General features: G+C 41.1%; 1 protein-coding gene across 1 annotated transcript; it reads right to left on the reverse strand.

Moving 5' to 3' along the window:
- Nucleotides 1–39243: 39243 nt before the first annotated feature.
- Nucleotides 39244–87241, reverse strand: CACUL1 (CDK2 associated cullin domain 1). Its single transcript, XM_081955823.1, has 9 exons — nucleotides 86718–87241; nucleotides 81701–81827; nucleotides 79226–79328; nucleotides 64094–64189; nucleotides 55856–55958; nucleotides 50426–50515; nucleotides 46477–46615; nucleotides 44091–44134; nucleotides 39244–42896 (listed from the first exon to the last, which is right to left on the reverse strand). The coding sequence occupies exons 1-9, from the start codon at nucleotides 87061–87063 to the stop codon at nucleotides 42856–42858; spliced, it is 1089 nt and encodes a 362-aa protein (XP_081811949.1). The 5' UTR covers nucleotides 87064–87241; the 3' UTR covers nucleotides 39244–42855.
- Between the last annotated feature and the right edge of the window lie 56938 nt (nucleotides 87242–144179).

The following is a 144179-nucleotide window of genomic DNA, read 5'->3' on the forward strand; positions in this document are numbered from 1 at the left end:
TACACACAGCCCAAGCATATGCATATGCATATATATACATGCATATATATACATGCATATATATATATATATATATATATATATATATATATACTTTGATATATATATATATATATATACTTTGATATATATATATATATATATACTTTGATATATATATATATGCTTGGGCTGTGTGTATGAAAATGTCTATGGCAATGTATTTTTAGATCTTTATAATGAAATATATGGTCTACAGAAGATGGTCTTCTGTAATGAGCCGAAGGACAGAAAGGGGGAGTAGTGAGCTCCCTCCCATATTTGGGCATACCAGGGGTTGTAACACAAATACATACCTATTTCCCTGGCTCAGCTGATAAGGAGGAGAGCCTGTGGCTTAGTGGCTAAGACTCCTGCCTAATATGTAATACAGCCCAGGTTCAAATCCCTGTAAGGGTATGGCTAGCTGATGAGAGCTAAATAGCTTGAAATAGATCTATACTAGTCTCCCTTTATTTATTTATCAGCACAAATACAACACAAACATAGCAAAGGCAACATTAAAAATAAAAATGTGGTTTTCTGCCTGGATGGTCTTCTGTAATGAGCCAAAGGACAGATATGGGGAGTAGTGAGCTCCCTCGCATATTTGGCCATACCAGGGGTTGTAACATACATACATGCATGCATACATACATACATACATACATACATACACACACACACACACACACACACACACACACACACACACACACACACACACACACACACACACACACATATATATATATATATATATATATATATATATATATCGTATTGAAAGGTTAGAAATTCAATGAACAGCAATAAGATTATTGCAGATTTGAAGTAAATGTCCAGGAACAGAGCCTAAAGTATAAATTAAACCTATCTTCCTGAATGATTTATTACAAGAAATATCCATCTGGGTTCAGTTCCAAGTGGGAAGAAAGTCATGGGAAACATGGAGACCGCTTGGAAAGATGGTTTAATGCCTTGGAGCTCCTGGGTGAAAATTGGGGGGGGGGTGTTGAGAGTTCCTGGGTTTTATGCCCTGTGTTGGGCCCCATTTTAAGAGTTTCCTGTTCCTGTGAAAGAAATGTATCCCATTGGCTGTCAGACTCCCAGGGGGTCTTAGCTAACTTTGTAGGCTGTGTGTTGAGCCTTGCTGGCTGATGTAATCCTCCCAAGTGCCCTGTGGGGAGATGGGTAAAGGACTAATACTATCATGCCTTAATGCCATCACCCTAAAACTGAAGGTGGTAGATATTTGTTATGTAGAATAGACTGGCTCAGGCCTTAATGGTTCATTCACAAAGGTGGGGGTGCTATTAAGAGTGAGTCTGTTTCCTGCCCAAAAACATGTTTCTCCATTTCTCATTGAGGTAAATATAATATTCTGCCTTTTAAATATTTCCTAGGATATTTTATTTTTTAGTAGAGGGGTGGGTGCTAACTTTCTTCAGCACTAAAAGAAAAATTGACACCCCAAATATTTCTGGGTTTTGTTGTTGTCCTAGATACTTAATATTCATTTCAGTTATGTTTGTGGACATATTTGTAATTTTTCCAAGCAATTCTATCAACATTTTTTCTTCCAGTATAAACTTTGTTTTTGATGTATTTTAATCTAAATTTTTGAATCGTTCTAAAAAAAATGTCTCCAGTGTTCTCAGGCTGATTCAGATGGAAACTATTATGGCAGAATATTAGACGGTCTCACTTAAAAGTCCTGCTCTTCAATGTCAGGTCATTTCCTGCTAAAGCCCTATTACCCAAGATTTAATCTCAGATGAAAGCACTCATATGTCACATACCCTATAATCCTGACTGTCCAAAAGTTTCTCACTGAAATAGCTAAGATGATCTTGGTGATCTGTATTGGGTCAGAAATGGGTTTTTATAACCCTCATAAGAACATTGGTTTGATATTGCTTGTTGGGGAAAACTTGCTTTAATTAGTTAATGGCTCCATAATACAGGAATGGTTTTTCATTGATAGTAATAATAATAATAATAATAATAATAATAATAATAATAATAATAATAATAATAATAATAATAATAAAAAAATATTTATTTCTTAGCCGCACCCTCTCCCGAAGGACTCGGGGCGGCGTACAACAAAACATAGGAAATAAATATATCGACATACATATAACAAAACATATACCAAGACATATATACGACATATACAAGGAGGAGGTGAACTGATAGATAAAAACAAGTAAAAACACAATGTTTAAAAACCCCTAAATAAATTGAATGCAATTAAAATACCCCAAATAAAAAACCCGTCAGGAGCGATATAGTTGGATCAAAGTTGAGCCAGGCCAGCAACTTGAAAAAGGTGGGTCTTGAGCTTTACACGAAAGGAGTGGAGGTCAGAGGTATTCCTAATATCCGGGGGGAGGTCATTCCACAGGGCTGGGCCCGCCACAGAGAAGGCTCTACTCCTAGGGGCCGCCCCTCGACACTGTCTGGTGGACGGCACCTGGAGGAGGCCCTCTCTGTGCGAGCGGATTGGTCGCAGGGATGTATGGGGCAGAATACGATCCCGCAAGTAACTAGGTCCTAAGCCATGGAGCACTTTAAAGATTGTTATCAAAACCTTGAAACGCACCCGATAGACCACAGGAAGCCAGTGCAGCTCGCGCAGGAATGGTGTCACATGGGAGTACCTAGTACTCCCCATAATTACCCGCGCGGCTGCGTTCTGGACCAACTGTAGCCTCCGGGTGCATTTCAAGGGAAGCCCCATGTAGAGAGCGTTACAGTAGTCCAAGCGAGACGTCACCAGCGCATGAGTGACTGTGCGTAAGGCATCCCGGTCCAGTAGGGGGCGCAATTGGCGCACCAGGCAAACCTGGTGGAACGCCCCCCTTGCCACGGCTGTCACATGGTCATCCATGGACAGCCGGGCATCCAGGAGGACACCCAAATTGCGCGCCCGCTCCACGGGGGCAAGTTGAATGCCCCCGATGGCCAATGATGGAATTAATTGGCTGAACTGGGGAGCCGGTACCCACAGCCACTCCGTCTTGGAGGGGTTGAGTTTGAGTCGGTTGTCATCCATCCAGATCCGTACAGCTTCCACACACCGGGACATCACTTCGATGGCCTCGTTGGGGTGGTTCGGGGTGGAAAAGTAAAGCTGAGTATCATCAGCGTACAGATGGTATCCCACCCCGAAACCACGGATGATCTCACCCAGCGGCTTCATATATGTGTTGAACAGGAGTGGCGAGAGGACCGACCCCTGTGGCACCCCACAAGTAAGGGGGCGTAGGGTCGACCTCTCCTCCCCTGCCAACACATGCTGCGTCCGGCCAGAAAGGTAGGAGCCGAACCACCGCAAAACGGTGCCCCGGACCCCCAACCCCTCCAGCCGGCGCAGCAGGATACCATGGTCGATGGTATCAAAAGCCGCCGAGAGGTCTAATAGGACCAGGATAGAGGAACAACCTCTATCTCTGGCCCTCCAGAGATCATCCACCAATGCGACCAAGGCCGTCTCCGTGCTGTGACCGGGGCGGAAGCCGGACTGGCGCGGGTCTAGATAATCATTTTCCTCCAGATGCCGTGGAAACTGGTAGGCCACCACACTCTCTACAACCTTCGCCAAAAAGGGAAGGTTGGAGACAGGACGATAATTGGCCAGCTCCAAAGGATCCAGGGAAGGCTTCTTGAGCAAGGGTCTCACCACCGCCTCTTTCAAGGCGGCCGGGAGAGACCCCTCGCTCAGCGAGGCATTCACTAGGTCCAGGAGCCAGTCTCGTGTAACCTCCCAGGATGCCAGTACAAGCCAGGAGGGGCACGGGTCCAATAAACATGTGGTGGGTCGCAGTCGTCCACGCATTCTGTCCAAATCCTCGATGGCAACCAAGTCAAACTCCTCCCAGGTCGATTCCTCAAGACTCGCCACGGACGTCTCCATTGGACCACTAACAGGGACCCAATCCTTCCGAATTTGAGCGATTTTATCCTGCAGATATTTCCCAAATTCCTCTGCTCTGCCCTGTAGAGGGGCCTCCCGCGGCCTCTGAAACAAGAGGGAGCAGGACACCCGAAACAGGGCGGCAGGGCGGTTCTCTGCGGATGCAATGAGAGTGGCACAATATTGGCGTTTGGCCACTCTCAATGCCACAAGGTACGTCCTTAAATGGGCTCGTGCCTGTGTTCGATCAAGTTCGGAACGAGAGGATCTCCAACGACTCTCTAGACGTCTCTTGCGGCATTTCATCACCCTCAGCTCCTCGGTAAACCAAGGGGCCAGGGTGGATCGTTGCCGCCGGAGAGGCCGCAAAGGCGCCACCCGGTTCAAGGCCCCGGAAGTCGCATTATTCCACGCGACCACCAGGTCCTCTACCCGGGGGCGGGTCAAGGTTACAGGAGGTGGCCCAAGCTCCATCTGGAACCTATCTGGTTCCATCAGGCGCCTGGGGCGGAACCATCTAGTGCTTTCCGGTTCCGCCTCCCCGCAGTGGGAGGTAGCACCAGGGAAGTCAAGACGAAGGAGTGAGTGATCTGACCATGACAGGGGAGTGATGGTTAAGTCCCCTCCTCCCAGATCACTCAACCACTGGCCAGAGACAAAAACGAGGTCCAGAGTGTGTCCTCCCTCGTGTGTCAGGCCCTGAATCATTTGAGTCAGGTCCATGGCTGTCATGGAAGCCATGAACTCCCGAACCCCCTCTGATGCTTCTCCCATCGATGGCAGGTTAAAATCCCCCATCACTAAAAGTTTGGGGGTCTCAACCGCCACCGATGCGATCAGCTCGAGGAGTTCAGGCAGGGCCGCTGATGTATAGCGAGGAGCCAGGTATACTATCAGCAGGCCCAACTGTCTCCCAGGGCCCCATTTCACAACAAGGGATTCACATCCGGACGTCTGTGGCGCAGTAGACTCCCTCGGCTCTAAGTCCTCCCGAATAATTACTGCCACCCCACCGCCCCTTCCCTGGGCCCGGGGCTGATGAAATGCTCGGTAGCCTGGTGGGCACATTTCCACGAGGGGAAGACCTCCCTCGTGGCCCAACCAGGTCTCCGTTATTCCCGCGAGGTCCGGCTCCCCCTCTAAAATTAGATCGTGAATGAGGGGGGCCTTGTTAACAACGGACCTCGCATTGCATAACAACAGCCTCAGGCCCTGGGTCTGTAACTCTTGACCACCTAGACCGTGGGGATTGGTACAAGCGACCGGGTGTAACCAGCAACCATGGTCTCCCAACCGACTATAAGTTCTTAATCTGTCCTCGTATCTGCCCCTCCCTGCGACCGTTGGAATTAAAGAGCCCTGTATAGGAATGATATCCTCCCCCTCCTCCTCCCTTCCGCTCCTTCTGCTCACGACCACACCTGGAGGCCCAGCTCTCACATCGCTCCTGATCTGACCCACCCGCCCCCGCCCCCCCACCCTGGAGCCCCCTAAAAAGGATAGAAAACATTTCATTAAAAACCCCCTAAGTTTGCGCTTCCTCCACCTCTCTGGGTTCACAAACCCGTCATCAAGGTGGGCCCCGGAGGGGGCAAAGGGCCATGCCTGCGAGAGGGGGGATTCCCGCAGCTGGAGCAAGTCCGACCTCGAATACGTAATGGTAAAAAGCTATGACAAAGTCAGGGTGCTGTTGATGTTAAAATCAATAAGCCAGGATCTAATGGGAGGAAAGAAATGTCCACGATCACAACTAGGTGGGAAGATCTTATGTTGGCCAGGTGATCGGTTGGAAGATGGATGGTAAATAAATAGATGGAGGCCTGGGTGCGGTCCATTATGGGCGGAAGAGGGCAGATAGTTTGTAGTAGCTAGTTGTTATAAAATAGCAGATGGCGAGGGTGGGAGGGGGAGAGGTAGTAGGAGTAGCCCGGCAGGTGAAATGCCATAAGTCATAAATAGCAGGAAGTCAGCAGGATACCAGATGTTAAGCGGGCAGATTATAGTCATCAGGGGCACCTGGGCACAAGCCATGGCAGGTAGTTTGCAAAAGGACAGTAGATCTTGGTCTGCCAGGTGGGGGGGGCAATAGATCTTAGTCTGCCAGGTGGGGGGGGGCTCCTGCCTGTTTCCAGGACAGGCCCTGTTCTGCCCCTACTGCAGAAGCCCTGTTCTGCCCCTCTTCCCCTTTCTGCCTGGTTCCAGCACACAGCATAGCTTCCACAGCTTCCAGCAGCTAGTCCTGGCTTCAACCTGCCTCCCCTCCTGGTCTGGGCGCCGTTCCAGCCGACTTACGGCCCTCTCGAAGGCCTCTCGAAGGCCTTCCGTCGGCATCCTGCATCACGGGCCTCTCTCCGTCCTCGCGCTGCCCTCCGGTGGCCGCCGCCATAATCGGTCTCCAATTCCAACTGCAATCTCCATGTCAGCCAGTGCTTTCTTAATCTCCCTCTGGCTATTCGCCATCCTGACGGACCAAATTAGGTCTCAAAGAAAACCAGGGTGGTCATTGAGGCTCAATCCCGGCCCAAAAGGTGGAAAAAGGGCCGGCAGCAACCCTTCCTTTGTCAAAGAGCTCCGGAGCATTTTCGGAGCTCAGAAGTCAGCTGCCATTCCCCGGAAGCTCCTCCTCCTTATAGAAGGACCTCTTAAGAGACTCTGTATCAGTAAGCACAATATGGATTTTCTCTATTGTTTTCTTTTTCATTTCCTTTTCCCTTTCTTTTCTTAACTTTTATGCCAGGCATAAGCCACAATGCATCATCATGACAGTGATGAAAAAGTAGCTTTTTGACAAATCCTCACATTTATGACCTTTGCAACAAAAGAACGCTTAACAGCGAAGTTGCCGGTCCCAATTGCGATAGGTTAACGGAGGTCATTTTCCATTTTCCAATTTTTGATATGAATATTTCATTTGGTAAGATTGTTTATATTGGAATAGATAAGTTACCTAAATACTGGCGATTCTGAAGCTATAGCCACAACTGAGACCAGAATTTTGGTTGCTAAGCATAACAGTTGCTAACTGAGTCATGCCCAATTTTACGACGTTTTATGGTAAGCAAATCACTGCAATTAAGTCAATTGTGTGGTGTTTAGTGAATCTGGCTACTCCCATTAAGTTTGCTTGTCAGAAGCCAGGAGGGAAGATCACAGATGGTGATCATGTTACCACGGGATGCTGCAACGGTCATAAATGCATGTTGGTTGCCAAGCAACCGAATTTCAAACGGTCATTAAATGAATGGTTGGAGGTTGAAGACTAACTGTACTAACTTTTTTTTTCTTGCATTTAAAAGTCTATGGAGATTCTCAGTCATCCAGGTCATGGTTGTTCAAAAGGGGCTTTTTCAGGAGGCAACTGGACTCTCTTATTTTTTCTTTAGAAGACATTTCACTTCTCATCCAAGAAGCTTCTTCAGTTCTGACAGGATAGTGGGGAATGAAAGGATTTTATTTATTCCTTGCAGACAGCTGGTCATTTGCATTCTTTTAAAGAGTCCTTGAGGCCCCTTGGAGGTTTATCTCTGTCCTCAGGGTCACCTGAGTGGTGCAAACGGGTGTGGAGCCTTCTTGGCTGCAGGATGTTTTCTGCCCTGTGTCCCTTCACTGTTGAAGACAGGTGCAGGCTGTTGAGGATCAGTCTGTGTGGTCTGCATCTCAAACTGAAGTGCAAATGGTTCCTGTAGTCTGCATTCTTTTCTGGAAATCCATTCATACTCCCATTCCATTTCTTGTATTTCATTAATTAATGTTTTGAGTCTTTTAAAGATTTGAAAGGTGTGGGGTGGGGGTTGTGTTGGCTGTGTGTGTTTTAAAGGGTTTTAATCTTGTGTATTTTATATTTTTTAGTTTACTGTTTTCATTTTATTTTTCTTATGCTGATCCATGACCTTAGTAAATACGCTGATTTGACGTATTAACATATCATAGACACAAGGATATTAAGGCAATCCAAAGAATTTTAATGTACTCCATCAAAATATTTTTCATGAAATAATCTTGAACAAATTACCATTGCCAGCCCTGATTACTGTAGTATTTTATATCCATATTTACTAGCTTATTTTCAAAATGGAACTTTACAGACTTTGTGACTTGCTCTAGGCAAGCTATACAGAGAAATCGATTGAAATGCAGACACCTTCATAGTTGGGGTTTGCAGGTTATCAGCCCTTTTTTAAAAAAAAAAATCATTTGCCGAGCTTGTTTTGTTCTGTTCATAGTTTTAAAAAAAACACCCCTCTACATCATTATCAGCCATTTCTTCTCCATGTTCTCATCAACTCACCCAATAGTACACAAGGCATTATTCCACGTTCAATCAATGTGACATTTTTAATGTTTAGACATTGTCCTTAAAGTAGACCCAGCCATACAGAAATAACAATATAACTGATTTCAATTAAAAGAAAATGCCAGAAGCATTCACTTCGTCATGTAAGAACAAAACTATTTAACTTCATTACAAGAAAAGATTGGCTGCAAGAGAAAACAATGTATTTCAAACATTTCAGGCTGGTAGTTCTGCATAAGCAAAGGCAATTTTCTAAGAAGGTGAATTTCCTTAATTGTGTTGAGAAAAATCTTTTCTCTTTCCTAATTAAATCATGGGTGATCACATCTTACAATGTCAGTAATTGGATCTATTTGTTTTCCTTAGTCTGTTTACTTTGCATTTATAATCTGAGAGTCAATTTGCTTTTTATGTACAATAGGCTACATATGAAAAAAATATAATTTTAAAGAACCACCGTGGTGTTTTTATACGTAAAGAAGTTCAAAATGTTTGAAAGACACGTGTATATAAAGCCACCCTTTAATTCATCTTGACAAAATTTGCAAAGCTTTTGAATGCCAGGCAAAGCTCTACTAGTCTCATCAATCAACCACCTAAATACAACTGATGCTGATCAAGGCTATTTGGAAGTAATAACTATCCATGAGTTATCCATGACTCATGCCCATTTCTGCCAAGGTATTCTTCCAGAGCAATGTGTTCTCCTTTTATCTCTTTTCAGTGTGAATTGTGACTTAAACACTATGTTTCTATGCTGGAAGCAAAGTTCAGAATTAGAAAATTAGGATAATTCTTTCAAAGTTTCAGTGCTAGACACTGGGGCCCTTGAATCAGCCTGGTTCTACAGCTTTTTTTTTATTGTTTTAATTAAACAAAAAAACCACACAAAAACATTCTTCATTACATCTTCCAGAAAGCATGTCGATTGGTTACAAATAAATTTCGTGCGTTACTACAATCATTCTTTATATTTCATTCATATTGAATTGTACATTTTAAATCAAAAATCTTTATACCATCAATATACCATCATTCTCATTTAACTATATTTGTTTAAACGTGCTTTTGTCTAGAATCATTTATATTTATATTATAATAAATCTAGACAAAAATTTATTACTAGAATTTATAAGTACCCAGGAGAGATTACATCTTTATAACAAAATCTAAACAAAAAAAATATTAATAAAATTAGTAAATTGGTTGTACAGCTTTTACTTTCTGTTAAAAACGATTTTTGTTTTTAAACGTTAAAACAATTAAGCAAATTAGCAATAATTATATTAACTTTATTTAATATCAAATTCAACTCACATATACTTTTTGGAGTGTGACTCCAAACAGGTCATCTAAATGACAAGCACAGCTCATAGTCTGCATATTATGCTACAAACCATGGCTAACAAACCACAATTGGTCTAGCTTTGGGGACTGGTGGGGAATTTGGGAATGGAACAGAAAAAATTAACACAGAAGGATTCTCTTGTGATTTCCATACATTCAGGATATTTATTTATTTGTAACACATCAGAATAGAAAAGCATTAGTTTTTTATTATTAAAGAAAGATCCAATCTAGAATTAGGGAGAAATTTCCAGATAGTAAGAACAATTAATCAGTGGAACAACTTGCCTTCAGAAGTTGTGGGTGCCGTGTCACTAGAGATTTTTAAGAAGAGATGGGACAGCCATTTGTCCAGAATGGTATAGGACAGAGGTCCTCAAATTTTTTAAACAGGGGACCAATTCACTGTCACTCAGATTGTTGGGGGACCTGGCCTGCTGGGTGGCCGTGGCTAGGTGGTCATGTGACTGGGTGGGCATGGCCAATTTAGCAATCCATTTTTCCAATTTAGGAGTCCATTAAACAATACACACAAATTAAACTTTGTGTTTAATTTGTTTTGCTCCTGGGGGGTATTTTATTTGCTCTCTATCTCCTTTCCACTATTTGAGCCCCTCTGGACAAATTAAGATTTTAAGTACAACTAAAGTTTGGCTCTCAGGTACGTTCAAAGACCTTTACCTGTTATATCAAAAGAAAGAAAAGTGTGCTAGAAGAGCAAATGGGGGTGGGGAAGAGAAACTAGGACATGGAATGCTTGATGGGTACAGAGATGAGACTGGCTCCTGGGACATCTTCTGCAGGATCCCCTTCAATCTTGGCAGTGCCCTGGGATACCTCGCGTTTTTTGCCTCTCCGACCCCCCAGAAGCACTCTGCCTACCAAAAATGGGATGTGCGGAAGCACCCCAAGGCCTCCGTGTGTTGCATTTTTGACCTAGGGGTGCCTCCACACATCCCGTTTTTAGCGTCCCTGGCCCACAGAAGCACTCTGCCGGCCAAAAACAGCCTTACCTTCCAGTTCCACCCTGTGGGGCTTGCCAAGATAAAGCCTGCACTCAGTCAAAGGGTAGGGGGCGGCAGGTGTGTGGGGCAATGTGGCCAGGGCCTGTGGTCCCGTGCAGGCCAAATTAATGGCTTCAGTGGGGCATATCCGGCCCATGGGCCATAGTTTGAGGACCCCTGGTATAGGATCTCTTGCTTGAGCAGGGGGCTGGACTAGAAGACCACCAAAGTCCCTCCCAACTCTTATTTTATGTTCTACATTTGACTTTCAGTCCAATACCTTTACAAGCATCATTCACCTAAATAGAGAAACAGATCCCTCCATCACTATCACCCTGCTAGCAAAAAGACTGTTATGCAGTAAATTTATTTATTGCCTAATTTCCTCCATGCTGGAGAAATTACCTCTGTCTGCCACAGTCAAACTTCTCCTACTGTTACAGTGTGCCTCTATTTTAAAATATAAGAATGTGTGAAGCTAAAACTTAGAGTTAATGAAGGGCTGAAGATAAAACTTAGCTAGCAGTAGCTCATGGCTAACAGAAGTTGATTGTCTTGTTTCTTTAAATCCTTCTCTCTCTCTCTCTCTCTCTCTCTCTCTCTCTCTCTCTCTCTCTCTCTCTCTCTCTCCTCCCTCCCTCCCTCCCTCCCTCCCTCTCTCTCTCTCTCTGGATTTCTGTGCCAGGTAGACATGATTCCTCAATATGTCATCCCCTCCTCTCTGCATAGCAACCTCTGTGCTGATCCCTCTTCCGTGATTAACGATCTCTCATTCACACGATATTTCTTCAGCAACCAATAGTGACTAAATCCAGCTTGTCAGCCATTTATCAATCTCCAGTGGTTTCCATGGGGAGTTCAAAATAGGCAAAATAGTGGGTACAGCAATGGAATTTAAGGCCTATTTTGTATGTTACAATTATATACAATGAGCAGGATTTGTACCCCAAATGCTGCTGATCACACCTGTGGACATCATTGTCCATTTCCTCTCTCTCTTATCAGCTCCTTAGCTTAATTCCATTTTTTCTTTCTTATCCATTTCTTTCCCAGCTCTTTTCCAACCTCAGATAATCAGCTACAAACAAATACACCTTAAATGGTCTGAGAGAATATTTGGGTGGGGGTGGGGGGGGGATGAAGACTGTGTTTAACTGTTCCATCCTATCACAGGGTAGATTCATATAACTTGCTAAACAAAATCAAAGAAGCCTTAAGGAATCTTGCACAAAATGGGAACCCAGTCTGCATATTGCAAATCATGTCATTATTTCTGTTACAGGTAGACTTCAATTTACTTTCACTTAGTGACCATTGGAAGTTACAACAGCACTGAAAAAAGTGAGTTATGACTGTTGCGGTATCCCGATGGGCACGTGATCAAAATGCAGGCACTTCGCAAGTAGCACATATTTATGATAGTTGCAATGTCCCAGGATCATGTGATCACCATATGTTTTCTTTCCAGCTGGCTTCCCACAAGCAAAGTCAATGGGGGGGAAAGTCAAATTCACTTAACAACCTGGTGATTAACTTAGTTGTTGCAAAAAATGTTATAAAAACGGACCACAACCCACTTAGCAACTGTCCTGCTTAGCAACCAAAAATCTGATCTCAGTTGTGGTTGTAAGTTGAGGACTATCTGTACTCTACTTACAAATGGCTCTCTCTGCACTGAATTGATTTGTCTTTTGCATTACCAAGCTTTATACTGGGAATAAAATGACCAGGTACTAGGAAATTTGGAAATCTTCTGCAAGTTTAAAATTTAAAGATAAAAAGTATTGTTTAATGACAGTCAATGGTAACTGTAAAATAATAAAAAGGGTTAATAAAATTAAGCACTGTATGAGAAAAAGTCAAGGAAATGCCTGGTCTTGTATATCAGGTTGAATTCAGGTCTTATGCACACAAGGTTGCTCTGATTATTCAATTTAAGATCAAGGTGGGAAAAGTTGCGTCAATGAAAAGATAAAATGGGATAATGTATATTACAAAACAAAACACTTTCCAAAATTCTACCTGCTCTAGTAAATAGGCAGACAGAGTGCCACAATACAACTGCAATCAATCAATACAGATATCTTACCTAGGGAGCTATAACATTTCTCCAATATTACTACCATTGGCATAGTTCACTACTGTTGTTTTGTCAGAAAAGTGTCATTTTACGAATGATAGCGTTTTTCCTCTGTAATTTATGTGAAATAATCCTGGTTCATGATTTGTTGCAGGCAGGAGGAGTTTTGATATATTCGTATTTTCCCACCCCAACCTATTTTCTTGCTGTTGTTTCCACCTGTCTACTTTACCCATAAATCAGAGGTGTCCAAACTTGGCAACTTTAAGACTTGTGGACTTCAACTCCCAGAATTCCCCAGCCAGCAGAGCTGGCTGGGGAATTCTGGGAGTTGAAGTCCACAAGTCTTAAAGTTGCCAAGTTTGGACACCCCTGCCATAAATCATTCAGCCTGTGCCTTGAGTTTACTAACCCTTTAGAAAAGGGCTGTTCTCACTTCTCTCAACTAGAAGCAGCCTTAGCCCAGTCAAACAAAGTTCTTCTGGGGCCTCAACATTGGAATGGTACTACATTTTATAGTTTGGCCATCAGCCAATGCTCCTTAAAAAGTAGTTTTTGATACAAGTGTTCCCTTTTGCTCTTTGATCTGTCTTAACCAAGGGTAAATCATTTGCTCAAGCATTGAGTTCACTGTGAGATAGCCAGCTAGAACAGTCTGAGTGGTTTTTGTGCCAATAACCTTGACACAATACATTATGAGATCATTTTCTCTCTCAGACCTTTCCAGGACTCTCCCAGACTACCAAATCACAGCATTATTTTTTTTCACTTCAGGTTTTGTGATACAAGTATGCCGTCACACAGACATGGCTCGTCCTTAGTTTCAGACTTAAGGAGTTTAAAAAAGATTTGTCCTCACTTTCAGCTGTAGAAGCTGTTTTACAGTAAGTCTTCCATTTCAACCCATCTAAGCCAGAAATATTCCTACTTCCGGTCTCATTTGGGAACATTCCTATTATTGTAAAGGTACAAAATTTTAGGTATACTTGTCATTCTGCACCTCAACCACAGACTTTCATTATTATATAAAAGTATTCATTATCTTTTAAAAATATCAGAATCAACATGCTGACTTTTAGACATTAAAAGGTAAAGGCTCCTCTCGCACATATGTGCTAGTTGTTCCCAACTCTAGGGGATGGTGCTCATCTCCATTTCAAAGCTGAAGAGCCAGTGCTGTCCGAAGACATCTCTGTGGTCATGTGGTCGGCATGACTAAAACACCGAAGGTGCACGGAACGCTGTTACCTTCCCACCAAAGTGGTCTCTATTTTTCTACTTGCATTTTTTACATGCTTTCAAACTGCGAGGTTGGCAGAAGCTGGGACAAGTAATAGGAGCTCACTCCATTACGCGATGCTAGGGATTCGAACTGCTGACCTTTCTGATCGACAAGCTCAGCTTCTTAGCCACTGAGCCACAGTGTCCCATGGTCATCAACATGCTGACTTTTAGGCATTACAATTTAGCAATACTTATTTCCAAACAAACATAAATTAACCTAATCTAACTTATGTTTGCTTGGAAATAAGTATTGCTAAATTGTAATGCCTAAAAGTCAGCATGTTGATTCTGATTTCATCGTCATTTCAATGGTTTATTATATTGTATGAAGAATGCCCTCCGCAGAGAATCTTGCCATGTACCTCTATTTGTTTGTCTTCTTGTTTTTGGTGTCAGTTGAAGAGTTTTTTATGTTCAGACATTAAAGTAACTATTATAGCATTTTATAGCTTTATTGGCTGCTGCTTGATGATAACATAGTGATAATAACACTATTAGACTGCATTTCCATTATTATTATCTCACCTGCTATGCATTGTTGTTTTCGTTAGTACATATTTTACTTGACTGTATCCACAAAGAACAACTATCATCTGGTGGTAGAGAAATATAGTGAATAAATAAATACAATAAAAAATAACCATCATAAGGAAAATTCCTTACATCTCTTTTATAGAACATTAAAGAGAATACAGCCAGTGATTAGATGTCCTTCTTTAGAATAGGTAATTTATTTTCTAACAGTGGCCTCTATTTAAAGGATATTGTAAGCAAAAGTCCTGCTTAAAAGGGCAGGAAAGCTATATCGCAATCAGTTTCTGGATGGCATCAGATTGTATCATCTTTCAATTTAACTGTCCACTGATCGCATCCTTTTCTATTTCTATCAAGTATTCCTAACCTACAATTATTTCTATATATGCAATTTGTTGCAGAATGGTGTCTATTATTGTCATCTCTTTTGACGATGTACTATATATTTTTGTTTAGAGTAATACTTTAAGGCAGTGGTCCCCAACCTTTTTATCGCCGTGGACCGGTCAACGTTTGATAATTTTACCGCGGCCCGCTTAGGGGGGGGGCGTTGATTGTTTATATTTTAGATTGTTTTGATTTAATAATTTTAATTTAATTGTATTTAAACATGCCTTCAAAATAAAATACAGTTACACCAAAAAATGAATATAAAGTGATTTAACATTTTAACTCACTAGCACGCTAAATCAATGAGAACCCTGAACTTGTTCCTTTGCAACGAGACGGTTCCATCTGGGGGTAATAGGAGACAATGACACCCGAAGTGTGTTGCTTATGTCCAGTTTATTCCGTTGTTTTGTTTTGGTTTGGTTGCTGTCACTGCAGAAAACCCCGATTCACATAGATAGGATGTCAGAAATGGCAATAGGGATTTAAGTTGTCTAGGATTAGATCAGGCAGTTTACTTAATCAATGACCAGTTAAAGAACAGGACATGTACAACACAGATCTAAATGAATAAGGTAAAATACCAACATAGGAAATTTCCTGGGTAAAATATAATATAAACTATTAGAATGCTGTACAGTATAATAAATCATGTATATCTGAGACTAAAATACGACAGTACATAAAGTTAGAAAATACACATCATGTAAAACAAAGCATCAAACGCAATTATACATCAGTAGGATGACAACAGTGTTTCCCACATTGATCTCCAGATGTGTCACAGTTATAAAGTCCCACGTTTTCAGTCAACTTGCCAGCTCTTCTCACAACTCTTTTGCCACTTGAAATTATTTTGTACTGATAGTATGAATGCAGCAGAAAAGAGTAAATGAGGGAATCTAAAGTAGAGCCACAGCAGTTCCTGGAAATGTGGAAAATGGGCTTCTGTGTTGTGCAGGGCTGAGTGTACTTTACAATTTGACAAGATACAGAAATCAATATCCTAAGAGAGAAAAAGAGGGAAAATTCAATAGTCCATGAGATTCAGAGGAAATATAGATTATTACAGAAAGTGTACTAAAGCTGATAGCACTCTGCAATTTCTTGGGTTACTTCTCAATGAATGCATTCAAGGTCAGCACATGAGGTACTGAGGGGTTTATTTTGGGTTTATCCATGCTTTTGAATACTGACCTATTGACCACAGAACAAGTCTGTGTATCTCTAATGAGAAATATGTGCTATTGAATTTTCAAGGACAAGATTGCCAAATGTTGCATAATTCCTTAGAACTGACATGAGTCTTCCAAAGAAACAGGTAAATGCCGGGCTGCTTCCTGGGTGTGAATTCTTGAATTATTTGCAGCAATTGCTACTTTTCTTTGCCTATTTTCAAAACAAATCATGAATGTATAAAACAAAAAGACACTACTAGCCCTGCAGTATTTTGTAGTACCATTGTGTATTCTAAACCGTCTCCTGAAATCAACAACAACAAAGCCAGTCAGGGAGCTGAAACATAAAATGATGTTTCTCATTTTAGGATTATCCTAAACATTTAAACTGCATCTGGTGAATGAAGCGTCATGATTTCTGTTCTCACTCATGCCTAAAACCTTTAAAAACTCCTGCATCAAATGAAAGCATTTTAAAGAATTTGTTTCATAGCATTTCTGTGTTTAGCCAAGCAGTTCTATCCAGATCAACCATATCATATGAATGCAATAATCAAAACCCTTTGCGAGTTGTCACACCTTCCCTTAACATTTTCAAGCAGGATTATTTATTTACAGGCACAATTTATGCTAGTCTGTTTCTGTTTCTTTCCTCTGCTGTGGTTTAAATGGAAAGGCAACACTACCTGTGCTTTTAGCCCAGCATTAAGTGTTAAATATTCATGCTACCATGAATTCATATTGACTCACAATAGCACCTAGCATCCATGACTTGTGATCATCTTTGGTGGCAATACACTCCAAAGTTTTGGGCTGTTTTCCCTCTTAAATTCTAATGCCTACCAACTTTTACATTGATTAAGCACTAAACTTCAGGAATAGAATAGAATAAGAAGAGTTGGAAGGGACCTTGGAGGTCAACTCCCCTGCCTAGGTAGGAAACCCTACACCACTTCAGACAAATGGTTATCCAATATCTTCTTAAAAACTTCCAGTGTTGGAGTATTCACAATTTCTGGAGGCAAGCTGTTCCACTGATTAATTGTTCTAACTGTCAGGAAATTTCTCCTCAGTTCTAAGTTGCTTCTCTCCTTGATTAATTTCCACTCATTGCTTCTTGTCCTACCCTCGGGTGCCTTGGAGAATAGTCTGACTCTCTCTTCTTTGTGGCAACCCCTGAGATATTGGAACACTGCTACCATGTCTCCCCTAGTCCTTCTTTTCATTAAACTAGACATACCCAGTTCCTGCAACCCTTCTTCATGTGTTTTAGCCTCCAGTCCCCTAATCATCTCTGCACTCTTTCTAGAGTCTCTACATCTTTTTTACATCGTGGCGACCAAAACTGAATGCAGTATTCCAAGTGTGGCTTACCAAGGCATTATAAAGTGGTATTAACACTTCACAGGATCTTGATTCTATCCCTCTGTTTATGCAGCCTAGAACTGGGTTGGCTTTTCTGGTAGCTGATGTGCACTGAAATCTATTCCTATCTAGATGGCAGTGGATAGGCTGCAATTCTGCTAGGTTTTTGTTTCTTTTGATTGTATATCGAGATTCAGGTCATAGTTGTTCCAAACTGAAAAAGCTTCTTGGATGAGAAGCAAAACTTCTTCAAAGTGAAAGAGCAACCAAGAAAGTCCAGTTTCCTTTTGGAAAAAGCAAATTTCTTTTTATCTGTTTTGTTTCAACCTAGAAGCACAGAAGGCTTGCTTGATCTTTCCCAAAATGATGCAATGGGTTTCAACTCTCAACAAGGATCATCCTGGCTAAGTGATGGTGGGAGCTGCAGTCAAAGTCTTCTGGAAAATATTGGGTTTGTGGTGGGTGGGAATGGGTTTAGGTAATAGTGATTACCAGGGTTGAGACTGCCTACCATTGCAGAGCAAAAACAAGTGAGACATTTGAGATAATTTTCACAGAAGAGTTCAAAAATAAAGTTGGATCTTCTGAAGAAATCCTTAAAGCTGTTTGAACTTTAGTTGAAATTGTGGCCTGGAATATTCTTAGTAAATAAAAAAAAAACCACCTTTATTCCTTCTTTCCCATTGGCTTCTTGTGTCTTTTCTTTCTCCAGAGCAATCTACTGCTTTAGATCAAGGTCTGGTGTCTTTGTAACAGACTCTTCTGCCTCCTGTATCACATCTCAGACATATTGATATTGTAAGAGTGATGACGGCACATACTGTATTATTATGCCACAGACTGCTAAGGACAAACTTTAAAATGTTATGGACCAGTTTCAGTATATCAGAACAAATTCGAAAATAATTTTATTCACGGTGGCTTGTGGTCCCCACATGTGGTTTTCCTGTTGATTGTGACTATTATTTTGATTATGCAGGCAAACAACTAATTTCTAGGTTTAAAAGGTCACCAAACAAAATACAGTGCTCATGCATTATTTATGTCCTGCTGAATCATAGGACAGAGTGTTACAAGCCACAGACATGTGACATGGAATAAATCTTCATTCACTGGAACAAGAATAAACACCTTGTTAATTAGAGAGAATGCACTGGCAGCAATTCCAGATTTTGGCAATTCCATGTCTCAAAACTAAACTAAAAACCGAGCTTGGATAATTGCAGCAAGTACATATTTTAATTATAAATCATATAGTCCATTAGCATAATGTTTGAAAATTCATGGCAAATGACATTTCAGATCATTTTCTCCAACATGACAGGTTACTAGTGGCATTTGTTTTAATTAACGATTCAGGTGAAGAATTTGTGGTGCCAAAGAAAATTTAGCTTAATTACCAGGCAGGCCACAATTATCCATGAAACTATCAGCAGCAAGCATAAATGTACCTCAGGGATGCATGAAGTCAGAAATTGTCTGCATCTGCAACTGTCTTAAGTGTCATTCCTTTTTCTACATGAATGTCGTCATTTTTAAGCTGTAACCTTTAACATGGTTCTCTAACAATAATACCAAACATTTTCTTTATATTTATTCCAATCTAATGTACCTTGTGATGGTGTTTGTTTTTTTCCCTTTAGCATTTTGCAAATGTGGAAAAGGAGAAAGCAATGGTAACAAGTAAGCACATCATGTGAATATCAATAACTGTTAAAAGCCAATTCTGTGGTGAGAATTCTTCTGCAGGCGTTTTCAGTGAGAAAATCGTGAATTATCTACTCTGATATTAAACTATTAAATGTGCTAGAGAGACTGATATAAATTCATACAAGAACCACTGTAAATAATAGAGCATATAACTAAAGCATTTGTTAAATCAATGAAGTGTTGTGATTTCTAAATCACCATCAAATGGGCTTTGGTTCTATTTCCAGTTCTCTGAAATTAAGCTGAATTCTGCGATACATGCTAGAGTCCCCAACATTTTGGACACTAGGGACCAGTTCCATGGAGAGAGATTTTCCGTGGCCTGGAGGGGGGTTGGTTTCGCATGCTGCTTGCATCCCACACAGAGGTGGTATTCAGCAGGTTCTGACCAGTTCTGGAGAATCGGTAGTGGAAATTTTGAGTAGTTCGGAGAACTGGTAAATGTCACATCTGACTGCCCCGCCCCCATCTATTCTCTGCCTCGAGTCCCAGCTGATTGGGAGGAAATGGTGATTTTGCAGTAACTCCTGGAGTGGGGAGGGAATGGAGATTTTATAGTATCCTTCCCCTGCCACGCTCACCAAGCCATGCCCACAGAACCAGTAGTAAAAAAAATTGAATCCCACTACTGATCCCAAGGATGCGGTTTTGCTTATTGTGTGGCCTAGTTTTGGGCATGATGCAGCTCTGTGCCAGTTCATGAACAGGGTGTTGTGAACTCCTGTGCTAGAGTAGATATACCCTGAAATCCAGTTTTGTATAATGGTTAAAGCATCAGGACAGAAATCAGAAAACCAGGAGCATTAGTCTTGACATAAAGCCAGCTGGATGACCCTGGACCAGTCACTCATTCTTAGTCCTAAGAAGGAGGCAAGAAATCTTGCAAGGAAACTGCAAGGATTTGTCCAGGCAGACTCCAAGAATTTGACACATTAAATGGAAAGAAAAAAAATGCTGTGAGATAGACTTCTCAGAATATTGAGCATGTCGATTAGGAATTCTGGAAACAGAGACATCCACAATTCAGGTTCATAAAGATGGACTTTAATATGTGGCATAAGATCCTGTAGTACAGATCCTGTCTGAGCTGAAGCAATGGGCTTGTCTACGAAAGCTGGTGCCTTCATAAGTGTGGCATTTTTTTCGCATAGTAGAAGACTCTTCATTGCTCTTTGGCACGTAGCAATTCCTATGAATAGCATTGTTTGAGTGTCATTTAAAGACTTCATCAAATAAGGCTTTGCTATCCTTCTACCACATTTGTAAAATGCAGACTGCCTAGAAATATTGGGAAAATAAATAAAAGTTTACAGTTTAGATAAGTAGATTAAGTACAATTTATTCAGAGGCTTTTCTGTAGGTCTTTCTGCCAAGTGAGATTAAATTTAAGAGAACCTAAGATAAAGGCTTCTCCGTAGTATATTATGAAACTCCATAAAATTAAACTGTCAACTGAACTGTCAATGTTGAGAAAATACATTATGTATTGTTTTAATGGTAGGTGCTATATTAACACCAGATTTCATGCTTTATTTTTTGCTCTCCTGTTTTGACCTTCAGGTGTTTTCATTTTGAAAAAAATATATCTAAAGTTTATATTGCCCTTTCTAGACAGAAATCCTTTTGCACTCCAAAATACCTGCAAAAATAAACAGCTTTGGGAAAACACACAAAATTAAAAGAATAAAAAGCTCAGTATACATGAAATAGGCAACAAGAACAAACAATTTCTATTGGATCTGTGCGACATTTCAATAACTTCTCTAGTCAACATAAAACTAATACAACCTAAACTACAGGTAGTCCTCAACTTACAACAGTTCAGTTGGTGAAAGTACAAAGTTACAACAGCACACTGAAAAAAGTTACTTATAATCATTTTTTACACTGACAACCATTGCAACATCCCTACGGTCATGTGATCAAAATTTGGACTGTTTGGCAACAGGCATCTATTTATGCAGTGTCCCAGGGTCACCTGATCACCTTTTGCGACTTTTTGGCAAGCAAAATCAATGGGGAAACCAGATTAATTTAACGACTGTGTGAATAACTTAACTTCAGTGATTCACTTAATAATTGTGGTTGGGGCAAAACTCAATTAACAACTGTCTCCCTTAGCAACAAAAATGTTGGGCTCAATTGTAGTCATAAGTCAAAGACTACCTGTAGAATCTAAGAGTGGAGAAAAGTCTTCCCATGCCTAGAGAAAATAATAGCTAAAGTATTATAAAGTAGCCTACTTTGAAAAGGCTTCCTACCAGAGCAGCTGTTATGTTTCATTTTCTGGTGCCAAGCTATTTGGGGTTTTAAAAGCTCTTTTAATTTGGAAACAGGGAGGAATAGAACCTAGTTTTATTCTAGTTTAAAATTGATTTGACCAGTTTTAGACTTTCAGAACGGCAGAATGTACTCATTTTCTGCTTCTTTGCTGCTTATAAGCTTCTGGTTGGTCAGGGAAAACAAGATAGTAAATTAGATTGGCTTTTATCATGATTTTGTTCTTCAGTAAATAGAATTACACCATTTGATAATATCATTTATTTTAATTAAGGCTAGTTTAGATGAACTTGAACTCTATAGCTCAAGAGAAGGATGCTTAAAGTATATTGATTATAACACATGTAAAAATATAGAAATATTCAATGCAAGCATTAACATACCTAATTGTTTGAATGATAAACTAAGTAAGTAAGTTTATTAAGGTAGCCATACTCGATAACAATATTCTATGTTGTATACTATCATATTTATGAAAAATTGATAGTGAGATCCTCTTCGAGAATGTTAGTGCAAGATTCACATTTCCAGTTATACAGAGAATTCTCAGAAAGTCACATGTTTGCTCAATCTACAACTATTTATGAAATCAATTCTATCCATCAGTGTTATGTTCTATAGATGGGTTGAGTTTTGAGGACCTGCTACAAAGGCAGTGGTGGATTCATTCGATCCGGGGCCAAACTGGGAGCAAACCACCTCAGTATTAAGGGCATATAAAGTATTATTCCAACTATATGTAATATATGAACTCAAAGAAAAGGAAGTCAAGCTATTCTCCAAAGTACCTGAAAGCAGGTCAGGAATCAATGGATGGAAATAATCAAAGAGAGAAGCAACCTAGAACTAAGTAGACATTTCCGGACACTTAGAACAATTAATCAGTGGAACAGATTGCCTCCAGAAGTTGTGAATGCACTAACACTGGAAGCTTTTAAGAAGATATTGGACAACCATTTATCTGAAATGGTATAGGTTTTCCTGCATGAGCAGGAGGTTGGACTAGAAGACCTCCAGGGTCCCTTCCAACTCTGCTATTCTACTCTGTTCTAACTATGTGTAAATATCACAATGCAAGATTGTTGCTATATTCAATTATTTTTGCCAATTTTTCATCTCTAAAATGAGAACAGGAGTTATGACTTATTTTAGCGTCATCCTCTACAGAGGTTGACAAGTATCAATACTTTTTTATTGTTTTGATGTTACTGCCTGAAAGAAGCATAGTGTACTTTGGCCAAAGCACATATATTAATTTTTTGCCAAAACATGAGTCATCTGTCACCACTGCATTCCCTTGAGTCTATTCTTGTACACTAAACTGAAGTACCTAATATTTGTTCTTCCATGTCATTGTCCAAAATAGTCAAATTGCTTTTTTCTTGAAAGTGTTCATAATTTTTATATCACAACCACCACATTTCATATATATCCAACCCATGGTATTTTAAATAACCTTCCACTTTTCAACTAACTTCATTTTTCAAAGGTTTCTTTTCTCTTGATTGTCACTTGATTTTTCCATACAAAAAACCAGCAAGACATAATAAGACACAATGAATCAACAATTATGCATTAAATGCCCCAACACTAGAAGTTTTTAAGAAGAGATTGAGATAACGAGTTGTCTGAAATGGTATAGGGTTTCTTGTCTAAGCGGGAGTTTGGACTAGAAGACCTCCAAGTTTCCTTCCAATTCTGTTATTCTATTCTATTCTAATTTTGGGAAGTTATGAAGGCCAGGACTACAAACACTATTGTTGAAGACTCAGCTCTGCTTACTATTGGCCAGAAGAATATGAATAAATATTTGATGATACTGATTTTTGATATATAAATTTTTGATTACTTATGACTTTTAGCCATCTATATGTTCTAATTTATAATCATGTTCCTAAACAATAAAATACATTGACTCTGTGGGAATATTTGCTAGGGTGTTGTTGTTGTTTTTAAAAATGTTCACATTTTTATTCCTCTTATGACAAGCATTTTCAAGACCGTCCACTTAGTTCTTATTCCATTTTTTTGCAATTGTTATTTATAACAGTCATAAGAAAATGTCTTCCCTAAAAGCTGGCACTATTTTTTTTTAAAAAAAACTTTTAATAGCTATTCTGTTCTCAGTTTGTTCCATTAGATAACCACCTTGCAAATGTCTAAAATGTATAGATGTCACAATTTATTTTAGAACAAAAAAAGAGTGTTATACTGAAAAAAATGTATTCCATTAGAATTTTTACTCGTAGTTTTGAGAATGAGTCATTCTAAGTACGCATTGTTAACTTTTCACACCTGAAAGTAAATGCAAACAACCAGTCCTATCTACATGAAACTCCTGCAGAGCACAAACCATTTCAAGTGATCCCACTTTGCTATCTCCAAAATCAGAGAGCATCCCATTTTAGGCAGATAATTTCTCCAATATGTTAATGGATTCAGCCTTTCCATAGTGTCATTTAGATACATTATCATCAAGCAGCCATTTATTCAGGGCTGTTTTACATTTTGTGAACATCATCCCATAATGTTCAAAGTGGTTGGATACTTTCCTCATTGCATACACTTCACAGCAACAGCATCCAGTAAGCACGCTCACAGTAGTAACTGTGTGCTATACAGGTGAAACTTGACAAATTAGAATATCGTGCAAAATTTCATTTATTTCAGTAATGCAACTTAAAAGGTGAAATTAATATATGAGATAAGACTCATTACATGCAAAGCCGTGATTTGTCATAATTGCAATGATTATGGCGTACAGCTCATGAAAACCCCAAATCCAACATCTCAGAAAATTAGAATATCACATGCAATCAATAAAACAAGGATTGTACATAGAACAATATCGGACCTCTGAAAAGTATAAGCATGCATATGTACTCAGTACTTGGTTTGGGCCCCTTTTGCAGCAATTACTGCCTCAATCCGGCGTGGCATGGAAGCTATCAGCCTGTGGCACTGCTGAGGTGTTATGGAAGACCAGGATGCTTCAATAGCGGTCTTCAGCTCTTCTGCATTGTTCGGTCTCATGTCTCTCATCCTTCTCTTGGCAATCCCCCATAGATTCTCTATGGAGTTCAGGTCAGACGAGTTTGCTGGCCAATCAAGCACAGTAATCCCACAGTCATTGAACCAGGTTTTGGTGCTTTTGGCAGCGTGGGCAGCTGGAAAATGAAGTCAGCATCCCCATAAAGCTCTTCTATGGAAGGAAGCATGAAGTGCTCCAAAATCTCCTGGTAGACGGCTGCGTTGATCCTGGTCTTAATGAAGCACAGTGGTCCAAAGTCCTCTTTTCTGATGAGAGCAATTTTTGCATCTCAGTTGGCAACCAAGGACCAAGAGTTTGGAGGAAGAATGGAGAGGCCAATCAAGCACAGTAATCCCACGGTCATTGAACCAGGTTTTAGTGCTTTTGGCAAAAGTTGCTCTTATTAGAAAAGAGGACTTTTATTGAAATAAATGAACTTTTGCATAATATTCTAATTTTTCGAGTTTCACATGTAGACACATACCTGGTGTAGTGTAAGGTAGACTTCATGCTTTGTTACACCTTGGTTGCACTCAGATAAGTAGTTGTTAGCCCAATTCAATCATTATTCTTCAGTTGCAAGCTGCACACAAAATTGATGTGACTTTACTGAGAACAATATCTGTTTTCTATGGGATGGGATTTAATTGTGGGAATAGCCATTTGGAGCTTGGTGCACATTGTAAAAGGTGGCATTATACCTGGAGGCAACAGAATAGAAGAACTGGAGGAAAACCACAAAATTCAAAGATATACACACAGAAGTAGAATGATTGTAGTAAAAGCAAGCAAGGATAGTACCAATAATAATAGGCCCCTTGAGTACATCTGGAGTACCACTTGAACTCCACCGGCATTGACAAATTCACCATCAGCCAATTGCAAAAGGCAGATTTACTTGGAACAGTTTATATCCTCCAACAATATCTTTAAATAAATACCATTATTTATTTAACAATGCCATTAACTAACTTCTGCCTATCCCTGGTCTTGGGGAAGGACTCAATAGGTGGACCGAAATGCCAAATCCAATTTAAACATCTGGCTGTCCTCACAACTAAGCATAATAATGTAATACTGATAAGGTTTAAAAGCTGACATAATAAGCAGTGCTAATCATTTGCTACAAGGGTTCTAGTCACTATCAATCTAACTTATGATCACATCCATGGAAGAGGCAAGGAGGGCACAACTGATGTCACTTACAAGTACGTCATGATGGAATTGCACTAATTGATGCAACTGACACAAATTATATAGTGACAGACATGCCATCATCTGGTTTATAACAAATGTCTGCACTCGACATTTGACATTGCCAATAACTAAGGCAGGGGAATAGCAGTAAAGGCATTATATAGAGATTGCATTAGCCTTGATATATATTAGATACACACACGTGTGTGTGTGTGTGTGTGTGTGTGTGTGTGTGTGTTCCAGCATAACTCTGGAACGCCTTCAGGAATTTCAATCAAACTTGGTACCCAGATGATTTAGTCTCTGAAAACAAATACTGTGGGGGTAAAACACCCCTAACAACCCTTAGTGTGTGTGTATTCTATTAAGATACAGCCTGTTGTGCCTTCAAATGGCTTCTACCATGCTGCCTTAAAATGGCTTCTACTATACAGCACAGTGGAATTGCCATGGTATCAGCTTCACAGTACTCCACAAGGGCTCCTCCCCTGGTAAAGGGGAGAATCCAACATTAGAAATTACATTTGGTCCAGACATTTGTGAATGTGTAATAAAAGATTAGGATAAACAAATGCCAGGGCAGCACCAGGTTAAGAGCTAGTTCCCTATAAAAATAGTTGAAGGAAGCACTACAAATCCATGCTAAACTCTGTATGTCACTTGTGGCAGGAGATACCTGCAGATATGGATGCTTCATCAACAATGATATGACAGATATATATTACAGAGACCGTTATCAGTGAATCTACAATGGTAACCCTTGAGCAAACCTCTGCATTATTTTTGTATCATGCTTTAGACACCAAAGAAAGATTACTTGATTTTCCAAAATGTTTGAAAGTCACCACTTTTGAATTGTTACTGTCAAAACGATGGGATGGCTACTGTGGTATAACTTGCTTTGTTTTCTTCAGACTGCTATATTTTATTGCTCTTATTTGTTATATGTTTTTGAAAATGCTTGAAATCCGCAAAAATGAAGAGGCCAATAGGGCCTCACCGAGTGATTGATTCCATGTAATATTGATTCAGAACTTCTACAAGACTTATTTTTTTTGTATTGAATTTACTGTAGATCAAACTCTTGTGCCAAATTCATTCCAGGTAGGCTCACTATTAGAAGCAAGGGAACAGCACCAGAATCCCAACATAGGTAGAGAGGGATTTAAAAATCATTTATCCAAATGATCCTAATAACTCCCCCTCCCCCCAGGTGTGATTGTCGACCTGGAAAAGCTTGATAAGAAATTCTGAAACTTTGTATTGGTTCTCTTCTCATGAAAACACAAGGATTACAAGCAGAATATCATACATCCAACGTATTTAATGCATTCAAAGGGTTTTTTTAATCTCTGTTGCTAGATATCAGTGCTACAACTGGACTGATGAACAGTGCAGATTTGCTGATGAACTTTCCTTCATATTAGGTAGATACCAGAAGTGACTTCATGGAGGTCTGAATATTTATGAAGCTGATATGTCAGTCTCTGAGGGCAACGAGCTCTGAAGTGAGAAACCAAGTCTTCTAACTGCTGCCTCAGTTGCTTGGAGAGAAAAAGAACACACACTAAAGGATGTCATTATGAATCCAAAAGCTGAAATGTTTTTTCTTAATCGCTCCTGGCAGAATTACAATTACTTAAAGCTTAGGCGCATGCAACTCTAAGAGGGTTCTGGAGTGTAAACTATGTGCAGATCAAATTACTCCAGTACATGGACTGATGAGTAATTGTAATGACAAAGATGGATTTTGACACTGAACCATATTATCTCTCTCTATATATATAAAAAACCCTGGCTTGATGATAAAATGTTGTGTTTAGACTTTCTTCTCTTAGCTTTCTAAGGCCAGGGACCAGGTCAAATAAAAAGAACAGCAATCCCGCAAATTATAAACTGGTTTTTCACTTTTTTGCCCTTCCTTTTGCAGACTCCCCTCTAAATTCTGCTTTTAGAATTCCCAATCAACGTGGCTTTTGGAAATGTATCTTGTATTTATCAGGTTAAGGAAACTGGATTAGAAGGTAAGTTCTTCACAGTTTCCTAATGGCATACATACATGCATAAGGGGATCAAAGTAACGTCAAGCAGATACTTTATTACTCACCCTTTTTTTTGTATCAGTTTGGATTCATTCTGATTAAAGCAAATTTTATAAAGATGTGCAAAATCACAGATAATTTCTCATGGAGGAGGATGCTGTGCCTTTGATTTCTTTAGTTCTAGGATAGTCAACGGGTGTCTGTGATAGTTGTTCTTTCATGGTGTATGCCATTCTTCAGTAAGTCAGCAGGTTCTCTGGCTAATATTCTATATTCCTACATTCAATCAAATTCCAAAGAAAACATGTTGAGAGAGGAGATGTCCTGTCTATGGCATTTCCTTGGTAGCAGTGATATGGAAAAAATACTGAAAATCTCTCTTTTTCTGGATAGTCTGAAGAAATCTATCCAATTTCTCTGCCTACAGATTCAGTGAAGAATTGAGAATGTTCATTTTACCCAGCTTTTGATTAGAACTCTTTCTCCAAACTAGATACTTTTTCTCTCTCAGTTAAAAGTGATGTTTACAGGATTTCCATATGTCATTCTCACATTACAGAGAAAGAGTAAGGTACAACATAGAAACATCTCACCATGCCCAATGGAGTAGGCATAAAGCTGAACTATTGAGTTCAGATGTGTGAAAAATATTCAAATTATCAGAATGCCTCTATGTGTCATTGACCAAGTGTCTGAATCACATGTTGATTGTGTCCTATTCAAGGCAGTATTTTTACCAACATTCTTTTGACCTTTAGGATAAGTGAATTATTATCACATTAAAAATAAAAATTTAGATAGGCCTGTAAGTATGGTATGATGTATGCATGGACAGATACAGAATGAGAAATCATCTTAGATAATCCAAGGCTGATTAAAGGTAGCATGAGGAATATATTTTAGTCATCCCAACTCCAACAGAAAAGATCTACCATGCGGGCATAAGCAATGCACACTCTTTTTCTTCACTCATGATAATCCACAATGCTGCAGCTTATATTGTAGCTTAAAGACAAGTGGAAAATTATGACTAACATTAAAAATATAACAGTGCAGATTATTTTTTTCTCTTTCACAATATTAAAACCTAGAATTGTTCATTTTAAAATATTTAGGCCCGTGATGGCGAACCTATGGCACATGTGCCTCAGGTGGCACACAGAACCCTCTCTGCAGGCACGACAGCCGTTGCCCCAGCCAAGCTGCACTGAGCATGCGCACGTGCCTCCCGCCGGCCAACTAGTTTTCAAGTCTCTGCCACGCATGTAAGGGGTGGATGCAGGGGATGTGCACGCGCATCAGCAGGGGGAGAGAGGCATACATGGGGGGGTGCTTGCATTGCATTTTGGGGGATCACACTGCACCCCCTTGCCCCATTTTGGCTTCCAGGTTGGTGCAGGAGGCCTTCCAGGCCCAAAATGGGGCACAGAGCCCCCACATCCTATTTTGGGCCTGGAAGGCCTCCTGAACGAACCTGGAAGCCAAAAATGGTTGTGGGAGATGGGACACATGCACGGGGGTGGGGGGGACGCGAGGAAGCGCAGGGGGATTGGTAGGAGGATTGATGACAAGAAAGGTTAGCCATCACTGATATAGGCCTAGGCTAATAAAACAAATAGTTTTAAACAGATGATGGGCATAATGCAATGTTTTTACAAGGCGCTGTTTACTCATGAAGAATTTTATGATGGCACCCAGCTTTCAGACAGTGAGAGATTGATGGCCTGAGATATTTTAGCAGTGAGGAGGCTATAAGATTGACAAGGTAGGTAAATTAAATTTTAGGCACCTATACAGGAGAATATTTGTAGCTCAGTTGAAATGTAGGGTTTTTGGTTCTATTTGAGTTTGGGTATTTTCTTGTTTCATCACCCAAACTAGGTAATGTCATCAGTGGTTGTGTTAGAATTAGAATTTAGGAAGACAGGGAGAGGCAACTGTAATGAAATAAAGATTGAGAAAAGATTGGAGGAGTGTGAATGTTAAAAGGGATCTGAAGAGAAAAGGCTTAGGTTGTGGTTGACATTGCAGTGTGACCGCTACCATTTCAGATCTGGAAAACATGGCAGATGCCATAGAGACAGCAGGACCAGATTGGTCAAAATCTGTAGCCTACAAAAAGAAAGGTGTTCTGAGAGAAATCAGTGAAAGGGAATAAGCCAAGAAGGGGACATGATGTCAGCTGCCACTCATGTTATTTAGTATCCACATGAAACAGTTGGGATAATCTGGTTAACACTGAATAGCTTACTTTTAAAATAGGCGTTATTTCTTTGAGCAATGCTTTATGAATTGTGATTTTTTTTAAAGCTCCCCTAGGGTATGGTTCATGCTTAGAAAGAATAGAAAATAAAAATTTAGGGAACAGATGAATAAAGTGCAGATATGCTGCTGCATCTATTTGTGTGGTTGCTAGGAGCCGAAAACAACTTGATGGTGCATAAGCAAATCAATCAATCATGCTACCATATTAGCGAAGTCCTGAGTGTCAGAATTAAATCCTTGAAAGAGCAATAAGATCTCTCTCCTTTAGTCTTACCAAGAAAACTCACAAGTACTGCCAGTTGCAAGTCAAGTTGTAGGAAGCTTCTTCGTGATTGTTTTATGGGAGATTTTATATTACCTTATTATTTCAACTTCATGTTTTCTTCTTCTATAAAAAGGGCTTGAGTATAGTCATATAACTTGAAAATGTTATAATAAAAACATTTTAAGTCAAATCTCCACTTATTCAAAGGGCAAATAATAAAAAAAAAACTTGCATTATTCAGCAGCCTAGGTTCAGAACTCAAGCGTGTCTCACTATTTAAGTACTAACTTTTATGCTCAATAATTGACAGTCTTAGAAGCCTAGTTGGTATGGTAACCTTCAAGCATTTTCATATGTAGAAAAATTGTACATATTAAATGGATAGGAAATGAGCCCTAGGGATTGCCCTGTATTGTTATGGGGAAGTTTATCATATTTGAAATGAATAGAAGTAGCTACAAATTACTGGCATTGGTGTAAAGGGTAGGCTTAATGGCTATGGTATAAACGTTTATGCACAATTATTCTACTTAATAAAAAAAGTCCATTATTACATTTAATGAGCACCAAAGTCTATGAATATTAATAAGAAGTGTAGGTATAAAGGTTTCACATTGTTGTTATTGAAATGTAATGCTAAGCACTAAGAAATTCATGTATTCAATTCCACATATAAGGGAATTCACTTTTTAAAGGAAGTTTTAATTGGGACTTAATCTGTTAGTGCTCAACATCTATAATGCCATTCTCAATACCAGCAAAATATGTTAATTTAATGAACTAAGAGTTTCTCTATGAATTTAATCAATAATATGGAATTTATTCAGACATATTTTCTATTGTAACTGAAATCTAGAATGCCCACGGATGTATACAGCTTCATGGAAGAATTCCAGAAAACTAGATTTTGCAAAACTACACCTTTAGCATCTTCCATCATTGATCATATTGACTCAGATTCTTGGGAGATTCAGTTTAGCAACTTCTAGCAATTCAGAGTTATTGCTTGATGCCTGTTTCACCAAGAGTCTTACATGCTGCATTGTTCTTTGCGCTATTAAGAGAAAAAACATGTGATGTGGAATTGTTACTAATGAGCTGTGTTCCATTACCCATGGCCAAGTTCCCTTAAAATGTGAATTGCTGAATGAAAGATTTATGAATTGTGACGACGTGTTGAGGACACAAACAAAAGAAGACTTATAAGGACAGAATTCTGAGCTGAAAAAAAGCTATCAATTTGAATTCATAATACTAAATCACAATTTTCTGGGTTTGCACAACATGATATGACAAATCCAATCAAAGCATATTTTGGCTGGCAGGAAGTGCAAACCAAATAAAGGGCAAAATTCTGATGGGTAAGAATTATACTGAATGTTCTAGAGCCACTAAATGCATCGGGATATATTGTGGGGAGGAGAGTTTTAGTTATTTTTGTTTGAAAACTTAGTAAGTTATTAAGGCACCTGGCTTGAAATTGCAAGACTGTGAGTTCTAGTCCCATGTAAAGCACAAGAGTTGCTTGGTGACCCCGGATAGTTACTACCTCTCAGCTCTAGGAAGAAAACAAGGGCAAATCATTTCCAATCATCTTACTAGGAAAACTGCAGGAACTCATGACTGGGATTGTCAGTCTTCTAAAGCCTGTCAGAGAAGCCATGGAAACCCACAACAAAGCATTTAAGGCCATTTATGACATTAGCACTTCAGGTTACTCATGCCTGTCCATAAAGGACTGGGTGAGTGATTAGGGGGGGGGAAAGGAGATTTGGTTGGTTGTCCTGACATGCCTTTAATAGGAATGTAGGATTTGGGAAAGCTATGGCAAATCTCGACAGCATATTAAAAAGCAGAGACATCACCTGCCAACAAAAGTGCATATAGTCAAGGTTATGGTTTTCCCAGTTGCAATGTATGGCTGTGAAGTTTGGACCATAAGAAAGGCTGAGCGCCAAAGAATTGAGGCCTTTGAACTCTGGTGCTGGAGAAGACTCCTGCGAGTCTCTTGGACTGCAAGGTGATCAAACCGGTCAGTCCTGGAGATCAACCCTGACTGCTCTTAGAAGGCCAGATCCTGAAGATGAAACTCAAATACTTTGGCCACTTAATGAGAAGGAAGGGCTCACTGGAGAAGAGCCTAATTCTGGGAAAGATTGAGGGCAAAAGACAGAGGGGATGACAGAGAATGAGATGGCTGGATAGAGTCACCGAAGCAGTGGGTGTGAGCTTAAATGGACTCCAGATGGTAGAGGACAGGAAGGCCTGGAGGAACGTTGCGATGGAGTCGCGATGGGTCGGACACGATTTCGCAACTAACAATAACAGGATTTGGGCTGAAAAAAATCTAGGTGACTTCTAATTGACAGCAAGGAACAATTGAGATAGCACAATATCCAGAAGGACCATTCTACTAATGTTTTTTTCATTCATTCATTCATTCATTCATTCATTCATTCATTCATTCATTCATTCATTCATTCAGCCACCGAGCTCACTGTCCAAGGCAACTGTGGGCAGCTTACTGTATCCACTTACTTGATCCACCTCTTTGTTGTCCTGGTTTATTTTCTGATGTCAATCAGGACAACTTTTTTTAAAAAAATAAACAAATTGCCGGTGGTGGCACATACTACTTGCTTCTAGGGTCATTTACTCAGTAGGCTGTTTCATCCAGCCCATGTCATCTGTCGACAGTAAGCATTGACAAAGAAGGAGAAGGGATTAATCTATTTGAAGCTGAAAAATTATAACCTCCAAGCAGTCGGATTTATATGATGGAGAGTTTTAAAAAGGTGCTCTTCTGAAAGAAAAGGGATGGAATAGTTAGCAAAAAGAGCCCATGGAGTTTGCACAATTGTTATGCCCTCGGCCCATTCAGGTAGGACAGGAGTGTCCAAACTTGGGAACTTTAAGACTTGTGGACTTCAACTCCCAGAATTCCCCAGCCATGCTGGCTGGGGAATTCTGGAAGTTGAAGTCCACAAGTCTTAAAGTTCCCAAGTTTGGACACCCCTGAGGTAGGAGAAAAGGCTACAATGACATCTGTCCACGTTTGCTTCTTAGCCATTCCTCCTCTCACACTCATTAGTAGTGAGGGAAAATATCTTCAAAGTTTTCCTGGGTTTTGTTTTGGGGTTGTTGTTTTTTTTGTCAAACAGAAAGAAAAGAATACTTTCAAGGATTTAGACAGGGTTATTATTTTATCTCTCCCTCTCTCTAAATGAATGAGCAGTCTCTCTAGACAATTTCTGGATGGCTATTAGTCTTGCTCATTGTCCAAAGCTTGCTAAAAGAAATCCAAAAGTTTGTAAATATAGAAAGCTGCAGCTGAAAGGGTCTCCAGGTTTATTTATCTGAAGCTATTATGTTCTGCTCTTCAATCAAATAGTCTCTCAGATTAACAGACATGACTAGTGATGGGAAACATCTGTCCTCTCTGCTGAAGTTTACAATGAAAAAAAACTGTGCAATAAGTCCCAATAAGATATTTGTGGTCTTTTTTAAAGAAAAATTATATATTTACAATGCTACCTGCTGTAGTATCTCCATGACTGAATATTTTTATCTCACTGATTCATACCTGATTGACTGGAAAACTGTCATTATTGGATCTATGGGAATGGATGCAATTACCACCTGACAATCAGTGGGCTTGCACCCAAGAAGTTTGACAAAATTCTATACAAGAGACACAGAGCAACGTTTGGGAGGTGCAGGGTGATTTATGCCTGGTGCACAGACCAGATTTTTCCTCTTCAAGCAGATCGCAAAGAATTTAAAAAGTAAAAGGTTACTGAGAAAACGAATGATATGGTGTAAAGGTTTGACTAATGGAATAATATGTGCCAATATTGAGCTGGAAGGGAAGGCTGATTGCTGAATTCAGTGGGACGCCTATAGGGGGGCGGGAGAGGGAGCCACTCAGTATGAGATAAATGGAGTGACTGGCCAATGGTTCAGCATTTAGCAAGGAGTAAGTGAAGGAGGTGTACATCGGTTTGGTTGTCAATTAATTTATGTACAAGTATGTAAACATTACAGGTGGAGAGATAACGTGTTTGATTGTGTTTGGCTGCAGAAAAGTTAGATATTTTTTTCTGAGAACTGAAATCATTTGTAGAAATGTTAGATCATATGACGCAAGAAATATCAGTCTGAAAAGTAATGTATCAAAGACTAAATTGGATTGGATGGGAAAATGGATGGCAAACCACACATAATGAAATATCACAGCAAGTAGATGAATTGGTGAACCTTGGGTCGAATAATTGGCAATGATGGGGGAAATGATTAGTGTAAGATATACAAAATATGTTAGATATGTAGTGCCTGGTCTGCTGAATGTCAAAAAAAGCAAGAATGATTGTGTAGTAGAGTGTGCATCTACCCAGTTAAGAGAAATGAAATTTCCGACAATCAAAACAAACATAAACGTAATCTGAACACAGCAGGAAAACAAATTGTGTTTAAGAATGAATGGGTGCTAAACGAATGCAGATTGAATACATAAGGAATAACCATTAAAAAAGAAATACACTGAAATTGTTTGTTTTATAGAGAATGAGACTGAATCACAAAACAAATATACTAAGGGAAGAGTGAATCGACTGAAAGGAATACCAAGAGAGACATGGTTAAACAGAGCTGATGAAATCTTGACAAAGCAAGAGGCGGAAAGATGCCAAGCCAAGAATATGACCTGGATAATGGCTATTTATTGGATTTACAGAAGAGGTTTGCTGAAGTCTGTAAAAAGCATGTGAGATGAGGAAAACTGAATCAAATCCTATACCAACATCCGAATGAATTAAAGATCAAGGTTGCTAAAGCAAAAGGAAGAAGTCCAAAGCAGGATTGTTTGACCAAAGTTAAATTAAGATGTTGCTATAAAACTCTGGGAAACCTTTTTGGACTTTTTGCTGACACCATGATTGAATTGTTAATGATTTGTGCATAGTTAAGGGATGGATTATAGAATGTAACTGTGTAGGGGTAAACTGTACTTCTTGTGATGAAGATTGGAAGTCACTTCTTTCAATATTTGTTTTTAGTTTTTCCTCTTTCTCTCTTTTCCTTTTCTCTTACTTTTCTTTTCTGAGGTCAGACAATTATAACTGTTTTTTAAAAAAACAGTAACGATACTTTAAAAATGCAGTGTACGACTCAATAAATAGACTTAGAGGAAGCATAGATTGTTTCCAGGAAGAGAGGTACAAGTGATGTCGGTGGACATTAAGTTTAGCTAAATTTCAATTTGCTCATTGCTAGTTATTTTTCTAACGCTTTGCATAATACTTTTTATATCAAAAGAGAACTGCATGATGAATATGAATTTTCTTCTTTCTTACAAAACAACCTTCTTTTTATCTAGTTGAACAACTGGAAACTGAATCCCAACTTCTGAAAACTAGAAGCTGGAGAAAATTAAGTTTCTGCAATCTGGCCAAGAAAGAAAGAAACAAACAAACAATTGTTCATGTGTAGTGATCATGCTACATTTATATTACCACAGTAGAAAATACCAAATCATTAGGCTGAAGAATGATTTTAAAAAGGTCAAAAAATATTCATATCCTGAGTACTACTGAATATGTGAACACTGTGAGGTGTACTTAGAGCATCGAAAATAAAACACAATGACACCAGAAAGACACATGGAATGTCACATAACTGTGCTAATGATGCAATTAGATATTTCTGTTATGATTTTGGTTGCTAGTACATAAGTTTCTTCCTATATGCATCTACATCAAAGTATCTACATTTACGGATAGTCCACAATATAGTATAACTGTACTTGAGTCTGGAGTTAAAGTTGTATATTGTTGCAGTTGTTAAGTGGGTCATCATGTGACAGGACCCAATTTTAGGGCATTTTTTGCAGCCATCATTAAGAACAGCCATGCAGTTCTTAATTGAATACCATGATTAATCCTGGTTCGTAGACTGGTTTGTAGACTGGCACTGGTGTGCAGCATGCCAGAAACCGGGCTGTGCAAACAAGCAATGTAGGCAGCACATGAAGTCATGCCCCCTGTGACCCCCGGAACAACCGTTCTCCATGGAACTGGTCCTCGGTGCCCAAAAGTTTGGGGGCCGCCGTATTAAGGAAATCCATTTTACCCAAAGGACATTTTTTGCTCTAAACCAAAAGTAAACACTGGAAACTGACAAAAATAAATAAATAATCAAAATTGCAATCACATGACTACCGGATGCTGCAAATGGCTGTAAAGGTGAGTTAGTTGCCAAGCACCCAAAAAGCAATACTTGAGAGTCTAAGTTTGTGCATCTGTTGTAACTTCAGAATCAAATTGGAAGTAGTTTTGGGGGATCTGTCTTAACTATGAATGTTACTAAGTGATCAGATGTAACTTGAGGATTGTCTGTATATCTATACTTCTATGTCATGAGCAAATATCATCCTCTCATCTACCTCACAGACACCATAGAACGTATTAAATCCTGTTAATCTCACATGAATTTACTAAATAATCTTGGAGTAGACATCATGGAAACCAAGGGATCACTGTGTCTCCTCATACTTTTCTCTGTACTGCAAAGTTCCATGATACTAAGATACTTAATATATTTTCAGGTTCAAAATATCTGGTTCAGTATCGGGTATCTACTTATATTCCTTAGAGGGGGAGGTAGAGATCCTGACATTAGGTAACAGGCAGCGAGATAATTAAAGGAGAACTGGGACGGCCAGTAGAGTGACAGGAAGAAGCAAAGAGACCATGGTTGAGATGCAGAAAACAATTGAGTGAGCTAATAGGAATAGAAAAAAAGAGAGAATTTGGGGTGTAAAAATGTGACCACGAACAGGGGCAAAAAATATTTAAATGATTTTAAATAAGTAACTTTAGGTTTGGGGTCCTAGGCTGTCTTTCTATCAGATATTAAGGCTTTGGGTCAATTGATTTGCCTTTTATTTATAGATTTTTAGTGACCAGTTTTATAGACTTCTTCAAAGGTACAAGTGTGTTGGCCGCTTCCAATATATTTGCTTCCAGTAAAACAAATTACTCTTTAAAGAATTTAGAATTTCCCCTCTCTTCCAATCTGCACACAGATGAATAGCTGGAAAAAAATTAATTAAAATTAAAGCTATGAACCTATTCAGATACCTCTTTAAATGTATGATCAATGCCAACTGATAATTTGAGTGGATCTTTCTCATTTGTGGTTACAGGAGCTGCTATGGCTGTAGAAAATAACTTTGTGTGAAAACAGCTTCATTTCTTGCTCTAATTTAACAGACAAGGCACAAGTGAACTCAACCATGACTGAACATTTTCAAAGATAAAGATAAAGCAAGTGTTACATATTTTGTTTTTTAAAAAAAACATTTTTAATATACAAGTAAACATTATCTTTTCCATCAAACATCCTCTGCAAAGAAACCTTTTACTACTTCATTGTTACCTAATAACACAAGGGAGTACATAGTGATAGCAATTTTAGCTGATTAAAAGTGAATTTTAAGACATTTGTCATCTTGTAAAAGAGGAGTCAGAGATCATTTTCCAAATAAAGAAATGAACAGCTATGATGTTGTTGACTCATTTGTTTCTCGTTTATATATATTTTTGGTACCATATGGAGGGGGAAAAAATCACATTTTAGTTCTTTTTGCAGAAATGTTAAACTTTCAAAAGAGTCCACAAACTTTTAAAGAAAGCAAAAGGGAAAAGGGGAAAATTAGCTATAATTACTGGATGTAAACATTTAATGTATATACATTATAAATTCTGTGGAAGAATTTATGGTCTCCCACCACTCTTACTATCAAAGCTTTTAGGGTGTGCAAGAACTGAAATGATGACACCATTCTTGTGTTAATACATTTTCCTTCTATGTGGAGTTAATAGTTTTCCTTCTTTCTGTAGTAGCACTTTGAACAAGCAACTCCAAGTTTCCTATTAGAATTACTAAGGATTGGAAACTACCAAAATGGATTAGAATTGGAAACTATCAAGAAATTCCATAGCTGTAAATCATTCTATAAATATCCTATAAAGCATCTTCGGAGAAAGCAGTAACAACCATTTCTGCTTTGTTGGCAAGAATAAATATATGTAAATGTAGTCACCAGAAATTGAATTCAGCTCAGGGAAATCTTTACCTTTAATTATGATATAAGCTACATCATGAAAGTATTTCACAATTCTCATATTTCTAGCAAGTAATTCTTTTTGAAGAAGATTGATACCACCAGCATATTCATGAGGATTCCCCCCCCCCCCCCAACTGATCTAGTCATGAACATGGCTGTGCCCAAGTCCTCTTCTGGCAGCTAATATTATGTCTGGCAGACATAAGAGGACTCAAAACACACTCGGGAGCAAAGCTATTCTCCCCACTCTACGCTCAAAAGCCAGTGTGGTAGATGACTGAATATTCCCATTTTAAGTACTATAGATTGATGCTGAGAATCTGCTAGTATCTGTGAGTTGAGTGTAAAGAGTTTCAATAAGCTAGCTTTCTCATCGGCTATTTTTTCACCATAATTTTTATTAAAAGAAAAATGTACATACGCTTTAAAAAACTACAGAGTTGTAAAAGAACAAAGGAAATATAAAAGACTCAAAGAAAAATAAAAAAGTGAAATATAACAAAAGAGAAAGAAAAAAAAGTATCTAAAGAATCAATTTCCAATCTTTTTGCAGCGGTTACAGACAGCAAGTTCAAACTCTACCCTCCCAAATTACATATTATGGTTCCCCTCTTTCCATTAAAAAAAAACTTTTTAAAACTTTCCCATCAACTACACATTCCACATTCTGAAGAAAACATGAGACTGCAAACCTGTGGGTAAAAGAAGCATTGTCTATGCCACTATGGCACTAAGTCAAGAATGGCAAATGGGCACAAATTAAAAATGGTAAATTCAGAATCAAAACATTTGTCTAAAAATATTTTAATATAACAAGTTTCCCAATAAACAAATTGTGACATATGACACTCATAAACTTTTGCCATGTTAAGTCTTATGTGGAAAACAATCACACACAAAAAAGGCAAATAATTTGATGTACAGGAGCACCACAGCCAAGACCATGCTGCTTTTATTGAAGGCATGGCTTTAGAGGGCCACGCGTTAATTTCAACAAATATTAAAGAAAAATGTTTACAAAGTAACCTAAGTTTTCTTGTGTTCTTTCATACACGCTTACAAAGATATATCCCTTGGAGGATAGAAAAGCGAATTATTTCAGCATTAGATGCCAAAACGTACAGAAATCTTAATGCTAATTTACAACATAATATATTTTTCTTTTCTTTTTTTTTCTTTCTTTTTCATATATAAAAAACAGGCTTCAGGCAAGATGCTACATAGAGCTAAAATATGTAAAACGAGGTTCAGAATATTGACCAAAGCAATATTATTGAGAAGAAGAGTGACACCAATAAAATCCTATCTGGAAATAAAAGCTGAAATATTCTGAATATTATTTACAAACCATAAGCTAGTAAAGCAGCCTTCCTCTACTTTGGCATCCTCCAAAGGTATGTGGACTTCAATACCCAGAATTTTCAGTAATGGCTACACTGCCTAGGAAATTCTTGAAGTTGAAGTCTGCAAAACTGTAAGCCCAAGTAGTCAGGAAAGGCTATTGTTAAAGATAAAACCAGTGTATCAAATTCACATCCACTTGGATATCCTCTTTCCGTTCTCACTGTATTCTGTAACGTTAATGCTGGAAGTTATAAGGGTCAAATTGGAATCAGCTTCCAACCTGTAGGAGCAGAACCAGAGGCCACCTTAAAATGAAATGCCCCAGTATATAATTTAATCTATAGTTACGAGAAGAGAAATCAATGCTATGAAACAACCATACTTCTACATGTCCTTCATGGCTGGGCACTTCTTACGGATAAATTCAATAGAGAATAAAAGGGGAAGGTTTATCAGGCAATTACTGTCATGACTCTAGATAAAATTGTGTCCAAACGTTTAACCTGTAACTCTTTTGAACAAAAATCTTTCACACTGCCTTGTTAGTTTTTCTTCAGAGAAACGTCCTAATTCAAAAAGAAAAAAGAAAGAAAAAAGAAAAGGCAACATTCTTAAGTTTGAACGCATAGCATTAGTTATTATTATTAGCATGCTATGCTGTAGCCTCCTACATACATTTCAGAATTACCCAAAAATAATGTATCTAAAAGCAACCATGTAGAGGCACAGTGCAGTGTTTCTTTAACTATTCTGGGAACATCTCTTCTAAATAAGGGGTAGGATAGTTTGGTGCTTGAGCTATACTACCCTTCTCCTGCTTGATGATCTCCAGTTATGTTGGACTAAAGTTCTGAGAATTCCCAGCTAATGCAGCCAGTAACACTGAATTCACCTTAAGGGCAGCAGGTTGGGAAACAGTGGCTCATAGTAACTCTATGGAAACACAGTTATAATTAAATGTTTTTAACTTAACTTAGAAACCAGAAGTTTCTCTCACAAAGTTCATCCTGAAATTCTACTTACATATTCTTCAGCTCATCGGGGTTTTTTTTTTAAGTGTTTGAAAATCTGAAGAATTCTGTAATTTCTCACTATTTCCACTAATGTAAGAACTTTTAAATCAATTTGGTAATTGTAGATGTTTACATTTAAATATCAAAAGAAAAGGAGGACAGTCTATGTCAGGGCTGTCAAACTCCTGGCTCGCGGGCCGGATGCATCATGCACTGGCCACGCCCACGCCTGGTTTAGCGAAGGGGGGGGAGTCCCAATATGTCACGTGATGCTGCCATGACAGCGTGAGTTTGACAGCCCTGGCTATGTAAACTTAGAAATGGTTGCTTTCTAGATATATTTTCCTTGAAGTAATGCATTATTTTCAACAAATTAAGGAGCTAAGACTTTGATTAAATCAAAATGTACTTTCCTTTTTAACATTCTATTCTCTAAACTGCATGCTTTTTAAAAAAGTATACTTGTTCTTGGATGTGATACTTTTATACCACAGCAAGACTTATCTTGGAATCTTACCAAATGAAAGGCTTGAATTGTCCACAGTTCATTGTAGATCAGACATGCTGAGATAAGCCACTGCTCATGCTGGAAAGTCATGCATCACATTATCTTTCTCATGAATGAGGTAAACTGCCATATCTTGTTCATAAAAATGTACAATGTTCCACATTAAAGACTTACATCAACTGGAGTTTCCCCAAGCACTAACACTTCAACATAGCCTGGTTTTGTTACCTTACTGTGGCAAACTCATCCTTATCTCCCTTTTACTCCCAAGAAAAGTCTAACTTTTGTGTACAAAAATTACATTTTGTGGAGAAGGAGCTGGAGGACTACTTCAGCTTCATCACAGAGAGCCAAGGGAACAAATACACAAATAAACCTCCCAGCACCTTGGGATTAGCCTTTCGTTCAAGACCAAAAACAGAAAGCAGGGATCCAGAGTTATCCCTTCTGAGGTACATATTGCCATCATACCCATAATGCAGTGCAAAGTGCTGCTGCAGATTAAACATTTATGTTCAAGCTTTAACAGTTCAAATTTAAAAAAAAGAGTATGTACAAATCAAATATGCAGTTCTCTCCAGTTGCCTCCTGAAATGGTACAAGCTACAAGTGTGTAACATTGATTTCAAGTAGCTTGTTATTCAGAGGTAAGCACCATTTCAGTCGTATTTGAAAATCTATGATACCATCCCAATTATCATTCAGAGAACTGATTGATTAAAATCAGTACCAACATTTCTCTGTGTTGCCACTAGGCAGCACAGAGGGTATGAGCATACAACCTGGTTCACAATCTCTTGCCAAATCTTCAGCCATTACATACTAGCATTTCAATTCTGAATAGAAATCACATGTTGAAAAGCATTTTCCCCCAATTCTTTACAATCATTACCAAAGCCAACAACATAATACAATAAACATTTGACTTGCCAACAGTGTGGAAGGGAATGAGTTAAAATGCATCTTAATGTTTATTTTCCTAAATGTAATCAAAGAAGGTAAGAAAATCTGGCACCTTTGCGGCATGTTTAATCAAATCACAGTTTTAAGATACATTTTGTGGTCTGTACTATTGAGGGATTAAGCAGATGAATTATCTTGAATAGGAAGAGTCAGTCCTATGACTGGCCTTCAAAGACAAACCTTGGTGGGTTTTTTTTTCCCCCCCAGATGGAAATAATGTTAAATGATCACTATTTACCGACCAAACATTCTGAACAAAATCTAACGGGCACAGATTTCCAACAGCAATAGTCACATATCAGAAAGTGCAAAAAAAAAAAACAAAAAAAAAACAACCCTACTAAAAACTCCAAACAAAACAAAAACACCACTCTAAAATCCTTTCAGAGGAAGTTGCTCTTCTTGGCTAGCATGTAATGATCTTTTATAAACCAAATCTCAAAAAGATACAGTCGTCACGAGAATCCTAAGAAAAACCCACCCCTTTTCAAGATTGATCACATTGTTCCAAACCAGCCCAAATAGCAGCAAACAGACATTTTATTACATGGCAAGAAATAAGTCCAAACACCTCTTCTAAGTATAGTTGCATCGAAGAACCTGAGTATCAGAACAACCTGACTGAGTCTCAGGCTACCCTCCCTTCCAATGCCATTCCAAAGTCCACTCCAATTGGACAGGCTTCTAGTAATGTTGCTATCTGCATCCTCTTGAGCTCGCACATGATGCTGAACCATCTGCAAAAGTCCAGAGAAAAGAATGAAAACATCACTTTAAAATCCCTCTCACGTTATTTACAGTTCTTCCCCTCCCCTTCATCTTTGACTAAGAATACAGGTAGTCCTCGACTTACAACAGTTTGTTTAGCGACCATTCAAAATTACAACGGCACTGAAAAAAAAAAGATTTACGACCGGTTTTTTTTTACAGTTACAACCTTTGCAAACATCCCAATAATTGTGTGATCAAACTTCAGTATGCGGGGCAACCGACTCATCTTTATGACCGTTGCAAGTCCTGGGGTCATGTGATAACCCCTTCTGACCTTTTGACGAGCAAAGTCGAGGTGGAAGCCAGATTCACTGAACAGCTGCGTTATAACTTACCAACTGCAGTGATTCACTTAACAACAGTGGCAAAAAAAGTTGTAAAATGCGGCAAAACTCACTTAACAAATATCTCACTTAACAACTGAAATTTGGAGGTCCATTGCGGTCGTACATCGAGGACTCCCTGTACTAGGGGCCCAAGAAACAGAAACTCAGAAGTGGTATATAGTTATCTAGTGTATCACAAATCTCTCGCCATGCAGCTACACCTGGTTGAATTTCTGTGAGTTTGCAAGCTAAGCACGGCTGGTTCAAATTTAGGTAAGGAGAACCACCAAGGAATTCCTGTGCTATAGATTAGGTTGAAAAGCAAATAACCACCCAAAAGGAAAGCATTTGGAAAATCATTTCTTTGTATTTTTGTTAAAAAAAAAACCCACCTAAACACCCCACCTACATAAAAGGGTCCAGAAAGTACCAAGAAGTTTAATTCAAATTAAAGGAAATTTTACAAGCATCCAAGAATGCCCATGTTGCAATAGATACCAGAACAGTCTGATGTATCAGAGGGAACACTGACCTGGCCACCAATATCAATTCCTTATTGTTGTATTTCAGATAAACATGATCTCCATAAAAAGCAAGTATTTTTAGTCATCAAATAGTCAATATATTTAGAATACATGTAATATTTTTTAATCATTTCAATAATGTACTATTATGTGCTTATTCTGTGGCTCTGTGGGGACCTTGAGGGGGTTCCTTAAAAAGTATTGGGAGGATTTTGAAGAAATCTGAATATTCTCTCAGTGAAAAAAGTTCATATGTATTACTATATAGTATCATCTATAATTAAAGAGGCTAGTAGTTTAAGTTACTTACTATAGGTTAATTCTTCTCCAGCTCGCTTACGTGACTGGTCACCTCTAAACAAAGGAAACCGGACAAATTTTTTAATATACTTTACTTATTTATCCATTCATTCAATTTTGGCCTGCCTTTCGATAGATAGGTCATTCAAGATGAATAATAAGCAACATAAAGATAATAAATAATATTTGAAACCAGAAAAAAAGCAGCTATAATAATGCTCAGTTCAAGTAATCAGTTCTTGCTGAAATGGGAATTAATAACAATTTCTAAGGAAGTGTGTCCAATAGTTTAGCATTAATGTAGAAGAAAACCCACTGCTCTGTGCCCCAAGGACTCCAAAACTAGAGCTTTTCTTGAGAGGATTTCTCTTGCCAAAACTAATGCCAGGTTTAGAATCCCTTTAGAATTTTAACATTTAAAAAGACTGCCGAATTATGGTTAGAAAGCAAATGAAAACTAATGTAGGTATTTTAACATGTACATAATATGAACCTATTATCATGTGCTAATTAACAGTCTAGTCTATATGTTCATAGTCAGAACATATCAGCCTAGACTTCAAAATTAATCCAATCAAGTCTTTATTTTTTAACAATGTCCATAGACATTTTAAATAAATGCATCTAAGTCAGGGAATCCTGTTGAAGTGCAAATCTTTTCTTTAATATTAAGGCCCGATATTTCATTACTTGGGTGACAAATTATATTTTATTCATAGGAGACAATGGCTGAAGTAAGAAAAAAACCACAAGTGAATATCTTTGCATAGGTGTAACAACTAGATAATCCTTGCCCTGTTTGATTACCATTCCAGACATATTTCCTTGCCCTAAACAGAGAAAAGGAATGATCAGGAGCAGGAAAAAAAAGCAGTGGGAGCAGGAGAAATTTCAAAGTTCCTGCCATCTTCTCCACTGTGTGTTTTTGTTGGAATCTGACAAGGAACATCAGAAATCTTCCCTCCCTCCTTCCTTTCTCTTTCCCTTCCCCTTCCTCTTTCCAGGAGTCAGGGAAGTGCTGCTGCTGCTGGATTGGGTAGGGAACAAAGAATTGGGAAACTGGCTGGGAAACTGTTGAAAATAAATCCACATGACTGCAGCAGCAGCCCAGCAGTGCAGCAGCAGTCAATAGCACTGAAGCAGCAGTAACCTCCCCAAATTTTACTCCATTGGGATTCAGAGTCCTGGACTTCGGACACCTTTTATAAATTAGCTCATTTGAGCTACCTTGGTTCAAAAATTATTGTTCTATGATGCATCATTTTACCCATGTAAAAGTCATGGTGAGAGTTTTAGTAGTACATATTTTAACATAAGAAGTATAACATAATTTATTCATTTTAGGTACTATCAGTGCAGTCTAACTAGCTTTCTTGCAAGGACTGTTCTACAGAAGAAAAAGTTCAAGCACATAGTCTTTGCAGTTGCTATTAGGGGGACATCGGCAGCAGGTATGTCAAATGCACACATCTGGATGTAATTGTATACCTATTTTTACCAGCCATCAAGAGAATTCACTACAGTATTAGTGGAGATCTGGAAGGGATGCAAGTACATGGTTTAAGGAAGATTATGGGTGTCTTATAACCCCCTTCAGTTTTTCAACTGAGTGCATTGAAACTACTTCTACTGTCTCTTTCTCCCCCACCCCCAACTTCTCAGTTGGAAAGAAGAAAACCATATGACACCATCAGTAGTTTTTTTTGTGTGTGTTCTGTGCTTGGTGGGTGTGGCGTGGCTTGGTGGGCGTGGCTTGGTGAGCATGGCAGGGGAAGAATACTGTAAAATTTCAATTCCCTCCCCACTCCAGGGGAAGGTTACTGCAAAATCCACATTTCCTCCGGATCAGCTGGAACTCGGGAGACAGAGAATAGATGGGGGCAGGACCAGTCAGAGGTGGTATCTACCGGTTCTCCGAACTACTCAAAATTTCTGCTACTGGTTCTCCAGAACTGGTCAGAACCTGCTGAATACCACCTCTGGACACCATCCTTTTGTGTACAACTAGAGCTTTAAAGGAGAACGGACGATGTAGATCTGCATTTTCTATACTAGGTGTCCTCCGTCCACAAAAATAAATTAACTGTGAATTTTTAAAGGTTATCAAGAAGCAGACTTTACCATTGAAAAATGTTTTGCCCAAGTGATATTTCCTAAGTCCTTCAAATGGTATGTTGCACTAGTTTATTTATTTTATTGAATTTCTAAATATTGCCCATCTTACTTGCATGTACTGTATCTCTGGGCAGGGAGCACAATTAAAATAAAAGTTAAACGTTCAATACAAAATAGCTATTAAAATAGTTAAAAACAACTAAGAACTATGTAATACCCAAATTTATCTACATAATTTACAGATCACCAAAGAAAGATGTTGGAAAAGTTGGCATAGTTACCTGGAAAATCCCTCTTGAATAAGTTCTTGTTGAAGTTTCTGGTCCTGAGCAGCATATTCCTCAAGCTCAGATTCTACAGCAGGAGGAAGGATGTTTGGAATAAATTTAGAAAATAAAGCTGGTGCCATCTGAACCCATTCTGTATAGAAATGGAAAGCAATAGCTAATGAGAAAAAAAATACTTCGGGGATTTAACAGGGGTTAAGTTCAAATTCTTTCTTATGTCACAATTTTAAACAAAAAAAAATCAAATCTAAGGTGCTGCATACGAAAAGGGCGTTGGTACTTACCTGATATGCCTCTTCTCATAGTGGGGGAAGAATATCCAGGATGGGTTAACTTTGTCCTTGTTGATTGGACTGAATCCGATAAGCTCTTTAGCCCACACCCTGGTCACCAGGTAATATCCAGTTTCGACGAAGAACTCTATCAGACTCGATGTGTCATCCACTCTTAGACATTGATGTAGTTTCAAACCTTTATTTAGACATGCATTTCTTTACACTCCAGATGTACAACAAAAAACCAGCATTTCCAAAACTATCAAACTCAGGGAGGGGCTGGATACTCCTCCCCCACTATGAGAAGAGGCGTATCAGGTAAGTAACAACACCCTTTCTCTATAGTGAGGGGAGGAGTATCCAGGATGGGACGTACCAAAGCCCACACGTCCCTAGGGAGGGTTAACACTTGGAGCATACCTTGAAACCAACTTATGCTCAACCCTATGCCTCGTGAGATGCCTCCTCTTCTCTGTGTACTGCCTGCAGTACCCTATGTCCGAAGGCTGCCTTCACCGAAGTGAAGGAGTCTAATTTGTAATTCCTCACGAATGGTAAGGGAGAAGACCACATGGCTGCCCTACAGATCTCGGTCAATGAGGCCTGCGAGGCCCAGGCCGCTGAAGTGGTCGCACTCCATGTAGAATGTGCCGTAATGGCTCCCGGAGCTTGTAACACTCGTGACTGGTACGTGGTTGCAATACAGGTCCGCAACCACCTGCCTATCGTGGTAGAGGTTACCTTGTTTCCCAGGGACCCTGACTAGAAGGAAACAAATAAGGCCTCTGACTTTCTGGTTGGCAGGGTTTGTTTGAGGTAGATCCTCAGTGCCCTCCTCACGTCCAAGGTGTGCCACTTTCTCTCCAGGGGATGAGAGGGGTCCGGACAGAAATTGGGCAATATTAACTCTTGCGATCGGTGGAAATTAGAGCACATCTTGGGTATGAAGGAAGGGTCCAGTTGTAGGACCACTCTGTCCTGGTGGAATATACATAAACCTTCCCTGACAGACAGAGCTGGAGTTCAGATATTCACCTAGCGGAAGTAATTGCCACCAGGAAGGCCACCTTGAGCGTCAAGAATTTGGGTGAGACTGTTCGTAGCGGCTCAAAGGGAGGCCCTGTCAGAGCGTCCAGTACCCTGTGTAAGTCCCAGGAAGGGTTCCTATGTACCGTGGATGGCCTAAGGTTAGAGACCCCTTTGAGATACTGCTTGACCATGGGGTGCTGAGTTAGTGTCTGAAACCTACCGCAGAGGAGTACTGAGGAGATGGCGGAGACCTGCCTCCTAATAGTGTTCAGAGCCAACCCTCTGTCCAGGCCCACCTGGAGGAAGTCCAGTACCTGTGACACCGAGGCCTGGTCCGGGTCAGAGTTCCTGGTGGTGCACCATGTGCTAAAGCTGCGCCACGTGGCGTTGTTATGCTCCGTGGAAGGCCTGCGGGCTGCCTGGATCGTCTGTATGCCCTGGCAGGGAAATTGTCCTCCCTCAGGATGCTCCGCTCAAGCGCCAGCGGTTAGCTGCAGCCACTGGGGATTTGGGTGTTCCAGAGACCCCTGCCTGAGGGAGATCCTCTCATGTGGAATCCTCCAGGGCCTGTTCACTGAGAGAGACCTGAAGTCAGCACCCAAGGCCATCATGGCCAATGTAGGGCAATCAGGACCACCTTCGCCCCCTCCCGCAAGATCTTCTGGATGACCCTGGGAATCAGCGGCAATGGTGGAAAGGCATACAGGAGTTCCCGAGGCCATGGGCATTGGAGGGCATCCACCCCCTCTGCTCTCAGAGTTGGGTACCTGGAGTAAAACCTCGGGAGCTGAGCATTGAGGGAGGTGGCAGGTTCATAGGCGTATGCAGCGCTGTGACCGGTGCGTCAATGGAGGGTTGCGACAGCACCTGGGCCATGTCTTTGTCCACGTTAAAAAAGGCTTTATCTGTGGAGGTTGGCATCAGCCCCGAGGTGGGGGATGCCCATTGCCTTATCACGTCAAGGAAGGACTTGGGTGTGGGCACCGAGTTGGCCTCCACGATCTGTTCCTCAAATATGGTCTCAGCTGAGAAGCCTTGGGGTTGCGTTGTTGGCTCTGAAGGCGTGCTGCCAGGCTTAGCCGCTGTCTTTGCCTTGAATAGCAAGAACTTGTATAGGGAGGGCTGGAACAGTCCAGAGCAGGAGGGCTTCGAGGGAGGAAGGCCCTCGTCCTCGGAGAGTCTATCCTCTCTGAGCTCCCCTTCCTCAGATTCCGCATCGCTGTCCTCCTGGAAGGACAATGGGGAGTCAGCAGGGTCTGCCCCCTGGGCCTCCAGTCCCTCAGGAACCATGGGTAAGGGGGCCACATGAGGCTGCATCTGGGGCTGTTGGAAGGCAGGGGCCATGCACTGCTGAAATGCCATCATCATCTCCTGGAAATGAGGTGCCCCTGTGATGGGTTCCCCGGCTCCCATTCTCCCAGGTGTGGTAGGGAGAGGTTGTGGCGAAGGGCCTGTGGTAGATGGAAGGGATTGCCATCCCTGCGGAGTGCCCCAGCTCCCCAAGGTATCAAAGGGAATCCTCACTTGAAGGGTAGCCTCTCATCCGATCTCAGCCCCTGCTGGGCCTTACTGCTATTGGCCTTGTGGTATATTCGCTCTAAAGCTTTATGCCTCTTCTTCTCATATTTGGAGCCCGTAGGTTTGGTAAGTTTGGGACCAGCGCTCGGCTCCTTAGGCGTCTTGGTGCTCTGTTCCTCTGGCGTGCTTGAACAGTGGCTTGTGCCCTTGGCTGCCGCACGCCTTCTCTGCAGGTGGAGATATCTCTCTTTCTCCCCACTGCCTTCAGCACTCGTTCTCCGGCTGCATCAGCCCCCTCCGGTGTTTTAGGATAAGCGCAGGCACTCCGCAACATTCCAATGCCGTGGTTCATCCCTCGACCCCTGAGGGGAGCGGCGGAGTGCTCTAGCGCTGTTTGGGTTTTTCCCCCCCTTGCCACTGTTAAAGGAGCGGCGAGCCGTCACCTTGTGAGGCTTCTCTCTTCTTCTCACGGGCTTTAAAAGGCTGAGAGTGGCCGCAGGATTTTCCTAGTGGCCAAATCTGTTCGCCGCCTTTGCAGGCTAGGCGCTACCCCCGCCGGGGACTTTGCTGGTCGCCAACGTACTCACGCCTCGGAGGAATAGCAATTTGTGCTTTAAATCAGTCTTTCATTCTTTCTTTGCACTTTTCCAAGGAAATCAGGATGACACAGCCATCCAGTTGGGGACTGAGTCGATAACTGGGTATTACCTGGTGACCAGGGCATTGTCTAAAGAGCTTATCGGACTCAGTCCAATCAACGAGGACAAAGTTAACCCATCCTGGATACTCCTCCCCTCACTATGGAGAATGAGAATGCTGTAAGATCACCTTTGATAAAGGTTTTAGATTACTCAATCTCTCTTTTCGAGAACAAGGCAACAGTTGCATATATTTGTTCCAAATTGATGGAACAAATACGTATACCAAATACATGATAAATAAACGCTATCACAAATTGCTGCAGAATTTATTAATACTTGTATCTTATCTTGATATGGTTCTAATGTAGGAGTTGGATTTGTTTCTTATAGATGTATATGATCTCTTCAAGGAATTTATTATATGCAGCTTTTGACAAGATCATTTGATAAAAATGAACAAGTGCTAAAAAGATATTTTACCTGGCCTAAGCATGTATAATCCTTTGACAATGTTTGCCATTGTGGAAGGGTTTATCCAAAAAGGTGTAGACTGAGCTTCTAGAAGTAAAGCTGAAAGGAGAAAATACACTCATTTGCAAATTAATTTTACTTCAGATATTGATTTTTATAACACAAATGTACGCAATGGATTGTTATTCTAGTCCACCCAAATGAATTTATTCTACTTAAATATTAAAGGAAAAGTTTTTATAAGCAGTTAAAGCACTGGGGAAAGCAAGTTTTTAAAATGGCAACAAAAATCCAGAAAGATTTTCATGCAAATGTCAAATCATGTGGAAGTTATTCCTTTTCTTTTCCGTGTGTTTTCAATAAGAATACAGAATTCATGTCTCCTGATGACATCTTAATAATTAGAAATGCAAACAAATTAAAAAGTTTAAATCACTTTTCTCATTTTCCATTAAGTATAGATAGCCCTCCACTTATGACCAGTTGTTTTAATAACTGTTCAAAAGTTTAACGACCTAGGAAAGGATGGTCTGTTAAGCACTTCTAGCCATCATTAATGTTCACCCTCTATAGTGACCTGACACATTTCATCCACTTGCCAAGTGTCCCACGATCATGTGATTGCCATTTGCATTCTTCTCAGCCTGCTTCCCAGAAAGTCAACAGTGAAGTTAGCAAGAAAGATTGCAAGTGGAGGAGAAAGAAAATCTTGAAGATTTCAGCTCCACTCCTGCAGCCCCACAAGCAACTTTCCTGAAATCCTTTGATGACAGGAAAGTTTGAGAGTGAAAAGGTAAAATTCTTCAGCAGGCAACTCTTTTGCATAGTGGCTTGGGAGATTGCTTAACAACTGCAACTGGAAGTGCCAGGATTGTGCTCATTGAGCAAAAGAGTCACACTGGCATCTCACTTAATGACTGCTTGTCTTAATAGTTGAGATTCCAGTCCCCTGGTTGTTAAGCGAGGACTATCTGTAAATAGGATGAGAAAAGTCAGCAAGGAATTCCCTCTTTGTGAATTTCCTTTTGTCAGACCCTAAGACAATCTTTGTAAAATCTCTACTCAACTTTTAGCAAAATTGTAATTTTATGCAACTAAAACCAAATTTATAATAAAAGTAATCCTCTAGGCACTTTTATCAAATATCAAACAGCAACTGTGGTTCATTTTCTTCTCTACCAATGGTAGAATTTAATTGTTAAGTGGTTGAGTATGGGCAAGCTAATCTCTGTAAAAGTTGGATTTTGTTACATGAATATGAACTTTTTCTTTTTCCTTTTTCTTCTAGCATTTTTCCCACAAGTGAAGAGTCTGCTTGTAGTTTAGTGCTTAGCCATTGGTTACAACAGGACTAAACTACTGACTTGTTGTTCAATCCTTATATCATAACTAAGAGTTATTGGCTCATGATCACCCAGCCAGGTTTCATGTCTAAGGTAGGATCACAACTCAATCTCCTGATTTCTCACCTGGTGCCTTAACCACTAGACCAAAATGGCTGTCTACTACGGTATGTGAGGATAACCTGATATGATAAAATCAGTTATATTTCTTATAAATGAGTTGTTACAGTAAATAGACATCTCATTCACAAGTGCTCTGAAGGAGAAAGTCCATAAGGAAAAGGCTGTGTATATTTCTATATATATTTCTGTCTGGATTGTTATTTATATTATATGTCTTATTTCAACAGAGATATTTGATTTTAGACATACTATATATTTGGGTACGTCAACAATTTAACAGGTTGTGATAAAATTTTAAGAAGCTTTAAGACTTCAATTTGAAAACCTAAAAGTTGAAACTGAAATTCTCCTTCAGCTCCTACTATACGTTGCTTGTAAAGAGATATGATTGTAGGGTCAGTAGCAGCTAATGCTGCCCTACAGATGTCTTTCAGAATAAAAGTTGCATGAACTATAAATTATTTGCTAGAGTTTCATGTATTAAAAGTGATTCATTTCCCCCAAAGTTATTTTAAATGTACCAAATAGTTATTTTGTCATTTTAAAATCAGATGGCTAAATATATTTTTAAAAAATCAAGTAACCGAGTTAAAATTACATCAGAAGAATGTTCAAGATATTTTTAAAATGTGTATGAAAAATGAAAGAAGAACCGTTGAAGGTCAGCTGAGAATGCAAAACAACAATTCATAGATTCTCAGCTTTCTGCAATCCTTTGCTTTCATCCTTTACAAGTGTATCTAACTTATGTGTGCAAACAACAATGAAGACAGAACACAAGCTATAGATTAATGGCCTTGGCTAAGCCAGTTGGATGCTTAAAAAGGCATAAGAACAATAGCTTCACCTTTAAGATTTCAAGAATAAAGGCAAGAAACTCTGAACATATAAGATGAAGTTCTGTTTAACTGTAGAGATTCTTAACATACAATATGAAATATTTAACTATTATGACTAATAAATTCATGCACTAGATACATTCCAGTTACTGAACTGTGGCCAGGTACAAATAAAACATCTTACAATCATAAATTTCACAACTTCAGAATTTGTTAACTAAATGATTAAGGCTTCTTACTCTGCAGAAATAAGAATTAAATTAAACCACAAAAAGTTAAATTATAGCCTCTACCAACATTGGCAGGGCAAATTTCTGTATATCATCTAGCACTGATTATGCTACCTAATAGCTAATGAAACTCTACAACCAAGCTCAGAAAGCACCAAGCACACTGTAAGAAAAATGCTGTAATCCTAACTTGTTTTAAATAATTTTTTTCTTTTACCATTACTCAGAATGAGTGGGCACAGAACAAGATAATAAAGATTGCATCATGATTTTAAATTGCACCCTTGTGCCTCAGTTTATTTCTAAACTAAATAAACTGAAAATGAATATGTTTACAAAAAAAGCCATACCACATTACGTCTTAGTACCATATGCAAATGAGGTATATAATTAAACTAAAATTCTGCTAGCCTTTCTTCATGGAGAGGGTATTATTTCTGTTACTGCTATTTTATATGACTCCATTATAACAAAGTTGAATGTATGGAATTGATTTTTCATTTTTAGCAATTACCTTCTAACCCTAAATGTTATAACAGTACTGCCAACGTCACTAATGTTAAAATAACACTGAAAATGATTTAGATAGAAGATGCAGCCATAAACTGTGAAAACAGTAACCTGCTGCTAAAATGGCAATGCCAATAGTTTATTCAGCTGTACGTTTCAAGTTGAGAGAGCAATTTAGCATTTAGAAAGGTTACCTTTCTTTTAGTTACTATGAAAACCAATGTTGCTTCCTTGAATATAAATACATGCAATGCACCTTCTGTTTCACTAGCTTAATAATTAAAATGATCTTCATATAAATAATGAGGACTATGTTGTTCTGCTCAATAAATGGGCTGTGAGAATAACTATGAAAGACAGAATGGAGAGCTGCAGTCTAGACCACGGTTTGATGAAAGAAACCTGAGTCCAAAGCAGGAATGGAGATAGTGTTTCATAAGTAACTCTCCTGTCTCTCCGGCAGGAGCCGTTGGAACTGCCACCAGACTCCGACAGCGAGGGTCCCTATGAGTCGGCTCTGGAGGATGTGGAGGACCCTGGACAGGGTTCTGACTCCAAGCAGGGATCAGAGAGGCTGGTCGGCTACCAGGAGGCGCCTGAGGCATGGAGCAGTGGTGAAAGCCAAAGGGAGGGTGCTCCTGATGTCATGCCTTGGAGCAGTGGGGAGGAGACAAGGGACAGTGAGTCAGATATCAGCAGTGAGTTATTGGATGCTCGCTACCGGCGCGCTAATCGGCGTCAGGAGCAATTGCGCTCAGCTGATCATAATTAGACTCCTCTCTAGACTATAAAAGGACTGCTTGTGCACACGCCCTTTTGCAGAAGTCAACGCAGGAACTAACGTGGGAGTACAGTCTTGTGAGTGTGGCAGGCTGGATGGCTGCTATTGAGTATCAGTGCTGGATTGTTCTGAAGGTCTAGTTGTGTTGGATTGCTGCCAAGGACCTGTCTGTCTGTGAATAAATCTCGTGAAGTATCTTTGGCTCGGAGTGTGTCTGTGTTGGCGGGGGGAGAGGGGGGTCAGAACACTCTCCCTAGTTCTCCGGAAGGTAAAAGTGGAGGAAGGGGGAAGGGGTTTCAGATTTGCAAGATTCTGTTATATAACTTTTCGATAAAGGTAATACTACGGTAATACTCTTGAGTTTGGTTCCTGGTCTGGACTACCTTAAAGACTTAAATCAATCTTCTCAGATTGAAAGCTTTAAGACAGGTGTTAAACTCATTACAGGCCACATCAGGGATGTGTTTGACTTCGGGGGGGGTGGAGGGCAGAGCCGGGGTAGGCATGGCCAGGATGAGTATGGCCAGCTTGACATCACTCATGTTAGGGGTGGTCCAGGCGGAGCTAGGGGGATCCTCCTGCAGCTCACTGCTGGAGAAAAATTCCATTTTTGCTGGCATAGGAACCGTGGGCCGGTCCTTTGCTATTTCCAGGGAGACCCCACAGGCCAGATCTAAGCACCCCACAGACCAAACCCAGCCTTGAGTTTGACAGCCCTGCTTTAAGGAGAAAAACCACCACAAAAATGTGATATTAACAATGGGAGTACTGCAATGAGGTCCAATTGCAAGATAAACTCATTCAGCAAAGGTTACTTTTGGGGCAGGAGTTTTCTTATTTTGTTGCTCAATAGATCCCTTGGCAGAAATTGTGACAGTCTAATCAATGTCAACACAGGTATCCGAAGAAACTAATAGCACTTATAGCAAAAGCAAAGATAATTGAAGACAGCTGTACTGTAATAGAATATGCTACCAAAAATACATATTTCAAGTAGTCCTCGACTTACAACCATTTATTAGTGACCATTTAAAGTTACAATGGCACTGAAAAAAATGACTTATGACCATTTTTCACACTTATGACCATTGCAGTAATCTCACAGTCACAGATCAAAATTTGGACGCTTGGCAAATGACATGTATTTATTATGATGGTTGCAATGTCCTGGGGACAAGTGATCACCTTTTGTGACCTTCTGATAAGAAGAGTCAATGGGGAAGCCAGATTCGCTTAACAACTAGATTACTAACTTAACAACTGCAATGATTCACTTAACAGCGCTAGTAAGAAAGACCGTAAAGAAGGGGACTCACTTAACAACGATCATGTATAACAACAGAAATTTTGAGCTCAATTGTGGTCATAAGCCGAGAACTACCTGTATACCTCTGGCTCAGAAAATTCTTTTATTTAACTAAACAAGTACACAATTACATTGCAATTTTCCCCAACAACCAACAGCTATAATCTGGCATTTTAATCCTATTAAAATTAAATTCTTGACAGGCTATTTAGTGTTAAGATACTTTTCATTTTTGTCATTTTCCGAGTAATGATTCAGCAGTTTATTACTATATTAAAAAATGAATCATCTCAAACTTTAGACTTACGCATCAGGCTGTAAATGTGCTTTTCTGCAACATGTTCCGTAAACAGTTTTATAAGATCATTTCTTAAATCTTGGTTAAGCTTGGTTTCTATGTAAAATTTATTCTGAGGGGGAAAAAAATAAAATCTTTTTAAATTACAGCAATATAAAAGTACTGTTACAGACTACTTTCTGCTTTGCACTTCTCATAATCCAAATCATTTGTTTGTGTACCAAAAACAAATAATACAGTGAGTCCAGTTAGGAAGAAAAAAAGTTGAAAGCAAATTCTAAGTTCATTTGATAGGTCAGCCTGATCTTTATAATTATGATCTTCATCAATGCTACAGAGGGAATAGAGCTAAAAGAGACCCAATATGACAATCAAATGCACAGGATATGAGCATTATGTAAGACTTAATGTAGGAACATAAATATGTTTAAGTAGATCTTAACTGGTAGGACAATTTTTTGAGTAAAAATGAATGGCGCATCCTATATTATAGATTAGTGAGGTAAATGAACCCAGTCATTTTATCTCAATATGAATGTTAGACTGGATCCTGCCTTCATTGTCAACTCTTCAAATCAATTCATCATTATTTAAACGGCAGAAGCCTGGATATTCAAGAACTTGAGTAGTATAAGGATTGTATTACTGCTGCCCTCTGAAGAGACAGAAAGACCTGGATTATTTATTTGGTCGTAGTCCAAGCCCCTGCTCAAACAGGAGACTTTATATCATTCCGGACAAATGGTTGTCCAACTTCTTCTTGAAAACCTCCAGTGAAGGAGGTTACAACCCACAACTTCTGGAGGCAAGCCTTAATTCTAAGTTGAATCTTCCTTTAATAATCCTACACCTATTATTTTTTGTCCAGCCCTCCAGGTACTTTGGAGAATAGGTGGACCCCCTCTTCTCTGTGGCAGTCCCTCAAGTACTGGAAGACTGGTATCACCCCAAGTCCTTCTCTTTCTTGGACTAGACAAACCTAGTCCCTGCAACTTTATAAATCTGCTGCTTACCTTTTTAAAAACTTTTATTATTATTATATTATTATTATACAATTGTATCACACGGCCAGTTGTTTCGCTGGATTTGGCATTGATTACTAGTCGGGCCCCACCCAGGGGCCTAGGACGTTGTAACGTATTTTCGTAATATACGTGTGGATCCAAGCAGTGCAACTTTTTGCCTTTGGCTGATGGTGATTTTGTCAAGTTTTAACTGTTTTAAATGTAATTCCAGTGCTTTTGGAATAGCACCCAGTGTGCCGATTACCACTGGAATTACCATGCTGGTTTGTGCCATAATCGTTGGATTTCGATTTTTAAGTCCTGGTATTTCGCGATTTTTTCATGTTCCTTCTCATCGACCCTGCTATCACCTGGTATTGTGATGTCTATGATTGTAACCTTATTTTTCTCAACTAGCGTGATGCCTGGCGTGTTATGCGCCAGTAGTTTGTCCGCTTGTACACGAAAATCCCACAGGATCTTGACCATCTGATTTTCAGTGACTTTTTCAGCCTATGTTCCCACCAGTTTGTTATGGTTTTAATATTATAATTTTTGCACAAATTCCAGTGGATCATTTGTGCTACTGAATTGTGCCGCAATTTATAATCAGTCTGCACAATTTTTTTACAGCAGCTGAGTATGTGGTCAACAGTTTCATCAACTTCTTTGCAGAGTCTGCATTTGGCATTATTATTATTATTATTATTATTATTATTATTATTATTATTATTATTATCTTTTATTGTATTAAGGTCCTAAGTACCCAAATTGTAACAATTAAAATGCTAATGGAATGTTACTTTATGTGGCTGAAGGATATAAAGTAAGCCACAAAGTTCAAAAGCAACCTTTTCTTTCTACCTATTTTGTTTTTCTTTAGCACAGGAATCACACATGGTGTGTGAAGCAATTATTTAATGCTAATCTAAGAACAAGTATAGAAGGCAGTCAATTCTTTCTCAAGACTCATCTCCTCCTGATCTATGGAACTGCTGTTTCTTAATATCATACTTTTCTCCTCTACAAAAGAGCACAATTAAATGCAATTCAACAGATGTCAAGAGACAAGGAGCACCACAGCTTCTAAAATGAAGATAAATGCTGAACCTTTTCACCACCTCTTGTACCTCCTAGTCAACAAGCAGACTGGTGAAGAAGGGGGTGGGGAACAAAAGACCGACATTTCTAACCCTCTAAAGCTATTCAAGGTTGCTATTAAAAGTAAGTGCTTTATGATACTTTTTGATCCTTTGTGCTAGTACATAGAATAACTGAATCATACTCAAATTCCATGTATTTTTGGAACGAGTTGTTTTGGGGAGTCTTCAGTTAGGAAAATCCCAGGAAAAAAATGCAAGTGCTATAATTTTTTTAAGGAAATGGGCACTATAAACTAGTCCTTTCCCTTTATCAGAAATGAGAAGTGAGACATGCAACTAAATGTGATTTTACACAGCTGTTAAACGTTCCAGACAGTCTGTTCCGTTTTCATTTCTATATAATGTCCATATTCTCCATAATTAATCAACATTCTATAGGGAATAAACATTCCTGAGACAGGATACCCCAGATTCTAATATGTCATGTACTGCTAAGGGAACGAGGATTTTCTAATGTTTAAAAATGGGATATACGCTAAGGTCTTTCATGCTGGGCCCAGAACTCTTGGGAGTGGCAGGAGGGAGGGAAAAGGCCTGCATGCCACTGGATCTACTGAGTTCTTCCAGATGTGGTGGGATAGGGAGAAGATCAGGCCTTTCAGCAGTGGGGGGAGGGAGAGGGAGGAGACCCCTCTGCAGCTTGGTCTAGCCAGCTGCTGGGACTGTGGCAGATTTCTGTGTGCCGATTGGCACTGGGCCTCCAAGGCCTTCCCCACCTCCAAGTATCTTGCATTGGGTCGCTTAACACACTAGGTCAGTGGCCGGCAAGCCACGGCTCGCGAGCCACATGCGGCTCTTTACACCCTTTAATGCGGCTCTTCTGTGTGCCAGGCGCCCGCTCTCCTCCCTCCTCTCGGGCGGCCGCCCCAAAAGTCACGAAGTCTCCGAGGCTGTAATTTTCTGAGCTGTGCGCGCGGGCCTGTTTTCCACGGCGTGGAGCAGCGGCGAGCGATGATTCCGGAGGCCATCAGTGGGGGGGCAGGGTCCCCCCTCGCGTTCCTCATCTTCCCGGATGGCCCCCGGAATCATCGCTTGCCGCGCAGAATCTCGCCGCTGCTCTACGCCGTGGAAAACAGGCGCGCACGCACAGCTCAGAAAATTACAGCCTCGGAGACTTCATAACGGCGGGAACTTGTTGTCACTCGCCCGGGCTTTTGCAGAAGCTTCCCTCCGAAGCGTTCCGAGGGAGGAAGGGCCAGTTGGGAAAGGGGCTTTGCTCCTGCTCCGGGCTGTAAGCTTCCCTCCGAAGTCTTGGGATGTTCTGAGGAGCCCACCAAGGCAAAACGCCGCTGCCAGGTAGTTAAAAGTACCTCTCTAATTCTGTCAGATTCTTTCAGTCTCTCTCTGATTCCCTCTCTCACTCCCTCTCTGTTCCTCTCTCTGTCTGTCTGTCTCACTCACACACACACACACACACACACACACACTGTGGTCACCTTGTTGAGTGTTCCAATCACATTTGAAACACTCAACAACTGGCCTGCATTTATGGTATTTTGCAGCATTCTGCAGTCATAGGACCAATTTTGAGAGAGAGAGACTGACAGACACACACACAGAGAGAGAGAGAGAGACAGAGAGGGGGAGGGAGGGAGAGAAAGATAGACAGACAGAGAGAGAGACACACACAGAGTGAGTGATTAAGTGAATGAGTGAGAGACAGACACACCCACATACACAGAGTGACAGAGAGAGAGGAAGGGAGGGGAGAGAGACAGAGGGAGAGACAGAGACAGACACACACACACAGAGTGAGTGAGAGACAGACAGACAGACACACACACAGAGTGACAGAGATGGGGGAAGGAGGAGAGAGAGACAGAGATACAGAGTGAGAGACAGACAGATAGACACCCAGAGAAAATGACAGAGGGAGACAGAGAGGGAGGGAGGGAGAGAGAGACAAAGAGCCAGAGAGAGAGAGAAAGAAAAAGAAAAAAAGAAAGAAAGTGGGAGAGAGGGATGAAATTAAAAACAACAACATACAAACCTGACTTACTCAAACTATCCAAGGAAATGCAAGGCCAATGTTCACATTAGTGGTTGTGACTTTGTCAGTCATTGTCAGGATATAATTTTCTCTACATTGTAAGGCAAATTTTACGGAATTTAACGTTATCGATAAATAATATCGTTCTAAAGTTTTTGTTTTATTAGTTGTGTTATTTGTATCCTCCTGACCTATGTGGATACTTGCATGCAGAATATTCTCAATAAAAACTTATTGAAACTAAAAACAGTGTACCATCCTATGTATTTTCGGTTTTAAAAATGTGGCTCTCAAAATAAATTTCAATCGTGGTTTTGGCGAGATTTGGCTCAGTTGAAAAAAAAGGTTGCCCACCACTGCACTAGGTGATCAATTAACAAATACAATCGGGAGAGCGGGCATTATGGTCAGTGAATAAGGCAGTCATATGAGTGTCTGTCTTAATAACACAGTCATTTACTACCAAAATTCTGGGTTCTATTGTGGTTGTAAGATGAGGAGCACCTGTAATGCAAGAAGCAGAGTTTAATTAAGAGGTATTGGGGGCTAATTTCTTGCAGTGCCTTAACAGTGCAAAGTAGATTTTAACAGAGATTAAGAGTAGCCAGACTTCCATCCTAAGAAAGGGCAGTATCCTGAGAAAGGCATCGAATGCCTTAAATGCAACACAAAGTTGTTTGTTTTAATATCTATTAGTATATTTTTCAATTAGGGCCTTTAGAGCAATATACATAGTATGCCCTTTACAAAACCTGTCAGTTCTAGATATAACAGCTTCCACCCAATCCTCTAATTTATCAAGTGAACCATACATTTAATGTTTTTTTAATGGACAAATAATTCTAGGTAGGCATGAGCAGAATAACAGGCAGGGCATACTCTGTCCTCATGCTACTATCCTCTTTGTTTTTCTGTTAATCATAGAAGGAAAATCTAGGGCTTCTTCTATAGCAGTGTCTTGAAAAACCATTTCTAAAACAGAGACTTGTGCAGCTCTGGATTTCTGGGTTAGTACATTTTTATTATTATGGTATGATTTTGTAAAAGTTACTGCCAACATCTTACTGGTGGCCTAATGAACTTTCGAATACCAATGAGAGTCTGGAAAAAAAAATTGTCTAACAATTTAGAAACTTTCTTCGCCCCCTTGCCGCTTTTTTCAGGGAAAATATGTAATCACGAGATATTTAGCATTTCCAGCCAATTCACTACTACCTATGTGGGCCATCGATTCAAACACTGGAAAGGAAGGGGGAAAATATCACAAATGATGCTTGAATGTTCATGTGACATTACAATGATGGAAAGTTAGCAAAGTTTCAGTGTTATTCTGAAATCACATTTTAAAATCTCAACATAACACAAAGTTCTTTTAAATCCTTGAACTAATTGCAGAATGTCTTGTTCTGTCTGGCAGTGTTTCTTTTCATGAAGATGTGCTTTCACTGAATCATCTAAGCTTTGTCGCTTTTATTTCATTAGAAGCATTTTAACCCAGCTTTTTTTTTTAAAAAAAACCACCCTTTCTAGCTTTACAGCACCATGCAATAACACAGCATATATAATAATAAAAAATAAATATAATAAATTAAGTTGAAAACAGAAAATGAAAAGTATCCAGTAAAGCTAATGATCAACCATTAACTCTGAACATGAAAGCATCTGCTTTGCAATAAAAAGACAGAAGTTAGGGCGACCACTGTTATACAATTTAACAACATGCAGGCATGTCAATGCTGACCTGAAAACACAGGAAGGGTGCATATGAGCACTGATTATTTTCCAAGCAACCTAACTACCAATCAAATACTTTGAATGAACTCAGAAATGCATTAAGTACAGAATGAATGTAGTACGTTTCTTTTCTCTGGCCTTAATATCCATCTCAGAATGCTTACGCTGGATCTAACAAGAATAATTTTATGCACGAAATGTGACATAGATTTGCCCATTGGGCTTGAAACAGTCCTACTGCATTCAATAAGTCTCCTCCTGCAAGAACGACTCCAGAGATGAGTACCATTGTAGTGATTAGCTAAAGCAACTTATTATTTTTCAGCAGCACATTGAAGAATAAGACTGAGAATGGATTTTTACTTGTGCTGGTTCTACCGCCTTTGCTCAAATCACTAATCCAATTATTTCATCACTTTTATCTCAGGCACAAAAAGCCTCTTCTCAGTTGCCATTCATCGCACCTCTGACATTCAGAATGGCCTCTGATAATCTTACTACAACAATCAAGCTTATATCAATGTTATTCATCTTTAAGTATCGGCCCTTAAACTCTAGAAGGTCTTTAAAGGTGAGTAGGCTATGAACCAATTGTCAAAGCAGCAGCTTATAGATCCAATTGTATTTTGAATTGACAATTAAAGTCCCCATACATTGCCCTTTAGTAGCATAACAAAGCACTTGATAGCAGTGTTCCAATATCTCAGGGGTTGCCACAAAGAAGAGGGAGTCAAACTATTCTCCAAGGTACCTGAGGGTAGAACAAGAAGCAATGAGTGGAAACTAATCAAGGAGAGAAGCAACTTAGAACTGAGGAGAAATTTCCTGACTGCTAGAACAATTAATCAGTAGAACAGCTTGCCTCCAGAAGTTGTGAATGCCCCAACACTGGAAGTCTTTAAGAAGATGTTAGAATTTGTCTGAAATGGTATAGGGTTTCCTGCCTAGGCAGGGGCTTGGACTAGAAGACCTCCAAGGTCCCTTCCAACTCTGCTTATTGTATTGTATTGTATTGTATTGTATTGTATTGTATTGTATTGTATTGTATTGTATTGTATTGTATTGTATGTACTTTCTGATCCTAGCTAGGTAATAGATATACTATGTGAAAAAACTAGTAACAAAAACTAAGGAAGTAACTTAGATAACTTAAGTAACTAAGGAAATTAAACTGTTTTAATAAAAATGTACCAACGCCCAGAACAAGTTGGCCATGTTTATAGAGAGATCAATTATTTGCCAACACCACAGTTTCATGGTTAGACTGAATTTCATATTATTCCTCAGTCTGTCAACTATTTAATCTTGGGAATGATTCTCTTCATTAGCTGAAAACGGAAACGAAACCTGTATGGCATCATATTGATGGCATTTTACTATAAAAATCACCACATGCCTACAATTGAAGTGAACAAATGGAATCTTTCAGCAAATAAACCATATGGAGGGCAGTAGTTTTCTAACTACAACTTTTGAGATTGGCTAACAAAGTATGAAAGTATCCATCATAGAATTTATTTATTTAAGAACATTTATATGGCCTTCCAACTCACTCCCCAGGTTGACTACCATGCCACAAAGCTGCAGGTTTTCTATACCTGCTTGAAGAACTATTGTCATTTGATCTTCCTACATTTCTTCCTAAGGAAGACTTCCTTTTCTTTAATACTTTCTTGAGACAATCTGTTAATCAACTAATGACCTTCTAAGTTATACTGTAATTTTCTTGAGCTGAAGGATACATAATAATTTCTGTTACTGGAAAATAAACTCGGGTATATACAGCTTTAATGCCACAATCGTTTCAATCCTACCTTAATATATTTCTACAGATTTTGCACTAGGAGCAGCATGTACATGTATATGCTTACATATGAATACATTTTGCCTTGCCCAATGGCAATTTTATCTATTTTCTAAAGTTCTAAACCACACACACAAACTAAAGAAACAGACACATAGTATATAATGGCATAAAACCATGATTTCTCTGGTATAAATCAACCTGAGTAAAGCTAATGGTTTACTAGAATGAAGTTACTCTGCAGAAGACTAGAGTGATTATTCCAACACGATTTTGGAAAGCTAGAGGAGGATTAACCATAAGAGATTCCTTGTAACAGCTACAAATATGTCCCAGGACCATCACCTTCCAAATAAATGGAAACTAGCATTCACCATTTAGGGGCTGGGGAGGAAAGAACTGAAATAAATAGAGGAAGTTAGAAAAAACTGATCATCAATCTCTTTCTTGACTTACAATAAATATTACATAAGTACTTAGTTGCTGATTTGGATAACTAGTAATAACTAACATCTAGGTACTTCTTTTCATAAGTTATTTGTAATAACTTACCATATATATGAAAAGAGGCACAATGCTCTGTAATGCTCCCATATACTGCCCAAGTGCTAAGTTAAATCTTTCAATGTAGAGATCGGGAGGGCTGGCCTGCAAAAGAAAAAAAAGAAAATAGAAGGCAACCTTACATTTTGGCATAAAAAGGTTAAGTTTGAAGATTTAAAGAAAACTCCTAATATGAAAGTTAAAAAATGATTTAAAACAACACTTTACCATTATAGATAGTCCTTTGTTTAAATGGCCCCAAACGTTTGGGTACCAGGGACTGGTTCCATGGAGAAATGTTTTTCAGAGGTGGACGGTGGAGGTGGAAACGTGGACCGGAGGTTTTGCATGTCACCTGCATCCCAGAGATGGGGGTTCACTTGTTTGCACAGACCGGTTTCTGGCATGTCACAGATAGGTGCCAGTATACGGACCGGGAGTTGGGAACCCTGCTCTAGTTACAAGTTCAATTTGGCCCAGAATAGCTGTTGCTAAGGAATGTGCTTGTAAAACGTGATGTCATGTGACCATATTGCTTAGCAATGACAACCTAGGCAATACTGATTGTTGTAATAACAGATGCATAGGTTGTTAAGCAGGAAGCAGGAGAGAATCCTGGGTAAAGAGTGTAAGGGGCATGCCTAGGGACCCAGCGCAGACCGCATACAAGTTGGGGTAGTGGGGTACTGCAGTGACCTGCGAGCTCAAAAAGTCCAGGGAAAGAGCCTGCAGGGCATGTGTCAGTGCAGGGAGGCGGGGTGCGCACAGGTTTGCTGGACAAATGATCGTAACTCAGGACTATCGGTAAGGTTTCCTCTACCCACCAATGCTGCCACCCCTCCACAAATGACAAGGAAGAATCTCTTTGATAGTCCATCGTATATTAAGAATATGTATACTATTAATAAGTTCTTTCCTCTTGGGTATTCAAAAAGACACCAGTGGGAGGGGGGGGGGGGACAAAGTCCAGAACTGACATATTCATCCTCAAGCCAATGATGCCTACATATGTTCATTGTCCACTAATGCCAAGGCTTGGATAGGAAGTGGATAAAAATGATGGAACGTAGTATTTATGAGAAAGGTTGTTGCCCCCTCCAACTAGGTTTATGCTACAGATCCTCTCTGTAAGGAGCGCCAATGCACCCTTTTAGGTGGAGCTTAAGAGTCCCAGTCTAATATGTCTAATACTATGCCCAGTGAAATTCCAAAGCTATAAACAAGAATGAAAAGTAAAAAATATATCTGAGGAGGAATTTGCTCTACTATTACAAAGAAAACAACATGGATGTTATTAGGTCTTTAGGCTTGATATAAAGGAGACTTTATTGTTTTTATTCTTAATATTCGTTTAAAAAAAATATTAAATAACTGAAGTTTAACATGTACAACTATTTAAACTATAACATCTTACTGCATACAAGTATCTGCTTTTCTGTTTTATAGTTGATTATATTTTCTCTTAATAGTAGCTCTGTTTTTCCTTGTTTGTCATGTCTTTATTATCCAGCAGCAGAATCTAATAAATACACATGGATTTGCTTTCATTTTCTCACAGCCATTTATATGAGTTATTGCTCATAGCTACAAGCAACAGAACAAATAAAGATTTCTAATAGAGTACTGATTCTTGTGCTTTACTGATGTGTGTGTATGTGAGTATATGCATAATGGTTTAAGAGCTGAATGCAATGAAATTTCATTTTAATGTATGCTGATTAGTGTACATTTAAACATAAAATAATATTGTATTCTTTATTCTATTCTATTCCAACACTAGTATTACTCTTTTGCGCAAAACCAACTATTAACTACCACAGGACTGCCAAGAGATAGTTATTTTCTGTAACGTCAAAGGGAACAGCAACAACTCCATCATTGTTGCACATAAGTAGTTAGAATAATAGGTTTACATGTTCAAATCTCTCAGGCAATTTAGTAGACAGCACAGTTCAAAACTAAACAACGAACACGTACACATAGCTCTGGAAGTAAGACATCAAGTCTGAAAGCTTATACCGGGTCTATGGCATTGTTGCATTTCTACTCAGAAGTTATTATCTGAACATAGCTGGTAAACTCATATAGGACTGTGGCCTTAGAATTACAGACTGTGCTACATAATACATTCAAGGGCTTTTACAACAGAACACAGAAAAGAGATTACTATTTGCAAAGCACTCAGAAAGAACAAACACCTTCAATGATCCATAACAAAATGATATCAAAGTTACCCTGCCTAGGTCCCAATTTTATACACTTAATATAGTCAAATATATGCATTTATTTTGCAGCCTAATCTGCTTTGTTTAAAATTCACAGTAACAACACTGATTACAGTAACCTCAAAACGTAAGGCATAACAATGGCTATAAGTAAATTGCAGGCTGTGATTTGGCTATTTATGACAATGTTAATTCTATTATCAAAAAGGTACACAGGGCAACATAATGACAAATGATCCTACTTATTTTAGCAAATCCTTCAATCACCATTTCTGGGTTTGAACCCCCTAAGAAACTGGTTTCAAGGATTTCCTTATTCTGCTTGAAAGTTTGGTTTTGACAGAGGGAAGCAAAGAAGGAGAGGAGAAGGAAAATGGAGCATTCACCTCTTTATCCATCTAATAAAATTTACATTTAAATCCAATCAGGATCATAATTGGGCTTTATTAGTAATCAGGAACTTAACAAGACTTAACAAGTTAAATTTTTTACTTCTGATTAAAATAGCTTCATCTAAAACATCAATCAATTCAATCTTGTGAATGATGGAAAATGGAGAAAAACATGGCAATTCCTTTAATGTTATCCAAATAAATAACAGTCTATCAAATTACTCCTTTAATCAAGAAAAGATTTGCAGGACTCAAAATAGAAAGGAAGCAAAAATTTGGTTTGGTTTGGTTTGGTTTGGTTTATTTGGATTTATATGCCGCCCTTCTCCAAAAGGACTCAGGGCGGCGTACAACATTAAAAAACACACAATTTTTTTTGAGGTAATCATGTCTGCATTTTCCACAGACCAAAATAGTCTACAAGCTTGCATTCCGCTACTAATAAATTAACTTTACTAACTTATTAAAAAGTTTCAGATTTTAATCTTTCAACAAATCTTGGCTTTTTAAAACAGTTTTGTTCTGAGTGCTCCAGGCTGTATTCCAATTGAAATTTTGCATGGCAGTTTTCAATTTGCTTTAATCTTTCATGCTAGCCAGTCAGGACAGATTGACTGGTTCCACCTATAACTGGTTCCACCTATAACTGGCTGACGCTGGGTAAGGTGAAATGGGCAAGAGGATTATTAGGAAAAAGCAGTTATCATTAAGCGCTTGGTTCAGAGATAAAGAGCTACAATAAAAATCTATTCTGCTAATGTTTCCAAACAGATACACGACTGCTTGCAGCCATCTGCCCGCTTGGCTAGCTAAGTTACTCTTGTTTTCAAAATTCTTTGTCATTGAAAATAACAAGTGCTATTGAGGCTGCTGAGGTTTAAGATCTAAAGTGAACAGCATGGCTTGTTTTCCTGAACTTTTACACTGGGTTCTTGTGTCTTGTTAAACTGCAATTGTATTTAAAGCAGCAAAAACTTTTGCTTTGTCTTATTCTCCTAGTATGCAAATATAGGTAGCCTTGCGTTGACTAAAGTCTGCGCCTGGCAATCCATTGCGAAGTGACACAGTTGTTAAATGAAATGTTAGGTGTCCACACTGATTTATAATGTCAATGCTGATTGTGAGCATTAAGTGCATCACTGTGGTCATTAAGCAGGACATCACACAACCGCGGCCTGCAACTTCCTGTCAGCTTCCCCACTGACTTTGCTTGCTGGAAGTCAGTTGTGAAGGTCACAAATGGTGATCCTATGATCGTAGGATACTGTAATTATCATAAAATTCAATTACCAAGGACCTGAATTGCAAGTACATGACTATGGGGGACACTATGATGGCTGCAACTTTGAGGACCAGTCATAAGTCTCCTTTTTCAGCAGCTGCTGTAACTCTCATTTTATGCTGAACAAGTGATTGGTAAGCAAGGACCATCTGTACCGTTGTACACCTCAATGGAGTACAGAGCTTGGGGAAATAGTTTCATTTGTTTGTATTACTATTCTTCATTTGAAGCATTTTTAAAACTACAGAACAGAAGCAAGCAGATCTTTAGTGTAGAGACTACACCAGTGGTAGTCAACCTGGTCCTTACCGCCCACTAGTGGGCGTTCCAGCTTTCATGTGGGCGGTGGGGGTTTGCTGTAACTCTGCTTTGTAAATTTTATAAAGTAAAGCTACTTCCCTACTTTATAAATCACCATTACTGTGGAGCCGGTGGGCGGTTAGAAAATTTTACTACTAACAGAGTTACAAAAGTGGGCGGTAGGTATAAAAAGGTTGACGACCCCTGGACTACACAATATACTGCTTTTTTTAATGGACTTGCTTGGATAACTAATGAACAAAAAAAAAAAAAACCATCAAGCAAGCCACAAGCCAGTTGTAGTTTGATCTTGTTTAGTGGCACAATGAGGAAATAATCTATTACTTGCTACTGCTAATCAATTTACCAAAAAATTCAGCCAAAAAGGTAATTTATTTTTTTTCCCCAAAAAAAAGTAGAGCAAACAATGGAGCCATTTCAAGTTTTGTTTTATTGGGACAGAGCCAACATGTAACATTTCAATAACTGTTAACTATTTTGTTCTGAATTTGAAGTAATACACATATGAATTCCCATTGGTAATAGCACCACTAGCATTGATGATACTACTTATTTGGATAATGAAATGCCTGTCCACATATAATCACCTCAGAGAGTACTAAGGACTTCACAGTTCAATCCTGACCTATGTATATTCTCTTCTAAAGTGTCCTATTTTTGGCTCTATGATTAAGAGAAGACTTCCTTGTACTGAATTTGATTTCTGGGGACAGTATGTCTATGGATATGTCCATATTGTTTTGACAACATTGAACTAATTTGTCACTGCCTTCTTCCAAGGTGTCTCTTTTAGCTTTCCTATTTAGTTTAATATAAACAGGATTAACTCTATTAGACGTTTTTGATACCAGCTATGTTTGGTTATGACTTTTATGCTTACATAAAGTTTTTTAAAAAGCTAAAACAAATCATTACTACTTTGGTATTGAAAATGTAGCTGCCATAAAATTTTAATGGGTAGAAGGCTTAGATCACATTTGGCAAAGACTATTTTAAAAAATTAAGTAACCATATTAATATTGAAATAATTTGTTTTCATTTGTCTTTAAAGTCACATATACTTTGAAGAAAAATATTTAGTACATACAGTATATTTCAATACTGCCCAGCTCCAAAATTCCTATTTTCATTTTTTACTTACAAAAAAGGTTTAAAGAGAAAAATATACAATTTAGTTATTCTGAAAACAAAAATGAAGAAAAAATGAAAATCCTTCATTTCATTGTCTCTGCATCTGTGAAGATAACTGCTCCTATATGCAAAGGAATAAAAACAATGTAGTATCACTATTACGTAATATCCAGTATATCAATGAGTATTAATATATTTAACCAGAGGGGCAGTGAGATCTTAAATACTGTAACTCTCCAAAAATGAATAATGATTGTGAAATTTCACTGCGATATGCTTCTCAATTAAAATGAGGAAACATTAGAAAAGCTTTTGCAAATAGTGAACCTTGTCAGAATATACAAATTGTACCATTTGCCCAGTTAATCATTTAACATTCCAAAATATAGTGATGAAAATCTCATAATACTCGTATACTTGATTAGATGTTCAGATAAACAAAGAAATATTGATGGCTTCCTTATTATATGGTGTCACAATGGAATTGATTCAGTTTTCTTCCTTTATTTTCCATCTAGCCATTAGGTGTTGCATGTCTCTTTATCGCTCTGCTACAAAAATCAATCCTTCTGGAAACTTCAATCTCAGTTATTACACAATATATCCAGTTTATCCTGGCCTTCTTTTATAGAATACACTTCAATACAGAAATTGAGATTTTTTTAGAACCTAATTCACTAAAATCAAAGTAGAGTTTTCAAGATAGTATCTAATGTACATTAATCATGCACCCTGATGGAAACACTTTGGATATTCACATAAGAGTATCTTACTTGGAGGGTATCAGCATAGTTTTAACACGAATAGGTCATGCCAAATCAAGCTGATCTCTCCCTCCTTCCCACCCCCCCTCTCATTTATTTCTGATAGGGTAGCCAATTAGTTGGCCATGAGAATCCAATTGGAATAATATACCATGATTTCAGTAAAGAATTCAACAAATTATCCTACTGGATTCTAATACAGATGGCAAAATGTAGCTAGACTATGCTACAATTAGCCTGATACAGACCTGACTAAACAATTACATGTCAATATCACCAGAGAAAAAGAAGGAAAAGGTTGGATGACATATCAAAGGCTCAGTTATAGCCCTATAAACGCTATGTGCTTAGAGCTCAAAGCATTGTTAGAGACCCCACACACCCACTTCACAGTCTGTTTCTGTTGCTCCCCTCTGGGAGGAGGTTTCGAAGTATTTCTAGCAGGACTACCATATTCTGTAACAGCTTTGTTCCCTATGCCATCCATCTGGCAAATGTGCAAGATTCGTTTTCCTCGCCATGTACATGCATACATCCGAACAGGACTGTGTTGTTTCTCTGTGTCATATAATATATGTTGGTATATGCATAATTTTGTATTTATTTATTTATTTTGTCATTTTTATGTAGTGCATGTTGGAGGTGGTGACCCTTTGAGACTTGTAAGCAATGAAATTACATTTTAATGTATGCCGATTAGTGTACATTCAAAGTGACAATAAAGTTTCTATTCTATTCTAGTCTATTCTAGTCTAGTCTATTCGTGATGACTTGGATGAAGCATGGAAGATAGGATAATCAAATCTACAAATAAGACAAAGATGGGAAGGATGGCAAACATCTGCCCTGGGAAGGAGTAGAACTTATCTCCAGGCACTCTCCTAGCCCTAACATTAACTTCTATATATAATATGTACACAATTTTGAAAGATGTCTCAGACACTGCTAACTTTCATTTACAACCAATATAACACAGCATTACTTATGAACTCCTTTACTTTTTATGGCAGCAATTATACAACAGGCTACCATCCAGCCTTATATCCTTAATTATTATTTTAATGTATACTTCTTCATAACAAATTAAGTCTAAATATTTGAATATATATATATATATATATCCCAGTTATTCCAAGGTACATAAAAAGTAAGGAATGCATTAGCTGCTCTTTATTGTGATATACAGAGGCAATGAATGGCAAGAAAGAAACCGATGTTTAGGACTACAGTATTTTTAGGGGACTTGTAAATCTACACAGTTTGATGCATAGGGACAGTTAAAAGTTTGTCTTGTGTTTTTTCAGTCTTTAAGCTGGATGGTTTAATATTTGGGGGGAAAATATACCAATTTGACAGAGAAAGTATTCTGCTGCCATCTACAGCACGATTGCATAACAGAGATTTTTTATCTCCTATATTCTGAATATTTCATCAAATGCTGCCTTGGATTAAAAGTCAAACTATTTAATGGGTATTTTAAACATTTTGAGGCAGTGTGAGGGGAAAAAAAGAAATTTAGGATACTTGAAAAGACAGCTATTGCCTTGTTAGGTGATTACTAGTTAGATTTGTTCTAATGTTATATAATGGCAATACAACCTATAAAAATAGCTTTTATACATCTCTCACAAGATAACTATTAAATAAGAGCTTAAACATTCCTATAAGGATTCCATATTATATCTCAATAATTCAGGAAGAGCAACCTGTATCTCAAATACGTTCTCCATCGCAATATTTCACGATCATACTGCCAACAGCAAAAATGTGAATTTCAGAAGGTTGTTATTGTTTTAAAATAAGAATAGAAGAAGCGGGGGGTCCAATCTGGACGACAAATCGCTCTCATCCTCACTCCTTTAAAAGCCTGCTGCCAGCAATAGGCAAAAAGCACAGCTTTTCAAACCGTTGGGATGGTTTTAGGGTTAGGGTTAGGTAGGGTAGGGATAGGAGAGTTCAGTTCACAGAAATTTCTCCTTTCATTTCCATACTGATCATATCCACCACCACTCTTCAAATGGTTGGAAAAGTTTTATCTTCCAATTATAATGAATTCCTGAAAGCTCAAGAGGTTGAATTGTAGTCCCTGGTCCCTCAAACCTTATCGGTCACTACAAAAATCAGGCAAAACTCTCCTCTAGGCCCCACACTGACACACATCTAAACTGGATCAGTTGGTGTACAGCTACAGAGATGGCCTTACAGCAATATTCAAAAATCAAAACTCATTACCTAAACCTAAGGCAAAAGTCCGGGGAGTATTAAAAAGAGACTCAGGATGACATTTTCCTGACGAATTGGTGTATAAGAAGAAAGAGGGGAAAAGCACAATCAAACTAGCTGTCTCTATTAGTGTAGCTCACCTCAATAAAGCATAATTCTACTTTTCCTGTGGAGTCTATTTCCTGATCTCGTCTCTCTCAAAGGGCTGAGAATTGCAGTTACAGATACACGCTGCCCTGACCTTCCTTCCTTTATCAGCAGCACCTTACAATAGTTTTGATGGAAGCCAAAAAACAAATTTGCAAAGCAGGAGCAACTAAAATATCACCGAATTAATACTTAGCATCCCATTTGAAGTCTTTTTCCACACAATGATTATCCAGCCTTTACATAATGAGATGAAAAACACTTTTCACTCTAAAGCAGGACACCCAAAGAAGTTCGCAATGAATTCAGATGCATATTAAAAAAGATGTGGAAACTAACGGCTGTTAAAAACTAATACTAATACTAATTATGATACTAATGTCCTCAAACTGAAAAATGATCATATTGCAATGGAAAAGTTGTTCTACCTCAGAAGAGTTTATTATCTCTTCAAAAGCAAGAAGTGGAGCTCTGCATACAAAAATCAATATTTAGTGTTCAACTGAGTCTCTCAGGAAACTCCCCGAAAATCTGATAGTCTTTACAAGTGCACAACACACAGACACACAGAGCCAATCATGTAAGTTTCCCATTGTTATTTATTATCTGAGAATATTTTCTCTGCCTCAAAAAAAATATCTTAAAAACAGATGGTTTTTTCCTGATTATGCAATGATTTTTTAAGGATTAACCTAATTTAGTAATTGAAATGTATGTCCTTATTTTATAAGAAGCATTTTATATATCTTCTTGATTCTTTAATCGGGTTCTACCTGTAAGATCTATGGTTACTACCGTGTTTCCCCGAAATAATGACATGTCCTGATAAGGCCATGCCACATTTTTCTGGTGGGCAAAAATATAAGCCCTCCCCCGCAAATAAGCCCTCTGGACAACCCCCCACCTCCAGCCAGGCAGAGCGCCGCTCACCAACCTAGCGGTATCCCGAAGTTGCCAAGCCATGGGAACAGGGGGGGGAGGCAAAGGTGATCCTGTTGCTTGGCGCCTTCGGGATACCACTAGGTTGGTGAGCAGCGCTGTGCCCAGCTGAAGAGGGGGGTTGCCAGGTGGCTGCTGTCTTCTGAGCAGGGTCTCAAAGAGCTGGGCACAGCCTCATGGGCAAATGGCTGTGTTGCGCTGTCGCAGCAACGCAACACAGCAGCCATGAAGCAACCACGCTCACGAGCAGCCACCCGGCAAACCCTCTTTCCAGCCGGGCACAGCACCATTCACTGACCTAGGGGTATCGCCAAGCCATGTGAGCGCCTGTTTGCCGCCGCCCGGCTCCCATAGCTTGGCACCTTCGAAATGCCAGTGAATGGCACTCTGCACGGCTGGAGAGGGGGGTTGCGGAAGCAGCTGTTCCGCTCTCTCTTGTGCGCCTCCCAGCCTCATGATGCCCTGGCCCAGCTCTCTTCGCAGAGCCAGGGCTCCTCCACTGCTGCCGCCGCATGGCTTTTTCTGCAGCTTCCAAACCAAGTCTTCCGGCAGTGGCCGCTCTGGGCGTACGCTCTATGGTTGTGGGCCAGCTGCCGGCAGAGCGTACAACCATAGAGCGTACACCCAGAGCAGCCACTGCCAGAAGACTTGGTTTCGAAGCTGCAGAAAAAGCCATGCGGCGGCGGTGGCGACAATGGAAGTACTCTGCCTCTGCGGAGAGAACTGGGCCAGGACATCATGAGGCTGGGAGGCGTGCGAGCAAGAGCGGAACAGCCGCTTGCATAAACCCCCTCTCCAGCCGTGCAGAGAGCCATTCACTGGCGAACAGGTGCTCACGCAGCTTGGCGATGCCCCTAGGTCAGTGAATGGCACTGTGCCCGGCTGGAAAGGGGGTTTGCCAGGTGGCTGCTCATGAGCGTGGTCACTTCATGGTTGCTGTGTTGCGCTGCTGCGACAGCGCAACACAGCCATTCACCCATGAGGCTGTGCCCAGCTCTTTGGGAGCCCGCTTGGAAGAGAGCAGCCGCCCGGCAACCCCAAAACAATAAACCCTCCCCTCATAATAAGGCCCAAGCCATATTTTGTGAGTAAAAAGAAAATAAGACCCTGTCTGATTTTCAGGGAAACACGGTAATGAGTTTGGTTAGTAAAATGAAAAATGCATCATTGAGTCTTCCAGCATAAAGTTACACATATAAGGATAGCATATTTTATCAATGGAGTTGTGGTAGATGGAAATTCATTTCATGAAAGTTGCTTTTTCCCACATACAGAGAGCACTTTTTCCTACAACAATTTTTCAGAGGAAACATGAAAAGAGCCAGTTTGACTCAGTGATGAAGGTATTGATCTAGAAACCAGCAGACTGAATTCTAGTGCCGCCTTAGCCATGAAAGCCGGCTGGGTGACCTTGGGCTAATTATTTTTTCTTAGCCCGACTCACCTCACAAGGTTGTTGATGTGAGGAAAATAGGAGGGGGGGGGAGAAACATTAGATATGTTCACCGCCTTTCCTTTATTATTTTATAAATAATTCAAGATATAAATAAATAAAGGCAGTCAGGTATAGATAGGAGAGAAGAATCTTTGCCTAAAATATGTTGGTTAATCAGGCATTACTTCCAGAAATACATCCTTATGTTGCCAAATGAATGTAGAACAGTCCAGTATTCCACAGGGATGATCCTTTATTATTATTTTTCCTGGAACATACTGATCTGGAAGTTGTTCAGCTCTGGAAGTATATGTGAGAGGGGGACCTAGTGTAATGGGATAGTTATAGTGAAGCAGTAGTTTCCCAAGAAGGAGCACAATCCAGAAAGAGGGCCAGATAAGAGACAGCACAGGCCACAGCTATATAGAAAACAGAGGGGGGGGGGGGGAATAAGGATAGCCACTCCCTACAATCTCCCAGGGCATAGGATGACAGTAGTTAAGGATTTAGTCTGCAAGATTCTGACTACCGGGTGTAAGCAAATAAAGAAGTGAACTCTGGCTGAATGTCTCTTCATTATCCTTAGGCTTAGCTGGACAGTACGTTTTTCAGGATATGACCAGGCTGAGCTTGAGGATGGTGGGACCAAAGGAATCATCAATTTGGAGTTGTTCTGCTCTCACAAGAGACCTAAGTCCAGACCCTCTTGAATTATGCTGCTCTTATCTAGTGCCGATTTTCCTTGACAGTTAGTAGATCAGATTTTTGTGTAAATGAAAATAAAAGCATGTAATGAACTTGAAGTGCTTTGAACTAAATTCTTATTCCTGGTTACTTGGTCTTGACATCAGTTAAGTTTTAGCCACAAAACAGGATGATTTGAAGGCTGGATTATATTAGAAACCCTGTTCTAGAAAGCTGACTTTTGCATACTATCAGCAATGTTCTGTTTTGATACAGGAGGGAAGTTACTTTAAGAAGTGCATTACCAAGATCCTTGTATTTTCTCCCCTAAGATAAAAAGAACTACTACTAATCAGACCAGAGTTTAAGAGCTACAAAATGTATGTGCTTGCAGAACAGCCAGGTAATACACACTTTTAATTGACAATGTAATTAAGTTATAAGAGTGGTAATGAGGTGCTTCTTAAATTACCTATTGCAAAATCACATGCAAAGTATAGATTTAAAGAGGTTTGGGAAAGGGTTATGCTTATTCTCAAGAAAGGGAAGATCTTTATTCTATAGGAACATTCAGCTACAGGAAAAGATGCCAGGGGATAACTAGACATTCAGCTCAACAAACCAACATTGCTGCGTTTAACAATGGCTACTGCCCAGTACTCTAGCAACTGTAAGTCAAAGCCATTTCAACTGAAATACAATCTAAAAGGTCAGTGTATAATCTCAGAATAGCAAGCATCTGCTCCCAAAACTTGAATGTGGCTCCTCCCAACCTTCAAAAGTTGTTTCCATATTATAATTTTTAAGATGTCAGCAGAAAAATAAGTGCACATTTGGGAATTATCATATTAACAAGCATTCCGCAAAATAATTCAAATTAGAAACATCTGTTTCAGCTTTTGGATGTTTTAAATTTGAAGTGTTGTCTACACTACTAACGCTAGAGCTATTTAATTTTAATAAACATTAGTTCTATATGTTGAAATAAAGTTTAGTTTTCAGTACTTCTTTTTTAAGTTCATCCAAAAGAATATAAATTAAAAAAAAGTTTAAGTAAACGCAAGGAGAAAAAAAAGTTTATAGTACTTTCTGAAGGACAGGTCTTGGCGCATGCGAAAGATGAAGTGTGACTTCTAATCCAAAAAAAATGTGTGATGTGCTGTGTTGCAGCTGTTTCAAGGAGGAAGATCCCCCCCCCTTCCCTGTAAATGCAATGCTAGTGTTTTATTTCAATACAGGAAGTGTAAGAAAGTTACTGTTAGCTACATATCTCTTCAGTGAGCTACTATCAGTAGCTACAGCATTCCAAAGCAGCACATTTACCGTGTTTTCCCCAAAATACGACCTGTCCTGAAACTAAAGCCTTGCCACATTTTTCGCGTGGGCAAAAATGTAAGCCCACCCCCGAAAATAAAACCCTGGACAACACCCCTCCTCCGGCCAGGCAGAGCACCGCTCACCGACATAGCAATTTCCTGAAGGCGGCAAGCCACAGGAGCCGGGGGGGGACGGGACAAAGGCGCTCACATTGCTTGGCGCCTTCGGGATACCGCTAGGTTGGGGAGTGGCGTTCTGCCTGGCCGGAGGGGGGAGTTGCTGGGCGGCTGATCCCTTGCGAACTGGCTCCCAAAGAGCCGGGCACAGCCTCAGGGGCGAAGCAGCCATGAGGTGACCACGCTCACGAGCAACCGCCCGGCAAACCCCCTCTCCAGCCGGGCAGAGCGCCATTCACTGACCTAGGGAGTATCCCTAAGGCACCAAGCCACGTGGCGCTCTGCCCACTCCCCAGCTCCTGTGGCTTGGCACATTAGGGATACTTCTTAGGTCAGTGCATGGAGCTCTGCCCAGCTGGAGAAGGGGGTTAGCGAGCGCCTGTTCCGTCCCCACTGCGCTCCGAGCATAACTTCTTCTCCAGCTTCCAAACTCCAAAACCCGGCTGCCAAGTCTTCCAACAGCAGTCGCTCTAGGAGTGCGCTCTATGGTTTTGGGCTGGCTGCTGGAACTCTCTGTAAGAGAGTCTTCCGGACAGAGAGTCTTCCAGCAGCCAACCCACAACCATAGAGCACACTCCTAGAGCGGCCGCTGCTGGAAGACTCGGCAGCCGAGTTTTGGAATTTGGAACCAGAGAAGACGTTATGCTCGGAGCGCGGTGGTGGCAGCGGCTACTGCAGGGAAGCTGGGCCTGAACATTTTGAGGCTAGGAGGCATGCCTGCTGTGGGCAGAACAGGCGTTCGCACAACCCCCTTCTCCAGCTGGGCAGAGCTCCATGCACTGACCAAGGGGGTATCCCTAATGTGCCAAGCCGTGGGAGCTGGGGAGCAGGCAGAACGCCACATGGCTTGGCGCCTTAGGAATACCCCCTAGGTCAGTGAATGGTGCTCTGCCCGGCTGGAGAGGGGGTTTGCCGGGCGGGTGCTCGTGAGCTTGGTCACCTCATGGATGCTTCGCCCCTGAGGCCGTGCCCGGCTCTTCGGGAGCCAGTTCGCAAGGGAGCAGCTGCCCGGCAATCCCAAAACAATAAGCCCTCCCCCTCTAACAAGCCCGAGGCCATATTTTGTAAGTAAAAAGAAAACAAGACCCTGTCGTATTTTCGGGGAAACACGGTACTGCTGGCTCCATTTACTGACATCTCAAGAGTTTGAAGATTGTTACATTCTTCACACATATTAATACTTGACTACAATGAAAGCACAGCTAAATATAAATATGAAATTGTTATTTTTTTTCCTGATTTTAAAGCCTGGACTAATTATTGACAAGCAAACTAATTTATTTTCTTTCTCTCCTGTCAGTGAATTGCTGATTTTCTAATGTCATGCTGGCTAATTGTTAATAAGCAGCAAATGTCCATATAGAGGCAAGTCAGTATTAAAACCAGGTTCTCAATTAAAAAAAAACCAATGCCTGTAATTAAAAAAAAACTCTTTTCAGTTGGTCAGTAAAAATCCTAGTTTTGTAAAACTAGGGAAGTCCTTTTTTAAACAAGCAGAGTAAAAATGAACAGCATATTTGTATAAACCTAAGAAAACACAAATGAATCTCCAATGTAATCAAAAGTTGCCTGAGCACTGATAAATTTTCCAACCCAAAGTTCTGCAAGAAGATAAAAGGCTAATTTAAGCCAGCTAAAAATAATAGATACATACTGGCACGCATCTACTACATGCTTCCCTAGGGACAAAGTGATCAAAATTGGTCACATTTATTTGAGAAATCATCCTAGATTTTGTTCACTGCTATGGCTGATCTCAAAGTACTAAACAGAGTCAAACCTAGTTAGTACTTAAATGGGAGATCACCAAGAAATGTCATAATAATAGGCTAGTCCAAGAAGCTGAAAGAGTATCTCAGGAGACAATTGGCAAATCTAATAGTTTGAACATGCCTTTGAAATCATTAGGGATCAGATTCAACCTAGTGGGGATTTTTCTTATCCACACCTATATATGTGCAAATCCACCATGTATATTAATATCATCTTTGGCAAGAATTACTCACAACTGACATGTTACAAATCAGGTCAATCAAGTTCTGTACAGGAAGCAATTATGGTAGCAATAACTTCAACAGATCACTGGAAATTGTGCAGCTTCTTACCTGCAGCTCCTTTGAGACTCTCTCTAAGTGGTTAGTTATCTTTTTTATTAGGTCACTATACATCTGTTCCGAATGTTGCTGGCACACACATTTATACACACAACTGCAGAAATAAACACAGGAACAATGATAAACTGACAATAGTAAGCCTGTAGAAATGTATTTTGAATACACGTAGTCCTCGAGTTACGACCACATGGAGCCCAAAATTTATGTTGCTAAGTGAAAACATTTGTAAAATGAGTTTGCCCCATTTTACAACGTTTCTTGCCACAGTTGCTAACGTTAGTAACACGGTTGCTAAATGAATCTAGATTCCTCACTGACTTTGTTTGTCAGAAGGTCGCAAAAGGAGATTACATGACCTTGGGACACTGCAACCATCATAAATATAAGCCAGGGCCAAGGGTCTGAATTTTGACCATGGTGATGCTGCAACGGTTGCTAAGTGTGAAAAATGGTCATAAGTCACTTTTTCAGATTGTTGTAACTTTGAACGGTCACTAAATGAACTGTTAGAAGTCGAGGACTGCGTGTATATGATTTAAAATATACATTTATAACATTCTAAACCTATTAATTAAAAGGTTTGTGGAAGCAAATCAGTATTTGTCAGAGAGAATTCTACAAGATCTAAAAGCTCAAGGCTATCTCACATATAATGATTCCATTGTAAAATACAAATTCCATTTGTATTTCTAAGAAGATTGTTTAGTTAACATATCATATTATTAAGATATGTTTTAAACAAACATGCCGTTTCATTCTGTTATTGATGCTTTTTTTGAAATTTTATATTTTAAGCATTCATTTTATTCATAATAATACAACACTCTAAATATTTCTTTTCAGGGACAGAACAGAATTTTAAAAAGAAACCCTTTTCAATATTTCATTAAAGGTAAAGATTCCCCTCGCACATATGGGTAGTCGTTCCTGACTCTAGGGGACGGTGCTCATCTCTCTTTCAAAGCCAAAGAGAACAATATCGGACCTTTGAAAAGTATAAGCATGCATATGCAGTCAGTACTTGGTTTGGGCCCCTTTTGCAGCAATTACTGCCTCAATGCGGCGTGGCATGGAAGCTATCAGCCTGTGGCACTGCTGAGGTGTTATGGAAGACCAGGATACTTCAATAGCGGCCTTCAGCTCTTCTGCATCGTTCAGTCTCATGTCTCTCATCTTTCTCTTGGCAATGCCCCATAAATTCTCTATGGGGTTCAGGTCAGGCGAGTTTGCTGGCCAATCAAGCACAGTAATTCCACAGTCATTGAACCAGGTTTTGGTGCTTTTGGCAGTGTGGGCAGCTGGAAAATGAAGTCAGCATCCCCATAAAGCTCGTTTGCAGAAGGAAGCATAAAGTGCTCCAAAATCTCCTGGTAGACGGCTGCATTGACCCTGGTCTTAATGAAGCACAGTGGTCCAAAGTCCTGTTGTTCTTCATGCTTCCTTCCGCAAAAGAGCTTTATGGGGATGCTGACTTCATTTTCCAGCTGCCCACATTCCCCAAAGCACCAAAACCTGGTTCAATGACTGTGGGATTACTGTGCTTGATTGGCCAGCAAACTCGCCTGACCTGAACCCCATAGAGAATTTATGGGGCATTGCCAAGAGAAAGATGAGAGACATGAGACCGAATGATGCAGAAGAGCTGAAGGCCGCTATTGAAGCATCCTGGTCTTCCATAACACCTCTGCAGTGCCACAGGCTGATAGCTTCCAAGCCACGCTGCATTGAGGCAGTAATTACTGCAAAAGCGCCCAAACCAAGTACTGAGTACATATGCATGCTTATACTTTTCAAAGGTCCGATATTGTACAATCCTTGTTTTACTGATTGCATGTAATATTCGAATTTTCTGAGATGTTGGATTTGGGGTTTTCATGAGCTGTATGCCATAATCATCGTAATTATGACAAATCATAGCGTGAACTATCTTGCTTTGTATGCAATGAGTCTATCTCATACATTAGTTTCACCTTTTAAATTGCATTACTGAAATAAATAAATGAAAATTAACACAATATTCTAATTTTTTGAGTTTCACCTGTACATGTATCTTCACATTAATAGAGAATCTATACAGTCTCCTTTATCGATACATTAAGTTTTTCACTTGATTAGTGAAACTCCAGGGTTGTCTTCAGTTGCAGTTTGAAAACATGAAGTGAGTCTAGCACATTTTATTTTACGAAGAAATGCAAACATTCTTTTATGTGACTTTGCTTTTCTAAATAGAAACAAGTAAATTCCTAAAAATGAAAGATGTTAACCAAGTACATTTAGTTTCATTCAGTTTAAATAGCCAAAGCCCAAATACTTAGAAATCTAATGCCAGAATTACCATTGTACTTTTAAATATTATACTCGTTTACTAAAAGTTTTCATTAGCACCTTGCAATCAACTGAAATAATGCAAGCTTGAAATAATCTGTTATTGCAGAACCAATATCTTTGTTATTTTTATTCCCTTACCTGTATATTTGTTCATAGGAAATGGGAATATAGTCACCAAGACTCTGAGTTAAAAGCTGATCTATGGCACTGTCCAACTTTGGCCAATATGTGCTCTTATAATCTTCTATTGTTATAACATTCATTACTAGAAGAGAAAGTATACTGTAATTGATAAAAAGAATGCAGTCAGCATAATTATCAACAAATACAAAACTTAAATGCAAAGCTGAAACTATATACGAGATAAGCGTCTTTCCACATTATCATAGAATAATACAGTGTGGTGGCTCAGGTGGTTAGAACCCTGGGTTGGAGATTAGCAAGCCTGCGTTCGAGACCCGAGTTCTGCTATGTGGTGGGGCAAGTTCCTGTCATTTGCTCCAGGTCGTTGATGGAGACATGAAACTTGTCATGCCGAGCAACAGTGATGTCACCAGCTAATCCTGTCAACCCAGAAGTGCCTTAAATGGTACCTCTGACATGAATGGGATGGGGATAGAATAATAGGGCTAGAAGGGACATTGGAGTCTTCTACACCAACCCTCTGATCAAGGCAGGAGTCCTTATTCTATATTAGACAAATGACTGTTCAGTCTTTTCTTGAAAACCTCCAGCAATGAAGCACCTACAATTCTGGGAGACAAGCTGTTCCATTGATTAATTCTTGCTATCAAAACTTCTCCTTAGTTCCAGGTTGAATCTCCCTCTAACCAACTTCCACACATTGCTTCTTATCCTGCCCTCAGGTGCTTTGGAAAACAAATTGATTCCCTCTTCCCCATGATAGCCCCTAACATAGTTATCATGTTACCCCAAGTCGTCTCTTTGTTAGGCTAAATATCCCTAATTCCTTTAGCCGTTCATCATAAGGTTTAGCCTCCAGACTTCTTATAATCTTTTATGTTCTTCTTTGCACTCCTTCTAGGGCCTCAGCATTTTATTTCTGATTCAAATGGAACATTCATCTGTTTTAACTCAGATTCCAATTCTATGCCTACTGAGACAGATTTACATGTTTCTAAACAAGCATACGCAAGAGTGTCTGAAGTTAAACATAGCTGTTTTTCATTTCATTTCTGAAATGACAACATAGCAGAAATATACACGGATATTTCATAACAAGAATGTATATTTTCAAAGAGATCATTACAAATTTTAACATATATCTTGTACTGCTCATCGGAAAATGTTTAGCTATATATTTCTCTAGGGCCCTACAAGCCAATGAAGACTAATTGCTGCTTGAAGTATCACAGAAAAAAGATTGATATTCAAAAAATGTTTTTAAATGTTGGGTTTATGAACCATCACCAAATTGCATCCCTGATCTAGATACAACTCTTAAAGAACACGTAAAACAATAACACAATGTTACAGTAAAAAGAATACGCTTTCAAAATTATAAAATGGGTGTTTTCTAAGTGCCTACATTAAAACAGCTGGTTGCTTGTCAATAGGATTAGAAGAAGAAATTCTTCCACCATTAAACACGGACCTCTAGTTTGAGCTTCAAAACCAAATCTCTACATTCCACTACTTATTTAAGGGCGCTTATAGACTTCAGAGCAAAAACCACCACCAAATCAATTCGTTCTCTCTACCCTTTGCCAACCAAAAAGTGAAATGATGCCACTTCCGGTTCTGGCTGTTGAGAGCGGCGGGCGTGTTTTGCTCGCCCAGAGCGCTCTTGGTGGGGCCCCCTCGATCGGGGGGGGGGCACAGTGAGCCTTGTAGGGGCTCCCTGCTGAGGGGGCGGCTAGCTGGGGGTCCCCTGCATCGGCGGCGGCCGCGGGGGGGCTCCTGGCGTTGCCCTAGGTGCCAGGAGGCGAAAGGGGGTGCGCGAGGAGGTTCCATGCTTCCGCGCGCTTTGGCTTCGAGGCTGCTGGACGAATTTGACGATCTGAAGGCTGCAGCTGCAATGTGGTGAGATGGAAACGCTCCCCGATTCCCTCTTTGATTGTTTAATGAAGGATTGACAGCTTTTTAAAGATTTTCAATCTGTTCCTGGGAAGTGCGATTGGAGGGAGGGGGATTTTCTCCCCCATTGGAAAAGCAGCTTTGGACTGCTCTCTGCCCTCGGAGGAGGAGGGGGAGAGCTCTAGAATGAAATCACACTCATAGCAAGCAAGCAGATGAATACCCTGCTGCAATTGTGAAAGAGAAGTGATGATCTGTTCTTTTTGAAAACTTTTGGTTTGTTGCCTTCTGATCCCGTGCTGGCAAGGCAAGATGACACACTTCCGCTGTCTTTATGCACTTTGAAATTTGACTCCACCCATAGAAATTGCTGGCATTTTGTCTTTGTCTCCGTGACACCCAGAAATATCTCTTGATATACTGTACCCTGGACTTGGAATAATGGATTTTATTGTCTGGATTTGAACTATAGAAAAGGTCCCTATTATTGTCTGGACTGCCTGCCTCGTGATCTCTCTTGGCTATCCCCTTTTCATAGTTGCCATTTCATCCTATGGACACAGACACCTCTGAGTTTCTCTTTACTAAAATGGCACCGAAAAGACCCCCACCTGGGAAACCAGGCTTTGCTGGCTCTGCTCCAACATCCTCAACGTCCAGCCCCAGTGGACAACAGACATTAACATCTTTACTACAACCCAAAGCCCCTGAGGAGGACCTAACTCACCAGTTGCTTCAAAAGCTCTTAAAGGGGCAGGAGGACTTGAAAAACCAACTGAAAGAAATGAATGAACAGCTCAGAGAGAACCAAAACCGAACGGCTCAAAACTCACAGAGACTGGAACTTTTGGAGGAGGGGACGGCTGAGATGAGGGGGGAGGTGAGGGGGGTCCAGAGAGGAAACCAAGAACTTGAGAACCATCAGATAAAAATGGAATTTGAAAGGATGTCTTTTTTCCTTAGATTTCAAAATGTAATTGAGGCTGATGATGAAGATTTGAGGGAGATTATGACAAACTTACTCGCTGAATATATCAAAAAAGACAGACAGCAGTTGGGATGGGATATTGACCTGGTCTTATAGAGTTAATTCAGCTTATGCTAGAACACACAATGTTCCAAGAGAGGTTCACATTAAATTTCTTAGAAAGACTACAAGAGATGAGATTCTGAGTGCACAAAGAAGGCAAATGTTAAAATACAAGGATAGAGAGATAGTCATCCTGAAACAAATCCCAAAGAAAGTTAGAGATAAAAGAAAAAAATATTCGCTCTTAGCGAAGAAACTATTTGAGAAAGGGGTTTGGTTCCGGTGGCTGCTGCCAGAAGTCATGCCGGTATTCTGGGAGGGCAGTAGAATCAGAATTAATACAACTATGGAGGCGGAGGCCTTCATCGAAAAAAACAAAGCTCTCCTAGATAAAGCTGATGACACTACACAAGACACACAAGACACAGGAGGTGCCGGAGCTTTGCTGGTGGGGGGGGGGGGAGGCAATATCGAGAAAACTTAGATCACAAAAGTGAGTTAGAAAAATAATGCAATTGCTGATACAGGGAATTTTTTCTGTTTGATATAAAATAGATTGAAATTATTGGAAGATACAAGGTAAAAATATGCTGTCAAAAAATTGCTAAGTAGTAATTACCTAATGTATTAACAAGTGAAAGTTATGAGAACCGGGGGGAGTGCCATTTCCTGCATAATGTAGCTGTCATAATTTGTAATCTTACCCATTACCCTTCTTCCTAAAAATTTTGTAAAACCAATAAAAAAAATTGTTCAAAAAAAAAAAGTGAAATGATGCCCATGGCAGTTCATGAAAGAGAAGAAACTGAATTAGCAAGAGACAGCTTGGCTCGCCAAACTCTTCATCCAGCTAAAATGTAAATCTGGGGAAAGAGTGATTGCTGGTCAGCTGGGGAAAAAAAACTGGCAAGAGCCAAACTCTCTTTCTAAATGTCTATGGAGATTCTCAGTCATCCAGATCATGGTTGTCCCAAAGGTGCTTCTTTTCAAGAGGCAACTGGACTTTCTGATTTGACATCTCTCTGAAGATGTTTCGCTTCCCATCCAAGAAGCTTCTTCAGCTCTGAGTAGATGGTGAGGAATGGAAGGATTTATACTCTTTGTAGACAGCTGGTCATTTGCATCCTTTAGAGGGTCATTAAGGTCAACTGGATGTTTATCTGTGTCCTCTGGGCTACCTGAGTGGTGCAAATGAGTGTGGAGCCTTCTTGGTACTATTGAAAGGACTGTGTTGCAGATTGGAGATAGATGATGCTATATCCCTTCTCCCCCCCCCCCCCTGTCTGTTGAAAGAGGGCTGTTTAATTTTGACATAGTTGGCCTCTTTGACTGCTCTTTCAAATCAGTGATCCTCTCTGTTCAAAATATGGACTTTGTTGTCTTCAAAAGAGTGGCCTGTGTCTTTTAAATGTAGATGGACTGATTGTTCTCCTATTTTGTGCCATGCGTTTATGAAGTTGTTGTTTCGTTTCCCCAATGTACAGATGTGTTCATGGCTCACTGCATTGCACTGCATATACCACATTGCTCAGTTTCTCAGTTTTGCTCAGTTTCTGTCTGGGTGTTTTATCCTTGGGGTGGACACACTTCTGCTTCAGTGTACTCTTGGGTTTGAAGCGTGCAGGTATGTTACATTGGCTGAAGATCTTCCTGAGCTTGAACAGCCGTCTCTCCACAGAGGCGGAGGGATACGAGACCTCATCTATTGCCAATCTACCACACAGTCCTTTCAACAGTTCCAAGAAGGCTCCACATCAGTTTGCACTACTCAGGTGACCCTGATGACATAGATAAACCTCCAGGTGACCTTAAGGACCCTCTAAAAGGATGGAAATACCAGCTGTCTGTAAGGAGTATAAATCCTTCCATTCCCCACCATTCAGTCAGAGCTGAAGAAGCTTCTTGGATAAGCAGCAAAACGTCTTCCAAGAAAAACGAGAAAGTCCAGTTGCCTCTTGAAAAAAGCACCTTGGGGTCTTCTCTTTTGAGTTCACTTTCTCCTCCTTCCTGGGCAACCATGGGCCACATTTCCACTCCTCCGATCTTGAAGGCAGGGAGAATGGACACCGAGGATGATGCCTCACTCACAGAACTTCGAGGCCGAAGGGTTGATGTTGAGATTAATGCTGGCGGCAACGGCAGCGGCGGCGGCAGCCGCTCCTTTTCCCGGCACTTCGCAGCCTTTCCCCGGCCCGTTGGCGGCAGCCTCGGACATCATGTGGATCTCCAGCTCCTCGGCTACCCTGTGCCCACGGGACTCTCCCGGACAGGGCGAGGGGGACAGTCCGTAGCCTCCTCCTGGCCCTCCCGCCGCAGGATCCCAGTTGTTGTGGTTCTGGTCGTCCATGAAGGCCTCGTAGCTGCTGCTGCTGCTACTGATGCTGCCGCCTCCGCCTCCGCCGCCCCCCTCCTCCTCCATGCTCTCTTCCTCCATCCCGACAGGCCTGGAGGGGCCCGCTTTGTCCGGGCAAGGGAGGAGGGGGCGGGAGGGAGCGGAGAGAATGTCACAATCGGCTTCTCCCCATCGCAAAGCCAGAAGCGTCACGTCTCCGGGCTACAAGGAACCCACCGGACCGATCCCTCCGTCAACTTCTGCCCGGAAGCGGATCACGGACTCGCGGCCGTAAAGCGAGCCGGGCATAGAGGCTTTAAAACCCGATCTATTATTTACGACGTCGGCTAATACGATCTGCTCGCCGCCGCAAAGGATTGTGGGGATCGTAGTTGCGTAGCCTCCTCTCGCCGGGAGGGATCGCGACTTGCGATGGCCCTCGCGGTCTTTCTGTCATTTGTCTCTCGGTGGTTTCGGTTCCCTCGCCGAAAGTCCTGTCGCCCTGGGGTTGATTGCTCGTTGCTGTGTGCAACTCGCATCGTTTACTAACTAGATAATGAGAGTTATAGTGTAACCCAGTTGGTGGTTCTTAAGTATTGGAAGCTGATTCTTATATTTTGGCCATAAACTCCGGGGTTCTTAAGGCATCAGCGACAAAAATTTCTAGCTATTTTGAGCTAATGGGATCTAAATTGCAGAACATTCCCATCCGCTTCAATAGAATACAAAAGAGTGTAAAAGTCCGGAGAAAATGCAGTGCTTTAAGGAAGAATGCAGGTTTCGGGATAAGAATAAGTACACACACATACCACATACCTGTGCCCCACACCACTTCTTTTCAAGTGCTATACAGTGATAAGCGGTTGAAGGTCCAAAACTGATTAATTCATAATAGGGGAGGACCTATGTTCCTTGGGGAGGGGGGGGGGAACCTAACTCACCAGTCTTTGTTTAGTGGAAAGAATTCAATGAATGTAAATCAGGTTACAAGAGTCTCTGGAATGTTGTGGCTTCCGTGGGTTACTCCCCTTTGTCATCACAAAAGCCTATTTTGGCACTTACTGCAACTACACTGAAAGATAGGGAAAATGTCCGTGTGCATCTCCCCAACCTTAAAATGTCATCATGAGCTGGTTCCAAGTAACATGGGGAAAGGATAAAACAAACTTTTCCCACAGGTTTTTTAGATTTCTTTTGTGGCAATGCATGCACAGGAATGCACTAGCACTATTCCTCTCACACAAATACTAGAAAGAAGTAATAAAACATAGAAATTCCCAACCACAGCTCTCACAATTTCAAAGGCAATGTTTATTTAAGTTGACAGCTCGACTTTTTGTAAGAATTTCAAGGTGAGGTTTTCAGGAATGTAATTTCCTGTGCCTATTCCCTCATTGTGCCATTGTACCATTGATTTCTGTAGGCTTGATATATTAATATGTAATTTTGAAAGCAAGGAGGGTGATAGTTTAAATTATTCATCTATCTGACCAGTTGCTCTTCCAAAATAGATCTGAGGACACAGTTACATACTTTACTTTATTGTCATTGTACGTATATACATAGATTACACATACAACAAAATTCACATAACACCCAGAGACCAGGCTCAACACACATAACAACCCCCCCCCAAAAAAAACCCCACCCACCAAAAAAATTCCCCGCCTCTAAACTACCCAAGCATCCACACAACATACCAAGTAGTGCTCTCCAGAACCTGGTGGCCTTTTAGTTCATTATTGAGTGCAATTATAGCTCTGGGATAAAAGCTATTCAGATGTGTGGTCCTAGTTAATGCATTGACATTATATTCTCCTATTTTCCTAGGAGAATATCATAAAGGTTCACAACAGATTTACTCATAAATTTATCCTATAGCTAGTCTATATTGAACTTCTGCTAGCATTGTTTGGCTAAGGATAAATGATTGACTGATTGACTGGTTTTAGCATTGGTTTCATGTGAGTTTTCCTTCAGTACATCAGGTGGTTTCTTGTTTGTAGCGTCATGGTGAGCATATTAGGATGGATATAAAACTCTTGGATCTCCCCTTAAAAATAGTTCTGCCCTCAAATTAGACAATCAAGCATGAGCTGCTATGACTATGATGAATGGAAAACAGTACATTTTATCAGTCTCTTTATATACAAAGAATTACATTGTGACATTTTCCTCTTCAAGTACAGGAAGAACCAGAGGCACCCTAAAAATTAAAATAATCTTTCTCACTATAACTGTATAAGGAGAACTACAGAAATGTCATGGTCAGATCACTCATGTCTCCGGCTGGACTTCCCTGGCGCTACCCCCCATCGCGAGGAGGCGGGACCAGATGGTCCAAGCTGGTACCGCCCCAAGCACCTGATGGAGCCAGATAGGTTCCAGACGGAGCTTGAGCCATTACCTGTAGCCCTGACCCGCGCTCGGTCGGAGGACCTAGCGGCCGCCTGGAATAGGGCGGTGGCTGGGGCCTTGGACCGGGTTGCGCCTTTGCGACCTCTCCTGCGGCAGCGACCCGCCCGGGCTCCTTGGTATACCGAGGAGCTGAGGGTGATGAAGCGCCATAGGAGACGTCTAGAGAGCAGGTGGAGGTCCTCACGCTCCGAATCTGATCAAACACAGGTAAGAGCCTACTTACGGACCTACCTTGTGGCATTAAGGGCGGCCAAACGTAGATATTGCGCTGCTCTTATTGCGTCCGCGGATAACCGCCCTGCCGCCCTGTTTAGGGTGACCCACTCCCTCTTGTCACAGAGGACGCAGGGGGCACCCTTGCAGGGCAGAGCAGAGGAGTTTGGGGAATATCTGCAGGATAAAGTCGCTCAGATCCGGAGCGGATGGGCCCCCCTCAGTGGACCGGACGGGCCGCCAAACAGCGAGTCTTGTGAGACCATCTTGGGAGGAGTTTGATTCTGTTGCCCCCGAGGATTTGGATAGGTTGTGTGGACGGCTGCGACCCACCACATGTTTAATGGACCCGTGTCCCTCCTGGTTGGTACTGGCATCTTGGGAGGTGACCCGAGGCTGGCTTCTGGGCCTGGTGAATGCCTCATTGGGTGAGGGATCCTTACCAACCGCCTTGAAGGAGGCGGTGGTGAGGCCCTTACTTAAGAGGCCTTCACTCGACCCAATGGAGCTAGCTAACTATCGTCCAGTCTCCAACCTTCCGTTTCTAGCGAAGGTTGTTGAGAATGTGGTGGCGCAGCAGTTTCCACGACACCTTGACGAATCCGAGTATCTAGACTTACGCCAGTCCGGCTTCCGACCTGGGCACAGCACAGAGACAGCCTTGGTCGCGTTGGTGGATGATCTCTGGAGGGCCAGAGATAGAGGTTGTTCCTCTATCCTGGTCCTATTAGACCTCTCGGCGGCTTTTGATACCATCGACCATGGTATCCTATTGCGCCGGTTGGAGGGGATAGGAGTCGGAGGTACCGTTTTGCGGTGGTTCGGCTCCTACCTCTCCGACCGGAGGCAATGTGTGTTGACAGGGGGACAGAGGTCGACCCCGAGGCCACTCACTTGTGGAGTGCCACAGGGGTCGGTCCTCTCGCCTCTCCTGTTCAACACATATGTGAAGCCGCTGGGTGAGATCATCCGTGGTTTTGGGGTTGAGTATCACCTCTACGCTGATGATACTCAGCTGTATATTTCAACCCCAAACCACCCCAACGAGGCTGTCGAAGTGATGTCCCGGTGCTTGGAAGCCGTCGGGGTCTGGATGGGGGACAACAGACTTAAACTCAACCCCTCCAAGACTGAGTGGCTGTGGCTACCGGCACCTCAGTTCAGCCAGCTGATTCCATCGCTGGCCATAGGGGGCGAACAATTGCCCCCTGTGGAACGGGCGCGCAATTTGGGCGTCCTCCTTGATGCCCGGCTGTCAATGGATGACCATGTGGCAGCCGTGGCGAGGGGGCGTTCCACCAGGTTCGCCTGGTGCGCCAATTGCGCCCCCTACTGGACCGGGATGCCCTACGCACGGTCACTCATGCGCTGGCGACATCCCGCCTGGATTACTGCAATGCTCTCTACATGGGGCTGCCCTTGGGACGCGCCCGGAGACTGCAGTTAGTTCGGAACGCAGCCGCGCGGGCTGTGATGGGGAGTACCAGGTACTCCCATATAACACCTCTCCTGTGCGAGCTGCACTGGCTACCTGTGGTTTTTCGGGTGCGTTTCAAGGTGCTGATTACCATCTTTAAAGCGCTCCATGGCACGGGACCTAGTTACTTGCGGGATCGCATCCTCCCACATACATCCCTGCGGCCAATTCGCTCACACAGGGAGGGACTTCTCCTGGTGCCGTCCACTAGGCAATGCCAACGGGCGACACCAAGGAGTAGGGCCTTCTCTGTGATGGGCCCAACCCTCTGGAATGACCTCCCCCCCGACATTAGAACTACTTCTGACCTCCGCTCCTTCCGGCAAAAATTGAAGACTCACCTGTTCCGATTAGCAGGCCTGGCATAATTACAACTGTCCCTCCTGGCAAATGTATTTCATCTGGTTATCTTAGGGTTTTTTTAATTTGTTGTGTCTGTTTTAGGGATTTAAAACTCATATTTATATTAGCTTTGTACAGTTCTTTTAATTGTATTTTAACCTCCTCCAAACTGTACATATTTCACTTTTATTGTATTTTGTTATATTTTCTATGGACTGTACACCGCCCCGAGTCCCTTTCGGGAGAGGGGGCGGTCTAGAAGCACCAAATATAAATAAATAAATGTGATTATCTATCTAGTTGAGTGCTTCACTTAATTGCTAATTAAATAAGCTGAATTATATACTACAAATAAACAAAAATCTGCTTTCTTCCATGCCAGACCAGAGGAGCTGATTACAAAGAAATGTTAAACAAAGGTTCATAACAAGATTGAAACAAGATTAGTAACAGACAAATATAATTTCAATTAAAGATTGAGAGGATGGAAAGGGAATAAAAATACAGGTTCCAGATAAATATTTCTAGGTATGTTATTTTAGAGATAAAGCATTACAGCAGGCATAGACACTTGCACACATGCATTTTTTTTCTAGTCAAAATAATGGCAAATCAAGAAAGACCTGAAAAGTACATTTCAAAAATTGGGCAAGTTAATTTGTGAAAAAACACCGTAATATATTTTTTCTTTTCAGTTAAAGTCTGGAATGTACATAACCTATAATAGACGTCGTGCAACTTAATTTAATAAAGTCTCATGAACTTCGGATGTGGCCGTCAAGGTCCTAAATGTTCAAAGTATGACAGAAAAAGTACTGCAGAGTTTATTAGTGATATACACTCCAAATCGGTAAGGCAGTTATTAGCTCTTATTTATCTGAAAACAGGACTTTCAAGATATCTCATTCTTTGATACAAGGGGACTTTTTAAAGCACATGAAGATCCTCCCTGACTTCTTCACCATTCTCCAGAGATCCTGAACATCTGTTTCCTCTAGAAGACATCCAACCTCTTTCAATAGTTTCCATCCCCATCCATCATTTCCAGTATTAAATACAGTCTACTCTGGGAGGGATTTTATGCCTGTGGGAGATAGTCCACTGAGAGGCAGAAAAGGCATAGAGACAATCATGAACACTTATCAGCAGTAATGTCTCTGGAACTTAAAGCAGTAAATGTTAGGAAATGAGAAAGAAAGATTGAATTTCCACCTTGCACTAAGACTCGTTATAGATTATTAATGTGTCAATACTGTTGAAAGGGAATGGTATAAGCAGAGTGTTATGCACTACTTAATTAAACAAGATTGCACAAGTGTAATGAAAGAGTTGGGAAGTAAAGCAAAAAGTTCAAATATTTGAATCAATTATTCAAATCGATTCAGACATTTAAATATATTGAACCCAAATGAATATTTTAATCAATACAATTTGTTGAATTCCACCAAATTTAATTCACCGAGGACCCACTAAGCAGTAAAGCAAATGATTTATTTAGTCCAACTCTGTTCCTTCAGGGACAAGAAAGAAATGTGCTATTTATGAATGTCTATACTATCTATACTCCTCTTAGGGGAATGAGACAAAACCAGTGCATAATGCTGCACGTTAACAAAATCTATGTAACTTGCTTGCAGTCTTGTCTTACATACTTAAATTAATTCATTTGTTTAAAGAATCTTAGATCTTACTAGCCTTAATAACTATCACAATTGCACATATTTTGAGAATGAGTTTAAATAATAATAATTTATTAAATTTATATGCTGCCTGACTCCCAACAACTAAGCAGCTTACAGTTGCTAAAAAAATTACAAAGAAAGGACATTAGGAGAGAGAGAGAGAAAGAGAGAAAGAGGGGGGAAGGAGGGAGGAGGAGGAGGAGGAGGAGGAGGAGGAGGAGGAGGAGGAGGAGGAGGAGGAGGAGGAGGAGGAGGAGGAGGAGGAAACCTGAAGTGCACCAATGTTGCCAGATCAAACCAGTCAGGCAGATACTGTGGAAGAAAGATAGTATCTCAAGTAATAGGCCCTATGCCATGTAGGATTTCACATTAGCTAGAAGTACCTTGAATTGTACCTGGAAGCAAACTAACAACCAGATAGCTTACAAAGCAGAGGTATTACATGGGCATACCAAGACATGCCAATTGCTGGCTGTGTCACTGCATTCTGGCACTTTGCCCAGCTGGAGGTTCTCTGGTGATCTTCAAGAGAAGCCCCAGTGTAGAGTACATTATCAGCTGGTCCAGAATGCAGCCGCGCAGGTTGTCATGGGGGTACCTAGGTGCTCCCATGTTACACCCCTTTTAGGCGGCCTGCACTGGTTGCCAATTGTTTTCCGGGTGCGATTCAAGGTATTAATTATGACCTTTAAAGCACTCCATGGCTTAGGCCCAGGGTACCTGCGAGACCACCTACTGCCACCAGTAGCCTCCCACCGTCCAGTACGATCCCACAGGGTTGTCGGCCAGACAGCGTCTGTTAGATCTGGGCAACGAGAGACAGACTGCGGACACGTAGTGACTTAACAGCTCTTTATTAGTAGTAGTAATGATCCAGCTTGCTCTGTGGTCGGAGGGTTCCCCTTTTATAGGGATCGGGTACGCCCCTCGACCAATCAGAACGATACCTGTTTCCCGCTGTAGCAGCGGACCAGAGGGGAGACTTACTACGATATATGCTAATATCTAACACCCCTCCCCTCCTAGATGGAACGTTGCGGTAGGTAACATAGTCTTTTAGGTATGTGGGTGTTTGTCTTGCTCGGGAGGAGCGTCGTAGTTCGGGCTGGTTAGAAGTGGTTGCAGGATCGGTTGCTTTTCCTGTTTCACGTTCGGGAGGTTTTGTGCCTTCGTTGCTAAGGCGTTCTGGAGTCTGCTCGGTTGCGTTGTCTGGGGTTTGCTCTGCTTCGTGCGTGTTTTCTTGTTCCAAGCTTGGTTCGAAGGTGTCGTGGTTTTCTATGATAGGGCTCTCGCGTGGTTGACTTTCTGTAGGCAGGGAAATCTCATCTTCGTTTCGAAGGTCTGAGTGTGCTACGCGACCCCGAAGTTGATCGATGTGCCTTTTCCAGTTCCGCCCATCTTCTAGTTCCAGCAAATACGATCGTGGACCCGTGATGCCAATGACCCTTGCCGGCATCCACAATGTTCCCCCTGCATAGTTGTGGGCGTATACTGAATCCCCTATGCTGAAAGACCGAATTTTACTTGTGGAGTCTGGGGGAGCTGTGGCAGAGTAATTTGGGTGAAGACGGTCCAGGTGAGACCGTAGACGGCGGCCCATAAGTAGTTCAGCAGGACTCCTACCCGTCGTTGCACTTGGGGTAATATGCTGAATTAGGAGGTAATGGTCAATGCGTGTTTGCCAATCACCTGGACCCATCCTAGCGAGGGCCTCTTTTGCGAATCGCACCATTCTCTCCGCCTGTCCGTTTGATGCCGGATGGAATGGCGCGACGAGGGCATGCCGAATTCCCTGACTTGCTAAAAACGTTTCGAAATGCATGGCCGTGAATTGGGGCCCGTTATCGGAGACTAGGAGGTCGGGCAGGCCATGAGTGGCGAAAAGTCGCCGTAGAACCTTAATGACTGCCTCTGCCGTGGTTGAAGTCATTAGGACTACATCTAGCCATTTTGAGTATGCATCCACAACTATAAGGAAAGTCTGACCTTGGAATGGCCCTGCGAAGTCGATGTGTATTCGCGACCAGGGTGCTTTAGGTTTCTCCCATTCTGTGGCGGGCGCTTCCGGGGGTGCTGGTCTCGATTCCTGGCATGGGTCGCAAGTGGCCACCCACTCTTCTATTTCTTTGTCCATGTTTGGCCACCAAACGTAACTTCTTGCTAACGCCTTCATTCTAACAATCCCCGGATGACCCACATGTAAAGCCTCTAATACATTCCTACGTAAAACATACGGAATAACAACTCGATCCCCCCACAATAAACAACCTTGTAACACTGAGAGTTCGTCCCGTTTTGACCAAAACATTTTGAATTCCGGGCCCACGTTTCCTTTCGGCCACCCCCTCCAAACCCAAGTTTGAACTTGCTTTATTACATTGTCTTTAGAGGAGAATCTTGCAACGTCGTATGAAGAAACCGGTCCTGAGTCCAAACAGTCAATGAGCAATACCGGTACTTCTGGAGTGGGGTCTGGCAGAATGTCAGGTAATGGGCAACGGCTGAGTGCGTCTGCGTGTCCGAGAGTGGAGCCCGGTCGATGAATCAATTTGTATGAGTACGCAGCCAGGAAAACAGTCCACCTGGTCATGCGTGGAGAAAGGGAGATCGGGGTGGGGCGGTTTCCCGCCAAAAGTCCCAACAACGGTTTGTGATCTGTAATTAGTTCAAAATCGCGGCCGTAGAGGTATTCATGGAAACGCTTTACTCCAGCTACAGCAGCCAGCGCTTCCCTGTCCATTTGGCTGTAATTCCTTTCGGCCGATGAAAGAGTTCTGGAGTAGAAGGCGATGGGTGCTTCTTTTCCGTCGGGCATCCTGTGGCTGAGGACTGCTCCAACTCCGAAAGGTGATGCGTCGCAGGTCAATACCAGCGGTAGGGTTTGGCTGTATTGAACAAGCAGTGAGTCAGTGGTGAGCAGGCGCTTTACCCCGGCGAAAGCTGCAGCTTCGGATCGTCCCCATTTCCATGGTGCGTTCCTCTGGAGTAGACGGTGTAGTGGCTCAGCAACGGTCGCCTTCTGCCTCAGAAAAACGCTGTAGAAGTTAAGTAATCCGAGGAAGGCCTGCAACTCGGTCTGATTTCGTGGTGTGGGGGCGTCCTGGATCGCCTTAATTTTCTTTGAAGTGGGGTGTATTCCCTGACCATCGATTCTATAACCCAGGAATTCTACGCTAGGCACGTTAATTTGGCATTTTTCCTTTTTAAGGCGGAGACCCTTTTCTCTGATTCTGGCCAAAACAGTTCTGACTCTTTTATTTAATTGCTCCTCGTTTGCAGCGGACTCCAAGATGTCGTCAAAATAGGGGACGACTCCCGGTATCCCTTGCAAAAGTCGTTCCATGACGCTCTGGAACAATCCTGGGGCAATGCTCACGCCGAATTGTAGCCGGTTGCATTTGAATGCTCCTCTATGCGTCACTATAGTTTGGGCCTCCGCTGTGGCGCTATCAACTGGCAGTTGCTGGTAAGCTTGTGCCATGTCTAACTTAGCAAATACCTTTCCTGGCCCCAACGAGTGCAATAAGTGCTGTACTACAGGCACAGGATATGCGCTCTGTTGTAGCGCGACATTAATTGTGCATTTATAGTCCGCGCAGATGCGGACTGATCCGTCTGGTTTGACTGGGGTCACGATGGGTGTTTCCCAACGCGCGTGATCCACCGGCTCAAGGATTCCTTGCTCCACTAACTTATCTATTTCCTTATCTATTTTTGGGCGGAGTGCAAAAGGCACTCGTCTCAGTTTAAGTCGGATTGGCGCCACTTTGGGGTCTAAATTGAATGATATTGGTTTACCCACATACTTACCAAGACCGGGGCTGAACACGTCCTCGAACTCCTTAAAAATCTGATCAGCGCTGCTGTTTCTCACGGCGTTGATTCCGGTGACTTCTAACCCCAGGGCTTCAAACCAATCAAGCCCCAGAAGGTTCTGTAATGGCGCGCTGGCGATGGTCACGGGCAGCTGGGCTTCGATGTCCTTGAAACGGATGTGGAATGTGCCTTGGCCCACGATGGGGACTTGGTTCCCCTGGTAGCCTCGCAGTAGGACGTCTGGAGCGCGGAGTTGGCTCTTTCTGAGGCTAGGGATAGCCTGTTTCATGGATGCCCATGAAATAATCGTCAGGGTCGATCCTGTGTCAACTTCTAGCTCGCAGGGTGAGCCCTCCAAGAGGACTGTGACTCTCAGCCTTTTTGGTCGCTTAGGGCAGACCTGATGTTTTGTGGTGAGATACGTTCGCAACTCCTCTCTCTGGGTCAACTCTATCTCATCGTCTACATCCTGAAAATACTCTCGTTGAGCGTCTTGATAGAACGCTCTTTCAGCTCTTTGTGTGTATTCTCTCTGGGGATACGTTCGCTCAGCTCCTTGTGAGTAATCTCTCTGGGGATACGCTCGCTCAGCTCTTTGGGAATTTTCTCTCTGGGTATACACTTGTGGATTTCTCTCTGGGCGCCCTTTCTGATTCCGCCAAACCCCTGGGTTGGGCTTCTGTTGGCAGTACATGGGTGGCTGCCATGAGGCAGGGACTCCGCTCCGGCACACTCGTGCGATGTGCCCAAGTTTGTTGCAGTGCGAACAAACAACGTTCCTGAACCTACAAGTAGACCTGGGGTGATTCCCTCCGCAACTTGCGCAGGGCGGCAAGCGGGATCCGGGTCTCCCCCCAGGCCTCATGTGACTGCTCCGCATCATGTGACTGTCCTCGAACTCGGGATTCTCGTAGTCGGGGCTTGTGTCCTCGTAGTGTACTCTGGTTTGCCTCGGTGCTGGCTGGTTTACGTTGGCCCCTCGTTGTATGGTCACCGATGATTTCTCTGCTGACTCTGACGCTCTTGCTTCGTTCAGCGCTATCTGTAGGGTTAAATTCGGGTTTGCCAACAGCTTCTTTTGTAGAGAAATGTCTCTTAACCCACAGATGAGCTGCGCTAAGATGTGCTCGTCCAGATCCCTGAACTCGCAGTGAGTTGCTGCTTTTCGTAGGGCTGCAACATATTGATTGATGGATTCTCCCGCCTTCTGGTTCCTCGTGTTGAATTCCTTGCGGCAGACATGGCGGGAAGGTTTTGGCGCGTAATGAGTTTGCAGGGCCTGTTGCAACGCCGTCCACGATACTGCCTGTATTGGAGTAGGCGCGGTGAGGTCTCTGGCCGTATTGAAGACTTCCTTTCCACAGTAGCCGAGGAAGATGTTTTTCTTCCTCGCGTCGGTGATCCCCGTGTATTCGTTTGCTTCGAGGAAACACTCGAAACGAATCATGAAGGCTTCCCATTCGTCGTTTGCTGGGTCGAAAGGAGCGGGGGGAGCATGCATCGCCATCTTCTCTGTTTGAATTTGCCGCGCTGCGGTGATCTGAGATGGCTGCCGGAATTTCTGCCAAATTCCTGGGCTGGATCAAATCCGGAGATTCTGGAGGTAGCGTTCTTCGTCCTATCTGCCTCTCGATCCCACCTTCGTCGCCAATGTTAGATCTGGGCAACGAGAGACAGACTGCGGACACGTAGTGACTTAACAGCTCTTTATTAGTAGTAGTAATGATCCAGCTTGCTCTGTGGTCGGAGGGTTCCCCTTTTATAGGGATCGGATACGCCCCTCGACCAATCAGAACGATACCTGTTTCCCGCTGTAGCAGCGGACCAGAGGGGAGACTTACTACGATATATGCTAATATCTAACAGTGTCGGCTGGTGACCCCCAGGGGGAGAGCCTTCTCCGTGGGAGCGCCTTCCCTCTGGAATGAGCTGCCCCTGGAGCTTCGTATAATCCCTGACCTCCGGTCCTTCCAACGCGCCCTAAAAAGTTGGCTTTTCCAGCAAGCCGGTCTGGCCTGTTAATTTTAACTTATTTTAAATGTATTGTCTTTTAAATTCAGTTTGTTTTTTTGGATATGTATTTAATTTTTTTAAACTTTTGGGATGTGTGTTTTTTAAATGTTGTACGCTGCCCTGAGTCCTTTTGGAGAAGGGCGGCATATAAATCCAAACAAACAAACAAACAAACAAACATTATAATAATCAAGCCATGAGGTGAAAGGGTATGTTTGACTGCATGAAGGGTTCCCTGTTCTAGGAAAGTACACAAATGGCACCCAGGTGAAGCTAGACAAAAGCCTTCCTAACCACAATGCTTGCTTAATAATTGATTATGAACTGTGAGTCTAGGAAGAACCCCAAATTTTGCACTGTTCTTCAGTGGGGAAGTTCAAACCTATCCAAGTTCAAAGTGTGAATATTTGGGCACTCTGAATACCCACACCCACTTGATGTTGGTAGAATTGAATGAAAGACTGTTTTTCACCATGCAAACCCACACAGTCTCCAGGCACTGGGACAAAACCTCAACTTGGCTGGCCTGTATTTGAAAGATATAATCTCAGCAGTCCAATAACACTGGACCTCAGATCAGTAGATAACCTCATCTGGCAATTTTATGTTGATATTTGGGGGCGGGGGGGTAGAAAGAATGTTCCTGACCATTTTGTTCAAGAGTGACTTTATCCACCAGATAGCTTGAATAATCTTCACAATTGCCCAGCAGATGTTGGGGGTGGGTGGGGCTCCCTACTCAATAGGGAATAGCCTAAACAGAGTTACTGGATGGGTATCAGCAGATGTGATAAGGGCAGCAAAATATTGACATCTCACCCCCTCTTATCGCCATGAGGCAATGCCTAATATGGACTTATATCCAGTCATCATTGTTCTGTCCTCCAAGATTCTCTTGTCATTTGTCATTTGTGGTTTCTGTCATTCGTGGTTCTACTTTCAGTACTTCATTTTGTCAGACAAAATTTGCTCCACATCTGTCATTCCCTCATTGATATCTTATGTTCTATGGACATATCTACAGAATCAGATATCATTACCACACTGTTGATATTGCAACTGCTAATTTCTGGCTTTTATTCATAAAAGTGCCCTTTAATAATTCTAGTGTTATGATGTTTTTCATCATTTTCTTAGTCAGAGTTAATCAACACTAAAAGCTGACTTTTATTTTTCCCCTTCTAGAATCCTTGGTCCTCTCTAATGTTTCTAAAACATAAAGTTACTTATCTTTGTTATAAGCCAAGACATTCAAAATAATTCTTGTTCTCATGAGAAGGTACTTATTTGCTATAGTTAATTCAAAACAGGTTATGTTATCAGTCAATATTTCAAATGTAATTATTTGTAATTTTGAAAATTTAATCCATTGTCACTTTCTTGGATTTTATTAATAACTAAATCTTACTTAGTTTATTGCTGTTTATTTCTGTTTAGTCACAAGTTTGAGAATTCAAATTCAAATTCTTTAAATTCTCAAACTTGTGACTAATTTTTCTTTTATTCAGAGTGAAGGTAAAACTCACCCGTGACTTATACATCTCTAATAACATTAAGATAGTAAGTAGTATCAGAACTAAATGTAAAGGCCTATCAAGGTGCCTTTATAACCTTGAGATTGCTCACATTCAAAAAGGTTTATATAGGGTAGAAGCAGATAATTCAAAATGCAAGTGGATTATGAATTCGTTAAATTCAGTGATTGCCCAGAATTGTTCCTGAACACATAGCACAGCTGAAAGCTTGGTTGTAATGCAATGTGAGTTATCTTGATTTGAAGTTAAGAGGATTAGAAGAATGTAAATAATTCAAGTCCCCGAGGTTGAATAAGAGATGAGTTTTTCTCTATACATTTATACATGTGTCCACTCGGGGGAGTCCTTTCAATCTGCTATTCCTTTTCATGTGCATTTCTCTCTCTGCTTCTTCTCCTGATCAAAATGTCAGCTCTTTATTTGGCAAAAAGACCTAGGTAAGAAATAGTCGGAAAAAGAAACTTAACAAGTAAGAATGATAGAAGCAGCCCAAGGAGTATTGCTGCTGCCTCAAGAATTGCTATCAGAAAACAAGGAGGGGAAGAAATGGCATTAAGGTGATTGTTGTGTCCGGGCAGATGACGTCAGGGAGTTCCCTCCGTCTGCCGGCATCTGCGCTAGCAACAGCCAGGTCGCGTCTGATTGGCTAAGACGCGACCTGGCTGAGAGCGGGGAAACTCTGGCTTGGGGATTGGCTGGTTCATCTGACAGCTTCGTATAAATAGCTGTCAGATGAACCCTGCATTGATTCTCTCCTGTATTTGACTGTGAACTGTCCTGTTAATAAAAGTTGGTTAATTCTCCTCACGACTCGGCTCGCCTTTCGTTCGCATTTAACACTGGCGACGAAGGTGGGATTCAGCCACTAACCCACCGAAAGCCACCGAGCGTGTCTTCTTGTCACCATCGCACCGGTGACCTGCTTCCTGGCCGGCTTTTCTCCGTTCCTGAAGGAATCATGTCGGCAATGCCAACCTTTGTGCCTTTTGGCTGCGATGGCGAGACGTGGGAAGCGTTCATGGAGCGCTTCGAATGTTACCTCATAGCCAACGGTCGTCGCGACGCTCCAGACGACGAGAAGTGCAGTTTCTTCTTGAGCTGTTGCGGCACTCCAATGTTTAGTGCCGCTCGCTCAATAGCCGCCCCACAGCCCGTTCATTCTCTGGACTGGGCGACACTAACCGAACGCCTGCAGCGCCACTACGCCCCCACTCCGTCCTGGGTGGCGAGGCACTACGCTTTCCGGCGCTGTGTTCAGAAGCCGGAGGAGTCGGTGAGCCAATTCCTCCAGTCGCTTCGCACCGCGGCGATGAGGTGCGAGTTTGCCGACCTCGATCGCAATCTGACGGAACAGTTCGTCAGCGGCGTAAAAGACCTGCGCCTCCGCCGGCGGCTCTTGTCACAGGCGGACATCACGCTGACTGGGGCCATCGAGCAAGCAAGGGCGGCTGAACTCTCCGACGAGTCAATGGCGGAGATGTTCAATCTGCCGCCCCCGCCAGGCCGCACTTGCTTGGTAGACGAACTAGTTCCCTTGCCAAGCGACTATCCGGAGGAGGGAGCGGTGGCGCGCATTGGCCAGTCCGCCAGAAGACGCGCTCCTCAGCGAGCCCGGGAAGCTGTGCCCGCTTGCCTTGGCTGTGGAGGCAACCACGACCGCTCGGGGTGCCCCTTTAAAAACGCTGTTTGCCGCCGCTGCCTGAAGAAGGGACATTTGGCTCAGGTCTGCCGAGCGCAGTTCCCCTTGCCTCAGCGAGCAGAGGACGTCCCGACCACAGCCGCCGTTAAACAGCGACCTGGAGGCCGTGCTGGACGACAGCAGCAGCAGCAGCAGCAGCAGCCTTCGCGCGGAGGCTGCTACGCCGTGGACGCGGACTTCAACGCCAACCCCGCAGAGTTGGCCTTCCACACGGGTGCAGGTGCGGAGCGCATCAAGGCGTCGCTCCTCATTGAGGGCTCCCCCTGCACCATGGAGGTGGACTCGGGGTCGTCCCGATCCCTTTTGTCGTGGACAGAGTTCTCCCGCCTCTGTCCAGGCGTCGCAAAGACCCAGCTGGCCCCTCCAGACGCAACCCTACGGGACTACCAGGGGACTCTAATTCCTACCCTGGGTTGTCACCTGGTGCGGGTGGAATATGGGGACTATTCGGGATGCCTTCCTCTACTTGTAGTGGAAAAGCCTTTGCCGGCCCTACTGGGCCTTGACTGGTTCCCGGCACTGGGCCTATCAGTGCACGGGATTAGACAAGTAGTGGCCACGCCTCCCGACGTGGCCGACGTCCTTGCCAGATTTTCTGATGTGTTTGATGGGCAGCTGGGGGCGTATAAGGGCACGCCCATCTCCTTGAACCTAGACCCCCAGGTTGCCCCCATTAGGCTGAAGGCCCGTAGGGTGCCTTTCGCTTTAAGGGCAAAGGTTGATGCGGAGCTGGACAAGCTTGTCGCGCAGGGAGTCTTGGAGCCGGTGGATTACTCCAAGTGGGAGACCCCTTTGGTCATCCCAGTTAAGGCGGATGGGTCCATTCGCCTCTGCGCCGACTTTAAATCCACCATCAACCTTGCCCTCCAAGCGAACCCCTATCCAGTTCCGGTGGTGCAGCACTTGCTCCACTCTTTGGGGCAGGGCTGCATCTTTGCGAAGCTGGATATGGCGCAGGCCTACCAGCAGCTCCCGGTGGATGACGAGGCGGCGGCTGCGCAGACCATCGTCACCCACCGTGGAGCTTTCCGTTGCCGCCGTTTGCAATTCGGCGTTTCCGTAGCCCCGGGGATCTTCCAGAGCCTCATGGAGCGGCTGCTCCATGGGCTCCCTGGCGTGGTTCCGTACTTCGATGACGTCCTGATCGCCGCTAGCAGCCGATCGGGCCTCATCGAAGTACTGGTGAAGGTCCTCGAGCGTTTCAGGGGCTCGGGTTTAAAGTTAAAGCGCAGCAAATGCTCATTTGCTGTGCCTCGGGTTGACTTCCTGGGATTCACAATTGACGCCCAGGGAATTCACCCCACTCCTTCAAAAGTAGCAGCCATTAGGAACGCCCCCACGCCTGCCTCCAAGACGGAGCTGCAGGCGTTCCTTGGCTTGCTCAACTTCTACGCGCCATTTCTGCCGCATAAGGCGTCACTAGCCGAGCCGCTGCATCGGTTGCTCGACCGATCGGCCGCCTGGCGCTGGGGCAGCCGCGAAGCGCATGCGTTCGCGGCTGTCAAAGACTTGCTGACGTCAGAGGCAGTCCTCGTTCAGTATTCGGACAAGCTGCCTTTGACTCTTGCTTGTGACGCCTCCCCCGTGGGTTTGGGGGCGGTCCTGAGCCATGTGCTGCCCAATGGCTCGGAGGCCCCCATAGCCTTTTATTCCCGGACACTGACTTCTGCGGAACGCAATTACAGCCAGATCGACAAGGAGGCTCTGGCTGCAGTGTCAGGGATTAAAAGGTTCCACGACTACCTCTATGGTCGGCACTTTACTTTGTTTACCGACCATAAGCCACTCCTTGGGCTTTTGGCTGGTAACAAGCCGACCCCTCCCATACTGTCACCGCGCATGACCAGGTGGACAGAGTTCCTAGCTGCATACAGCTATACTCTGCTCTACCGGCCGGGCAAGCATTTAGGGCACGCTGATGCCCTTAGCCGCTGCCCCTTGCCCGTTGCTGACCCCCCGACAGTGCCTTGCCTGTCGGTTTTGGCCATAGCAGATTTGGCTCTGCCACTCTCTTCCGGAGAGGTGGCTTCAAAGTCTAGGGCTGACCCTGACCTCTCTCAGGTCATCCTTTGGGTCCAAAGGGGCTGGCCTGAGGGTCCGGTGCCAGAGCACCTTCGTCCCTTCAGGGCCAGGCAGTTGGAGCTGTCACTTCACAGTGGGTGCCTCCTGTGGGGTGACAGGGTGGTCATTCCACCCAGCCTGCGCCATCAGGTGCTATCTCGCCTTCATGAGGGCCACCCGGGCATAGTGCGCATGAAATGCCTGGCGCGCAGCTATGTCTGGTGGCCTCGCATTGATGACGAGATAGCCGCCTGGGTGGCCGGCTGCTCCTCCTGCCAACATTCCCGACCGGCGCCACCGGCTGCCTGTCCTAGGGAATGGGAATTGCCTCGTGGTCCTTGGTCCCGTCTTCACGTGGATTTCGCGGGCCCCTTCAGAGGCCAGGTCTTCATGGTGGTGGTGGATGCATATTCGCGCTGGGTGGAGCTCATTCTCATGAGGTCCACCACAGCCGAGGCCACGATCAGAGAACTGACTAGGCTTTTCGCCACCCATGGCGTGCCGGACGTCGTTGTCTCTGATAACGGGCCTCAATTTGCATCCACCGCGTTCCAGCTGTTCCTGGCCTCTCAGGGCATCCGCCATGCCCCAGTCGCCCCATACCATCCGGCTAGCAATGGCCGGGCGGAAAGGGCGGTCCGCTCGGCCAAGGAGGCGTTGGGCAGGATGGATGGGGCTGACTGGCCTTCAAGGGTGGCTGCTTACCTCTTGGTACAGCATGCCACTCCTTGCCCCCTGACCGGGAAGTCTCCAGCTGAGCTGCTGATGGGCCGGCGCCTGCGGACCACCTTGGATAGGTTGCACCCACTCTATTCAAGCGAACAGCCTGGCAACCTGGGGCCCCCTTCCCGCACGTTCCTCCTGGGTGATGCTGTTTGGGCTCAGGCATTCTCAGGGGCAGTTAGGTGGGTGCCTGCCACCGTCACCGCCATAACCGGCCCCTGTTCTTACAGGGTCCAGCTACATGATGGGACCGAATGGCGGCGGCACCTGGATCAACTAAGGCGCCGCCTGCCCAGCACCAGCGACAACACACCCGCAAGGTCGACCATCAACGTCGCTGCGCCTGAGCCCTCCAACGTTCTGCTCCCTGGTGCCCTTCCACCAGATATCGTCCGGCCGGTCCAGCTGCCCGGGGCTTCCCCTTCCTTGGACGCCGCCTCCCGGCCGTCCACTTTTGTGGGGGTGTCGCCCGTTAGGCGTCAGCCTCCCGGGTTCCAAATGGCCTTCCCCGAGTCAGGCCAGGCCTACCAACAAGTGCCCAGCTCAAGCCCGCCTTCGGCCGCGCCCCCTCGGCCCTGCCTACCTGGGCCTGGTTTTCCTCCGTCAGGGGTGGGCCTCCAAGATGGCGCCCGGAGCTCCACTCCCTTGCGGGAGGAGCTTCCACGGACACCACCTTCCTCTCCGACGCCTCCTGCCGAACTGAGGCGTTCTGGGCGGGTCCGGCGCCGCCCAGAATATTTACGTGACTACGTTTGTGCGTCGCTTGCACATGCGCAGTCACTGGGGGGGAAGGAGTGTTGTGTCCGGGCAGATGACGTCAGGGAGTTCCCTCCGTCTGCCGGCATCTGCGCTAGCAACAGCCAGGTCGCGTCTGATTGGCTAAGACGCGACCTGGCTGAGAGCGGGGAAACTCTGGCTTGGGGATTGGCTGGTTCATCTGACAGCTTCGTATAAATAGCTGTCAGATGAACCCTGCATTGATTCTCTCCTGTATTTGACTGTGAACTGTCCTGTTAATAAAAGTTGGTTAATTCTCCTCACGACTCGGCTCGCCTTTCGTTCGCATTTAACAGTGATGCAGTCATTTAATAACCTAATTTAAACTGACTGGTTTCATTTCCTCCTGCCAGTAAAAGCACAAAAATGCAATACATTTTAATGCATTATTAATCCAATTTTGCTAATTACTATGCTATTATAAAGCATCCACTAAAACCTATCAATTTAAATGTTTTTCAAGGGTAAACCCTTTTAATTGAATATTTGCTACTGCACTTCTATTATCAATTATAGATTGCTTAGCATTTTGCCATCATAATTATATGTATTACACAAAATGCTGAATTTAGAAATCATCATAATAGTTTAACAAGAAAATGAAAAACTGATGGGAAGAACCAGACTTGATTGGGAGCAATGAGGTTTGTTGTTACGGTGTAGTACAGTATATTTGGAATCAGCCAAATTTCCAATATTTTAGTGACTCTTAAATTATTACCAGGTGTACTGTGAGGTGAGAAAATACATTTTGACAGATTTGGAGGGCTTTTGTTTATTTTATTATAAGGATCAAGACCATAGATAGTTCCAGACATCTTGAAAGCATGACTCATCATCCTAATGAGAATTTAATTGAACAACTGCCATCTTACAATTATTTCAAAGAAGGCAATGGTCAGATTTACTTTAATGGATAAGAAAACCTTGTCACGGGATTAGTTTAACAGATCAGAAAAATGCATGTAGAATCATGGTAATTTGAATCTAAAATCGTTTTACTTTCAAAAGACGTGAAAACTACCTAGATGACACAGAATTGTACTTTTTGACATACATTTCAGCTCTTTCATTCATAATTACACTTTCATCTCCCTACACATACTCATCAGCTCCACTCCACCAGATCAGATCATCTTCATTCAATCTATTAGATCAGGGATATCAAACTTGCGGCCCACGGGCCGAATGCGTAATGCCCTGGCCACAGCCACCTCATTTTAGTGAAGGGTGGAAAGTTGTGATATACCACGTGACATGATGATGTGAGTTTGACACTCCTGTATTAGATCCTTCTCCTTTTCTTTAATTTCACAAAGAACATGCCCATTTTTCTTTGTTTAACTTCTGAAATTTACCATTTGTATATTTTAACTCACAATCTTACACTTACTGTGGTCTTTACCAGATGTATCTATCAATAATAATATCAACCACCCATTAAGGAACACATATCCATCTGGGACCATCTGAACCATCTCCCTCTCTTCTACCATCTTTGTCTCTCTCCATCTTTTTGGGATACTTAAATACCTTCCCCCCTTCCCCCCCCCCTTCTTCTTCCAAATTACCATCTGGACATTACCATCTGGACATCACCAAATTAACATCTGGACATTAAAACTCTTGGTCCTCCATTGAGACTCTAGCCCTACCGGCTATTAACTGTTATCTATGTTTTATCTGCACCCTTACCCTATGGGGACTTTTAACATTCAACAATTTACTCGAGGTTAGACCTGCTCCACCTGCGAGAAGCCCCTCTCTCGCAGGCATGGCCCTTGGCTCTCTCAAGGGCCCGCCTTGATGACGGGTTCGTGGACCCCGAGAGGTGCAGGAACCGGAAGCTCAGGGGATTTTTAGTAAAATGTTTTTTATCTTTTTTAGGGGGTCCCAGGGCGGGGGGGAGGGTTAATCAGATCGGGAGGAGGGCCAGAGCCGGACAGACAGGTGAGTCCAGGAAGGACGGGGATGCGGTGGAGGGGGGGAATATAAAGGTCACTAAAGCAGAGGGTTGTCCTATTACAACGGTCGCGGGGAGGAGGGGATGCGAGGACAGGATAAGATCCCAAGGTCGGTTGGGAGACCGTGGCTGTTGGTTACGCCCGGTCGCTTGTACCAACCCCTGCAGTCTAGGTGGACAGGTCCTACAGAGCCAGGGCCTGCGGCTGATGCTTTGCAACGCAAGGTCTGTCACCAACAAGGCCCCCCTCATTAATGAGTTGATCTCAGAGGGGGAGCTAGACCTTGCAGGGATAACAGAGACCTGGTTGGGCCACGAGGGTGGTTTACCCCTCGTGGAAATGTGCCCACCGGGTTTCCGTGCATTCCATCAGCCTCGGGCCCTGGGTAAGGGCGGAGGGGTGGCGGTGGTTATGCGGGAATGTTTAGAGCCGAGGGAGTTCACTGTCCCTCAGATACCCGGGTGTGAGTCCCTTGGTGTGAACTGGGGCCCAGGGAGGCAGTGGGGCTTGCTGATTGTATACTTGGCTCCTCGCTATGCATCAGCAGCCCTGCCCGAGCTCCTCGAGCTAATCTCAGCGACGGCAGTTGAGACTCCCAGACTTTTGGTCATGGGGGACTTCAACTTGCCGTCAACGGGAGCGGCTTCCGAGGTGGCTCGGGAGTTCATGGCTTCCATGACGGCCATGGACCTGACCCAATTAGTGCAGGGCCCCACTCACGAAGGGGGCCACACACTGGACCTCATTTTTGTATCTGAACAGTGGACGAGTGATCTGGGAATAGGGGATCTAGTCATCACGCCCCTGTCATGGTCAGACCACTCATCCCTCCGGCTGGACTTCCCTGGCGCCATCACCCACCGCGAGGAGGCGGAACCAGACTCTATAAACTGGTACCGCCCCAGGCACCTGATGGAATCTGACAGATTCCAGACGGAGCTTGGGCCAATTCCTGTAGCCTTGTCCCGCTCCCGCTCCGAGGACCTAGTGACTGCCTGGAATAGGGCGACGACTGGGGCCTTGGACCGGGTTGCGCCTTTGCGACCTCTCCTGCGGCATCGACCCACCCGGGCTCCTTGGTTTACTGAGGAGCTTAGGGTGATGAAGCGCCACAGGAGACGTCTAGAGAGCAGGTGGAGGTCCTCACGCTCCGAATCTGACCGAACACAGGTAAGAGCCTATTTGCGGACTTACCTTGTGGCAATAAGAGCGGCCAAACGTAGACACTGTGCTGCTCTTATTGCGTCCGCGGATAACCGCCCTGCCGCCCTGTTTAGGGTGACTCGCTCCCTTTTATCGCAGGGGGCGCGGGAGACACCCTTACAGGGTAGAGCAGAGGAGTTTGGGGAATATCTTCAGGACAAAATCGATCAGATCCGGAGCGGGTGGACCTCCGTCAGTGGACCAGACGAGCCGCCAACAGCGAGTCTTGAGAGACCATTCTGGGAGGAGTTTGACTCTGTTGCCCCCGAGGATTTGGACAGGTTACGTGGACGGCTGCGACCCACCACTTGTTTAACGGACCCGTGCCCCTCCTGGCTGGTACTGGCAGCCTGGGAGGTGACACGAGGCTGGCTCCTGGGCCTGGTGAGCGCCTCACTGGGTGAGGGATACTTACCAACCGCCTTGAAAGAGGCGGTGGTGAGACCCTTGCTCAAGAGGCCTTCGCTCGACCCAATGGAGCTAGCTAACTATCGTCCAGTCTCCAACCTCCCCTTCTTGGCGAAGGTTGTTGAGAATGTGGTGGCGCAGCAATTTCCACGACACCTAGACGAATCCGATTATCTAGACCCACGCCAGTCCGGCTTCCGACCCGGGCACAGCACTGAGACAGCCTTGGTCGCGTTGGTTGATGATCTCTGGAGGGCCAGAGATAGGGGTTGTTCCTCTATCCTGGTCCTATTAGACCTCTCGGCGGCTTTTGATACCATCGACCATGGTATCCTATTGCGCCGGTTGGAGGGGATGGGAGTCGGAGGCACCGTTTTGCGGTGGTTCGGCTCCTACCTCTCCGACCGGAAGCAATGTGTGTTGACAGGGGGGCAGAGGTCGTCCCTGAGGCCACTCACTTGTGGGGTGCCACAGGGGTCGGTCCTCTCGCCTCTTCTGTTCAACGCATATGTGAAGCCGCTGGGTGAGATCATCCGTGGTTTTGGGGTTGAGTACCATCTTTACGCTGATGATACTCAGCTGTATATTTCAACCCCAAACCACCCCAACGAGGCTGTCGAAGTGATGTCCCGGTGTTTGGAAGCCGTCGGGGTCTGGATGGGGGACAACAGACTCAAACTCAACCCCTCCAAGACCGAGTGGCTGTGGTTACCGGCACCTCGGTTCAGCCAGCTGACTCCATCGCTGGCCATAGGGGGCGAACAACTGTCCCCTGTGGAGCGGGCGCGCAATTTGGGCGTCCTCCTTGATGCCCGGCTGTCAATGGAGGACCATGTGGCAGCCGTGGCAAGGGGGGCGTTCCACCAGGTTCGCCTGGTGCGCCAATTGCGCCCCCTACTGGACCGGAGTGCCCTGCGCACGGTCACTCATGCGCTGGTGACGTCTCGCCTGGACTACTGCAATGCCCTCTACATGGGGCTTCCCTTGGGACGCATCCGGAGACTGCAGCTAGTTCAGAACGCAGCCGCGCGGGTTATTATGGGACGTACACGTTACTCCCACGTAACACCTCTCCTGCGCGAGCTGCACTGGCTACCTGTGGCCTTTCGGGTGCGTTTCAAGGTATTGATTACCATCTTTAAAGCGCTCCATGGCAGAGGACCCAGTTATCTGCAGGATCGCATCCTAACACATACGTCCCTGCGACCTATCCGCTCACACAGGGAGGGGCTCCTCCTGGTGCCGTCTGCTAGGCAATGCCAGCGGGCGACACCTAGGAGTAGATCCTTCTCTGTGATGGGCCCAACCCTCTGGAATGACCTCCCCCCAGACATTCGAACTACCACCGACCTCCGTTCCTTCCGGCAAAAGTTAAAGACTCACCTATTTCAATCAGCTGGCCTGGCACTTTCTTAGTTTTACCTCCCAGGGATTTATTTTATTTTAGGGTTTGGGGTTTTAATTGTGATGTTTTTAGGTATTTATTTCTTAGTACAGCCTATCTCCCCCTCCAAATGTATTTTAAATGTAGCTTAAATGTATTTAATTATTATGACTGGTTTTATTGTATTGACTGTACACCGCCCCGAGTCCCTTTTTGGGAGAGGGGCGGTCTAAAAATCTAAGAAATAAAATAAATAAATAAATAAAACCACCCATCATGGCTTTGGTCAATCAAAGTTTTCATATAATACTTTTTAGGAACATTTCATAGACCACTAGTTTATCAGATTTAGTCATATTTTTCCCTTTCATTTGCAATATTCCAGCTAACAGTAAGCATATTCTGGCACAAATCGGTCAGGATGCCAGAAGCATAACAAAAGTCTACTTTTATTACAACCTGGCTCAAGTTATTCTATGCAAGCTATAATTTCTAATAAAAAATGCTATTTTGCAAGCTAGTATACTGCTGCCTGCCTCCTATAAACTAGATGGTACATGCATTGTTACCACATTTATGTAAAAAGACATTTTAGTTATATATAGCAATAAAATAAAATAAAATTCTTTATTTTTTTTTGCCCATATCCTTTCATTTCATTATTTTATTTTATTACTTTATTTCTCCAAATTTATATCCGGCATAAAAATGGTTGTATTATTCTGTTTGCATTGACAGTTCATTTAAATCAGCCTGCTGTGAGTTTCTCATTTAGATTTCCACTCTACGAGACAAGCTATCTGCCTGTCAGAAACTTGGCTCAGCCACACTCCTGCCTGAACAAAATGAGTTGGCTCACTTTCCCTGCATAACACACACCACCTGTGTTCTGGAGGAATGAATTGGCATCCATTTGTTTTCATTGAAGCTTGCCTACCTCGAGCTGTCATTTCAGGCCTTGCATCCCAAATCCAGAAAGGCTCAGCTAGTTTGCTGCTTTGTGCATTTATAGTAAAGATTCTAATTCAAATGCTCCAAATAGTTCCTGCTGGGAGCAGAATGTTAGACAACAGAAACGTTCTTTATTAACACAGAAAATAAGATTGCTGTCAGTATTCCCTATTGGAGGGGAAGGGAATAGAAATCAATGATTCTGACAAAAAAAAACCCTCCTATAAAGCCCTTAAATTCTAAAACTATTAATTACACTTTTCTTTTCCTGCCAATTTACCAATTATGCTTCCTGTATTTCTACTTGGGGTTTTTTTTGTTTTTGTTTTGCGTTTTGGCCATTGTCTTTTCTTCTTTTCTGGAGTAGTATAAGTGTCATTGGTGACTTTGGCTTTCGTTGATGATGGTAAATGCCAAGTCTCTCTGTAAGGAAAACAGCTGGTAGATCTGGCATACATTACTAAAACCTGACAAGGTAAGGACCATAATTTTGCTCGCCCATAACTTTGCTTTCCCAGGTTTTGATTCTTTTTCAGCCTCAATGCCAAAACTAGGAACTTAGGGTGGCAGTGAAAATAATTTCCTGCCACCAGGGCATCTGCTTCTCACTGGGCATGAGGGGTCTATTTCAGGGGTGTCAAAACTTGGCAACTTTAAGACTTGTGGACTTCAACTCCCAGAATTCCCCGGCCAGCTCTGCTTGTGGACTTCAACTCCCAGAATTCCTCAGCCAGCTCTGCTGGCTGGGGAATTCTGGGAGTTGAAGTCCACAAGTCTTAAAGTTGCCAAGTTTGGACACCCCTGGTCTATTTGTTAAGCTGGATCAGAGAGAAAAACTGAGAATCCTTTTGGTGTATCTCAAAGCTGGTATTGCTGTCACTTTGATTGGGTGGCTTCAATCTCCTTGTTTCAGGTGTCGGATTTAGGAGAGTTCAGGAGTCCATGGCCTCCATATCAACCATGAGTTAACGCTTGGTAATCTCAGAGCTCAAGTATGTAAGGAGCCATATATTAGATTTTGTGTTTTGCCTCAGAACAATTGTTTAGTGATCTGGATATGGAGAATAAAATCCAGAACTTTGCCATGGTCTGATCACTTCTGGTTTAAATGAAATTATTTGCCCCTTGCTACCTGAGGAGAAAACAAGCTAAGTAGAAAGATCCACCACAAATGATTTATGATCGAGAAGGACTCCAGCAACTGCTTGTGGAATTTCCCAATTGCCACAGTCAGCTCAGTTTTGGAAGGAGCTGAACTAGAAGATGCTGCCATTGATGCTACAATCACCAGAAAGACTTGGAAGGCATTGCTCTAGTCTAGAGGAACATGCTGAGGATCTAGGGGCATAAGGTGATAAAATAGAATGAGTTGAAAGGGACCTTGTAGGTCATCTAGTCCAACCTCCCCCTCAAGCAGGAGACCCTATACCATTTCTGAGATATGACTGTCCAGTCTCTTCCTGAAAGCTTCCAGTGATGAAGCTCCCGCAACTTCTGAAGGCAAGCAGTTCCATTGGTTGATTGTTCTCACTGTCAGAAAATTTCTCCTTATTTTTAGGTTGAATCTCTCCTTGATCAGTTTCCATCCATTATTCCTTATTTGGCCTTCAGATTCAAGATCATCCCAGTAGAATGTCACCAAGTTTGCTAAATAGGATAAAGGTATGCTGTGCAGCCTCTCGCCATCAAGGGAATCCCCATTTTTTATTACCTGCACAGGCCGCTAGCTCTATTTAAAAACTATCACTACCCGCCAACTTTTTTTTGGAAACAACAACATTCTATACGTTTTCTTCCTGTACATCTTGCTAGTAAAACCTCTGCTTCGTGACCCAGATTGACTGGCAATCATGCTGCAGTGCACTTCCTTTCAAGACTGTGACTGAGTCTATTCCTGTGTTTGCTCCTTCAAAGTCTGACTATCAAACTCACTCAGACAAGCTCTTAAGGATTTGGGAACTGCTTGGGAATTATATCTCCATGCACTTCATGCCTTGTCTGCCAGTATCTACTGTATATTTGCTCTCTATAGTAAATCTCATTTACCCACCATGTGTGCACATGCTTTACCTCAGACAGAACACCAACAATCTGGTATGGGGTTCTACAGATCGCCTGGTTAGCTAAAGGCCACTGGCCACACTCTTGAATCAATTAATCCCAAGTCTGTTTGCCAACTCCAGCTGGTTCCTTGGTTTACTGAGCAGTGCAGGAAATGAAGTGACAGAAAGAACACCTGGAGCACCAATGTAAGATGGCTGGAAGTGAATCAGATTAAGAATAGGCATGAGCTAAAGTTCAAGCCTATACTATGGCAGTAAATGAAGTATTCTTCTCTTCATTCTTTACACAAGTTGGCCAGAAGGTTTTTTGGGGAAAATGGGGAGGGGGGGGCACATAGAGTAACCCCTATTGGAATTGCTTTTAAATATCTTTCCTGGCAGCTATGCTGCACAAAAATCACTCAGATTCAGCAAAGCTTGATTTTCAGAATGTATGAATCCTGAAGTAATATCTTGCCATGTTTCCTGACAGTTCTTTGGGCATGTGGATACCTGTTTTTTAGTATGTCCCCTGCTCCTCTGGGATTCTAGAGAGATCAGGAATTAATCTGGTTACCTGGATCTAGGAGGTGATTAATATTTTATTTCAGGAGGGGATGGTTCCTTAAACTTTGAAGGCATTAAGAGGCATTCCCTGGATCCTGTATAGTCACACAATGATTTCCCTATCACTTTTTAGGAAGGCCATTGCATTGTAATTGTACTTCTATTTGTAAATAGGAGGTGTTTTATTGCACATCGCCTACTACAGTCATAATGATAATGGAGAAAAATGAAAAAAAGAATTATTACATGAGTGACCCCTATTTAATTAACATCAGAGCAATAGCACTTAGACTTATATACGGCTTCACAATGCTTTACAATCCTCTCTAAGTAGTTTACAGAGTCAGCATATTGCCCCCAACAATCTGGGTCCCCATTTTACCGACCTCAGAAGGATGGAAGGCTGAGTCAACCTTGAGCCAGTGAGAATCGAACTGCCAAACTGTGGCAGTTGGCAGTCAGCAGAATTGCCCTGCAGTACTGCATTTTAACCACTGCGACACGACGGCTCATCGTGCCCTAAATGGAATGATGTCACAATGCAACATGTTCAATCAGATCCAGCACTGGATAATATCAGTGAGAACAAGTGGAGGTAACAAATTGGTGAAAACATGAAATAAAAATACAGAAGATTTGGCACTGCTCAAAAAAGTATGCGCTTTTGACAAAGAATAATTGGACATTTTGACTCAGCCCTGAAGTTAATTATGAACAACTGGAAAATAACAGCACTATTTTCTTCTATATTATTATATCTGCCATCATCTACAAGTGGTGATTTATTTTTGTTTTGTTTTGTACTAGAAAACTGATCAACCAAACAATATAAAAATATCCCACTTCTTTAACATTCTCAAAAATATGACTTGCTCCATTACTAATTTTATATTTATGTGATGAGACAATCATAACCTTTCAAAAGCTCAAAATGTTCTTGCATGAAGAGAAGGCAAAATGCTCTTTGGAATTTATAAGCTCCTTGTTTCTTCATCACAGGATGTGACAACACAAAACTGTTCCAACCAAAAAGTCCTGAAGCTGAAGGAATAATCTCTAACCAAGTAAAAATAAAATGTTTTTCACAACAATCTGCCAACTATAGTTTTTTTTCCCCAAATGAAAATTATATTCTTTCTGAATTGCATAACAGTTATGTTCAAAGGAAAAATAAACCATTGTAACTTAATTTGGTTTCAGTTATTTAAAACATACTACATTACAATAACACAACATCAGAGTTCATTTGTAAGCAGCCAACTTAAATGTAATACATTTTTGGCTTAGAATATTGTGCAAACCTAGCTGTGGTTAGTTTCTGCCCCATGGATTATATCATGATGTCCTTTATGAACCCAGCCCACTGTGATTTACTCAATAAACAAGAAATGGGATAGCCAACGCCATTGGACTATATTAAGCTTCTGAATCCTGTTTGGTGTTGCTCACAGACATAACTATAGCTAAAAATAAGATGGGAAACATATGCAATTGTAAAATACGCTAGGGTTATTGTTGAAATTCCTGGTTCAGATGATAATTCTACCTGAGCAGATCACCTTCTCAGGGCTTTATGAAAGACTAAGGGAAGGATTGTAGATTAATTTGATTCTCAGAGACAGAAGATGTTTAATTCCCCCCCCCCCAGCTGTGTTATCTTGGTACCCAAACCATTCCCTCTTTTGTCCTCTGCATCATCCTTGCATGCCTAAACTTCTCCTTCTCTCTCTCTCTCCATACTTAATCTGCAATTATGATCACATCTCCATCAAGAAGTTCAGGTGAATACCTGCCTAACATGCGTCCACTCCGCAAAATATAAAGGGCAGGTACGAGAACAGCAATCAACCTACATTCACCAGTCCCATATGAGCACCAGCAACAGCTCCATTCTAAAGATGGCTTAGTTGATGTGAATCACACATTTTGCTTTTCTGTTCTGAGGCTCAGAATGCCTTCGTGCCCATTTTTCCAAACACATTTTCCCCATCCTGTTAAATTTTCTCAGATTAACTTCTCAAGATTGCCAATTCAAGCCTAGGATGAGAGCATCCTCCCCCATATTCAGAAATTCAATCAGGTTTCCTTTCTCAACTCAAACAAATGTTGAGCACTTACTCATTTTTGATAACAGCTTTTACAGATAGGGAAATGCTTTCAGTTTTCCTCAGGAAAACACCATCAATAAAATTGCTAATATCTCAAGAAGTTAAAAGATATATACAATTACAAGGAGGAGCTGACGTCGCAACGACACGACGTGCGATCTTGGAGCTCCAAGATCACAGTCGATATTTCTGCCACTGGACGGTCCTTTTGGACCTAAACCATCCCGCAGAGATGGTGATAGTGAAGAGTACATCCTGCTGATCTCAGGGACACCGCAAAGTCCCTGATTGATCCAGAAGAAGCTCTTATTTCTGACAACAGAAACGCAGCCTTGAAGCTGCTGAAGTTGGGACAGCTCTGGAAAGAAAACGGAAAGAGAAAGCCGGTTGAATTGGTGAGGAAATTTTATTATTAGAAAAGAGACTACCCCCAAAAAATCAAAGCTAAATTAAAATCGAAGACAGAAGAGAGGAAGCGACAAAATTAAGCTACATTAAACTTTGTTATCGTTTTTAAATTTTTCATTTTATGGATGGAATTTTTTCAAATGTTCCCTATTTTTTAAACTGAATGGATTAGTTTTTCTTCTACTGCTTTTTATTTTTTCTTATACTTATGAAATAAAAAATTTCCTTTTTTTCTATAATGCTTTCTTGGATTGTTTTTTTTCTCCATTTTCAGATTTTTTTTCTTTAAATTTGGAGCATAAGGAAGATATAAGAAAGGAATATAAAGAGGGCTGTAATAACAGAGGGAAAAGAAGTAACACTGCCACTTAGAGGCTGGAGGCTTGGAAACATTGTTTCTTCTCTTTCTCTTTGATCATTTGACACTCCAAGGCTTCTCAGCTTGTTTATTTAGAGTGATAGTAGGAAGAGCACAGATTGTTTATACAGGTGTTCTTCGGGAGTTCTATCACCAGCTGGATTGGAGGGAAGACAAAACCTTTACTTGAAAGATTATAATGAATTTGCTTGAAATTTAATAAAAAGCCTTGAATGCTATAGTGGCAGTGTTTACAAATTGGAAGAATGGCGCAGCAGAAAAAAGAAACTAACATTGCAAATGATTATGTTTGAAATTCAAAAATTACTAGTAGTAACAGAGAAAATTGAGAAGAGATTGGAGAATATAGAATACAAAACATCAAAACTTGATGGAAAAATTGAGGATGTTTATCAAATGAAGAAAGTGGAAGACAGAGTTCTAAAGATTGACGAAAAAGATCAGCAAAGAGATAAGAAATAAGAGATAATAAGTTTTTGTGACATATAGGCCAAATCAGATTCATCAAGAGATCTTTCCTGATATCTTAGGTGTTCTGCATCTTTTTGAAATGAATTATTAAAACCTAGTATATAACTATTTGTCAGAGCCCTATACCTGGAGCTAGATTTTATGTATAAATTTAGGGAACAATAAAAATGTTCATATAGGAGATCACTTCCGGTTTCCGAAGGCGACAGACGTTGGTCCGCTGTTCGCTTCTCCAGTGGGCTCCTTTTAGGAGCACAGGGGGTCTTGGACGGACCACTGGAACCCCCCGATAGGCGGCAGCCATGGGGGGGTCTCCAGTTTCGCCTTAGGAGCCAGGGAGCATAGGGGGTTCATAACAGCACCTTCACTGAATGGATTCTGGAAGGAAAGAGTTAACTACATGCAGCGGCTGAAGTGTTGGAGGTGAGAAATTCGCTCCAATCTCCTTAATTGCTTTTAACTGATGAGTAGCGGCTTTTTTACAAGTTGTGGATTCAATCTGTTTGAAGTAGGAAGATTGGAGGGTTTTTTTTTTTCTTCTTCTACCCCTCTCAGGCAAAGCAGCATTTGGACTGTCTCTCAATCTCGGAATGGAGATAGAGAGCAAAAAATTGAATTAGCCACTTGAACTAACTATGTGAAAAGATTTATATCATAACTGCAAGAGCTGATTGCTGAGTTGTTTTGAAAGTTTTATGGAAGTTTTTAATGTTCTGCTCCTGACCCTGAGGAGGAGCCAAGATGGCCTTCTTCCTTCTTCTTCTTCGCACTTATAAATGAAGCCTGCCTTTTGAAACTACCTTTGAAGAAAGTCTGGCTTTATATTATCCCCTCTGAAGGACTCTTGGAGCCTCTCCTATTACGTGGTCTTTCTGGATTTGGACTATTTGATTTTCTTTTTTTTTTCTTTTTTTTGAGTGACTTCTTGGCTTGGAACTGTGACAGAAGGTTAATTTTCACTTTTGGATTTGCCTGTCTTCTCGGACTCGCTCGGCTGCACGCTTCACAGACGCCATTTCTTTTGCAAAAGATTTTTACTCTTTCTGAACTTAGACAATGGGGCCCAGAAAACCACCTACAGGCAAAGCAGCCTCGGCACCAACTTCTACTGCATCCAGTCCAACGATTCAACAGATAAACATTTCATCATTTTTACAAGAAAAGACTGGAGAGAGTTTAAAAGATTTATCAGTTACTCAAATGTTTCAAGCTATTATGCAGGGACAAAATGAGTTGAAAAAGGAGGTAGCAGATTTTAGAGATGAGCTTAAAAGTGTGCAGCAACAAATAACAGAAAATAAACAGAGAATTGGGGTGCTAGAGAAGGGCGCAGCTGGGCTGGGGTAGGAGGTTAAGGCAGTCCAGAAGGGGAATATAGAATTGGAAAATTTTATGGCAAAGATAGAACTTGATAGAATGTCCTTCTTTCTCAGATTCCAGAACCTACCAGAGACAGAAGATGAAGATCTTAAGGATATTATGAGTACAATTTTAGCAGAATATATTAAAAGAGATAAAGAACAGTTGTGGTGGGATATAGATCTGGTTTATAGGATTAATTCAGCATATGCCAGACCACATAATGTTCCAAGGAAAGTACATGTTAACTTTCTTAGGAAGACCTTGAGGGATGAGATCCTAGGGGCTCAGAGGGGGTGACCACTAAAATATAAAGATAAAGAAATTGCCATTCTTAAGCAAATTCCGGGAAAAAAAGAGATAAGAGGAGGAAGTATTCTTCCTTATCAAAGAAATTATATAATAAGGGAATTTGGTTTAGATGGTTATTGCCAGAAGGAATGCTGATCTTCTGGGAGGGAAACAGAATTAGAATTAACACAATCGTGGAGGCAGAAGCCTTCATTAAAAAACATAGTGCCCTCCTAGAGGACGGAAATATAAGAAGTAATGAAAAAGGCGACAAAACACAAGACATGAATGAGGGAGGGACTGCGGCTCCTCCTGGGGACAAGGGGAAGGGAACAATAACGGAAAGATTCAGGTCACCAAAATAAATACATCTGGAATATCATTTTAATTGTTGATATATTAGAAAGTGGCAAAAGAGATGATTGAACACATGGTTGATACAATGTATAATAAGATGTTTTTGCTTATCTTTTATCTTTTGTTTTGTTTGTTTTTTCTGTAAAAAGTTGTGAGAATTAGAGAGATTCCTACCTCTAGCACGATGGAGCTGCCAAAAATTTTTTTGGGAATATATCCACCTACCCTTTTCCCCCAAAATTTTTAAAAACCAATAAAATTCTTTCAAAAAAAATGTTCATATAGTTTGTATGTGCCAATGTACTGTGTAAATTAACAACATTTATAAAAGTTACATTTAGGCTAAGAACAGCACTTTATGAAGTATATATGGAGGAGTGACATGATGGTCCTGAACTAATTACAGTTAGTCATTTATGATATTGAAGTCAATAGAAATATTAACTAATATAACTTTCACCCATTATTTTCTTTTGGAATTAATCATGAGTAAAGTTAGCTGAATAAAATAGATAATCATTTCAGCATTAACAGTAGCTGGCTTTATAACTAAATATCATGCAGAAGATTACTGTATTATGATTTTCTTCCTTCCATTTAATTAGCCTTATACTGAGACAAATGGTCTGTGATAATTACATAAATGAGATAGTTCCATTCCACCTTTTTTGATAGACAGCTGTAATGCAGAATATATTGTGTGCAGTCTTCCTAGAGCAGCTCATTAAAACGTTGCATATATGTACTGCATTATAAAAAGTGCAACTTGGGGAATATAAATTGTCGCCCCCTTACTCCTCCAGAGAGGCTCATTATTTGGATTTACTGCATGCACTCTGTCATCTGTTTAAATTTGCAATATGTGCTATTATATAAAACTACTATAACCATTTTGGGATCTGATTTGTAATTAGAATGCCCACGCTTTTAAACTGTATTCCTTTAGTCTCAATATAATTCTTTAATAAATGTGCCTTCAGCTCCAATCTGACATTCTGAACACCAAAATGGCAGTATTTAATTAAATCCACATAAACTAGAGAAGAGCTGTTTAAGATACTTTTACCTCTCGGTCCAGCATTATCTGGGTTGTTTCATCAGCCTTAATATTTTGATCCATGAGCAAAATAGGTTTTAATGCAATGATCAGTCGAAAGAAAGGCAAAATTGCATGTGAGTTGGTTTTAAGGTGGGCAGTTATACAAATATTTTCAATAAATACATATGATATAAAATTTGGGTAAAGCATTAAGAAGTTGATTCCCATAGAAAAATAGAATTTTAAGAGCTGTAATCTGGAACCACAGGGCTAGAGTTAAAATAGCATAGCAATTAAGAATTTTGTGTACACAGAAAAGTGTTAGTTCAAATCTTCTAGGAATTTTGAGTCACCCTGAGTGTTGACAGTCAGGCAGCATATGAGTTTAACAAAGTATTATGGTTGGTCGCACAGCCAGCCAGATGTTTAGATTTGTTTTGGCATTTTTATCTACCAATTGAATCCTTCCGAAGGACTTGGAATAGACGGGTGTTGTTGTTTGATGGTGTTAAAAGCATTATTTATTTGTTTGTTTATTAAATTTACGTGCAACACATCTCACCGAGGGGCTACTCTGGATGACTTACAACAGTAAACACAGAGAAATGAAAAGAAGTGTAAACATAACAGTATCAAATCAATGAAACAGTAAAGATAAAACAATGGAATTAACAATGAAGGTACAGGAATATGAGATTTAAAATGGACAGGGGAAAGCAAGGGGTGCGGGGCTTGGGGGACATAGAGTTTGCTATCAGTCTAGTAGCCACCACCAATGTGAAACTCCCACTTTGGAGCCCCAGACAAAGTGGCAGAGCCAGGTCTGCAAGTAATGTTGCAGGATGTAAGCTGTTTCAAGTAATGCTGCCTTTTGCAATTGACTGGTGGTGATTTTGTTATTATTATGTTCATAACAATATGAAATCACAGTTGCCAGTTCTTTAGCTGCTGTAGGCCTTCAAGTGCATCAAGTTCTTCCCAAGAATCTTGGAAGTTGTAATGTATTAGTATAGTATGTATGCAGTTCCAGCAGTATGACCATTTGTAATTGATAGGTGGAAATTTTGTCAATGCACAGATTTTTTAAGTTTCATGCAAATGTCATTCCTGCAAGCCATCTTTTCTTTGGACTTCAGGTCTGCCACACTTTCTACTGTCTAGTTTCTATTGTGGGAAAATGGGAGGGGGGATTATATGGAGTGGGATGATATGTAGCCATAATAATATTCTTTCTAGAAAGCCAAGGTCATCCTTTGTCTCTGCACCTGGCTGGAACTGGATGGGCGGAACTTGAAAGCATGGCAATGGAAGATTAGACCATGTGGTGGACTTGTGGGTGTGGGGGCAGGATCTTGAACTTTCAACTGGGTGGGAAAACTGGGAAGCGTTCAGATTCGGGTTTTCCCAGATGTGCCAATATGGCTCTCTTAATAAATTGGAACTTTGAGGAATCCTTTGCCTCGGACTCTGATTTACTTTTGGATGCTATTTGGAACCCTGACAGCAAGATTATTTGGATATGGCACCCAGTGCCAGTAATCACTGAGACTACTGGGGTTAGGTTATGCCATAATCTTTCAATTTCCAAATGTTAATACCATGCGAACTACTTCAATTCTTTGTCTTCCATTCTACTATCTCCTGGTATTGCCACATCAATTATTCACACGTTTTTATTTTCAATTAAAATTAAATCTGGTGTGTTATGAGCCAAGAATTTATCAGTTTGTATTGTAAATCTCACAATATTTAACCTTCTCATTTTTTTATTTTTTATGCATTTTTTAAAATACAAATAATACAAACAGTACATATATAACTGAATACAAAACAAAGAAAGAAAGACAAAAGAAAAAGAAACACATATTACAGTGCACTCCCCACTCCCTAGAGACCTTTCTTCCCCCTTATATTTCTTAGATATACAATATATTCCAATTGTGCCCTTACACCATCCAAAGCAACATATATTCTTCAGTAGATTTATTCCCTTTGCCTTCCACCAACACTAATTTTATAAAATCCCCCCATATTTCATTATAATTATTTACTTTAATCATCCCTTTTTTAAGTTTAATTTCTGTTGTTAACTTATCATGTGTTTTCATATTCCAAATTTCATTATACCACTCATTTCTTTGAATGTCCCAATTTCGTCCCCAATATTTAGTCATCACTAATTTAGCTGCCATTATCAAATTTACAATCAATTCCTTTTTTGTTACATTTATATCCCGTTTTTCCACCAGCAACAATAATGCAATCCTCGGTGACATCTCTAAATTTACATTCAACAGAGCTCTAATTTCTCTAAACACCGTGTCCCATATTTTTTGTGCACTATCACAATCCCACCACATATGTTTATATGTTCCAACCTCTTTCTTGCACCTCCAACAAATATTTGTATATTTACCATTTATTTGATTTAATTTATGTGGTGTTAGGTACCACCTCCACTAACTGACATATTCTTATATACTCTTCTATTCCAAATATTTTTCCAATCATTATTTATATCTCCCAAATCTGATTCCCAAATTAATTTTAAACCTTTTGCCTGCTCTTCTAATTCAGTTAATATGCTATATATTTTCCCTATTATTCCTTTCCTTATATATTCTTCGTTGATCTCACATTCTTTTATAATCATTTCAAATTTTGTTAACTATTTTTGTCCTTGAATCTTTCTTCCACTTTTATACATTTCTCTAATTGTATTAAATTCAACCAATTTAATTTAATATCTGCTAAATAGTTTTTTAGTTGTTATATTCTTTATCTTGTTCTTCCAGTCTTCCCATTTATATATATACCTGATTTTCTTTTAGTTTACTAATCCATTCTTTCAATTCAAGCCTAACCTGCTCATTTTTGACTATTTTTTCCAATTACATGTTCCCATCAATTTTTCATTACATGATAATTTTTGCAGATGTTCCAATGAATCATTTTGGTGACTGTGTTATATCACTCTTTGTGCTAGCTTCTTACATGCCCTGAGTGTATGATCTGCTGTTTCTTCTGCTTCTTTGCACAAAGTGCATTTTGAATCATTTGATGATTTTTCAATTTTGGCCTTGATTGCATGAGTTCAAATAGCTTGCTCTTGAGCAGCCAACATTAAGCCTTTCATTATTTTTCTTAATATTCCAGCTGTAAGCTATTGCCAGGTTTTATCTTTATCTATTTCTTCTTTGGTCATTTGTAGAAATTGACCATGTAATGTTTCTTAGCAGTTGAGTCTGGCTGTGTGAGATCTGGTCAGCAAAGCTCCTCATCCTATTGATGTTCCTTCTTGGATGAGGATTTATCAGGACGGTATCAAAAAAGATACACCGGTGCCTATTCCAGGACTGGTGTATTTTACATAAGTAGCCCAAATAGGGTTAGCTAGAGAAGCAAAATGGTACTGATGCATGGTTCTCCTAACATTCTCTCCATCTTGTCAATTTGCATCCTTTCCCCTCTGTTTGATGTTTGGTTTTGGATCTCAAAAAAAAAAGTAGTTGGGAAGCTTATAGGAGGCGAAGTCCAATGTAAGATTTCTCCTTCTGTTTGAAAACTATTTATCTGCATTGAAGTGAGAACCTTTAAATAATTCTATGATTCCTAATAGATTGTGAGTTTAACTGGGTTTTTTTAAAATCAGCTAAATCGTTATGTATATAAATGGTTCTCTGTGTGTATGTATGTGTGTTCCAGCATAACTCTGGAACGCCTCGAGTAATCTCAATCAAACTTGGTACACAGATGACTTACTCTCTGGAAACAAATGCTGTGTGGGATAAGACATCCCTAATACCCCTCAGGGTATATGTTTTGTTAAGATACAGCCTGTTGTGCCATAAAATGGCTTCTACTATACAGTATAGTGGAGTTGCCATGGTAACAGCTTCACAGTACTCCACAAGGGGGCTCCGTCTGGAAAGGGGGGAAATCCAACTTTAGAAATTACATTTGTTCTGGACATTTTCAACAAAATAGGGGTTTTTCCTGTCTAATACAGAATTAGGATAAACTGGTTCCCGAAACTCCAGTTCACTGCCTGGTGTTGGGCCACAGCCCATTGGGAACTGGGCCGTGCAAGCAGCAGGCAAGTGTGGAAAGCTGCATTTGCACAAGCGGTACATGCACATGTGAAATAATCCTCCCTTCGCCACCAGTCCACAGAGTTGGGGACCACTGCCCTAAGGAACATGCTGAAAATGTTAGTTACAAGAGGATTTGCTTATATGTTCTGGACAATATCTATTGCTAGTTACTCAACTCCAAATTGGATGAAGGAAAAAAGGAAATAAAAAGATAAAGCATGCCAAATAGCTACCATAGCAGCAGGATAGCCAAATCAAATCTAATTATCTTTTAACATGTTTTACTTAAATTGTTTTCTGCAGAGGTGAAATGTGAAATATCACACAGTGTAAGCGAACATCTACCTGCTGCTTTATAAGATAACTGTCATGCATAAATGCCATTATGAGTTTAATTTAGTTTATATAATTCAGCTGAGTGCTACATATCCAGCTTTAATCTAGCCACAAGGAAAGCAAGTATTATTACTTTCTTTCTCCTTATATAAAGAATATTGGTTGCCTTCCACTAAGGCAGTGGTTCTCAACCTTCCCAATGCCGCAACTCTTTAATACAGTTCCTCATGTTGTGCTGATCCCCAACCATCAGATTGGTGTCTCGGTTCCTAAGACCATTGAAAATGTGTGTTTTCCGATGGTCTTAGGCGACCCCCGTAAAAGGGTTGTTCAACCCCCAAAGGGGTCCCGACCCACAGGTTGAGAACTGTTGCACTAAGGCTTCCAGTTCTGGGTTGTAGAAGTTGTCCAAATACAGAGAACTACTAAATGTCATGTAGTAGTCATCTGACATTTTGCAGCCCAAATTTTATTTCATTTTTTTCTACTTCCCTTCCTTATCTCATTTCATCTTGGATCAGACAGAACTAACATACTCCAGCGCTTCCTTGGACCTAGGTAAGAATCAGATTCAGAAGCTCCTTGAATAGGAAACTTCAGTGAATGTAATGAGGGTTTTGCAATAAAAGTGGTTCATTGGGCAAACTGATAAAGATATTACCGTTTATCCTGCTCACTGATGGAAAAAACTGGGCCGAACACAACCTCTCCATCTGATATTTTCTGGGGGGAAAAAGCCGTTCCCCTGCTTGATTTTATGAGACATCTTCATTTTCTATCCATTACTTTGCACTCCAAAGTAGTGGTACTCTCCATTTTACATGTGGGAGAAGGAAAGAGCATCCTACTCATATTATCCAGAAGAATCTTTCAATTCTGAACTTTCAGGCATGACGTGGATTAAGAAGCATTGTAAAACTGGCCAGAGAACAGTCAAAACAACTGGGAAGCATATATCTGAGACTGTTTTAAATCAAGTCTGGCCCTAGTGACTATATATTGTAGACATCTGTTGTTTTCTTGGCACTAGCATGGCTTTGCTCTTGCCCTCTCCTGGATTTTTATCTTTTCAGTCGAGTTTGAAATCCTAGGATTTCTTAGTGGTCACCTATTAAATACTTAGGGGTACAACCATGCTTAGCTTTTTTTCCAAGATCAGATTCTGTCCTATCTTGTCCCTCTCAATTATTCTATCAATATGAAATATATGCTGCAGATCATAGTAAAACAGAGATATTGAACTGTAATTGTTTAATGGTATCTCTCATATCAGGGGTCCCCAACCCCTGGTCTGTGGACCATTATTGGGCTCTGGCCTGTTGGGAAATGGGCCGTGAAGGTGGCGGGCGAGCACACAAAGTTCCATTTGTGCATATGAGGAATTGCTCACATATAGCTATCTCCTCCCCTCCTGCTGCCTCTGCCATTGCCACCAGTCCAGGGAGCTGGAAAGATTGGGGACCCCCTATCCCATATGAAAGAAACTCTCATTTAAGCCTTGGAACCATTCACTTCAGTGCTGGAGGTGTATCTCATGCATTCTCCCGTGAAAAATATTCTACTTCTCCATATGGATCCACTTTTATCTTAGATGAATACAGAATATCTTGTCAGGCCTGCAGTTATATTCCTTTTTAGAATCTTTGGCCTGCCACCCTTTCTATTATTTCATTATGCTGTTTCTTTAGTGTAGTAATTGGGAGGGGGGAATAGAAAGGAGTAGAATTGTGGAATGTGTTGTTGTCATTCTTTTCTAGAAGCCAAGGTCATCTTTTGTCTCCGCACCTTGACACCTGACCGGAACCAGCGGGGTGGAGATGCCAGCGTGGAAGAAGATTGGACCATGTGATGGATTTATGGGTGTGGGGATAAGATCATGAACTTTCAACTGGGTGAAATCCCAGGAAGTTCTTCAGATTTGGGATTTCCGCAGATGTGCCAACATGTCTGATTATTAAATTGGAACTTTAAGGATAGTTTTGCCTTAGACTCTGATTTAATTCTGCATGATATTTGGAACGCTGAGTATCTGTTTGTTTGTTGTTGCATCCAAACATAATATTCTTGATCAGCAGAAATGAGATCTCATTTAGAAATCCTAAAGTACTCCAGAAAAATAATCTTTTACCACTACTTTTACCAACCACTCTTCAATGTGTATTAACTATACACAAATATACAAAAATATATATTTTTACTTCTATGAATCTTTGGGACTAGATTTTCAATACTCAAAATAAGGGGGAAGGAAGAACAATTCGTACTTCTAGCCATGGTTTCAGTTCTTTTGCATTGGTTTTCCTATTCTGATGATTTCATTTAAACAATTTGCAAAAGTTAATCTTGCTTGAACAAAAACCAGGAAAGAAAAGAGTTAAATCAGAAGACCTACTAAGCAGTGGTTCTCAACCTTCCCAATGCTGTGACCCTCTAATACAGTTCATCATGTTGTGGTGACCCCCAACCATAAAATTTGTCTCGGTTCCTAAGACCATCAAAAATATGTGTTTTCTGATGATCTTAGGCGACCCCTGTGAAAGGGGTCCTGACCCACAGGTTGAGAACCACTGTACTAAGGCCTAGTTTCCTGGTAAGAAGAGGAGTAAGCTCTCTCCCTTTTCTTTGAAAAAAAAACACGATGGATTTTTTCCCCTTCTACCTATCCAAATTTGATAAAGTATCAACTAACTCAAAGGATGGAAGAATATATTTCAGAAACTAAGCCAAAAGGCTAAATATAGCTCTGGTGTATTGAAAACAAATTAAACAAAAAAGGAACTTGTTTTGATTCCAGCTGCTCTTAAAAAGGCCAGAAATCATCCTCGGGGCATGAGAGGAAGGAAACATGAGATTGTTTCTTTCCCATTTCACAAGATGAGATGTAATAACTTTTTTAATGGTCTTGATAAAGTTCCCAGAAAGATTTTATTCTGTTTTGTGGAAATTGACATGTAACATCCCACAACCTGCTGTTAGCAATTGTAATAAAATTCTGGCTTGCAGAAAGCATTGCATACATCAACTACAGTAAAAAGAGGTTATTATCGTACAAAGCTCTGCAGAATCTTGTTCCATCGATGCTAATCCCTTAAAAGGAAGGCTTGATTTTGTGCAGGAACAGTCATTCTTAATCACATTCACAGCCCTAGTTAGACCAATAGTTGTTTGCTTTAGACATCTGCTCTCTGGTCAGGAATCAGCTCCTAGAAATCATAAGCATACCATTGAATATTACATAATGAAGATCTGACTGAACTTTCATAACAAACCTTTTTGTGGTCCAATGAGAAAAAATAATTACCCCCTTGGATTCAGTAATTGGTTGTATCACGTTTAGCCAAAATATTGTAACTGCAGCCAGATTCTTGTTGTGAGAGTCACTGGTCTTAAACGCAGGCAATACCACAAAGTACCAACAGGAACTGTTCTTAATTTTGGTGGGTGGCTATGCTCATTAATTTTTTAAAATGTATGGTTCTCTTCTGGCTTAAATGTTTGTTGGAATGTGCAATGATTGCATTCATTCATTCATTTTCCCCATTTTTATCCCACTGCAATCACAAAAGGCTTCACCAGAATATAAAACTGATAAAACATCTGTGATCTAAAATTCCATAAAACAATAAGAACTAGCATCCACCAAACATCAAAGCACAACAAAGAAAAATATAAGTTAAAGACAGCATGATAGATAGAGAAGACTTGTCAAAACAACACCATCATTAAAAGCTTCCAAAATATTAGTGCCATCTATGATTACTGGTTGATGACAGCTTACCAGCCCAAGAGCAACTTCAGAATGTGGGTTCCATGTGATGTTGCAACTCTTATTCATTGATGTAATGAACAGATGGAACTATTGAGTCAACTTTGCTTAATTCCTCTGCAGCTATTAACATGCCATGATTATGATAAGAGAGTGGCTTTTATGCAGTTATCCCTAACTTTGAAACTATGCTCCAAATAAGTAATATGTTAATGTTTACCAAACCACATTGAATTTTCTACTAAGAACAATTCTTTGTGACATTTATTAGGATATAAACATTTTTAATTAAAGCAATGAAACCATATTTTATTTGTGATCATTTTTATGTAAAATGTACAGCAGTATGATAAAGACATGGAATGTTTAAAAATCAATATATGAATTTTTCAGTAAGTATCAAAAAAGTCCTTTATTCCATATTTTACAAAGCCAAAGATTTATTAATTCCTTTTATTTTCGTGTTTATTGTGAATGTGGTAGGTCACATAGTGTTGTGGAAACACAATGTCAACTTTTCAGAATATTCTTTCGCAATCGTTCATCAAAATTCAACTTAGATTTTGAAATGCATGCCAATTAGTCATACAAGATCCATTGATGAAATGGGTAATTAGTTCATTAATCCAATAAAAATAAAGGAAATATGTGTGGGGTAAATATTACACATCAAGTTGAAATTTTGGAACTATGCCATAATGATGAATGTGAAGCCAATTTTAAATGGAGTGGATATTTATAACTGTGGCAAAAATGCCTTCTGTCTATCTGTCTGTCTAATTTTGTAATAGAACAAAACTCCATTAATGCTATTAGTTTTCCCAACTTTGTATCTAATTGAATTGGTTTCAGTTTAGTCAATAGTATTCTTACAAAAGAACAGGCTTGGATATAGCACAAAGAGATTTGTATTATATCTATCGTTTAAATCGAAAGATTCTTATTCCATAGTATAATATTCTTAAAGCTGAATCACTTCTTAAAAGACTCCAAACATAAATGTTAAATTAAAAAAGGAAACAAACAAGAATCAAATAGAGTGGTACCTCGGTATTTATCATTCATTGGTTCCAGGAGATGCAATGAGTACCAAAAACAATGAGTACCAAAAACAACAAACACATTTTTCCCATAATGAATAATGTAATGCTTCACAAGGCAGCCAACAATGACAAGTTCTAGCTTGTGTGTTCAGTACTAAAGAAACAATGAGTACTGGGGCAAAATTTTTGCATCAAACTACGTTGAGTACCAAATTGGATCAGTTTCAAAGCAGTTGAGTACCACTGTACTAATATTTCATATTTTTATAAATAATTAATATTTCTTAAATATTATGCTATGGAATAAGAATCCTTCAATTTAAACTTCAAATAATGTACAGATTATTATTAACATCAGAATAATTGTTAACCAGAATGTAACAATTAGTTTAGTGGCAAAAATAATAATTTAAAAGAATAATAGAGTTGAAAGGGGCCATTCAGGATAAATTGGACAAATGGTTGTCCAATCACTTCTTTAAAATCTTCAGTGATAGAGCACCCACAACTTCTGAAGGTAAGCCATTCCACTGATTAATTGTTGTAACTGTCAGGAAATTTCTCCCTGTTTTTAGATTGGTTCTCTCCTTGATTGGTTCCCATCCACTGTTTCTTCTTCTTCTTCTCTCGGGTGCTTTGAAGAATAGGTTGATCCTCCTCTTCTTTGTGGTAGTCCTTAGGTATTGGAACACTGCTATCATGTCACCCTTAGTCCTTCTTTTCATTAAACAAGACATACCCAATTCCTGAAATCATTCTTAGCATGTTTTATCCCCCAGATCACTAATCATTTTTGTTGCTCTTCTCTGCATTCTTTCTTGAGTCTCAACATCCTTTTTATACCATGGCAACCAAAACTGCAGCCAATATTCCAAATGTGGTCTAACCAAGGCATTATAAAGCAGTACTAACATTTCATGTGATCTTGATTCTATCTCTCTGTTAATGCAACCTAGGACAGTGTTGGCTTTTTTTGGTAGCTGCAGCACCCTGCTGGCTCAAATTTAAGTGTTTATAACTAGGACTCCAATATCCCTCTCAAAGTTGCTACTGTTGAGCCAGGTATCATCTATTCTATATCTTTGCATTTGGTTTTTCTTACTTTTCTCACCATTAAATTTCATTTTGTTAATTTATAAAATGTTTATTAATGTTTATTAAAAGTGGTGAAAAATTGGGTGCTGACCCCAAATCAATTAGAGACCAGTGTTATTAACTAGTTATCAGTATCTTACATGATTGTAACTCTAATTCCTTACTGAATAGTTACATCTTGCAGCATTTGAGTATTTCCTAGTGTGAACTGCTGATATCAGGTCCTGGCACAACATTTCTAAGGGAGTTGGGTCTAAATTTTGATTTTCCCTTCCCCAACCACTGAAATTGTTCTCCTTAAAAGCTTCTTCTCTTATATGTTTAATATCGATGTTCCACCCAACTCCATGACCAACCTGCATGCAGGCTGATGGATAAATAAACTAAAATTCTCTAGTAGAATTTTTTTATATGAATAAGAATTCATGGTTTGTTCAATGATGGCAAGATATCCAGGCCTTGAGGAAGCAAAGCTTCCCCAAGCCATGATACTACCATGTTTAAGATTGAATAATTGGCATGAAGTTATTATTATGAAATGCAATTTTTGGCTTCTGCCAGAAATACTGACACCTATGAACTCAGAAAAGTTCCATTCTCATTTATCTGCATTCCTTTAACAACCCGAGGGACCTTCCAGGTACGTTTCAGCAAACCTGAGAAGTTTGTGGTATACTTTTTAGTGGGCAATGACATCCATCTTGCCATTCAGCCATGAAGCTCACTTTTATCCAATGAACTTATTTATCTTAGGCAGAGTTATCAGCACTGACTTTAGCCAAGACAAGAGAGGCCTGTAGATCCTTGGGGATTCTTTGTGACTTTCTAAATGATTTTATGTTGCAATCTTGGAGTGATTTTGACAGCATGGCGACTTCGGAGGAAATTCAAGATTGCTCTAAATCTTCTGCATTGCAAGGCTACAACTCTGTCTGTAGACTTATAATACCCTAAACCTTGCAAATAATCTGGTAACCTTTTTTACGATTAATAGATATCAATGATTATTGTAGGGAAGATTCATTGATACCCAACTTGCCTTAAAATATGTGTGGCACACCGAGCCAACATTAAGAGAGTTAAAATTTGTCAAATATGTACAGGGCATGTTAAACCCAAAGGAGCCTGGTAGTTTAATTAAATGTCCACACGACAGGCCCTAGCTATTCCTTTAACTGAATTGCTTGAACTAGGAGGTCAATCGCTTTTTCACTTTGGCATATTGCAAGTTGGATGGCTCAGTTTATAAAACAAATGGGACAAGCTCCAAACTTTAGTGTTGTTTACTCAAAACATCCATTTGGGGGGTAGAACCTATTTGAAGCTCTGAAAACATTTGGTATCAAAACAAACAAAACATCCAAAAGAAGTTAAGTGCTTTTTCACAGGACCATAAACATACACACAAATTACACAAACACCTTGAAGTTTACTAATACCTAATGCTTTTTATGTTTCTCACCCCTGAATATGTGAGCAGAAGAAACAGTGCTGTTAGAGGGATGTAACAAGGCCATGCTTTTATTTGCAGCACCTGATTGCTGATATAGCTGTTGAGTAATTTCTGTCAAATATCCCTACACAACATTTAAATCGCAATAAAATGAGAACCGCAGCTATTAAAGAGAGTATTGTATGTTTATTTCTTTGTTGTCAGGAACCTCTCAGCTTAGCTTTCAGGGTAATTTTCCATTTGGGAAACTTGATCTAAAATATCCATTTCGTTCATACAAATAATCCCAGTCACCAGCTGATGAATATGCATATGTGTGAACGAACACTTAGAGATTACTATTCATAAATGTAGATTATTTGGTGGTTTTGAAATATTTTCTCCTTCTGCCCCTTTTCCAATCCTAGTCCTTTCACTGTAAATGTCAGTGTGACTTCTCAAAAACAGCTCCTGGGGGATTAAGAAAATACTGCTATGCGTTACGAACACTTTTTAAAAGGAAAGATGTCTAGGGACTGCATTATGCAATTCAAATTCTTTTGTTTGAGAGAGCGAGCACTGGAGACATGATGTTTTTGTAATATCTGCAGAAGATTGTTGAGCCATAGACAACTAAAATACAGAGCACAATTACTTAAGCATAAAGCTAGCCTAAGTCCCTGTACACAAACAGACTTCATTCAGTAGTTTTACTATGTATTTAAGTGTTTAGCTATCAAAATTGTTTCTAGAACAATTTACCCACCTCTGTAAAACTCACATACCCAAACTGAAGCCACTAAAAGTTATCCGAAGTAAAGCTGAGATAGTCTGTTATAATAACACCAAACTTTGCTTTTAAAGTCATCTACAAGTAAATATTGACTAGGTTATTCAATTCGCTTAAAATGACTCAAGGCTACAGATCCGTCTATTTCTCATTTGCCTTTTGTAACACAAAGTGAATGTGGTGTGAATTTCATAAAACATACAACCATAAAGAAGAGGGTGGGGAATTATTCAGCAAGGTTCAGTAAGTGGAAGAGGAAATGCAGAGACTCTGAACCTTCCAGGTCAACACCCAACTCAATGTATGATTCCTGAGACATCTCTGAGAGGGCCATCCATCCTCTGATTGAAGACCTTGAGGGAAAGAGAACACAATACTTCCAGTTGCAGCCAATTCATGGATCAGCCTATATCAGGAAGCTATTTCTGACATCTAGCCTGAATCCACTTTCTTGTATTTTTAAACCACTGGTACTCATCCCAGTCTCTGCAGCAATACAGAATGAGTCCATTCTTTCTCCCATGAAACAACTCTTCAGATAATTCAAGAACTTTGTTACACTACATGTCATCTCTTCTGTGGGTTAACAGTTCCCATGATCATGCCTCATAAAATACAGTTCCAAAACTTCACTATTCTTTTAAATCTCTTTGTCTTCCTCCTACAACTTATGTTAGTCCTTCAAAGTAGTTCAGTAAAGAAGCACAACCAAGAATACCAGCTCATTTTTATTGTAAAGTTATGCTAACAGAAACTTGAAAGATTCAAAATATTTATCCCCTCCTTTCCTTTTATCCTTTTGAAAACTACGGAGGATCCCTTGTGAAACATTTCCCCTGCCAGCTCCCTTCTGTAGGCTGAGACATCTTTTACATGCCAACTATCCGGGATGCAACTTTTCCTGTCTCCCAAGGTCATTCCCATCACTTCCGTGGTGGTGGTGGTTTTTTAAATGGCAGTTATCAATACTGGACACAGAATTCCAAATGGGATCTGCTCACCGCAGCTCACATTCGGAAGATTAATTGGTGGTTTCCCCTTCAGCAGACAATACTTAGTAGCACCAAAAGTGAAGTTGGAGAATCTTCCATGTTCTTTATCTTGTCCCATATTAAAATAGCTAAGGTCACTACCGATTCTTTTTATTGAAAATCTAGATCACATTTCATGGAAACAGTATTCTGCCAATTCAAGGACAAGTGGCTGGCACTTTAAATATGGTTGTCCGACTGCGCCCTAGAAAATACTTAAAAATCCCTGAAAATATCCAAAGTCCGCTGATTTTTTATGAGAAGGGAAATCTCTTGAGTGGCATAATTTATTTCTTTTCCATTGGAAGCAATAGTCATCAAAGAAATAGAAAAATAGTCTCCTTGGTAACTATTACCAGCTTTTAACTGCCAGCTGTAATCTCAAAATTTGTTTTGAATTCCCCAAATTCACTATTTTAAAGATTTTTCAGGCCTAACAAAAGCAGAAGAAGTCAGTCAGTGCTTGTTTAAAACTACACCTTGTGTATCTGTTGTTAATCACTGCCCATTCAATACGCAAACCCCATAAGTGAAAGCAATGATTCATCTTCTCACATTCAAAACTGATATTAAACTGAATGTAAGGGCCATATTTAGCCATAGATGTATAAATGTTACTACACATTATCATTTTTTCCATCCCTATTCTTGGAGCCTGTGCAATAGGAACAATGCTAGAAAAAGAGCAGCAAACATTAAAATGACACATGATGTTATTCTTCCGGGGGGGGGGGGAGCATTTGAAAAACAGCCATACATCAGCCCTACCCTCATAAAGGTGTCATGATATGTAAATGCACACTGTTGTTGACATTGTCAATACAGTGTGTGAGCACCTCATTTCATAATATATGTCATAATTAACAAAACACTTAGTGCAACACATTAAAAGTTCAAACGTTTCAGACAGAACATATATAATGAGATTAAAATACTGGTCCAGTTCATTATGAAAAGTTACTTTATGAAAGACAATGCAAAACCCAATTTAGAAAGACTAATAGCAATGATAACCAAAGATTTTCAGAGATCTAGGTCAGCTGCCTTAGCAGTGGGAATAGGGTCAAAATGACAACATGAATATTTGATTGACAAATAAACAAGCCTAAAAGGTCAACATCAGCTTTTGAATCACAATTTTTTGCTAAGGAAGAAAAGATTTCTCTTCAAAATAGATTCATCTACAGTATTTCTTACCTATTACAAATCTAATTCACCAAATAACTAAAGCTTTCTGGTGCTATGACAATTAAGATATTTAAGATATGTCAGTATAAAGGAGTTTCTGTTTTAATCATGCAACACTAGACCAGTTGGGTTGGTTTCCATCTCATGTCCATGAGATTTGAACTAGAGCTCATGTGTCTTGGCAGGGTGGATTCTTCCCTATCTAGACCCACACCACAGCTTCCAGACACTGGAAAAGCACTTCAGAAGTATCACTTGTACAGCTCAGGGCAAAGATGTATAACTGAATGTCATTAGTATACTGATGAAACTTTATCCCATGCCAATATCAATAGCACTTAGACATATATACTGCTTCATATACATCCCTACGACCTATCCGCTCTCACAGGGAGGGACTCCTCCAGGTGCCATCCGCCAAGCAGTGCCAGCGGGTGACGCCTAGGAGTAGAGCCTTCTCTGTGATGGGCCCAACCCTCTGGAATGACCTCCCTCCCGATATTAGAATTACCAATGACCTCCGCTCCTTCCGACAGAAGCTCAAGACTCACCTGTTCTGACTAGCTGGCTTAGCTGATTGACAGTTCCATCTTCCACCTCCTGGCAAACATTTTATTGGGGAATTTTTAAGGGAATTTTAATATTTGTATTTTAATTAAGAATTGTACAGTATATTTTTTACCTCCTCCGTCTACGTCCACGTCTATGTCTATGTCTATGTTCATGTCTATGTATTTGTATATGGTTTTAACATGACTATACACCGCCCCGAGTCCTGCCTAGGAAAGGGTGCGGTCTAGAAATAAAAGTTGTTATTATTATTATTATTATTATTATTATTATTATTATTATTATTATTATTATTATTATTCATTGTGCTTTACAGCCCTCTCTAAGTGGTTTTACAAAATTAGCGTCCTCATTTTGCCGACCTTGGAAAGATGGAAGGCTGAGTCAACCTTGAGTCAGTGAAACTCAAATTGCCGAACTGCTGGCAGTCGGCAGTCAGAATTAACGTGCAAATACTGCATTCTAACCACTGCATGTCAGCCAGTAGTTTCATACAAATGTTAAATCGAAGTGGAGTGACAGTCAAGTTCTGTGGCACCCAAAATAACAGGCTTAGGACAGGCCCTTTCCATACCTGTCAACACTGACCGGAACAAACTCCAGAGGAATGAGGAGAACCACTGAAGAAAAGTGCCTCCCATTCCCAAAGCCTCAAACAGCCCACCCAGAAAGCCACTGAGAGATCAAGAAGGGCTAGGATGGATACCAGAAGTCATTCACAAGTGTAATTAATTTCATCTCAATGCTATATTCCAACCTGAACCCAGACTGCAATCGGCATGAATGCCAGTGAAAGAAAAGAACCACCATTTTAGGTGAAACCTCTTAGTTAGACCTCGGTAAATCTAATACTGATGGCTTAATGCTTTAATGCCTTAGCTAAATAAAGCTTCAAATTTCAGGATCTGAGACATAGTGCATCAACATTTTGTGCATATAGTAATTCAAGAAACTATGTAGTCTTTGTATCTTAAAAATGTGGCAAACTCTTAAAGGGTAAAATGAACAGGAATGCCACACAATACTTCTTCCATACAATAAGCCCTTCGGAGATATCAAGAATATTGTGTTCTTAGATTCAATGAGCTATTCTGAATTATGTATGCAATCCAATGACCTTTTAAGACAATCAACAATAGGGTTCCCTTTGGCTCCTTTGATTGACAGTTCAGGATTATATTCACACTAAGCTAAAAGGTGTTAGAAGAGATATCTAACCCACAGCTGCAGGAGCATTCATCAATAACAAAGGGTACATCAAGGACATTTCAAAATTAAATGGAAAATATTTTATCTTGTTCAATATCATGAAGTTGCACAGAAATGTTATATCAATTTATATCTCCACTGGAATAGAAGAGCTGAGCAAAAAAAACCAAATTACAATATCGTGTTTGAGAGCAATAGCAGGTTTCCCTCTCCCTTTTCTCCCTCTTCTGAATATAAATTCTTTAGTTTATGGGTAAACTAAAAATTAACTCCATTAGTTGTAGTGCAGTCTTGATATAGCTATTGTAACTATTCCAATAAAAATCTGGCTAATAAGTAGGTGCATTACACATCAGTACGTCATATTTTACACATCAGCTACAGTATTTTAACCATTCTTGGTAGCTTAATTTGAACTTGAGACTGAGTCTTAGTTTCCAGGAGTCCAAAATGATGGTTATTTGAATTCTGCTTGGTTGAGGGCCCATGCACAAGTACAATGGCTTCATACCTTTTTTTGAATTACCTGTTTTTAAGTTGCAAATACAATCTTTCTTTAGCTTCAGGACAGGGCAGATCAAATATAACTGTTAGGAGAGAAGACATGGTTGGGGAGCTAGAGACCAGAGGGAGATAAGTTGATCACAAACACACGAATTCAGGTTTTTATGTTTGTAGATGCCCAGAACTACGGTAACTCATAAACCCAGCCAGTATACTAGAAATTATTGTTACGATGTTATGAAGTATGGCAGGCTTAAGATCTATAGGCCACAGCTCCTAAAATTCCCAGCAAAGTTGTGGACATTTTAGGAGTTCCAATTCTAACATATGTGGAGGATGCCAGGTTTGGCTTCATGGTATCCCTATAACTCAAAAAAAAATTTTAAGAAAGAAATAGATCGATAAAGAAAGATTCAAGAAAAAGCCAAGTAATATGACAAGGCTAGCAGATCAGCTGATAGCCTCTCCCATTGGAGGGGAAATAACTTTTAATGAGCAGTATTTCTCAAAATTGGTTATGAATTGATTTGATTGCCATCTTTTTGGATATTCTGGCCCCAAACTATTGAGTATAGAAGTACAAGAACTAGTTTTTTAAGTGGGGCAAGGAACAAAGAGGAACAAATTGGGAGTCACTTCAGCTGGTACAGTATTCGTGTCATACAGTCTGTAAAGGCACATAATAGCAATCTGTCTGATTGCCACATTTCATACCAGCTGCAGTTTTCAAATGCTCATCAAGGGTAGCATTATGAACCACATAATCTAAAGGGGTTTAAGGAATAGATTGTTCTGGCCAATTACTTCTTTTCCAGAGATTCAAGTATATAGCTTCTTTTGCAGGAGGGAATTATTTTGGGGACAGACAAGAAAGAAAAATCCCAACCATCAAAAGAAAATGCAAGATAACAGAGAAGAGAAAATGAGCTAAGATGAAAAGGAACCAATAAATGTGGAGAATGAAGACATGCCTTTAAAAATGCTATAATAGATCCACCTAATACATAAATGACTGTGTCTCTCTCCCCCACCCCCACCCCCACCCCCCAATTGGGTGCTGTTTTGTTGTTGAAGATGATTCACTTCTCATTCCTTCTGTATTCAAACTTTTGGAATTTCTATATTGCTCAGGAGCAATCTGAACATCTAAAGCTAGATGGCAGACTTCTAAGGGAATCTGCTCCAGCAGATCACTGGTAAACAGTTATTGCAGTTATACATTTCAGAGGATGACCGCATCTGATCCAAAAAGCTTTAGAAGGTGATCTGTAGAAAATGGGAAGGAGGGACACAGAATGGAAAGAAAGAAAACATGGATTAACTGTGTTTTTTTTTTTTTTTTGAGAGGCAGGTGATAGCTGGGAAAGATAGGTGAGTCTTCAGGAAAGAAGGAAGTAAAACACAAATAAAGGCCAAGTAGATGATGAGAAGCCAGACAAAGAAAGCACAACGACACAGTGGTGAAATCAAAGAGAACTGTCCAAGAAGTCCTCAGTTAATAACAAACCTTAGAAGCAGAAATGAACCACAAAAGTGTGACAGATTGGAAAAATTAGTGTTAATATGTAATATGCATAATCAACTGTGGTTTAAGATTTCAGGATTTAGATTGCTCCAAGTTATATATTAGAAGTTAGATGATAGATAGATAGATAGATAGATAGATAGATAGATAGATAGATAGATAGATAGATAGATAGATAGATAGATAGATAGATAGATAGATAGATAGATAGATAGATAAGTGGGTGGGTGAGTGAGTGGATAGATAAGATAAGGATGGAGAGATATAGTTAGATAGACAGATAAGACAGAGATATATAATTGTTTAAAAAACAAATAAGTGTACATATAAGATAATTCTATTTTTTTCAGTGATGCTTCAAAAACCCAGAGAACTGGGAAATAAGATGAAATTGTCATCTACCATGCCATAGAAGTTGCATGGAGCTTGTTCAATCTCTTGCATTACAAAGCAGAGCTTGCACTAATCTTTCAGACCAATCTCACATCCTGGAGGGGGATAGAAACAAACAATTACTGGATAAGAATGCCCCCAAAGAAATTTTGCTTAATAAATATGTACACAACAGAGTGCTTTGTCCCAAATTGTATATATTATAATAAATGGTGCAGCCAGAAATTCAACTGACCCCCAGTCCATAGATTTTTACAGCTGAAAGATTTATATCCAATGTATCCTAACATAATCCCTTTTATGCTAAACTGTTCCCTCATAGAGTGATCTTTTTCAGAATAAATGGTGAAGGCTAAACATTTCTGTTGACATGCATTTGTCATTCTCTGTATCACTTAGTTTTCTATTCTAAGTAAAAATATACTCATGCATTCTTAACAGGACATAAAATTTATTAGAACTACATCATAGAATAAATAAATTCAACATATCTTGGAATATCCTGCTCAGTAGAAAGTCTTATAATAGTGATTTATCTAAATGTTCCACTTTTTTTTTTAGAAATCCCTTATTTGGCAAAATACAGTCAATCATTTTTTATCTTTTTGGCTTTAAGCATTTAATGCCAAAATAGAAATATGTGATATATATATATATATATATATATATATATATATATATATATATATATATATATATATATATATATATATATATATATATATATATATATATATATATATATATATATATATATATATATATATATATACACATACATACATACATACATACATACATACATACATACATACATACATATATATATTCTCACACCAAGCCTGTAACATGTCTCACACACAATCAGAAAATGTGTGGAGCCCAGTGATGGTTCACAATTTTTATATGACATGCAATTTTCTTTTCTTTTTTTTTTAAAGAAAAAATGGATTTCTTCTGATCTAGTTGTTTTGTATGGAGCCCATATAGCAATGTTGAGTCTCCCAAAACCCATGGTTGGGATTAGAACATAGGGTGAGGGTAGCCGTCTCTCAAACTGGACTACTCCAGTTGATGATAAATGCACTGAAATGTGCTTAATGCTCACAGGTGGGCTGCACTTACATTCATAATGGGTTCTCTGGTTGTGAGCGCACATACTCCTTTGGGACTGAAACGGAGCTTCAAACATGCCTCTAATCAACTCAGGCAGCTCTGGTGAGTACAGCAGGGGCAGTGCATAACTCAGCTGGGCAGTGTGGACAGGGAAACGAGCCAGAAAGTTAGTTATATATGGAAAGCATAGCACAAGGGCGGGTATCACAGCTAAGGGTTTGCCAAACCTGCATGACCATACAGCAGCCCACCACTGTTAATGCTGCTCTGTGCTTATTACACCCACAATCCGCCATCAGGGACCCGTTTCAAGTGAACCAGGACTTCTAGCAGTGGTGGGTTTCCATTTTTTTTTACTACTGGTTTACTCGTCTGTTGTGTACAATGCTTCTGCACATGTGCAGAAGCGTTCGTGCGGGTGGTCAAAACCTCCCACCACCGCCATTACTGGTTCGCCTGACCTACCTCTGACTTCTAGGTAAGGGAGGACAGGTTAAATACTTGCAGGATCCCTGTGAGGACTATTCCAGGCTTTTGCTGGACAAGGTTGGTCAACTTTGTTTGGAACTAGACTGTGGCTAGGTGGATCCAGAGGAGAGGACTTAAGGAGGTCCTAGTTTGGCTATCTGGGAAGTGTTCAAGTCAGTCAGTTTTGAGGAAGTGGTCTGGGTCTTTAACACTGTGAGCACTGTCTCTGGTCAACTAGATCCATGACCTTCCTGACTGGTCAAGACCTCCTGGAAGAGGTTGGGTACCATTCAGAGATGGTTGGGTACCAGCAGTGGTAAATCCACCTGCCATGAAAGAGGTGATGGCTCACTCCCTCCTCAAAAGACCATTCTTGAACTCTACAGTTTTTGATAACTTCCATTCAGTCGCCTTCTTTTTAGGGAATATTGTCGAGAGGGTGATGGGCTCCAAGCTGTGGAGGGGCCTGTATGCAGCATATTTCTACAAAGATCTGTATGCTTGTACTCCAGTGGTATTTTAGTTACACCCACATTTTTACAATTTTTACAATGGTACCTGGCTGGGATTGGAGTTTTTTGTTTTTCTTTTGCTCCAGTTTATATGAGTGAAACTAAATTTATGCTTGTCTTTCTTTAGCAACATCTGGTTACATAAACCCAGCAATAACCTCTAGGCTGAGTGTTAAAGTTGAGCCTTTTCCATAAGCCATTTCCCATGTTCTATCTAATCTATTCCTGCCTCCCTTTTCACCTTCATGAGTTTATACATTACAAGCAATAAATGTGATTTAGCCCCATTGCTAATTCTCTTCTAAATTTACCTTTTGGAAGAAATCCCAGGATTGCTCTGCCTGCACTCCCACACCTACCCCAAAGTTTATCAACAATAAATCTTAGTAGCAAAAAAAAAAAAAATCCCTCGCTGTCACATTTGGATCTAACAGCTTCAAAGATATATGTAGCTTGACATCCTGGTGATACTGTTCTAAATGAAAAATGTTTATCTTAAATTGGACATCCCTGGATAAGTGCTGTTGGATGGCTTATCGCTACAACAGATACCTGTCAAAATATGTTTTGCCTTCCTTGATAAGAAGAGCTATTTTATTATGAATGTGTAACCATGAAAGCACTAACAGCATATCAAAAGACAATGTATGCCGTTAAAACCTTTTTCTTGCGTTTCTAAATGAGTTTAGCTTATGTGTTGCTATCATGAAGTGTTACCGTTTGGTTATGAGCCCTTAATCTCATCAAACTGGCACTTGCTAACATCTGTGCTCTCTGAAGGTATTGCAGGTATCAGAGGCAGCTTATATTCAGCAGCGTGTTTGGGAGGATGGCAGTGGGGAGATGAGTGGGAGGCATTTTGCCTCACCCATCAGCAGTGCCATGGGGTGGCATCAATTGATAGAATCATACCTTTGGTAGCTATACAAGGGAATGAGATTAAATGTAATTAGTATTTTCACATTCTTGTTTATTAAACAATGTATCTCAGGCTCTTGAGACAGACAAGCTCCTTATCCTTCGTTTCATTTTATTTATTTGAATCATTACCCATTACCCTGAAAATAAGACCTCCCCGGATAATAAGCCCAATCAGGCTTTTGAGCGCATGTCCTAAAATAAGCCTTCCCCAAAAATAAGCCCTCCCCAAAAATATTGCAACACAGCAGCAGCCATAACATGACCATGCTTGCCGCCTCCTGCACCTCAAAAATAATAAGACTGTTAGATACTAGCATCAGCTATAATGGTTTCCACCAAGGTCCTCTCTTCCGGTAGGAACAGAGGTTTAATCTCATTGGTCGAAGGGTCTGACAGCTCCCTATAAAAGGGCTGCTGTCAGACTCAACCTTCGCTGGATTGTACATAGTTGCTACTGACTAAATAAAGACCTGTGGTTACCGTTAGCCTGTGTGTGCCTTTCCATTACCCAATCTAACATTGGCGATGAGGATGGGATTGGAAGGCAACTAGGCGAACCAAAAAGAGTGGAGCAATCCAGCAAGTAAATCCAGCCCGGAGCTCAGCGTGGCTTTCAGCAGCCATTTTTGAGAGGCAAACTCAAAACTCAGGAGACAAAATGGCTATGCATGCTCCGCCAACTCCGTATGACCCAGTCACCGAGCACTGGGATTCGTATATGCTACGGTTTGACTGTTTCCTCAAGGCCAATAACCTCATGGGCCTTTCTGAAGGCCGCAAGAAGAACATGTTCCTCAGTTATTGTGGATGGGAAGTGTTCAAAACTGCCAACGATCTATCTGAACCAACGCCGCTACAATCAGTTGCTTGGTAGGTGCTCCAGCAGACGCTGTGGACCCGCTCCCAAGCCATCCAAGCACGTTCGCCAGCATGAATTTAACATTCGCAACGAACGGGAAGGCAAATCAATCAATGAGTATGTTGCAGTGCTAGGAAAGGCCGCAGCGTACTGTGAGTTCTGAGACCTAGACAAACTCATTCTTGACCGCATAATTTGCGCTGTGCGGGACATTAATTTACAGAGGAGGTTATTTGCCAAGTCTAACCTCACTCTACCAATTGCCTTGGACCAGGTCAGGGCATCAGAATCGGCCGTCAAGTCCACAGAGACACTGCAGGGTCAAAACACTCTGCAAGACGCGCAGAAGAGCGCATGCTCACATTGCAAGGCTGCAGAGGCCAAGAGCTCAGAAGGCGAAGAAGATGACAGCTGTCGCATGCACAGTAGCCGCACCAAGCTGACGCGCAAATTCAAACCGCATCTCCCGCCTTGAGCTATCTGAGTAGGAGACCATGCCAGATCGGTTTGTCATTTCTGCGACACTACCTGCCAGCGCTGTGAGCGAAAGGGGCACATCGCCAAGGCATGCAGAAGCGAGCATCCCACAACAACCTGGCAGCCAAAAAGCCGATCCAACCTCCAGCAAAGGCCCAAGGGGACTGGCAGAAGCCACCACGGTGCTCAGAGGGCAACAACA

The sequence above is a fragment of the Natrix helvetica genome, assembly GCF_964273705.1.
Source record: "Natrix helvetica genome assembly, chromosome: 5".
Classification (NCBI taxonomy): domain Eukaryota; kingdom Metazoa; phylum Chordata; class Lepidosauria; order Squamata; family Natricidae; genus Natrix; species Natrix helvetica.

Excerpts from the sequence above, each read along its gene's own strand:
- CACUL1 (XM_081955823.1), bottom strand. The coding sequence starts at position 87,063 with ATGGAGGAAGAGAGCATGGAGGAGGAGGGGGGCGGCGGAGGCGGAGGC. Across the intron at positions 81,828-86,717 it reads CCCTTCGGCCTCGAAGTTCT|TAATGAATGTTATAACAATA; the intron begins GTGAGTGAGGCA and ends TTTCTCTTCTAG. Across the intron at positions 46,616-50,425 it reads ATTATACATGCTTAGGCCAG|AATGGGTTCAGATGGCACCA; the intron begins GTAAAATATCTT and ends ATTTCTATACAG.